Source organism: Carassius auratus, chromosome 26 (assembly GCF_003368295.1).
Source record: "Carassius auratus strain Wakin chromosome 26, ASM336829v1, whole genome shotgun sequence".
Lineage (NCBI taxonomy): Eukaryota > Metazoa > Chordata > Actinopteri > Cypriniformes > Cyprinidae > Carassius > Carassius auratus.
The window spans coordinates 10,154,491-10,298,669 of NC_039268.1; the positions used below are offsets into that span (position 1 = coordinate 10,154,491).

The following is a 144,179-nucleotide window of genomic DNA, read 5'->3' on the forward strand; positions in this document are numbered from 1 at the left end:
AATACAAAAGACGGCAATAAGTCAAATCAATTGTTCTGTTATCATTTAATTACTTAACTAATTATGTAGTCCTTAACAGGCTAATGGAATCTTACAGTTGATTTGGAGATTCTTCACTAGAAGTTCCCTGAAAGCTGTTGCCAATTGGACATGTTGTGCCGAGCCGCTCAGAAATAATGAAGTATGTTATTAAGTTGTAATTGGGAGCCGCTTGTTTTTGGATGCTGCGCAAGCAAGTGTATGTCTGTTTGTATGAGATAAAGACAGAGACAAAAAGAAACAAAACAAGAGGGGGAAAATGATGAAGCCATAAGAATTACAGACTGAAACATTTATCATCAATATTCTGTCAGAGGATAGGCAGCAGCGGCCAACAGGGCATCAAAATCTAAATAAAATCGATGTGACTGTGTAATTAAAAACAACTGAATTGCCAATTATTAATCAGTTTCACATAAATAAAGATTACTTATTCATTTATTTAGCTTTCCATAAATAAAGTGTTTTCAAGCAGCTGAGAGAGCATGAAGAGGATAATATATGTAAAATATCAAGAGCACTAAACCTAATGCACTCCATCATTCTCAGTTATGTCAAACTCAAATCAAGTTTCCCCAAAACTGTGTTTTCTTCAAAAGCTATCCTTCGAAAATTTAGTGAAATAAGCATAAAAGGAAAATGAATCCAGGACAGTCTCATAAGGGATATATCACTCTTTTATTCTACGACTCATAGCTCTTGTGACATTCTCATCTCAGTTTCGGATCAGCTTTGACAATCTTCAGATATTATCAAGTTTACATGACAAAAAAACTGACATTAAGCTGCATTTTTTTTTTTTTTAAGTCGTGGCCTAATGGTTAGAGAGTCGGACTCCAAATCGAAAGGTTATGAGTTCAAGTCCCAGGCCGGAAGGAATTGTGGGTGGGGAGAGTGCATGTACAGTTCTCTCTCCACCTTCAATACCACGACTTAGGTGCCCTTGAGCAAGGCACCGGACCCCCAACTGCTCCCCGGGCGCTGCAGCATAAATGGCTGCCCACTGCTCCGGGTGTGTGTTCACAGTGTGTGTGTGTGTGTGTTCACTGCTCTGTGTGTGTGCACTTCGGATGGGTTAAATGCAGAGCACAAATTCTGAGTATGGGTCACCATACTTGGCTGAATGTCACGTCACTTTCACTTTTTCACTTTCACTTATATTTTTGAGCGATCATTCAATATCACTGATGTCAAACCTGATATAACCTGTCAAAGCCTGTCAAAAACGAAACTAAACCAACTAAGCCAACAAGCAAAAACAGATCATTATGACATAAAACTTTATACAATTATAAAATTATGCTTTTTGTTTGTTTGTTTTACAAAATTAAATAATTATTATTTTCAACTCTATGTATGACATAGTAATAACATAAAAAATGGTAGAAGGAACACAGAGGGGAACAAGAAGAAAGAAGTTTCTCTGGGCTATACTCATTACCTAGGCAGGGTGGCACAGATGAGTGTTCCTCTCCACTTAACTGTTCAGCATATATATTGGCTCAGAAGATTTCATATTCATCTATTAAGGTCTTGCCACAGAGGGAGCAAAGGCAATCAGCTGAATTGGATGCAGAGGTATTTACCTGAATCTTAATTCGTGTTTAGAGAAGAAGTGCAGAAAGATGGAGATAATAATGGGGAAAGAGTTTGTTGGAGTGAGAATGAATAGTTTTGTTGAATTTTTATTCTTAAAAAAAAAATAATAATAAATAAATACAACTCTTGATAGTTGGTAACTTTCTTAATTTCCATACATTTGCCCTTTGAACACCCTTGACCATACATTCCCTTTCCGTATAGTCCTCTTCCCTTCACACTTCTCCACTTTGGATGGCTACCTTGTCACTGCTTGGATCGATATGCCACGGTAATGACTGCTTAGAAGGGCCCACGCTTGGATGACAGACAGGGGGTAGGGAGACTGATGGAATGCTGGAGCAGGCTTAATTAACTTCCAGTTGAGTCAAGAATATTCAGGCCCACTCACTTTCCCTTCTCCTGCTGATTTTGCCTCTTATAAACAATCAGTGTGGTTTGAGAGTTTAGCTTCACAGGCTGAACCCTTTAGGTGTGAGTGTGTAGAAGTAGTTGTACAGGGCTTGACATTAACTTCTTTTTTTTGCTTACCAGCCACTGTGACTAGTGGTTTTCCAAAATAAGCCAAAGCCAAAATTTTGTTGCTGGGAAATTATATTTCATATGATTAAACTTCATGACTGCATACTTAAATTTACTGAAATTGATTTCTAGGTAATTTGTACCTTTTTTAATGCATTTTTTTTTATTATAATTTTACTAATAATTACATTTAATATAATAAGACACAATAGGACTGTAACCAATCAAATGAAATCAGAATCAACAAAAGAGATCTTTTCACTGTCTAAAAAGTGAAGCAGCTGAAGAGGCATTTAGAAGCATTTTTACATAGATTCATGTAATAAAGCTCAAATGTAGCATGCCATGAATGCATTTAACATAACTGCATAAATAATGTTATGTTTTAAATTACAGTTTTATATATATGTCAATGTCAAATTTGCAGTCATACTGATTTTCACTGTAAACTGCACTCTTTTGGTCGTGTCATGTTGCGTTAGACTATATATATATATATATATATATATATATTAGGGGTGTAACGATACGCGTATTCGTATTGAACCGTTCGGTACGACGCTTTCGGTTCGGTACGCGGTACGCATTATGTATACCGAACGGTTCGTTGGAGTAATTAATTATATTTGAAAAAAAAAAAAAAAAAAGAGAGAGATAGAAATATAATGATATGCGTTCAACAAGGTAGCCCAATAACCCAAACAACGTAACAGGCAACGCCCCTGACACTCCCGAAGAAGAAAAAAACACCATCTTATATGTTTATGTTAGGCTACTCAGCAGGCGCTCGCTCACTCAGTACGCGCTGAAGGCTCGTTGCAAAATAGCCAATGCGTTTAACAGACTAGAAATGAGAAGATCCCCCAATAACCAACAGGTCTGGTGTTTGGGTGCACTTTGGATTCCCTTTAAGCTATAATGGTGATGGCAAGAGAGTGGTGGATAAAAAAACAACGGTATGTCGCATCTGCAACATGACAGGGTACACCAGCGGGAATACAAAAAAAAAAAAAAAAAAAAACACCAGCGGGAATATCTGGGATATATGCGTCAGTACTATCTGGGAAAAGACGAAAAAAAGGAGAAACATGCACGCAGCAAACTATCCCTGCAGCATTTAGACACTATAGCTTACAGGGAATCCAACCCAAACACCAGACCTGTTGGTTATTTTAGGATCTTATATTTCTGGTCTGTTAAATGCATTAGACATTTTGCAACGAGCCTTCAGCGCGTGCTGAGTGAGCGAGCGCCTTAGGGGCCGTTCACATATCGCTCCTAAAAACGCGTGGAAAACGCTAAGCACGTCTTTCTCCTCCTTTCCAAAGCGCTCGGGCAGAAGCGCTCATGAGGCGTCTGTCTTTGATAAGCAACAATGACGTGCTCTCTCCATGAGACGCGGAAATTTCAGCGAAGGATAAATGGATTTGCAGCTCTAAAAATCGCTTGCAGTAGCTCTGCTACTAAATTTATTTCAAAATTGCAATCCATATACAACTATGATCAGCTGTTCCTTCATCTTGGCTGAGCTCTCAACCTTGTTACGGGAAAGGATGAAGCTGATTGGTTGGTTCTTGTCACATGACCCGCGGTGCGCTTGCGGCATTCTGAAAAGTTGAGATGTTTTTACATTTTGCTGTATCTAAAACGTATCGAACCGAACCGAACCGAACCGTGACATCAGTGTATCGTATCGAACCGAACCGTGAATTTTGTGAACCGTTACACCCCTAATATATATATATATATATATATATATATATATATAAATTACATTGTTACATTTTCACTGCAGTATGTTTCTTATGTGTGCAGTTGCGTTAATTTGTTTTGATTTCTTCCCTAGATACTTTCACACACGGACAGGCTGTGTAAACCTCAACTGCTCAGTCTTGTCACTGTTATCTTTTTATCTTTAATTATCTTACACTTGTCCAAAACAAGCATTAAAGGGGTCATATTATACAATTAAAATTTTGCCTTTCTCTTGAAGTGTTACAAGCTCTTGGTGCATAAAGAAGATCTGTAAAGTTGCAAAGAATAAAGTCTCAAATCCAAAGAGATATAGAAGTTAAGACTTGTCCACGCCTTCCTAAAATGCCTTGTTTTAACGTGCCCCCACGTCTACGTCACTGTGTGGAAAGATTTGCATTACGCTGCCCAAATGTTCGTGCAAAGAAAGAAGGTGTACAGTACCTTTATTCTCGCTGTGGCTTTCAGAGCCATGTTGTGGAGTCACTATGTGTTTCATTCTGAAAGTGAAAGTACTTTGTTAGGCCTTCCAAAAGAGGATGTTCTGTGCTGGTCGCTGGATCGGCATTCACCATGGACAAAGCAGAGTCCAGCCCAAGGTTATCACATGTGGTTGCTGCAAGCGCCTGGCTGCTCCTTCGTTGAATCCACCAGCCGTTCCTCACTCAAACCACTGGCCTTCCCTCACTCTTTGCAAGGACAGTCTGGCGCTTCTGACTGATTTTTTTTTTTTTTTTTTTTTTATTTATATATAAGATTTTGCCACTGATGATTCAAACACATATTTAGAACAGTGTGGAGTAGCACTTGTTTGTCAATTCTCCGATCACAAATGCAGACATGGTTTTATTTTTACGCGGCCTGATACACAATGCGTAAAATGACAATTTAAGTCAGTATAATCAGTAATTATGCCCCCACTGGATGCAACAACGGCCTTGTTTGTAATGGGTTTTATTGTTTTTGTCCTGTTGCACTGGTGTTCTGACCAGGATAGGCCATAACAGTATGGTGAGGGGTGTAACATTTCCATCACATGCTTGAGGCGTTTGGCCAATCACAAAGTACTGGATAGCAAGCCAATCTGAGCACACCTTGCTTTTTAGACCAACGACTTTTGTAAAAAACAATGGATTTCAGAAAGGTCAGGGCATAGAGGAGAAACAATAATGTACATTATATGGAAAATATGTGTTTTTTTAACCTTAAACCCCATTAACACTTTTCATTACACCAAATACACAAAATAATGTCCTTTTTTAGCAACTTTAATGTCAAGCTCAGTTACTGTAGAGAAAATTCAACCCACCAAAGTGGCTAGTAATAGTGACCTTGTTACTCGTCACAGGTGAAATCCACCCATATCTGGCAGGTTGGCGGGTGTTACTGTCAAGCCCTGATAGGATATGAATTTGATAAAACTTGTAACACTGTTATATACTGTATGGATATATTATTTTTAAAGTTATTTTTTTTATTACATTGGGATTACAATGTAATTACAATGTGACGAATGTGTAGTGTAATAAACAACTGCATGCACTTGATATATAATTATTTAAAATTCTGTTAATTCTCTTGTAATTAATTATATTCACATTAATATCTGTAGCAGACCCAGAAAAGACTAATATTAGCTTGCCATTAAGTTTTTAAATGTATTATGCATTATGAAAGCACAAGGTGCCATAGCCCTCTCTTTGCTGAGAGATTGTGCCATTAAATTTTGCTAGGTTCAAAGAATCCATTAAATTCCATGTCTGACTTTCAATCCCTGAAAGACTCAGCATACTCTATGGAATGTATAAGGGCATCTATCACGCTTGAGTAACTGCAAATAACTATTTAAGCTTTTGTTTTTCTTCTCCTGTCATTTCAGTTTTAACTCAAAAGCTAATTTACTACCGTAATTTTAGGAAAGATCAATAAAAGCAATGAAAGTGAGTGGCAGAATTTCAAAGCAATTTATTGCACCTCTAGATGAACTCAATGCTGATTCCTACTGGGGAACATGCAAGGCTCAACTTGATGTATTGTGCCTTTAATTTTCATCTCTCTCTCTCTCTCTCTCTCTCTCTCTCTCTCTCTCTCTCTCTCTCTCTTCCAGCTATCGTAACCAATCACAAAGTCAGTTGCTCTGACTAAACAATTTAGAATTCAATTTAGTGTTCTGAAGTTCCAGTGGCTAGATTGCTGGAGTTGATAACTCTGATTTGAGAACTCAATGAAGTAAAAAACTGTGAAAGTGATTTCCTCTCCCAACGCCCTGCTCTACTCTCATTTGAGTGTTTCTGTATGGCACATACAACCATTGAGTAACCATTGAGAAACTAGTGAGCTTCAGGACAACTCTTTGACTTTTGTTGATGGTTTACTCTTTCATCACTGATGCAACATGCTACAAACATAAAGCTTCAATATCTACATTAAAAGGCAAATGGAAGGCTTTACAAATTCAAAACTTTCTACACCCCGTCTTAGCTTATCTGAAAATCTGAATTGGCAGTTTAACAAAAAGGAACTGCAGGTTGTAAAATGAGAGATTGCTCTAGCAAATGACGAACAGATGAACCGGCATTAAGGGAAATATTTGAGGACCACCTGCAGAACAGCTGATCAATTTCAATCGTAATCTAAATAAATAAATGTGTGTGTGCATATAGCTATGTTAGAAAGAAAGAAAGAAAGAAAGGAAAGAATATGATGATACTACTACTACTACTACTACTAATAATAATAATAATAATTAGGAGAATTGATTGAACCTGAAGGACAGAGGTGTCAAGAACAGCAGAGCTGTTTGTCTGTTCACAGAATGTTAATGAGAAATACTGTTCACATCACTTGTCAAGAGGGATGGGGTGCAAAAGAAATTGAATAGCAGGCATTTATGTGTGTTTATTTGTTCTCAGCTGTCATATGTTGGTATAGGAGCCAGTGACTACAGAACATTACTTGTTTTGTGTCTCCTTGAAAGTACAGACATAGGTTGTATTTCTTAAGAGAAGAGAGCGTAGTAGGGAAGTCAAATAAAGCAAGCATGAGCTTTAGTTTTCTGCCCCCTACTGCTGTATAATTGATTTGGCTTTGCTTGACATTATCATGAACTTTTCAAAGAACAGAAGCCATCAGTTTATCTTGTAAAAACCATAACAATTACTGATTTTCGAAAATAGATCATCTACAATTAACAAGACATGCAGAGGGCACTGACATTGAAAAAAAAAGGGCTGTAGCCTTAAGGTTAGTATAATTTATTTCAAAGCAAAATGGAGTGGAACCTATTTTAATAGGCTTATCCAATATAGTAAGGTAAGTCAAATGTATTTTCCATTTAAAATGCATTAAAATTTGTACCAATGCTATCAGCTACATATTGATATCACATACAGGGTGCATATAAGTTTTTCCATTTAAGTTCAACAAAAAGTCAACAAATCTGAAAACACTGTTTTTAGAAAATACTGTGATATTTTATTAAAAATGCGGCAGAAAATTTTTATACAGGTGTCCAGCCAGAAATATCATCTATCACTTAAGGCAAAAACTGCAAACAATATAAGACAAACTATTATTTAGAACCCTACATTTGATCCTTGTTGTACTGACAGGTAACAAACCAAGGGCTAACATGAATCATGAACTGGTTTAATATACAAATGTAACATTATAAACTCATTTATTTTTAAATTATTTCTTGCGCTTTCAACATCTTTGTTATAGGATGCAGAACTGGAAAATATCAGTTTTTTTTTCCTTTGTTTGTATTTATAGTAATCATAATTATTTGTATTTACACTCATTCACTTACATTTTAACCCAAAGTATCACAAGCCTGGCACAATACTTTACATATTGCTAGCATGTTACAAATAGAAATATCTAACATATACTTCTTTACAAACAAATCCAACTAATATAGATACCCAAATCCACTGCCTGTGTTATTTATTTATAGATATTTTTTAATTATACAATGCTGGTCACATCTGAAGCTCAGGCAGTGATTATACAAAAAAAAAAAAAAAAAACAAGTAGTAAAAAATAGAGAGATTAATGCAGGTAAAACAAATTGGTTGTAGGTAGAAGTTGCCCTGATTTACATCAATTCCACCTTCCCTCCATCAAATCAACAAATAAAAAAAAAAAAAAAAAAACCTTTACAACTACTCTCTGAACAGCTTGAATAGGCAACTTCACCCAGCACTGTAATTTAATAAGAAGCAACATTTTATTTTTAATATCTGTATGAGGTCAAGGTATGGGGTTATCAAATGTAAAGCAGCAATCAAACATGCAATATTCATCAAACATTGGGACAAAGGAACACTCAGATGACTGAAATGGATATTTAGAGACTTTGGAATAAGAATACTGTCTTGTCCTTTATTTATTTTTTCAGGTGTAAAGGCTGTTTAGCACAGACAATTTCAAAAAGAAAAAGAAAAGATAATGATTGATATATTTACACCGCACCTTAACAAAAGCGTAAGCTCATAATAGTCATATTTTGAACTAAACAACAGTAAAAGCTTTTGTAATTATTTTAATATTTGTATTTGACTCACAAGTATTTACATTTTGTCACCTTTACAAAGTTTTGTTATAATTACATTTCAGGCTGGGATTTTTCAGTTCAGTCCACAGGTTCGGTATGTGACAACACTCGGAAAATAATATGAATGTGTTCGTCTGAAATATATTATAATAACATTGCTCTCATTGTTGCTCTTGGTATATGACATATGGTATGGCACATACAAAGCTTCGTCAGATCCTTCAAGCTCTCTGTCGTTTATGTAGTATATGTCGTCTACGCAAGCAAAATAGTCCTTCAGAAAGAGTTCTCATCTTTTGGTGTAAAGTCCCTTGCCCTAAACAAGCTTGACTCCAAATAAAGTATTACTTTAGTAACATTCATTTTTTTCGCAAGTAGGTCATATTTGACTTTGATATATTCTGCAAGAAGGCTTCATAGGAAAATAACATCTCATCCACCAAGGTAAGTCTCAGAGTGGAACAAAGTCAGCACAGTTTGACACCATGACAAACAAATGTACTCAACCCCCGATGCCTTAGCAGACCATGTCCTATAGTTCTGATCTTTCAGTGCATAGCACAAAGTTATACCCTGGTGGTGGAGTGCCCATGGGGCAGGTTGGTACTGTTCTGACTACCTCCGAACGTGTTAAAATTGTGCAGGGGCTGCATTCCAGGCAGAGAGTTAGGAATCATTGATATGGTACTTGGTGTCATGAGTGGGATGTCATCAGGCGAACGTCGCAGAGTAAGTGTGTAATCAGCTGGGCAGGTAAGACGAAGTGTATCGCGGGCTGGCAGAGAATCGCACTCATGATGGTGCTCGTGTTCCATCTGCTGCTGTTTCATCTGGAACGACATCATCTCCTCACTCTGCAAATGTGCTATGTCATTAGCGTTAGCCGCCGCTACGGTAGCTGCCGCAGAGTTCCGCTGCGGGCTGGGCCCACGTCGGTTGGATTCATGTCGCCGCTTATCCTTCTTGTAGTAGAGTGCTGCAAAGGCCAGGATGTTGAGGAACAGGAGAGAAGCACCCACCGCAATGGTCACACTGAGCTCAGTGGAGTAGTCTCGCTTTGTCTCAATAACCACCGCAGAGTCATCGCCCAGATCGTTGCCTTTACGCTGGTCTGTAGTTTGTTTGGTGTTGGCGGGAGGAACACCAGGATGGCGTGTGGTGGACGGCCATGTTTTACTTAGTCTCTTGGTGTACGGGAATGGCGTGGTATCCTGAGGAGGTATCTTAGTCGTGGTCGAGACGTATTGAAAGAGTTCATTGATGTTATGAAGATGAGGTACCAGTTCTAACCAGAAGGCAACCTTAGTTGCACGATAGTGATCTCTCACCCTTGGCTTCAATCCAATGTGTAAGTAGAGCTGGTCTTTGGGGTTGTATTTAGACCAAGCCACTTCCTCGAAGCGGTTAGGCTTTGTGTGGATGAATTTGGTGTCTTGTGGAACTGGCTGATTCGGATCCCTAAAATGAGAATAAAATAAAAAAAAAGAAATAATCAGCATTTGTTCCAGTTCCAGTTCAGAAGCAAATAGCTTTAGAAATGCAATGCAGTGTGTGATTTAAAACTGCAGTATTAAAGACCAAGTCTACACAGATGCTCACAAACCCACATACAGCAATAGCTTTAACCTCTGTGCACTGTATGTGTTTAAGAACACAAATACGCTATAATAATATCTTAACCTTAGGTTGTTGAACCTAAGGGTATTATAACATAGAGATGCCTACTACATGTGATTGTTTGCGAAGATTCGTGACCTCAAGAGTGTTCTGGGTTATGATGCCTCTTCATCAGTCTTTTTGCATTTCATTGCACACACACACACACAAAAAAAATCACACACACACACACACAAAAAATCTGCTCAGTACAATTTCATAACTGACACACTTGAACTAAAAAATACAGAACTGTGCTGTATTTGAACAGTCATTACTGGTATAGCATTCATAGCCACCAAAAAAATAAAAAAAAATAAAAAATGAACATACCATGTGATAAAGGTTTTAACCGGAAAGCCAATTTACCACTTCTACACATTATTCAGTCTGGGAGCAGCAGACAACCTAGCCGGGCATAAAAGGTTTCTAAATATGGAGACGAGGTGGTAAAAACCGGGCCGGCATTTCTCTCTGAGTGCATTAGCGTTGTCAAGGTTTGTTTCTAAAGCAATAGCTTCACTTCTCCACAGATTTTGCTCAAATTTGTTTGTTTAAAAATTGGCCTCACTAGTCATCTTTTTGTCATCAGGCTTTTTACATAGAATTGCAGAGCACAAATATTTTGACAATGATTTGGCATGACAGGGAGGAAAAATAAGTAGGCGTTATAGTGGTTTAGAGATATTGAGAAACACAGTTTGGAATGCATGAACTTAAACCTTGAAGGCTTGTGAGGACAAATGTACCGTTTTATTGTCTTATAAAAAACTTATAAAATATTTACTTATTTTATAAGTATATTAACTTATAAAAAAATATTAATGCCTTATTCTGCATGACCATATTTTAGATCCCTTAATCCTACCCATTCATAAACAAATACCCAACTATTCATAATGTTAACACTTTAATACAGAGACCAATTCTCAATATTAATTTGTGCTTATTAACATGCCTTTTATAGCATATTGGTTGTTTAATAGTGTTTATAAACCACATATTCTGCATGACAATCTCCTGCATCCTTAATTATCCCCAATACCTAAACTTATTAACAACTACCTTTCTAACTACTAATAAGCAGCAAATTAGGAGTTTACTGAGGCAGAAGTCTTAGTTATTATTTAATTAATAGTGAGAATTGGTCCCTAAATTAAAGTGAGACCTGAAATGAGTAGCATAATCATGTGTTATATTGGTATTTTGAAAGTAATGGAACCCTAAAATCACCCCCCCCCCCCCAAATAAAAAAAGACAATGCATGCATATTTGGATGCATTTTTGCAGCCATTTATGTCCCCATGGATGTAGATATACCCACTCTGGACATGGTGCCCCTGAACACATAACCAGTGTCCATATGGTTAATCCGACCCCGCCAGACAGTGAGCTTGAATGCATGTCTGACAGAGCAGATCTAAAGAATATGGGTTTAATAGGGTGACTCTACCGGGGGCCATTACTAAATCATAATGTTTAAATGTAAATTAACAGAAAATAGATTGAAATTCAATATGTTGCAAAGCCACTGACTCTTTATTAATTTACATTATCACTTTCAATATTAATAAATGGTTTTGTGTCATGGATGGATTGCTGTTATAGATTTAAATGTTGTTATGTAAATATGAACAGTCTCTAGTGAGTAAATATCAATGTCAATCAGGTTAAATGGGAATTTAGTTTTCTGAGCAACACAATTACATATGTAGGGATTTACGATATAGATAGCAACTATGTCGTTGTTCCTATAGCATCTTAGAATCATGCTTACCACTACATATTCTGAAAATAGAAAGCTAATGTAAATTAGCTTGTATTTTTGTATTACAAGATGGCTGATTTCTAGTTTCAAAATGGTATAATGATTTCAGTCAATCGTCCAAACTATTCCCAAGCTTTGTTCAGCTGCTATATTTATTCAAGTTATTATGGCTTTTGAATGGTATGTCATTGTGTGAAACTTTCAAGGATGACAGGTTCAGTATTCTGTTGTTCTTCTTGGCCTAATTTTAGATTATTATCACATTTCATAACAGCATAAAATAAAATATATCCCATATAGAATTGGACTCCTGGGGCCCTATCATACAACCGGTGCAATGCTGCCTTTTTTCCCATCCAGCGTCACGTCGTTTAATTAACAAATTATTTTGCGCCCAATGACTGTTGGTCTAAAAAAAGAGGTGTGTTCAGGTGCATTGCTGGTGCATTGCTATTTTAAGGAGCTGAAAATAGACAGCGCCATAGACCAACTCAAACCTGGTCAAATATTTATAATTAATAACATGCTAAATATTAAAAACAAAAGGATTACAGTATAAAATAATGCTATTGTGTAGGCTACATAAATATAAAACTGTAATGGTGGATAGTCATTGCATGTATTAAAATTAGGCTACCTATCTGCAATCCAGCCTATTACTACTTATAATGATGAATGAAATTGGCTAATTAATTGAACAATCATGCCAGTACACACACATATACTATATATTAACTGACTCATCATGTGGAGCTTTGGTGGATTCATGCTTGTCCCGTAGATGATCTGCTTGCGCGCTTTAACTTCGCGCACGACAAGATCTGTTTCTTTGCTTGAGAAGCGTTCAGCTTTTCCGCCAACAAATTCCGTCTTGTAAATAACGATCCGCCCTGGTGCGAGCGCATTTTTCTCTTAAAGGAAATGAGAGATGACACTCTGAGTGGTGTATTGAATGTTACACCAATTACTCATTAAGAGAATAAGGTCAACCCATTCCAAAAATGCGCCCGTCGCAAGCACCGTTTTTCCGTCGTTAAAATGGCAAAAGTGGATTTGGACACACCCTGAGTGCACCTGCGCCGTGCACTTTACACTTTGCCTTTAGATCGTTAAAATAGGGCCCCTAAACATTCCATGATATGGCCATATGGGTTGTTGTGATATGGTGTGCTGTTTTATCATTCAATTCTAAGAAATGTGCATCACTGAAATTGAACAAGAGCCCTTTTCACCATACTAAGAGCAAAACAATACATGAATAAACAATATTAAATAAGCATTACTAAATAAGATAATTAATTTATGCTTTCAAATGTGCATGGTTGAAAAATAAGTGGATGAGATTAATTAGTTAGTTTGGCAATTTTAATGGAGGAAACATGTGTCCAACAGGGGAAGACAAAAATAAATAAAGGTTTGTCTGTCAGTATGTAGAGGCCTAAAGGAATAGTTTACTGAAAACAAATCCTGTCATCATATCCTTCATGTCATTTCAAAACTGCATGACTCTCTTTGTATTCATAGAACACAAAAGGTGATATTTATGTGATTTTATTAGAAAGTGAATAATGACTTGGGCTGTCATATTGATTACTTTTTGATGCGTTTCTGTCTCTTTTTTAAAGTTTGAAAGCGCTAGTTTCTGTTTATTGTAATTGCGCAAATAAAGTAGTTAGTCATAATTTTGTGTTTTATGGAAGAAAGAAAGTCATATGGGCATGGAATTATGTGAGTGTGAATAAACAATGACACAAATGGCACTAGTAAAACTATGGCAATGATGTCGTGACATTTGAAATTTGTTACTGATGGAATGAAATGTAATGGACGGCAGCTGATGGCAAATGTTGCATTTATTCATGGTTTGACTATATTATTTATTATGGCTTGCAAGGTAAATTATTATGGAAAACATAATATACTTTTCTTTTCCACAAATGATCTTCTCAAAGAGCACCACCACAGTGCAATCATATATGGTAGGGAATCAACAATCTAATCTAGCAACAAACAAACATGAGAGAGCATTTATGCTATTTTACTTGTTTGCTTTAACCTCTGGTTATGCTAAAATATGTATGTACTGTAAGCAATAACAATACTAGCTAGATTAAAAAGTTTATAGAGAAGTAGCTAGTAGCTAGAAAGTTTAAAAATGTTTTAATAGCTTGCAATCTGAAAGTTTTCAGTTTGAAGTAGTTTGAAAGTTAAATAGTTTTAATTATATTTTCAGTGAATTAACAGTCTTAACCGCTTAAATCCTGAGGCCATTTTTGCCTCACTAAATTTAAGTTTTTTTTTTTTTTGTTTTTTCACATACTTAAAAATAATGACTAAAGACTGTATCAAGGAGAGTCAAAAGGTCAGTATCTTTCAATAGAAAGCTTTCTGTACTTTCAGTGAAAAAAATTAAAATAATAATAATAATAATACATTAAATTCATTTGGACATTCTCCTGCTGAGATATGTCTGGTAAAAATGTAAGAAATATTTGTCTATTTCATATCTGTCTTATTTGACATGCAATATCTCAGGAAAGAAATAAGGTAGGAGGAAAATTATTCCCCAGCATGTTAGCTATATCTGATACAATTGCATTTTGTGGTGATAGCATAAAGTATCCAAAAGTTAGTATTTTGTATCAAAAGAGTCTTTTTTGTTAAGCTCTTCACTCCTTGAAAGAATTTTAAAAACTGTTATTTTCAGAGTGCCATACACAAAAATAATGGCTCATAAAGAAAAATAATGGCTCATAAAGAGTAATAAAGTAGGTATAGTCAAGTTTAGTGAAAGCCTTAGAAAATATAATTATTTTATTCTACTTGATGAGACCTTTCAAATGACATATGACAAATAACTATCTGAGCTGTATGGTGTTTCTGACATATTACAGTACATGGCACAAAAACATTTTTCATAAATTATGAAAACATATTTCTTCTATTTATCAGCAAATAACTCAGCACTACTCAGGAATTACTCAAACCACAAGGTCAGACTCCAAGCTTTTAAACGACACCTATTTTGTGTTGATTAAGGTAGATATTTTGAGAAATATGCTTAATATGTTTTTCTTTGCTAGAGGGCGCCTGCCGGCTGTACACTACGGTTTAGAGGAACTAAACAGCACTGGTTAGGAGTTTATCAAAATGGTTTGATGCATGTGAAATTTTAATTTTTAAGCTTTAAAATGATACCTAATTATATATATATATATATATATATATATATATATATATATATATATATATATATATATATATATATATATATATATATACATACATTCTAGGTACATCATTCTGCTTGCCAAGTGTTCAATAGAGATTTCTTCAATTCATGGGTTTAATAATTTGTCCCGCCGTGCCTGAAGCGCGCCCATTGGGTTTTATATGTTATAGCATTATGAACAATATCGTTGGATCTCATGACGGATTATGGTAACTCTGGGCTCTCTTTAATGGGGATAATTTTCTCGAAAGATAATGACACGCAGGTGTCAGAAAAAAAAGATTAATAATGTAAAACACATTTTTTAGCATGATTAACATGTTACTAGCATGTTTCAAACATGGTCAACATGTTACTAGCTTAATTAGCAAGTTATTAACATGTTGCTAACATGATTAGCATGTTACAAGCATGGTGTTGAGATTTTGTTAACGATTGACAAGTTATTAACGTTTCTAACATGATTAGCATGTTACTATCATGATTCTGGCATGATTCACATGTCACTACCATTGTGTTAACATTTTGTTAACATAATTAGCAAATTACTTGCATTTTGTATCATGATTAATTTACTAGCATTTTGTTGGCATGTTTCTAGCATGATTAACAAATTGCTAGAATGTTTCTAGCATGATTAGCCAGTTACTAGCATGTTGCTAGCATGATTCTAGCATGATTAGCATGTTACTAGCATGATTCTATTATGATTACCATGTAACCATGTTAATTTGGTATCAGAAGAAGAAAAAGAAGAAGAAGAAGAAGAAGAAGAAGAAGAAGAAGAAGAAGAAGAAAAAAGAGGAAGAGGAAGAGGAAAAGGAAGAGCAAGAGGAAGTTTAGATCAGATTTCAGTAACTTAATGACTATTTCAGATAATTCAGACCTTAGAAAAGCAAGCAATACTCACTAGCTATTTACCCAAGCTATTTACCCACTGAGCCAATCTACAGCTCCTTAATTTCTGTGTTTCGCATAAGAGCAGCACTTCACTAAAGTGGCACAGTGTACAGCATATGTCCCATTACATCCATTTTTTCTTTTATCATTTATATAATCACAGTTAGATAAATACTAGGAAGCTGAAACTATGCACAGAAAATTATCAGAAAATAATAATAATAATAATAACTTTGCATTTTAAAGACAACATGAAATGTAAATCGTTATTATGATGTATATATGTATATGTGAGTCAAATGGCTTAACAAACAAGAAAAACAAATGTATATTAGGGCTTGATTTTTGCCATCAGGAATTGATGGAATGGTGTGCCCAATTTTTATAATAAACACTGACATATTCTATTAAAATAAATAAACAAATATCACTTAAATATTGCAATTTGCCTAAATCAATACATTTGACACAGAGTGGCCTTAACTTGCTAGTTCCTTTGAATGGATACCAAGAGAGCTGATATTTAGTTTAAAGACAGTAGTAAGTTTCACTGTTTGTATCAGTTGTCTGTTTTCCAGATCATTTGGTGAGCTGTGCAAAATATGGAAGCGGAGCAGAAAAGTGGAGTACCTGTTTTTTAATCACTCTTTATTGCTCAGGACGGGGTTTCTAGCACCAGTGATCAAGGAGTAAACAGAGAGTGGAAAATGGGAAATATTTTAGTATTTACTGATAAATACTATACTATAAATATATATATATATATATATATATATATATATATATATATATATATAACATACATTAAATATATATTACATTACATACAGGACAGAAATATCTGTCAGCATTGGCCATTTCACATAGAGAGAAAAACAGGAAAGAAATGCCTGTTGTCCTGTATAAACAGATTATAAAATTTTTATTTTGTAATAATACTGGATTTTATTGGTTTGGATGTTAAAATATTTTATACCTATATCTTTCAGCTTGAGATAAACATTTCCTCCTCCAAACATCATTCCAACAGCTTAGATATCAGCAACACACCAGCACGAGAGCCAGCACGATTTCAACGGAAAATTGTTTTTTTATTATTATTATTATTATTATTATTATTATTATTATTATTATTATTATTATTATTTTTATGTTTGTTAAATGAGTTTAAGGGTATGCTTGAACAAAAATAACAATTGCATTCATCCAAAAAATAAATAAATAAATAAATAAATAAATAATAATAATAATAAAAATAATAAAATAAATAAATAAATAAAGATGCATACAATGGTTGTGTACAGGATTTCAAGATTTTAATTTAAATAAATCTAGAAATATTAACTTAAATATTAAGTGTGAAGTATGAAGTAAAAATAACACATTATTCCTTTAAAAATTAACTAGAATAAGTCAACCTATTTCGCTACATTTTATTAAACTCAAAATGGGTTTCAAAACATCTCAAATTGGGTTACTTTCATTTAACAATTTAAGAGTTTGGAACATGACGTACACTATGTATTTATGTAATTGTATGTATCATTTTCTTTCATTCAGGCTACTAACAATGTTGAAACAGGTCAGGGCTATACAACTGTTGGACATGCGGTCCACCAACAGTTCTGAAGAGTGTATTGCACTACTGTGAATCTTCACTGTTTGTATTACTCCATTTGTCTGTGTTTGCAACACTCCAGACAAGCTGCCAGTCTATGCGTTGCTCAGTAACACCAATCATTTTACAAACTGCATAGCCTTGTGCATAAATGCCAAATCACAGCCACGCTGATATTCAGTCAAACAGCACTCATATTATTTAATTATTGCCTGAAGTATACAGTCATCACAGGTTTAAATTCAGATTGTTCACACTGTAGGCAATGATACATTCTTTTGAATTACAAAAGCATTTTCCATGGTTAAATCCACTGTATCCTTAGACAGCATCAGGGAATGCTATGCTTCATTTCAGTCAGTGAGTATATTTCTGTAATGGCTGAAATCTATATTGATTTTCATTTTCATTACCGGATTTGACTCTTCCAGACAGAATTTGGCAAACGGTGTGATTCCATGATGCAGAAATGCATTTACTTAAAGATCCACTTAATGGTGTATGCAGAATATAACTGGGAATAGTCATTTCTTCACTTGTGTTTTCTGGAACTAATATCTCTGTAGAGCCATTATCATCATTTGTATTGTTATGCACACATCTGACAATATTTCAGGGCTTGTAAAGCTAACTGGTGTGTCACGCACTAACAATAAACAACTAAATTGTGCAAGCATTCAAGCAGGAAGTGTCACATAAAGAGTCATTTGCATCACCTCATTCAATTCGTAGTATGACAAGGTGATATTACTAAAGTGGAGTACTAATCTTATTATTCCTCTAAAACACACAGTTGAAGTATTATGCCTTCGGAGAGTGATAGACCTTCACTATAAAACATGCAGTTTTATTTTTTCTTATTCTTTCATTTTTAGTCTGTCTGATCTTTTTTTTTTTTTTTCTCTGTATTACCCAATCACTGGGTAAGTGGTTAGTTTAAATTTCAGGGATCCCAATATATCCCTGTCCTCAAACACCCCTTAGCAGCAGCGTTTCTCCAACCCAGCCATTGACTTACACAAGCACAGGCTTTTTGCATCCTCTTCAGGAGAAAGCTGTTCTTAGTGCTGCTTAATTTGTTTATTTCTTTGGTGAATTTTTTTTTTTTTTTTTTTTTTTTTTTTTTTTTTTATGCAACACAACATACAGGGATGAGATGGCAGTTCTGTAATGTTCTGTGTGTTTTTCGATCTGTTTCAGTTTCATTGTCACATGAAGCCAGAGCTTTCCTTATCTGATTATTTTTTTCCCCACGTCTCAAGAAATATATGCATCCATATGAAACCAACACAAAACAATTTACTATACATGCCAGACCAGTATCGTAATCACAAAAATTGGAGAAGAAGACTTGGACTATGCGCATAAACCTTGCGCGCGGAATACAAACGAACATGATACAATACATTGTGTTAATGTTAGTTAATAAAAAGGCAAACGTCCATGTTTTTGTTGCTGTTACATGAAGTAGCAGTGTCTGACTAGGGGCAAGACGTTGGCTGATGACGTAATTGTTTCAGAAAATATACAAATTCCCTGAATTTAGCTAAAGAATGGCATTTTCAGATTTATCCACTCTGGCACCAGCTTTAAAAAAATATCGGTTTTGCTCTCCCAAAATGCCAGATCAGTGTGGATGAAATGCCTCTATGATGTAATAAATGTATGTGTATACAGCCAAACGCATATCTGTGTGGATGGGGCCTTACTATTGGTCTGATCTCCATTATGATTAGGTGTGTTATCACTGTCTTTTGGTTCCTGAGTTGTTTATTAAAGTGTTCCATGTTTGAATCACACTCTGATTCTCAAGTCAAGAAGCACAGAGAAGAGAGCAAAACAAAACACTGGCCATGGATTAGAAGTTTAAGACAATATTTTTTTATAGAAAAATGTCTGAGGATTTCGATGTAATATAAGAGGAGCCTAGTTTTCCTTTGCTGTAAACCAAATTGAGTCCTAGCAAGACTAGCATAATCTCAAGGAAGCTTATGCTACGTCTATGTCCTACGTCTTCTGATGGAACACCACTCCTTTGTGAACCTGCATACAATAGTTAAGGGGAAGCTAGAGATTACGGTTTAGATTGTTTTAACCCTCCAAAGTAGTGTGGAGCACCTTTTATAATGGATGGATGCATTTTACTTGACTTTTGAACATAAACAGCCAGTCAATGCAATTATAAAGCATGGGAGTTCCAGGACATGTTTTAATATAACTTTGAAAGAAGAAAGTCATATACATCTAGAATGGCTTGAGGATGAATAAATCATGGGGAAATTCTCATTTTAGGGTGAACGATCTCTTTAGGATTATCTGGAAATAACCTCAAGATAATTAAATAACACTCTCTATTTCCTGCACACAGGAAACCAGCTGAAGTTTACTTCACTTAAGAACACAGATTTGTGCTACACCATCGCCTGCATCGTCATGGACGAAACTTACTACAGAAGTGTGAAAATGTATTTAACCGTAATCATGATATTTGCCTAGCTGTCACATCTTGCAGATTTGAATGCCCCTTTAATGGAACATTTACACTCCTTTCAAACTTGAATCATGGCAGAATATCCTGTGATGTCCACTTTGCAGGGCACTTACGGTTGAATGGAATAGACATATGAAGTAATAAGAGAAACATACAAAATGTGCAAAGCAAAGGGTCACAGGAACTAGGATTAAGAACTACTGCTGTTGAACACTCTTGACTCTCAGACATGGATTGAAGTGCATGCCAGATGACTCCATATCTGTGGAAGATGTGCTGGTTGCAGTTATTGAACAGGTTGGTGGGCTACATATTAAGTCAGCTTCTAGAATGAACAAAGCTGTAGTTGTTTGTCTTGCCAGTGTTCAAATGGTTGATTATTTTTTGGACGTGGAATTACACTTAATTACACGTTTTTACTAGTAGTGATAAAATAACATAGTATATTGAATGTTTTTTTATAAGTCACTTTGGATAAAAGCATCTGCTAAATGCATAAATGTAATTTTAAATTTAATTTAAATTTAATTTAATTTAATTGTCCATTCATTAAGAACAAAGTTATTCAGGCATTGCTAGAAAGATATGGTAAACTTAACAGTTTTTATAAAGATGATCCTGTTAGGTCTGAAATATCCAGATATCGAGCACGTCTTGTCTTTTCGGCGATATATACATGATATTAAATGTGCAACAAGATCTGCTTAGCTAGGCCGTGAAACTAAAAAATAAGGCCAAAGATTATACAATCTTTATTTGCTCTGATCAAATGCTGTGTTTTGTTTTTGTTTTTTTGTGCGGAGAACAGAGACATGCTAAGCCAATGTTAAACAAACAAGCCATCTCATTCAAAAATAACCGAACAAGATGTTGGCCAAGAAAATGAATACGTCCCTGACGTTGAAACAGCGCTTTTAAAGCAAAAAGATGTGACGTTAAATAAAGGCACTGGGTCACCACCGATAATCTACTACTAAATAGTATAGAAACATCAATTTTGTGCAAAGCTGCTTTGCAATGATTTGTATTGTAAAAAGCGCTATATAAATAAATTTGAACTGAGTTTAATTGAACACAGAAAATGATGATAGTGCTGAAGCAATCAAAATCAATATGGTGTTTGGGAAAAAATCCATGTCAATAGTAAACAATGATGAAAAACGATCAGAAAAAGAACAAATGGGAATAGAAGATACTGAAGTGGATGGTGAAAGTGAAACAGCTGTGAAAAGCTACATTCAGATGTCCACTATGAGTTCAGAATATTCTCATTCTGAAAATGATTCAGGGAATGATCTAAAGAGTTTAGGTAGTCTGTCAGATGGAGAGGATGCTGAAAGAATGGAATCATTTATTTGTAATTTGTGTTTACAATAAAACAAATAAGTGACTTCCTCGATGAATCCAAAGGAGTTCCTAAACCAAAAATTGAGGCTTTATTTACAGATTTGAAGCGGTTTTTGATGTAAGCACTATGACATTCTTGAATTTTGGATGTCTAAATGTAAATGGATCCCATAGAGCGGATAAAAATATTGTTTTGGTATAGGTCTGTATAGGTTTGAAAAAAAAAAAAGCAGATAATAGTTTTCTCTTATTAATGTTGATGCTCTGAATAATGGTGTAGAAAGTTAAAAAGTTAAAAGATGTCATCTCAGAAATTCCAAATAATAGAATAATAATTTTAGCTGGTAATTTTAATTGTACTCTTCATTACACTATGAGTAGCAATCATGGCCAGCCTCACTTATTTTCTCACGCTGTAACTCTCAAAACCATTGTTCAGTATTTTTGATTTTTTACATCTTTGAAATATGGAGAGAGGCTTTTCCAATTAATATACTGTACATGGTTAAAAATTCATGCTAACAAAGTTTCTGGTGCACGACTTGATAGGATATATGTTCAAGTGGATAACAGAGGGAGAATTTTAACAGTTATATTTTGCAGTATGTTGCTGTAGCTATGTCTATAACACAGAACACTTCTTAATATAATTATTAATAATAGATTGTTGAAAGGTGTCCTTTATATAATGTTTTTTTAAAACTTTTGGGGAGAATGGAGGGAGAGAATGTCACCGTACAAAACTTTTCTGCAGTTTTCTTTTTTGCAGTTTTTGTCAAAGCAGCAAATTCTTAAGTTAAACAGCAGCAGCAAAGTATAACTTGCTTCTAAAGAATTTGTATGAAGATAGGAGCCATAACACATCTATTCATGGGAAATTTATTTAGCTAAACAGTATGGATTCTTCAAAAACTTTCCTCTAATCACTGGAGAAGAAGATTTAAGAAAAGAAGAACATAAATTATCTCAAACTGTTAAATTGAAAATAAATAACTGAAAAGAAAGATATAATGTTTTTAATAAAGATTTATATAGTGCACAACCTTGTAATTTTGAAGCAACTGTTCAACTTCTAGATGGACTTCTACAGCTTGGAAAAGAAAATACTGCTGAATTAGAAGTAACATTGTTCTTCCAGGAGAAGATGAAATGTAAATTTACTGAAACTTAAAATTTAAGCGAAATAAACCAATGAACAATGCAAATTTTTGGAATTTGTTTTTTGTACATTTTTTTGCTTATCAACTCTCATCTTGTTTTTTTTTATTTTTTTTTTATTTTTTTTTTTATTTTTTTTATTGCAAGACCAAAACTAATCCATGGTGTAGAGTCTGAAGAATACAGCAACTTTAGAGCAGTTTGTAATCTCATGGTTTACACCATAGAGGTCAGACGGATTAACCCTTGACTGCCTTCATTGACAGGAAAACAAAGTACTCCGGGGGGAGGCAATAACGGACACCCCAGAAGAAGTCCACAACATATTTTTGAAGTTTTGACAAAAGGTCTTTTGGAGGATCATATACTGTCAGATGATGCCACAGCATTGAGGCAGCAAGATTGTTCACTGCTAATACTCTCCCTCTGTAAGAAAGCTGAGCTTGAATCCATTACCATCTCTTCAGCTTTCCAGTCACCTCCTCTATAAGTCCTTCTCAATTATTTTCATATATTGCTCAGTCCCAAATAAAAATACAAGTATCTTAACACCCTCTTCATTCCAAAGGCACTGATATGGAAGCTGAGGTGGATTCTGATCTGATCGACAACCCAGTAAAAGGGTGTCCGTTTTTTTTTCTTCCAAATTAACCCATGCAGAAGATGCACTTTGACATATATTAAGAAAATCTTTTGAGTTATAAAATTTGTTTTTGTTTGTGAGGTTGTTTTTAATGGTAAAATAAATTGCTTTTAATAATAAATAAAAAAAGACCCCCCCCCCCCCCATCTCTCTCTCCCTCTCTCTCTCTCTCTGTGTTCAAAAGTCAATAGGGTTCAGAGTTGTTTTGGACTACATTGACTGGATTGGAACAACGTGATAGTGAGTCCCAAAGACTTCCATCTATCCATTTCAGGTTTGTATCTCCAGTCTGCTGTTGATGTATAATACAATATGTGTGTACAATTTTCCTGACCCATAAAATCCACAAAGCCAATGTTGACACTTGACATCCAGAACAACAGTGTATGCTAATTTCCGTCAATGATACCATTAATGACCCATGTCTTGCTCTCTCTAGACTGAGCACTGAAGCTTGACAGCCATAGCGACAAATGAAGGCTACAAATGAGACATTATGTTCTGCACATTTCTCTGCAGGTTATTTATTCGCTGTCTTTTTTTTTTTTTTGTGGAAACACTCAGAGAGGCTGATATCACCACTGGAGTGTTTACCAGAGGCTGGAGTGACTCTCTTGCAAAGCGAGCATTCTCCAAGTGCTGCTGAAATTGCTTTCGTTTTTCCTCCTCTGTTTTAAAGTACTCGCTCTGAGAGAAACACTTAGCTAGCGGAGGGAGAGCAGGCTGACGTGAGGTGTTGATGAGCCTGCCAATCTATCTCCTGACACACAGGTATCTTCTGGAGTGGTGCCAAACAGCAATGCCTGTTCTGCCTATAAATGGCGAATGGGACCCTGAAAGTATGAGGGGGCCTCAGTCACTTACATCTGAAGTACGTTCGGGATGAACTGGGCTTGCCCTGAGTGCAGTGATGCTGTATGAGGAAAAGGATGGAGAGAACCCCATAATTCAAGAGGCTTGTTAAGAGCTGGTCCGATACCATTGAAATAATAATCTGACTGACATTGTTGAGTCTTCAAATCGTGAAATGTGAGGAGACAGCAAAGGCCACCGAAGGTTCTTTAATCAAAACCATGACTCATTTAGGACAAGTTCCTTAAATAGAATGTGATGTTCCACATTGTGTGCTTGAGACAGTTAAAACAAGCATTCTTTATAGAGTAAGACTCTTAATCTTAAGAAATCTTAATGGACATCTGCTAAACATGCTAAAATGATCACGTAATTAAATTTTTAAGTGCAGCTTAAGATGTCACTGACAAATTTCCAAGATATCATTAGTTAATTGCATTAGTTAACATATAAATAACATAAATAACAATGAACAATATTTCAACAAATTAATCTCAGTTCATGTTAATTTCAGCATTTACTTATGCATTATTAAAATCATAAATTGTATTTGTAAACATGAATTAGTTCTAACATGAACAATGAATGGCTATTTTTATTTACATTAACAAAGACTAATAAAATGTGTAATAAATGTATTGTCCATTGTTCATTCCTGTTAGTTAATAATGTTAATATATTACATCTTAGTGTAAAAGGTTACCATTAATATTTATTCATGATACTGTTAAACATAACAGTATTTTCTCTCTTGTTATTTCAAACAAAAATGCTGCAAAGAAGATGGAGAAAGAGTCTTCTGCCCTACGTTTATCAGTATCTTTATGTTCGTTGGGTGAAAAGGAAAAACTCAATAAACAAAGTAAAAAATAATTTGAATGATATCTTTTTCCCCCAAGGTTTCCATAGATGTCACGATATATCGATATGGCCACAATAACCGTGATATGACAAATCTAATATCGTGAAAGCCCTAGAAGAAATCTATCAGTGATAAGAAAACAATCCTGCTCCTAGTCAGTGAAAATTAATATTAGCTGGTTCAGTCCCAATTTGTGGCCTATAAAAAGGTGTCTTATGACTAGGGTTGGGAATCGAATGCAGTTCCATTTTACAACCAGTTCCAAATTTCCAAGAACTGGTTATTTGATAATAAGCGTGCATTTTGATTATGCTTAACCATTCCAGCATTCACATTTTAATGTGATTTAAAACTATTTATTTGCAGGAATGGAAAGAACTTGCACCCTGTTTGCATGCAGAGCACATGAAGCACAAGCACGTGCACAGAGAACAGCAGTCACGGTGCGGGTTCCCGGTTTGTGTCCACTCTCAGAACATTCAGAGTATTTCCACTGTAGTAAAGGTTGTTCCAGGCCAAAACTACCTTGTTTCACATTTATCGATCAGTATGCAGAAAACTATATAAGTATATCATCATAAACACAGGCATTTTTGTCTTAAATGAATGAAAACAGATTAGAAAGAAAATGCATGTACAGTATTTTTAGATCTGCGTACGCTCGGTGTGAAAGAGACAGCGGCCTATAAACGTGCTGCCTATCATTAATGTTAAACAAAGAACAAAATAAAATCATTCACTGATCTTGACTAAATATACTTTATAATAACTAGATTAATAACTTTTATTAATCTTAATTTTAATTTATGAAAAGAAAACTGCAATGTTCATGAAATTTTTATTACACTGTCTGTAACTGAAATTTCGTTCAGTTGTATTTATGTATGCTATTAATTTATTAGTTTGTTTCTATTTTATTACTGACAGTTTACTTGTCTTTAACAAGTGTTTTTTGTACATCTGGGCATTGCAGAGAATACACGCTCTATATGAATGCATTGCGTATTGTCATTTGGATTGATTATCATTAGTATAACCATATTTCTACTACAAATACGATGGTCAAGCTATGGATAGTATAGCAAAACCACGGTTAATTTGTGGTTCTATAGTTTTTATATAATATTAATATCATTTGTAGAAAAACCAGGTTTAATTTTCATAATGGTATGTAATTAAAACATTATGTAATTGAGTAGCCAGTCTTAACAGTTTACATGGTCTGGCACTTAATTTTATTATCATTATTATCATTTATTTATGTTTAATTTCTTTGCTGGGAGGCAAACATATCAAAAATGTGCGCGTAAAAATGTACCTGTAAGATGTTGGCCAAAAAACACAAGGAAACAGAGGACCGCTGAGTTTGCCGAAAAACAGTAAGTAATTTGCTCTGGAATTATTACAGAGTTTGTGTGAGAAAAACAAATAAGTGGCAGATTCGGAGGGGGTTAAATGTCATTAAGTATGTCTGTGAAACCCCCGGTAAAACTAGTCTCATCCAAATAGGGTTTATTTGAACTTTTCAAAGAATATGATATTATGAGATTTTCTTTTTGAAAATTCAATCTTTGTAGCATTTCTTCCTCCATACTCTTATTTAAAGACAGCTATCACACCCGTAATACACATTCTGTCTTTATGACCCCTACAAATATCAAAATGGAAAAGCATATTCATACCAGAAGTGGTGTATTAAAAAAAAAAAAAAAAAAAAAAAAACACTCATATTTAACTACATATTAGTGTAAACTACATATTGAAGGATTTTTCTTTTGAAGAAAAAGAAAAAGAAGAATAAACTGAAACAAAAAATGTTGAAATAACAAGTGAAAGAGTGTTCAGATAACTATTCATACGTATCCGATACTGAAGGCATTGAGCAAGATTAATTAACAGAACAAATAAAATGCTTCAACTTACCCAGTTTTTGCGAAATTCGTCCAGTAAGTCATTACCACCGCTGAAAGCATGACATCGTTCTTGGAGAAATTACAGTTAAAGAGATCAGTGGGGCCAATCATGGGAATTCCAAACACATAAGGCACCTCGTCTCCATGTGCTGAATCTGACCAGCTAGGTTTCATTTCGCTCTGACAGTGGTGGTAGAATGCATAAAAATACGTAGGAGATCCGTATTGAGCATGAAGGTCCGCCGTAGCTACTGCTGGCGCCACCCATTGGTGATCAGTAAACAGTGCAACTAGAGTCTTTCGCCTGGTCTCCGGGTTCTCCTTGTCAGCCCAGTCGGTATACATGAACTTGATGGTTTCTCGAAGTGTGTCCTTGCCCTCTGGATAACCATAGAGGTGGTCCACAAAATCAGACACAGCAAAGTCAAAGTCGTTTGCAGAGACACCATCCTCACTGTCCACGATGCCATCCACAAATTTAAAACCCTCACCCTGGTTGACGCCCAACATGATGTCATAGTTGAGAAACTCTCCCTGTTCCATCAGAATTTGGGGGTCATCGGGGATGACATCACCATCAATAACCGGACCAAAAGCAATGTGGTACTTGGCCTGAGTGATGTACTGTTCAATCAGCTCCTTGTAGTTTTTGTTCTGTAGACATTCCACCAGATCTATAGTGTCTAGCATATTGCAGCCCACCTTCTCAGCTAGTATGCGGGTGTATTTGGCTGGCTGGTAGTTGACGGCCCAGCTTGACAAAGCAGTCCCACTCTGGATGATGGCTTTCTGAAATAAATCTAAAAAAAAAAAAAAAAAAAAAAAAAAACATTGATTAAAATTAGATCATTATTTCACCCCAAAATTTACATTGCTTAATATGTGTCATGTGTTTCACATTTAAGCTTCTTCAAGAACCAGTGAGTTTTGTTTGCATGTCAAGCAAGTACATTTCAGCTTCCATGAACCATTTTTGATGTGCACTATGCATGTGTGTTGATCAGTGTTTATATGTAAATAAAAGCCTAAATTAAAACATATTCATCATATGAATGGATTGTGTCAGAAGACTTTAAGCAGCTTGATTCATATGGATTGCTTGGTTGATGAAAACGTTATGAAGCATCCAAGTTTTAGGTGGATGGACTTTCAGTGGAAGAACTGCAATCTCTCAAGTTTCATTAAAAATATTGGTAACACTTTAGTATTAGCATGCCTATTATTAACATATTGGCGGTATATTAGTACTTATGAAGCACATATTCTCTGTGACCATATTCTACATCCCTAATCCTATGCAATACCTAACTTAACTACCTTATTAATTATTAATGAACAGCAAATTAGGAGTTTATTGAGGCAAAAGTCTTATTATTATTATTATTATTATTATTATTATTATTATTATTATTATTATTATTAGTGTCTATCTGACACAAATGAAAGTGAGAACTGAGGGGAAATAATAATATTAATTAGAAGAAGAAGAAGAAGAAGAAGAAGAAGAAGAAGAAGAAGAAGAAGAAGAAGAAGAAGAAGAAGAAGAATGAAAATGAAAATGAAAATATAATTATAATAATACGGAAGGTGCTTGTTTATTTCATATTGTATATTACAATGTGTCATCAAAGACTTAATTGGGACCTGGCCAAAAATGGCTTGAAAATGAAAGTGCATGTAGAAAGAGAATGCTTTGTAATGAAGCCTGCTGGAGTCTTTGTCCCTGCATAATGTTATATGGGTAAGTAATATCAGACAGTGCCTGACATAGACTCCAACTAATATGCATATGCATTGATGCTGTACCTTTGTCAGCTCAGCCAGCCGTGGCCATAACACGTTGACACAGATTGTGTCCTAGAAAATAGCAATACCTCAGGGCACCGATCTCACTAGGCTGAACCGAGGCTTCTGCCGCACTGACACGGAGTGAAAAATAGCCTTCACTCAAGTTTAAAATATCAAAAATGTGGAGACGGCACTACTGTCAAGAGCTTTCTAATGTACAAGCCATTAAAAATATCAATATCAATGCCCAGACAATGGAGCTTAGCAGACCCTTCCCATAAAACAAAGACAGATTACTCATAATATGTTTTAAACTAGTTAAAGGAAGTCCAAATCAAACCCAAATGCATGATGGCTTTGCCAGGCACATTTAATGCATTTTGAGTGGCATCTGAACAATTTTACATTAGATATAACACTAGAGTGTCTGAAGACAAGGGCTCAGGAAAACAGCAGGGGCAGCAAGTGAAATTAAATGCCCTTCTACTTATTTTACAATTTACATTATGTAATTCATTCATAAATCATGGCCGACCTTTCAGACAGAACACCAGGAGGGAACTGTACATCTTGTCCTGTTATTTTGATCAAATATGGCACTTCCTTATTTGGTGTTGTGTTAGTGTTAGAGTAACTGTAGCCAGAGGTCATTTGATCCATTACTAGATTTCGTCTGCTATCTACCCAGGCTGGACATTGAATGTAAAATCTATTTTTATAGTGGGACAATTGAGTTCCAGATGAATGCCTTGTAGGGGTTGTTGCAATGAAAATGACATGCAGCCAGGCACACTGGAACCAAGGGCTTTTGGTTCATAAAAGATCTTTCAATATATCAGGAAAGAGAAAAGAGGGGATTGTATGTTTGTTGTAAATGTAGATAATAATGGTTTGGAAAATGAATTTTGAATCAGAGAGAGAGAGACAAAGAGAAACAAAATGGAACATAATCACAGTTTATTTTCTCATAATTGTAATTTAGGGCATGCTCAGATCTGTATTTCACTGATTCTTTAGACATAGGACAAAATATGTCCGGCAGTGGAAACTGCTAATAAGTTTAAAAATTGTACAGTTGTAAATGTTTTGGGGGATTAAAAAAATTAATAATGATATGGGGGATCAATAAAAATGTGTTTAACACAATTATTCACTTAAATTTAATTGTATCATTATTATATCAATGTTATGGCACTTATTGTCTTCTCACTACAGTGTGTCCACAGAGAAGGGTTCAATTATTAATATGCTATAAAATTGATAAAATTATTATTATTATTATTATTATTATTATTATTATTATTATTATTATTATTATTATCCTAATGTTTTTTTTTTTTTTTTTTTTAATGTTTGTTAAACTTGAAAGAGTAATCTGTATGCTAACATGAGAATGCTCCATATATATATTTTTTTTTTGCAACATTTCAAAACATCTTGATTGCTGTTAAAGTTAATATTGAAATTATATTTCACAGTCCAAGGTGAAAAGCTTCATTTGATTAAAAAAAAAAAAAAGAAAAGTTGGGAGGTTGCATCAAAGCACAGCTCAGTAGCTTAGTCAAATTTGTATTTTATTTATTTATTCATTAAATTTTTTTGTACCCTGCTTTGGCCCACTTCACAAGAATCAGTTATTGATTTGTTTATTTATTTGCTTTTTGTCCTAGAACAGGGATTAAAATAGTTTTTATTTTAATTACAAATTTTTTAGTTTGCTTTCACAAGGCAACATCTAAATGGACCACAATTTGTTGATGCAAGTCATATTATTCAAATGCAACTGGTCTCGTAGCAGGACAACAGTTTAGCAGGCTTGCAGCGTTCTTTCTAATCATTACTTATATTTATTTATGAGTCTGGACGTAAATTAAGGCGACATCAGGACAGCAGTGCTTCACTAGACCTGTTTCGCAATTAGAAGGTATTTTCAGATAAAAAGCGGGCATATTGATTATGCATTGCAGTGATGTGCTAGTACACTGATTCTGCCTCATCTTTGCTCAGGTTAACTGATTTATTCTGTTAGCCAAACAAACAGTGCTGTCCTTCATGCAGCAGAAATCATGCAGAAAGATATCGGTTTGTTCATCCGCTGGGTCAGATTGCTATCTTTCCAGATACATATCTTTCTAGAGTTTGTCTTAAATCAAGCCAAGATCACTTGACGATTGTTCTGGTGTACATCTGAATTCAAATGACTTTTTCATATATGCCTAAATGAAATTAAGGGAAAAGTGCACTATGTAGCAAAAAAAAAAAAAAAAAAAAAACTATAAAAAAAAAAAAAAAAAAAAATGCTGAACGATGAAAATGGTCTTAAAGGGAGAGTTCACCTCATGTCGTTCCAAAACTGTAAGAGTTTATTTCTCACGTTAAACACAAAAGAAGATACTTTGAGGAATGCTGGTAATCAAACAGTACTTCTATGGAAGTCACTGGTGACCAACAACTGTTTGGTTCTTCAACATTCTTCAAAATGTCTTCTTAAATGATGACAAAATATTCATTTTTTTGGTGATTGTGACTACATTTTTCGTCAATGACATTTTATCTCATAATTGAAACGTTTCATAATGCAATTCACAATTGCGACTTAATATTTCACATAAGCAGCTTTACATATATAACATTGTGACTACATTTTTCATTTAATCTCACAATTACCCAATTTGGTCAGAAACTGGTTCCCAAAGAATGGCCAGATAACACAGTACTATATCTAATTGTCAATTACAGAATGCTTTTTACCTTCTGAATAGTGTGACAGGGTCAGCAAGCTAACACAGGACGCCCCAGCTCCTGATCCAAATATAGTAACCCTTTTCGGGTCGCCTTTGAAAGCCAGGATATTCTCTTTGATCCACCGGAGTGCTTGGATCTGGTCCAACAGCCCATAATTCCCTTTGGCTGCCTGGTCACCTGTACTCAGGAACCCTAGTGACACACAAACACACACAAATGCATTTAGAAGAAATCTCAAAAAGCTTTTAAAGGTGTTATTCTGAAGTAATTCATTGCTTATAAATATTCATTCTTTCAATATTTCATATAAGTATGAAATTATTTTTTTTTCACAATTCTTCTATTTCTCATATACATGTACATCTATGGGCCATTTGATTAAAACTTTTTTTTTTTTTTTTTTAATCTAATTTAAGGTTGTTGTTTTTTTGACACATTACCTTCCACTCACAAACACATGTACATAAAAGAATCGCTGCACTTGACATCCGAATAGGCAGAGCACAGAATTCTAAAAAGAGACTCTTAATGGCATGCCTTGGTTACTTCATGTTAAGGGCACTAATGGCTGCCCTCAAAACCCGCTCATTATTTACCTCGGGACCCTGTCTGTCCCTATAGCCTTTCTATAAAGTCATCATTGTGAAGAAAGAATAAAAAAGGCACCACTTTGGGTGCAAGAGACATGCTGTTAAGGCAAAGAAGATAGTTCAAGGTTACTTTTTAGACACTAATAGGGTCATTCGACCATCTTTATAGAAAAAGGTTGAGGTTACTTCCATGTTAATTGATGCAATTTAGATACTCATTCAAAGTTGAATGTAGAGATGCCCGTAATTTCCAATGGGTGAAGGGTCCATTGGCTTGATGGCATCTTTTTGCAGGGTTCTCCATGTGGATAAAAGCTAGATTCTAATCAAAATTGACATTCAGATTGCTAAAGGAGGGCAGTGCCTTCTTGTTAAATGGTGATTTGTCTTTAGGCATTGTTTGACAAAATCACTTCTTATTTGAGGCGACACTACATCAAAGTGACAACATGCAGCAACAAACATTTCCTAAAGACTTTTTAAATAATCCCCATTGCTCCGATCGGCTTACAGTAAGTGTGCCAACCTTTAACAGGCTTGTCAATGTGCACAAAATCACAAACAGGTTGACAAATTAGCCAACTGTCTTAAACCCATTAGCAAGACCCGGAAAAGCCTCAGGGGTATCAATTCTGTTCCTTTGCCCGGTCTTGGATTTCCGATTCTGGCCCATGGCAAAGGCACTTTCCTCATACAACCGCTTAGGGCCGGGTCCCAGACAGCTCTGGACAAATAAGATGAGGAGCAAGGGAAGCAGGGCTAGCCACTGTGGCTTTTTGATAGAGGGACAGATCCAGTTGGTCATGCCTACACAGAAGGGTCTTGCTGTGGGAGATGGATTACAAAGCCCAGGACAGCATCACTACTGCAGCTCAACTGGATAACCCGCGGCCATGGTCACATACAGAACATCATCATGACAAAGAGGGAAAAGAAGTCAGAGGAATTCTGTGAGTACAGCATTACAAGTAACCTTAATAGAAATGTAAAAAGTGCTACAAGATATGCATGCAGATGATGAAATCATTTCTCGAAACATTCATCAGTTTCCTACAGCCAGGCCTGATCCAGTCTCATCCGGTATCAAATAGAATATTGCTGGCAATGTGATGAGGCACACCTGGTGCATACTGCACCTCGTCCACTTTTGCGTGTCTGCGATCTGTGAACCCGTCCATTCACAAGGTATTCTTCAAAACCACTTCTTAGCCTGTCTCTCTGCATGGACTTTATAATGACTGTATAAGTGAGGGCACTTTATCTCTAGACTGAATCGATATAGAGAGAACCGTAAATGACTTTGAAATAAATGTTGATGCTGTAACTTTGACTATTCAAAACTAAAATGATCATTTATTAAATAATACTTGCAAAAAAAGGGAAAATGGAAGGGCTGGAAAAAGTTTTATTTGACAGCAATTATTTGGGGATTTAGGGAAAGGTAAATTTGAAATAATTATTTAAACATGTTAGTTTGCTATTTTAAACTGGAAACTGGAGCTTTTATTCAAAATTATATATATATATATATATATATATATATATATATATATATATATATATATATATATATATATATATTAAGATGGTACATTAAAATTCCTTTAATTTATCTTAAATTACTATTGTATACTATCCACCCTTTTCCTGTGTCCCATGATGCTTTGTGTGAATAATAATAATAACTTTTGTAAAGCAGCAGACAATCAGCAGAAGGTTTGCTCTATGAACACAATAATAAGCAATGTCAATGAGGTGACATTATTTTCTCCAAAAGGAAATGTAAAAGTCATTGTTGTAATATATGTCTATATTACATAACAATTCCATTTTAAAGTGTCTCTGTGAAAACACTGGAAAGAATTGTCAGGGCTGAAATTTTTTTTTGTGATTCTCAGTGCATGTCAGATAATTATTCATGGAATATATCATAAATAGAATGGGAAAAGCAGACCAAAAATGCAAAGTATAGGTTGTCTTTTTTTCTTCTTCTTCCAAACAGTAAAGAACAGGGGGTTTGGGGGGTTTGGGGAGAAGAAAATAATTAGGAGGAAGAGAATGCAGTGAACTGAAAAGTATTCTTATGTTGGTATCATTGTTATATCCCATCACGTTAAAATACCAAGCATTACGTTGACTTCTGAAAATAGAAAAAGTAGGGAAATGTACAGCTAATTCAGTCAGATTTTTTTTGTAACCTTATGACTTAAAGTAATGTGTTTCAGTCTTTTTGAGCATATCTTTTTCAAACCAGAAGTGCCTCCAATAATTTAAAATGCAGCGGCCTCATTCACAAAAAAAAAAAAAAAAAAAAAAATAAGTGATTGAACGATTGATATTTCCTAAGTAGTCTCGATATGTAGTTAATGTCAAATAGTTCTTAAAAAATGGCAGAACTAAATTGATTATGTATGTGGGGGGCAGGGGGTCACAGACTTCAAAAAGAATGTACAAGGCTTCATTTGGTTTGGCAGGAAACATCTGAAAATGACATCTTAAAAAGTATTGAAATTAAATTGTATTGAACAGCATGGTACACCATAATACAATCCTGAATTCAAGGCATTTAGCATGAAAGTTGCACTAAATTGCTAACAATAAAAATGGAACAGTCAACCACCATGTAAATCCTGCACTTTTCTGAATAATTACTTTATTATTATTATTATTATTATTATTATTATTATTATTATTATTATTATTATTATTATTATTATTATTATTATTATTATTATTATTATTAATCTTTTTTATGTTTTTTTTTTTTTTTTTTTTTTTTGAGTGTGCATCTTCACCAATGTGTTCTGCTGCAGACGTCACAGGTATAAAAGAGTCAGGAGCATAACAAATGCTTATTAGTTATTTTAGTTATTTTATTTTATTTTTTTATTTTTTTATGTGTCTATATACAGTTAGACACAATCTTGACACCTGCTTCCGGTTCTTATAAAGCTTAATGTGATGTTATTTTCTCTTTACAGACCAAAGTATTATATTAATACTTGGCCACATGATGTGGACGGTTTTGTATTAGTGTTGGGAAAGACACTCCGGAACATTCAACAAGGATTGATGCCATTCCTGGTGTGTTGTTCAAAGTAAGACCCTCACTAATCCTTTGCTGTATTAAATGGTGAAGCCAGCGAGAGCCGTTTGCAGAAATGTAGGTCACCCCTCCAAATACTTTGGAGAGATCAGAAGCCTGAGCGACAGTGACAAAAAGATCTTGCCAGGCTCACAGCTAGCTGCTGTTGCTAAAACACTTCCAAATGTATCCCTAACACACCTCAGCAGGATGTATGGAAGAAAAGGGCGCTCACACTGATGTCACCACAGCAGTGTCAGCTGTACAATTATACACTAGCAACAATCCCCAACGCAGTCTACGATGACAGTTAAGACTTCTGGGGGAGCAGTAAAGTAAACCGAGAACAAACACACCATAACAGGGTAGTTTAGTGGAGAAGAGCAGTAAAAATATTGAATAAAAAATAAATAATAAATAATGGCTAACATGTCTCTCGGGATGAAAGACCATTGATTGATTGATTGATTGATTGATTGATTTGTTTATTTTGTAGAATGGACAAGCAGAAGTTAAAGTTACATATTTAACATATTTTATGCAATTCAATTTCATTCCACAGAAAAGATCATCATGAACACTGATGATCAAATATTTCCTTGTTCACGTATGAAAAATATATATATATATATATTTTTTTTTGGGGGGGGGGGGTGAACGATACAGTATTGTTCAAAATAATAGCAGTACAATGTGACTAACCAGAATAATCAAGGTTTTTAGTATATTTTTTTATTGCTACGTGGCAAACAAGTTACCAGTAGGTTCAGTAGATTCTCAGAAAACAAATGAGACCCAGCATTCATGATATGCACGCTCTTAAGGCTGTGCAATTGGGCAATTAGTTGAATTAGTTGAAAGGGGTGTGTTCAAAAAAATAGCAGTGTGGCATTCAATCACTGAGGTCATCAATTTTGTGAAGAAACAGGTGTGAATCAGGTGGCCCCTATTTAAGGATGAAGCCAACACTTGTTGAACATGCATTTGAAAGCTGAGGAAAATGGGTCGTTCAAGACATTGTTCAGAAGAACAGCGTACTTTGATTAAAAAGTTAATTAGAGAGGGGAAAACCTATAAAGAGGTGCAAAAAATGATAGGCTGTTCAGCTAAAATGATCTCCAATGCCTTAAAATGGAGAGCAAAACCAGAGAGACGTGGAAGAAAACGGAAGACAACCATCAAAATGGATAGAAGAATAACCAGAATGGCAAAGGCTCAGCCAATGATCACCTCCAGGATGATCAAAGACAGTCTGGAGTTACCTGTAAGTACTGTGACAGTTAGAAGACGTCTGTGTGAAGCTAATCTATTTTCAAGAATCCCCCGCAAAGTCCCTCTGTTAAAAAAAAGGCATGTGCAGAAGAGGTTACAATTTGCCAAAGAACACATCAACTGGCCTAAAGAGAAATGGAGGAACATTTTGTGGACTGATGAGAGTAAAATTGTTCTTTTTGGGTCCAAGGGCCACAGGCAGTTTGTGAGACGACCCCCAAACTCTGAATTCAAGCCACAGTACACAGTGAAGACCGTGAAGCATGGAGGTGCAAGCATCATGATATGGGCATGTTTCTCCTACTATGGTGTTGGGCCTATTTATCGCATACCAGGGATCATGGATCAGTTTGCATATGTTAAAATACTTGAAGAGGTCATGTTGCCCTATGCTGAAGAGGACATGCCCTTGAAATGGTTGTTTCAACAAGACAATGACCCAAAACACACTAGTAAACGGGCAAAGTCTTGGTTCCAAACCAACAAAATTGTGGCCAGCCCAATCTCCAGACCTTAATCCAATTGAGAACTTGTGGGGTGATATCAAAAATGCTGTTTCTGAAGCAAAACCAAGAAATGTGAATGAATTGTGGAATGTTGTTAAAGAATCATGGAGTGGAATAACAGCTGAGAGGTGCCACAAGTTGGTTGACTCCATGCCACACAGATGTCAAGCAGTTTTAAAAAACTGTGGTCATACAACTAAATATTAGTTTAGTGATTCACAGGATTGCTAAATCCCAGAAAAAAAAATGTTTGTACAAAATAGTTTTGAGTTTGTACAGTCAAAGGTAGACACTGCTATTTTTTTGAACACACCCCTTTCAACTAATTGCCCAATTGCACAGCCTTAAGAGCGTGCATATCATGAATGCTGGGTCTTGTTTGTTTTCTAACAATCTACTGAACCTACTGGTAACTTGTTTGCCACGTAGCAATAAAAAATATACTAAAAACCTTGATTATTCTGGTTAGTCACATTGTACTGCTATTATTTTGAACAATACTGTACCTTTAATACACCAAGTTAACAAAGGATTAAAATATTGTGTGAAAAAACAAGCACAGCTTTGGCCCAAGCAATCAACCAAATCTAACCTCAGGAATGTAATGTAACACAGACATGTAATCTTTTATGTACCTTTTATTCTGGCCTGTGCCTGTAAGAGGATGGATGGTGTAGGCAACCATAAACCATACAGATAAATCTCAGCAGAGAAAGACAGCAGCATAAAGGATACGAGTATAAAGTAATATCTAGGATTAATCAGAAGTTTCACAATATCTAATCTCTGTTGTTCATATATATATATATATATATTTATGTATGTATGTATGTATGTATGTATAAATATATCATATATATGTTTGTTTGTGTGTGTGTGTGTGATAGGGCTGTCAGTTTAATGTGTTAACTTAATTAGTTATGAAAAACTAAAGCAATTAAAATATTACACAAGCCCCGCCACCAGACCTGTACTTTATCTGACATTTCATACAGTTGATGCAGGACAACAACTCCATAAAGACAGTTCTGCCCCAAAATTCAAGATATTGGTGCAAAAATGAATAAATAAATAAATAAAAAATGATGTGCATGTTTTTTTGTCTCATATATATATCAAAGAATGTGCCCACACCATATTCCCAAACTTCCCCCACTGTGCCCACAATATGCCCACACCCAGCCTACAGTGTGGACATACTGTGGGCATGTTATGGGCCAACAACTGGCACCATTTGGGACCCACTCTGGGCCAGCCCACACTCATCCCACACTTTGGGCTGTCCCACTTGGGCCCCACCTGGCCTCATAGTGTCCATTCCATCAACACTAGAACCACCATGGTGTAATTTTTACCCATGGCTGTTATTCAAATGTGCATGCCAGATTTCCAATAAAACATCCAAGTCTCCCAGTCACTGACTTTTGCTAAAATTGTGTAATGTACAATCCCCTAGTTAAAAATTGTTTAGAAAACCAGAACAAACCACATTGCATTTATAACTATAAGCGCCAGCCAGTCAGATTTACCCACCTACATAATGTATGTATTTTCGTGTTCTTTTTATTGCTGCTTCTGTTAATTGTACATTGCTAGGCAATGCCTTTTACTTGTGTTGTTATTTCTGTCCAATCTATCCAATCTATTATATAATGATTAAAACCATTTTTGATTAACCAAATTTTGTTGCCATTGCTCTCTTATTCAAATAATAAATTATACAACAACAACAACAAAAAATCATCAGGTGAAGCTGTGTGATTGAATGTGTCATCGCATCATCATATTCACTGTGGTGAATAATCATTTCTCATTATCTATAGGATTTTTAGTCATTTAAGTAGCATAGGTTGTCTTAATATATTGATTAATAACATTGTATTACGATATTACACCATCCAAATATTATTTACTTCCTTCTATTTGAGACCTCTATATATACACACACACACACACACACACACACTGTACATATACAGTATCAAAAACTACTTGTCCATTCGATTTTAATGTGTTAAAGCATGGATTGAAAACAAGTTGTATCACATTGTAGCTAAATCTTAAGTAGACTTAACAATTAAGGGTGTAAACATTTCTGTCAAGTTTCTGTCAACTGTCAAGTTTTCTAGAGATTTAGTTTTCTTGATGACCTGGTACTTCTAGACAGCCCATGAGTGCATGGATTGCTTTCTTTTGTGGACGACAAGAGGAGATTCAATGAAGATTTAAGTTCACTTTGAAGAACAAACTGGTAACCAGTGCATCCTACTGACTTCACTGCATTTTGTCCTTCCAATGGAAATCAATGGGAGCTGAAAATATTTATGAAGATTCTTAAAAAAATAAAAAATAATCTTCTTTTACATTCCACTGAAAAAGACATACAAGTTTTGAATGACATGAGAGTAAATGTGTATCAAACATTTATTGGAAAGTTTCTGAAATATGCAGTGACTTCCTGTACTGACAGTGACTGGTACTTCTAGAAGAGCTATCGGTTAGTTTAATAAATAAAGTTTCAGTCAGGACACACTAACATCCACTAGAAATGGAATGAGTTCAGTCCTTGGTATTGATAGTAATAACTATGTCATATCCAAGTGAACATTTGTGAACAAAAAACAAAACAAAAACAAAAACAACAACAACAACAACATTGATTTAATTTCTTTGTGATGACACCCTCTGATTTTATAATGACATAATAACAGCCATATTTGTCAAAACTTGTCTTTAATGCCAAATCGTCTTTAATATGTGCATTCAGCAATCATTAACTAATGTTTTTTTTTAATCAAAATATGCAAAGGCAGCAAGAGAAAGAATGAATGAAGAAAAAGAAAGCCATATTCTGACAGTCTGATGGTAATAGTGTTTAATTGTGCTCACTGTCAGGAAGATAATCCCTTTGGCTCTCTGATGAAATATGAATTTTTTAAAGAAGGAGACGTGAGATAAACATTCTGGATTAGCTCAGTTGAGGTCATGTCATGCACGTGCACCATACCAGGAATTTTATTTGAGACTTTATTGGTCAATTTCTTTTGTTTGAGAATGACGTCAAAAGAGCGGTAATGAAGTCTGGTACAGCATCTCTAAGGTGCAGGTGCTGGTTATAATGACCACCATTAGGGCTGATGGGAAATTAACCTCAGTCCATCAACTCCGATCACTGCATTCACACTAGACCTCAATCTGCAGTTGAGATGATACAGCACCCATACAAATTTATTCTGGGATAATTATTCTAAAAAAATAAATAAAAAAAAAAATAATAAAAAAAGATCAAACCTGGGGGAAGTAATTGTGGCCAAAGCTGAGTCTATCGACCGGAAGAAACTGGAACCATTATAGCTGAGCACAGCAGGGACAGACTCTAAAATAAGTGAACTCTTAGTCACCCTGGAAAAAAGTGTCTGCTTACTTACATAAGTAGGTGCTCAAAGACATGTCTGTAAAGGGACTTTGACAACAACATATGTGATGCATGGATACATTAGAACATAATATGAGTAGTCACAACTAGATAATGTCATCATTTCTGCAGTTTCTATCATTGCTGTATGGTTTATACACATTTTGAAAAAGGGGGACATGAGTTATATGTCCTCATAAGTCACCCTCTCCTTTTAATACCTGTGTCATACCCATTTCATTGTGTCCTGATATGTCACAAAATCAAGAGCACACACACACACACACACTTTAATTATGATAGATGATTAGAGGATTGTTACAAAATCACTGACGAGTTACTATGAAATCCATCTAAAAAAATATATTTTTTATTGTATTGTATGTGCGTTTATGTTTCAGCACTGATGTACGTGAATAAATCATGTCTTGTAGATTATTTTAATCATGTGCAGTGTCAAGCAAACAAAGCTATAAACACTTGGCCTTAAAAGACATCCCTTTTCTGTCTGTTTGATTAAAAGATGCCTTAAAGGGTTTGACATTGCAGCTTAGTTTCTTTATCTGTGTATTTCAAGCCTTAACAAGTAAACAAAGCCCTTGTTTTTAAGCCTGTCAGCAGCAGTTGATTGTTTCACACACAGATACTGGGAGAAAGATGCTCACGATCAAAAAAAAATAAATATATCAGTTTAAATGAAAACATTTATTTATATCTCTATGTGTTTCTTACATTTCATTTGAAGATATTTTTATTCTTCACGACCCATCACAATGCATGAAAAATCATTAAACAGACCTTTGTAGTCCACCAACTATAATGACTGAGTGGGTTAGCCTTACATTCACTTGCTATTTCCATAAATGATACACCTAATATGATTCATCACTGATATCAGGAGAAAGCTCAGTGGGTTTATTTACCAAAGCAAACCTCTATTTAAAGCTTTGGATTGCATTCAGATTGTGCATCTAGTGAAAGCTGCATGTATTAACACATTGGTTATACAATAACAGCTGTGTTACTGATCACACTCCAAATGACTCTGACCAATACTCAATCCTGACTTCTTTTTTTTTTTTTTTTTTTTTTTGCTGCCTTTTATTGAGATTACATAAACAGCAATCTGGCGCAATATTTGGTGAATGTTTATATAAAATGTTTAATCGAATGCTTTATGCCACTGGCTCTGAGCAAACAACTGGATCCAGTCTATCACTTTGGACTTAATGTAGAACTGTGCCATCAGCCCGAGGTCCTATTCTGATGATACGCTTGCAGGATGTCAGACTGCATGATTTATATTATTTATGACTTTCAGTGAACTTCAGATATTTTTTGAAGAAATAAAAGCACTAGCTATGCTGTTCCTGTGGCTTGTTTCATAAAGAATTACGCCACTTATGGTAATTGTCTAGCCGTGAGTGTTTCTGAGCCTTCCTGTTTGTTATTTACATTTCAGAGTTACAGCACGCCATCTTCCCTGACTCAGTTGCAAAATAGTCAATCTGTCAAGTTGCAATTGAGTCACTCTATCACAATGCTCCTTCACGACTAGGACAATCTGGACCAACATCTTTGTAAGTCTGTTGCGACTATAGTAGAGATGTTCTGTATGGAGCTTATTTCCAATATCAGATTAAAAAGGAATTACAAATCTGATGTTATCCCTTGCATTAAGAGTTTATATCTCTCTATGTATGTTTTTATTTCACAATTATTACTTTATAGGTCACAATTATGAAAAAGGTTTACTATCTTTATGTATTTATTTATTTTTATCCTGCTGTGGAAAAAAGCATCCATAGCGATTCCATAATTTTCTAAGCAGCATCTAAAATGTAACTGAAAATACTGTACTTGCGATACTTGCTTCAAACAAATGAAAGCAATAAACATTGGTTTTATTAAGATGTGTCAGGCGATGGAGCAACAGAAAATAGTGCTCCAGCACACCTACTGCACAAAACACAGAAGCACACTGATTAAAATGAGCACGTGTAATTATCAGGGAGTCTGTCTGATGTGTGGTGAAAACGCCATCTGTTCTTTATTTAGTGAGAATTGTGCTGTTGAGAAAGTGTCTTTTCTGCCATCAGCGCTGCTGACTTTCTGCTGTATAAAAGGTTATGATATTGCAGGGAAAATGTTCCAATTCTGTAACTTAACAATCAGATATTCTGTAGAAGTGAACACACACCCAGAGCAGTGGGCAGCTATTTATCCAGACTCCACTATATATTCCTTAAATATCCATAGAGAAAGGGATATATAATTCAGTAGTAACTCAAAGCACAATGAAACGAAAGCCCGGTTCACTAATCAAATTGCATTATTCATTGTAAAGCCCCGCATTATAGTGAACTGCATGCATTTTAAATGAGTGCTCTTGGTTGACTGCTCTCCTGAAGTCATTCAAGGTCCATATAAGTGAGGACTCCTGCTGCTTACAGGCCATCTATAATGTCCCACAATCTTTCCTTGTTTCTCTCATTTTATAGTGGGCACCTCTGTGTAGTGAATTCTCAGAATTCCTGGAAACGCTGCAGGGCTGAGAGCCGTGGGAACGGAGCGAGGCCGGTGGAGTGATTTGGAAATGAGCGACACCTGCGCCATTCACCGGTCTCGAGTCCCACAGAGGAGATCAGAAGTATGAATAGGATGAGTAACGACAGTGAAGGACGAGAGAGTACCAGGCCTGGGCTTAATTTTGTGTTTGGTTTTGTTTGTGCGCAGTAGTCGTCAGTGAGGGGCTGTCTTTTTTTATTTTCTTTTTTTTTCATACTGTCATGTGTTTATGTCTCACCTTTTCTTGACTTTATCAGCATTTTAATCCATCTTGTAGGTGACCTGGGGACTAAGGCTCACTTAAAGTGGGAACTAAATGTATTTTCCAACTTGAAATATACAGTCATGCATTGTTTATTACACATAATCTGTACCAATATCATGGACAATAAACATCAGTTAGCCACTAACTGTAGTTCGGGCTCCTCCTCAATGCATCGTTTAAATGATAACACACTCTTAAAAATAAAGGTGCTTCATGATGCCATAGAATAACTTTTTTTTTTTTTTTTTTTTTTTTGTCTAAATGGCTTCATAAATGTTTCTCAAAAGGTTATTGGTGGTGAAAGAGTGTTCTTCAGATGATAAAAAGTTATAATAATATATAACTAAAATGACCTTTGACTGAATGGCTCTTACTGGAACCAAAAATGGATCTTCTATGGCATCACTGTGAAGAATATTTTAAGTAGCTTTATTTTTAAGGGTGTGTGTCTTTCATACTTTCAGTCTGTTTTTCTTAATTAGTAAAATGTAATTTTATAGGAGTTGAATCATGTAGAAAACAGAATAAATATTAAAATGAAGTGCATACCAAAATGCCTCTTTATAGTTATTTTTCTAGCTGACTGATGAGTTTATGGGCACTGAATGGTTATTCTGAGGTCAATATATATTACGTTGCAATGTTTAAGCTTTAGACATTTTCAGCCATTTGAAAAACTGAATGAGCTTTTACATGAAACATTTCAATAAGTTGTACTGTAGGTTCTCTTATATAAAATAGCCTATATTTTGATGTTAGTTCATGATCATTATGTACTTTACATTATTAAAGAGAATGATTAAATGGGTTTACTTGCCACTTGAACTGAGGCGCTAAAGCGACCGCACCTGCCGCATTAAATAGTGGCAATAACAAAACAGTTTTTATTGTTTGTATTTCGTTATGAATTATGAATTATTTTAAAGCTGATACTTAGTTGTTGTTGTTTTTTTAAAGTAACGAAGCACTTTTTTTTTTTTTTTTACTGGACGGCAAGTGCGCTTTAAATAATATGAGGTTCACGCATTAACAGTAAATCTCGATAAGGAGAAGCATTTTAGTAATGATTATAACCGAGAATTGTTAACAATATTGCCAATATCCACTCAACTGACTGTGCTTTTCTGTACTTTCACTTTTGCACGTCTCCGTCATCTCTCTCTCTCTCACGCTGCACAACTGAGCTGTGTTTAGCAGGTGTGTGACAATGCTGCTGTGTGGCAGCAATGAAGACTGTTTGAAAACTCTTTTTTTTTTCACTAAACCTTTGATGCACATAATCTAAGTTTAATACACAAACAAAAAAAGATGTGATTGCAAAACAATAAGGAAAAAGGGATTACATGCCAATTTTTAAGTAATAACATGTATATACAATAGTCGCGAGTGGCGACATAAGCAAAAACTTCACTCGCAATTTAATATATTTGGTCGTAAATGTGACTGTTTTAGTCGCAGTTTGGAGCACTGAAGTTCACATTTCTCTTCTGATTAAATAAAAGTTATCCTTAGAAAAAATACATTTCATAATACACAAACTGAAAGAACCATAATCATTTACATATTTCCTTGTTCATTCTAAAGCCAGTGGGTAACTCTTTTCCTTGCATTTTCCATTTCCATTTATGCACTTAGCACTTTTATCCAGTGAAACAAAAGAGGAACAAAGCAATTTGTGAGAGTCAACTATAGTTATAATACACATTGCAAGACAATTATTAGACAACTAGATTAATATGCAGACTAGACTGATTGATTGATTGATTGATTGATTGATTGATTGATTGATTGATTGATTGATTGATTGATGCATGTCTATATCAAATTATGATATTAGACTGAACATGAATGGATGAATGGATGAATAAATGCCCATGATAACATGTATTACTGCAAATCCATTGTGGTACAGTGTTATGACAATGTTCATATTTTCTAAATTTTGTCAAAGTTGATATTTAAATGAATGAATGAATGAATGAATGAATGAATGAATGAATTCCTTATGTATTATGAATATTGAACAGCCTAATTTAAGGATCATTTTAGACAACGTCTCTTCTTTCGGCGGGAAAAGTCAAATGTCAAGGTTGTATTATTGTTTTTTTTTTTTTTTTGCAGTCTGCCCTTCTAGATATTCAGGTAATTTTCTTAATTGTTTCAAGTTCCAAGAAAGTGAAGTAACGTGATATGCTGTCATACCATATGGCTACAAAATCCCTGCCTTAAAGGGTTAAGCAAGTAGTCCTAAGCACAGTCAGATCCCAGTAATTTCATAGGAGGGAAAATCTCCAGGCACCTAGTAACTGCAGTGCCCTTCCTCATACAGGGCATTGCCATATGTCTCTCAAATTCGCTATCTTTCTCTTTTTGAGTAAAATCCTCACCGACTCAGTCAAGTGTAATTTGGTTTAAAATGATATAGTGAGGTAATACATACAGAAGGTCTGGTGTGAAGTGACTCCTCTACTCCCTCTGAACCATGAAGAGTGCAATTGGTTACACATCCTTGGAGCCAGGCTATGCCTCCCATGATCCATTAGCGTATGTTCATTTAATTCTGCCGAGGTAATTAGAATCTATTTGACACCCCTAAGAGAAGGACTGCAAGGCTTGCAGGATCATACGGTAAAAAATAGTCCTAAAGCTGAGGGAAAGTACAGTGCATAACTCTTAATAAGTTCTCATGCAAGTTCAGAAGGAAGTTTATGTTTGTGTGTGTGTGTGTGTGTGTGTGTGTGTGAGAGAGAGAATGTTTGAGTTAAGAGGTGGTTAGACCTTACTTGCACTCAGTTCTACCAATTTGTGCTGCAAATGTAATTGGATTCATAAATTTATGAATTAATTTCCATAGACAGTTATAAAATTAGCCACTGCAAGATGTTGAATCTTCACCCCTTGCGGTGTTTTATCTTTGGCCCTCGAGGCACAAATAAGTAAGTCTTTAATATATGACTCTATTAGACTAAGTCTTGGCAGCACTGTGTAAAAGCAGGATAAGCTTCAGGGGCATGATGTTGTAAAGGACAAAATATTCCCCATCTATCAGCAAAAACCTCAGCTGTAATTGATGGAGTCCTCTTTCTGCTCCACTTCCTGTCATTCTGCCATTGTCAGATAGACATATTTTGATGGATGATGTCTTTTTCTGGACCATGATATATTCTTAACATACTCTCTCCGTTTATTTTTTTCACTCTATTTTCTCCCACTGGTTATTCTCATATATAAGATGTCTCAAGGATGTCTGTGTGTTTGCATGCCTGTTGAATCTCCACTGTCCTTTTTGCTATTTATTTATTTATTTATTTTTAAATCAAATGCAAGATGTAAGTTACTGTCCTTAAGTCTGAGATCAGTATGAGTTAGCTTTTAAAAGAAAGAAAATTGTTACACCAAGGCTGCATATATTTGATCAAAAAACTACATCAAATAAGTACTATTGTGAAATACCATTAGTTTAAATGAACTGCTTTCTATATTTCATATATTAAAAACTAAAAATATAATATAATTGTTGAGTTGAAAATGGTTCTGCTGTTTAATGAGGTCTAGAAACTGCAATAAACACACACACACACACACACACACACACACACACGCATATGTGCTCAAATTTTATTTAGTGTCTTTAATTTCATTTTTACAAGAAGACATTAACTGAGAAACCAAAATTGTGTCATTGTAGTATAAAATACATTCTGTACGTTTCAGAACTCAAAACGTTCTTATTAGTCTAAAAGCAGCTTATATTGAAGGCAGTTTGCCGAAACAACAGCTTGTGGAATGTCACTCTATGATGTAATAGTGTGGCTAAACACTGCCTTGCTGCCTGTTTAGCCCCGTCTACTATGTGAAGAACCATTGGTAAAGAATAAAGCTGAAAGACATTGCTGTGCCAACTAAACTGGATCTAACATTAATGTCTCAACACACAAGTGTGAGTGAATGTTTTTATATTGCTTTGTCTGTTATTACAGATCATTTGAAATGTATTGAGCATTTACAGTATGTGTTTTTGACCTAAACGTTAATAGGGTTAAAAACAGGACAGAACATAGCCTATTACTATTACTACCTTTTATTTTTATTTTATTTTTTATGTAAAAACACTGAATCTTGTAAAACCAAACAAACAAAAAAAAGTTCAATACCCCTTTAATTTATTTTAAAAATCTCAGTGAGGTCAATCTGAAATACGCAGACTCTAAATGAAGAGAGAAAGGAAGTAATCTTTCTATGTATTTATTTGTTTTTTTTTTTTCTCTCAATATAAATCAGTAAATACAGAACACAGGTGAAATATAGCGCAAATAATATTTTCAGTCTTTAGCACAGAATAAAGACTGAACTTCTCATTTTCCTCTGAGTTTGTTGTACTTTTCATCTTGGATGAAGTTGAAGTTGAGCTCATTGAAATGGATTCTGGCAATGCCTTATCTGTGAAGGATGCATGCTATGCTGCATAAGAGTCTAAAGCCAAATGAAATTTTTAAAAGGCAGCATCATTTTTCTACCAACAGTTTCAAACAACATTTGCATCAGAAGAGTGCCTATGATGCCTAAAATGCCATTTAGGTTGGCAGCTCTGCAGTTTTTTTGGAATAGTGCTCCTCACAGAACTTGCACATCATATTATGCTCACACACACACACACACACACACATACACTCTGTTGAACAGAATGGATAGAGCATCTTAGAAAGACATTTAAGACACTTTCTGACGCTTTTATTGGCAAAATGCAGAGAAAGAAACAACTGTGACTTGACTGGAATCAAAGAAAATTCTGTCATCATTTGTTCATTATCAATGGCCTTAAAACATACATGACTTCCATTCTTCTGTGGAATTTAAAAGCAGATATTTAGAGTGATTTTGTCCATAGAAATAGCCCTGCTTTCACCAATCCAAATGGGATTCAAACAAGCGTATACCGGCATGGAAGGCAGAAGAATTAACAAGGATGTTTCAGCCTCTGGTTTCAGAGTCTATTGCACCTTTTCAGGCCAGAGAAGTGGCACAGCTCTTCCCAGCCTGCCTCCATAAACCTCACTCTCATCCGGGTCATGGTAACCTGTCCTACTCAAACTGTTTCAAGAGGAGTTTAAACTTGCTTCAAATGTTATGGGAGGTTGGTGGGCTTCCTAGCTGGCCTCCATTACATTCATCTCCCTAAACTGCGAATTAGAATTTATTCTAATTAATTTATCCTATTCTATAAATCTTTCCAGTCCTCCTGTTTAATCTCCCTCATTTTCTATGCTTTTTTTTTCTCTCCTTTCTGTGTTGGACAGCATATCCATACCCATAGGCCCCTACCTATCATCTTTAGCCTCCTTTCTGTCTGTCTCATACTTCATATTAAGACAGGTGTCCAGTCTACTCAGTTTGACTGGACAAGGATCAGCAGTGAGTGGGAGTCTGATGAGGGGCCCTTTGGGTGATGGAGTCCAGACACTCCCTGCTCATGAAGCTCTCTCCTGCTCTGATGTATAGTTAAACTGTCACAGGAATCAGAGCTGCTTCTGGTGGGTATTCAGAATGACAGGTCACTCAGGTGAAGGGCACCAGTTTTTTATGGGTGGACAATGACAGCTCGGCTGAAGACAGATATGTGACATTGACAGAAAGGAAAGGGGGATGTAGTGTATGTTTGAGCTTTATATTTCTCTCTAGAATATTTCTCTATTAGGCACTTCAGAATACCTCCTCTCATCGGTTGTCACAGGATGGGTCAGAAACCCAGACACGAGTCTCATTCCTCATCCCGCACATCAATAAAACACGGCCCGCACTTCATGTTGTCCCAAAGCAGAAATGTGAATTCTGATCAAAACCTTTTACTCTGGCTTCATCAGTATCTCTGAGTCAAGAGAGCCACAGATGAATCTCTGCAGTGAAGGCTGATTTCCCAAAACATATGTGAGGGATTTTTTTTTTTCCATTTTCATGTCTGATAAAATGCGAATTTGCCCTTGACCAGAAGCTGCAGGGAAGAACAGAGGCAAAACAGGCCTCCATAAATACTCTGGGATTGAACAGAGGAGAAAAAACACATATATCACAGTAGCAAAGAACACATTGTCATCCCCAGGATTCCAACAACCTCGGACAGGGGGAAAACGTGGAGACTGCTTAACTGAGATCAGGGTCAGAGAGAATTAAATCCCCCTGTTGCGAGTCCATATCCACACACGCGCACACACATCACCTCAGCACAAGCCATCTGTCCTCCAAAAGCATGGCAATCAGATCCATCAGGGTCTCCCAGGTCGCTATCTGCAGGGCAGCGAAACCCACGTGCCCGTGCCATCTGACAAATACACTGAGCTCTCTCTTACTAACACCCAACTCTCTGCAAGAGCTGGCAAACAACAGGCCAGATTCTTCTATGTCTGCATATAGAGTACAGCATTACTATATTAACTGGGGTTGTTGCTTATGACCAGATCTATGCTGATCCATAAGGATTGAGGCTAGAGAAAAATGTTTGATGTTTCAACAATGAATTAGATATAGCATTGGTGTATACTATATATACTATTTTATTTTTATCAGTAATGTGACTGTAGTTCTGTAGCTGATATATCCAACGAGTACTGATATATTATAGTCACACTGTACAGATTCTATCATTTATGTTTATATTATAACTATTAAAAGAAAGAAAGAAAGAAAGAAAGAAAGAAAGAAAGAAAGAAAGAAATGTATAAATTATGAGTAGCTCATAGCTACAGTTTCCAGACAGCTTCTTCAACCCTTATTTTAGCACATCTGCTATGAACGCATAAATTAAGGCATATGGTTGATGACTAAATCTTTTTCAGTTCATACAAGGAGAGGTGTTGACAATCAGTCAAAATTGCGGTTTTGAACCTTTTCGTCTTGAAGGCTCCCACTGGTAATGTATTTTCTTACCTTAAAGGGATAGTTCACCCCAGAATAAAAATTACCCAATGATTTACTCACCCTCAAGCCATCCAAGGAATACAATCAGAGTTATATTAAAAAATGGCCTGATTCCAAGCTTTATTATGGCAGCGAATGGTATAATTATAAATATAATTATATCCTATAAGCTCCCCAGTGATTCACACAAACCCATTGATTCACTTCAGAAGGCCTTTATTGTATGAAGTCACAAGAAATTATTGTGGGCAGTGACACAGATCAATATATATATATATATATATATATATATATATATATATATATATATATATATATATATATATATATATATATCAAATCGGACTAAAACCTGTATAGCTCATTTGGGCACCAGAACCCCATTTGTCAAGAACACATGCACAGACCGCTTTAGCTCCAATTCGAGGCCCTGTTTTGTCACACAGTAGTAAGAAGATCTATCCATTTTTTTTACCTCTAGCCAATCATCAAAACTTGCAAAGACTGTCACAATAAGTTTCAGTTTTAAACTTTGGGCAACTGCAGTTCGCTCCATCAAACATTAAGACAGTTCCAGGGGTGAGAGTACACATCCCTCAGCACTTTAGTGGTAACCACACAGGTCCATGATGAAGTCTGCTGTCCCTTACAGGCCACTATCCTTCACTCACAAGATGAACATCACGCCTGGGAAATGCTTTCCTGTCAGTGTCGATGATGGATGTCAGAGTCAGTTGTACTCATTAAGACAGGTGGTCTTCACCTCAAGGCTCAGAAGAACCTACAGACAGTATATGATGTGTTTCTCCTTCACCTTTGACATGGAGCATTAGTCAGTCAGTGACAAAGCCAGTGTGAAGATGGAGCACAGTGATATTTAAGTTACATAACATGAACATGCCATGAGCATTATTACTCTAGTGTTAGGATGTTAAAAGTAGGGCCCTATGATTTTAGCAGTGCTGGAAATGCAGACAGGGGGAATGTTAAAGAACGCGACACACAAGTCTCGTGGAAATCCTGTAGAATTTAACCAATCTGATAATGACTTTGACACTCCTGAAAGTGTTTCCACTTTTGTGTCCCATATGCATGAGATGTTTAGCTAACGGTCTGTGGGTGTGACGTCTGAGGCTGAGACTATATAATAATTAACTTGATATATATATATATATATATATATATATATATATATATATATATATATATATATATATATATACCGTGTATAACTTAGAGTTTTCTGAGCGCACACATCTGAAAGCTGTGACAGTGCATAACATGAAAACTAAACTAAGTTATCTTTCTTATTGTGCTTAAACTGTCAAATACACATGTCACAAAATTGCAAAGTCCACACAAACACAGATAGTTATGTCTGTGAATGTAAAATGATGGGAAATAAATTACATGTGTATATGAGATCTGTGCATTTCTGAACAGCTTATTTTGAGACATTTCTGTTTTATGGGAAAAACGCCAAAAAGAGTAGTAATACTACTACAACTAATAATAAGATAGTTTATAAAACAAGCTTTACCGAACATTGTGCAATCAAATTAAAGTTGTATCCATGTTTTAATTGATAAAGTATAGTACACTATCACAGTTTTGATGAAAAAGATGGATTACATTATAAACAATGACTAGAGAAAAAAAAAAAATTGGGGAAAAAAAAGAAAAGAAACAGATTGTGCGCTGTCAAAATTTTAATAAGTTCTTAAACTGTGAATATTTTATGAATTGAATCAATAAGACATGCTGTTAAAGAAAATAATAATAATAATAATAATAATAATGATTAAAATAATAATTAAACCATCCAAGTGGAATCCAAATAATAATCATTTGAATTTCCTGCATTTAAAAATAAATAACCTAAATAAGTAGTTAACCTTAACTACACTGGTGGTTACAAGGAGATTTTAATAGGAAATATTAAATGACTCTTTCATACAATGACAGTTTATCCTCTGATATTCTAGGGTTAACTGTTTGATAATCAACAGCTGCTTTACGTTGACGTAAAAAGAAACGGTTTTATTGTTCAACCAAAACCTAAGCTAAAGAGCAACTTTAATGGTCCAATATGGATCCAGTAAAATGAAAGATGGCACCAATTAGTGATGGCATTTAGCCTCATTTTGTCTCTAATTCATTCATCTGGCAGAAGCTTCTTGATAGAGTTTGTTCTTTTAGTAGAAAGTACTTGGCCACTAAGAATCTTTGTTGTGTCATTGAAACGGTTTACGCAGCCCTGAGAGGGGAGTGGAGAGGACACATTAGGGGTAGATCGATACTAAGTAAATATATAACCATGTCAAAACATAAACAAATCCTCTTTATCAACAAGAGCTAGAGTTTTTTTTTTTTTTCAAAGGCAAGGATCCACACAAACACTAGCACTCTACAAATGATGCCAACAGGTTACCAATGAGCCATGACAGCAACTCAAATGGGTCTCCTTTGTACAATATATCGAATTTGTCTGTCAGTGTTCTACATGTGTAGAGTTTTGCCTCCGCTGCAACATCTAGTTAGAACTTCAGGACTCAATCCACATCTCAACAGCATCATGCAGCACTTTAATGACATTGCTGTGGCTACTTGACTCATATTTCACATCACTGTGACTGTGGATGCTGAACGACCAATTAAAATCTTAGACTAACTTGCTCGTCTCTCCTGCATAGACTAAGTTGTATTAACACACAGTTGAAGTAAATTAAGCAATGATGTGAAAATAAGAGGAACACCATCAAATCCAAACATCCAAATTAAATTTTAAATGACGAAATGTGTAAGCTATGCTCAGAGCTGGCTTGAGCACCACAGGGATCGAGACTATCTCTGTAATACTTACCTGGTCATCAAGCAAATGGTTTTCTTCCTTTAATGTAACCAGACAATCTTAAATCATGCTTTATGCTTTTACCCGGAGCAGATAAATACAAAGAAAAAAAAAAATGCTGTCATGGCAACATAGCTGTTATCTTCTGATGTGACCTCCATGTAGTTGGCACCTCATAAAAAGAAATAATCATCAAAACTATGCCATTCGTTTGTACTATCTTTGTGCTGATTTGTGACACAAGAACAAACATTTGTGCTGGTCTGGTGTTTGAGATATTAAACATTTACACATTTTTTTTGATCATGTGATGTCACTAACCACCCCATGTTGCCTAAATCACTCCAAATCAGCACAGTTCATTTGTGCTGGTTTGTGTCATTAAAACAAACACTGTATCTAGTTTCCTTGTTTAGATATAACCAAAATGTTTTCGGGAGCTGTGGTGTCACTCTCCACCCAGTTTGTCTAAATGACTCAAAAACGGTGTCATTTGTCTGTGCTTGATTAGAGCTGATTTGTGCCAATCATTTTTACCAATTATCAATTTCCCCTTCTTAGAAATAACAAACAGAATTTGAGGCAGTGATGTCAGTCTCCACCCCATGCCGTCCAAATCCCTTTAAATATAATGGAAACTTTATTGTCCTTCCCATTCAGTGCGACCAGAGTTATTATTATTATTATTATTATTATTATTATTATTATTATTATTATTATTATTATTATTATTATTATTATTAATTTATTTTAGAGTGAATCTAAATCCTTTCGTTTGCTCTTGATTTGTGCTGTTAAATTGAATACTGCATTTATCCACATAAATAAATAAATAAATAAATAAATAAATAAATAAATAAATAAATAAATGCCTATGCTTCAGGGTACTCTTCACAACAAATACCACATTCACTTGTGCTCAATTTGTACTTTGAAAAGTAATCTTCGTTGTAACTAAAACTCTGGCTATAACTAAAATTCTTCATGAATATATCATTAAGACAAAATAAGTTGTTAATATGCCATTACAGACTATATATAGGATAAAATGTAATAACATTATATGACTGCATTTACCATCTATGCATTTAGCCGCTAGGGATATCCCGGTATTAAATTTTCCTGTTGCGGTTAATTGATCATGCTTTTATCACGGTATACGGTATTATCACGGTATTATCACGGTATTGAAATTTTGATTAAAAAAAAGTTGTCATAATACAGTATAACTGGTTAAATAACTTTTTTCTCTAAATTGTATATAGAAGTTATTAATCTTTGTTAAAAAAAATACAAGTCTTAATAACTTAATAACACAGTTGCAACTTAACATTTTAACAATGTGTTATTAAATATTGGAATACCTAAGATTAATGAATGTTCAGAATATTCAGAATACTTATTCAGAATATAAGTCTAAATATTTCAGTAGTTGGCTCTGTAATAAACACCATAGGGAAAACACAAATCTGAATTGTTATTTAATATTATTTAAATATGGTTTAGAAAGTAACAGCTGCTTTATTTACTGTGTTTACAGGGTAAGGGCTGCATTCAGCGCCATCTGCTGTCAGAGAGTGAATGTGCTTTCATTTAGCGCGTCTCTCACGTGTTCCTCCATGTGCTTCTAATGCATGCTTGTTTACATCAGAGCACATGCACTCTTTCAAGCAACATACAGCGATGTTGTGCATTTTTAGCAGCTGATGCGAATGCTATTCTTAATATGCATTCCAAATTCAGAATAATTTGTAATGTATATTTATTCATGGCATTTAGATGTGCCCAAGATAACAATATCGTACATATTAATCACCACAATATATTGCATTACCAAATACCGGCACAAGTCTAATAACCGCAGGAATATATAACAATTGTCTTCGTTGTTGCGGTGTTTTCATATACAAAAAAAAAAAGGAAATAAAAAAAAAATACCTTAATGAACCGTTAACGTTTTAAGGGAAAATACCTTATTGTTTGGGTTACAATGCAAGTATTCTTCTTATTCATTTTGTAAATAAAAGTTAGATGTTTAATATTGCGTGTGTTGTTTAATGTTTAATGTGAATTTGACATTGTATTTTATGACTGATGTGTTTCAATTAATAGGCTAATACGGAACCACAAAAGAAAATCTTTTTAAGGTAAGGGGAAATCCAAAGACCATTATTTTAGAGCCGTGCATTTTAGCCTGGTCCCAACTTATATGCCCTACAGGGCGGGGCTTCGAGCTAATTTTCACGTCAAAGCAACTGGAAGAGTTAGTTAAAAAGGGCACCGGATTAAAACTAGGCCTGCTCTACAAGAGATTAAAAAAAATAATAATAATAAAAAAATAAAAAAAATTACCATGATATGCGTCTGGGCAAATAGTAAGGATATTGAAATATTTATTAATAAAATGTTTTCTGAGCCAGTATCGCAAGTCAATCCTTAAGAGAGAAATGCATCTCCAAGGATTACATAATGAAATAATTTGTTGTTAACTATTCAAAGAGTTTTATTGAACACTTTTAATTATTTTGTTTTAAGGTAGTAATTTAAAGTTTTCCATAGATATACAGTTGCTGGTCATATAATTAGAATATCATCAAAGAGTTATTTCACCAATTACAGTCAAAAAGTATTCATATTCATTCATTACACACAGAATGATATATTTCAAATGTTTATTTATTTTAATTTTGATGTTTATAACTGACAACTAAGGAAAATCCCAAATTCAGTATCTCAGAAGATTAGAATATTGTGAAAAAGTTCAATATTGAAGACACCTGCTTCCACACTCTAATCAGCTAATTAACTCAAAAGACCTTTAATGGTCTCTCAGTCTAGTTCTGTAGGCTACACAATCATGGGGAAAAGACGACCAAGGAGGGCAAGACACAAAAGGTCATTGTAAAAGAGGCTGGTTGTTCACAGAGTTCTGTGTCCAAGCACGTTAATAGAGAAGCGAAGGGAAGGAAAAGATGTGGTAGAAAAAAAGTGTACAGGCAAAAGGGATAACCGCACCATGGATATTATTGTGAAACAAAACCCATTCAAAAATGTAGGAGAGATTCACAAAGAGTTGACTGCAGCTGGAGTCAGTGCTTCAAGAACCACTATGCACAGACATATGCAAGACATGGGTTTCAGCTGTCACATTCCTTGTGTCAAGCCACTCTTGAACAACAGACAGCGTCAGAAGCACCTGCACTCAGTGCCAAAGCTACCAGTACCTGGCTTAAGGACCATGGTATCCCTGTTCTTAATCGGCCAGCAAACTCGCCTGACCTTAACCCCATAGAGAATCTATGGGGTGTTGTGAAGAGGAAGATGTGATATGCCAGAACCAAGAATGCAGAAGAGCTGAAGGCCACTATTAGAGAAACCTGGGCTCTCATAACACCTGAGCAGTGCCACAGACTGATCGACTCCATGCCACGCCGCATTGCTGCAGTAATTCAGGCAAAAGAAGCCCCAAGTAAGTTTTGAGTGCTGTACATGCTCACACTTTTCATTTTCATACTTTTTAGTTGGCCAAGATTTCTAAAAATCCTTTCTTTGTATTGGTCTTAAGTTATATTCTAATTTTCTGAGATACTGAATTTGGGAATTTATAATCATCAAAATTAAAAGAAATAAACATTTGACATATATCAGTCTGTGTGTAATGAATGAATATAATATACACATTTTACTTTTTTAATGGAATTAGTGAAATAAATCAACTTTTTGATGATATTCTAATAATATGACCAGCACCTGTATTTATCATGTGAGGCAAACAGGCTATTTGCTGAGTTGTGGTTCATCAGTGTGAAATGAAGGTTGATTTAGTGATATTTGTATAGACCAGTTTATTTAGTCATGTTGATTTTCTGAATAACAAATTAGATTAGTTAAGCAACAAACTAGAACACATATGTGATGAGTTGCAATAGCCTGCAGACACATTTTCAAACACTGTCATACACACAAAGAAAATTTTGAATTTGGAGCTTGATGAAATCACTGGCAATAAAACGTAGAAAAACATTATAACACACCATCAGATTTGCAAACAATAGAAGACGGGAATTTGGGTGAGCGGTTTGTGTTACACTTTTCCATACGGAGGAGATCTAAACGGAATGTTAATTTTAACGTTGCAAATAGACCACAAATGAACGGAACATGTCCTAAATTAGCATACTTTTTTTTTTTTTTTGGTTGGGGGGGGGGGGGGGGGTAGGTAAATACAGTGTTAAATATTCGAATGGCACAAACTGAGCACAAATGGATAAGAATGATTTAGACTCACTGTTAAAAAAAGGGTACAGCTTAATGCTGACTTGAAATTTAAGCTTCGTCAAACTGAAATATGAGGTTAGTGAAAACTTGGATATTTGAGTTGACAACACAGTTTCAACGCAGCATGGACACTATTAAAAAAAATAAAAAAACAATAATAATAATTATAATAAAACTGGGGTGGAGAGGAAGAAGTCATGGTTACACTGTTTATTTTAACAGTACAAACTGGCAAAAATCAAGCACAAACAAATGGCACCGGTTTGGAGGGATTTGGAGGGCATGGAATGAAGAGTGAAGTCACTGCCCCATTTTGTATTTGTTATCTCTGAGGACTGGAAATAGATACAATGTTTATTTTAACAGCATAAATCAGCACAAATCGAGCACAAACGAATGGCGCCATTTTGGAACTATTTAGATGGCATGGGGTGGAGAGTGATGTCACTGTTCCTAAAAAGTGTATTTTAGTTATATAAAAGAAGCGGTCATAGTTACAGCACAAACCAGCACAAATCGACCACAAACAATTTTGTTTTATATTATATTTATTTTGCTCCCTCTGCTGAAAATAGAACTGAACATTTTAATTGCTTAAGTTATGATTATATTATTAATCAATGTCACTGGTAAACTGGTAAAATATTTTAAACCATCAAAGGAAATGTCTCCTGTTTCATAAGATCTGTACATAAATCAGTGTAAATCAGTTTAAAAGAGCTTGTTTACATTGGGTAACAGGGGTTATAAGAAGAGTTCTTTCAACAGGACGTTTAAAAACAAGTTGATAATGAAAGTTAAAAAAACTGAAAGTCGTTTTTAAAGTCATTTACACCTATCTGGGAAGTCGCATATGTCCAAGTCCAGCTGTCAGTCACTGATTTCAAAAAGTGCACACAGTAAAAGGTATGTCAGTGCAGTCAGGACCATGAAATATTATTGAAAATAGGTTAGCACTATATAATAACATTCAGTTGTAAATCATTCATATTAGTTAATGATTAGCTAATCATAAAAAAAAAAAAAAAAAAAAAAAAAAAAAAAAAAAAAAAACTGTGACTTTACGCTCATACATGGTGAATAAGTGATATGTTAGTATTTATATCTATGCTTTGTAGTTTAAGTTATAAATCATTTAAAGACTTTCAAATCACATGAGACAATATTTTATTCACAATAGAACATAGTTAACATAAATGTTTAAACGGATAAATTTTATGCACAAAATGAGCTCATTTAAAATCTGATACCTGCTATTGGTGTGGCATCTCCTCTTCTTTTCAAAAGAGTTTAAAGACGTCTGGGCATCGAAGTTATGAGTTTTTATGGAGTTTTGGTGTTGGAATTTGGTCCCATTCTCGTCTGATATAGGTTTCCAACTGCTGAAGAATCTTTTTTAATAAGTTTTAATCATTAAACATATGTTTTGGTTTTGTTCTATTTAGGTAAAAGATCTAGACTGCAGGCAGGGTGATTCAGCACCCGACTCTTCTAATATGAAGCCATGCTGTCGTAATAGCTGCAGTATGTGGTTTTGCATTGTTCTGCTGAAATACACAAGCTCTTCCCTGAAATAGACATCATCTGGAGGGGAACATATATTGGTCTATAACCTTTGTGTACATTTCAGCATTAAAAGTTAAATCACTGGACTCAACAAATACACTCAAAAAAATGAAATCTGGGTGTTGTTCGATAAAAATAAATAGAGCATTTTGAAACAAATACAATTAATCAGTTTAAGGGATGTACACAATTATTTTAAATCAGTCTGAACTAAATCCATACATCCTTAAAAGAGCTTAATTCCTTTGTGTCGAAACAACGAAAAAGAATGATTCGAGTCAAACTACTACTTTTGCGCATGCGCAGATGACAGGAAATCCACGTGACCTCGTCAGTTATCGCGGGCGCCATTAACGTGGTGGAGTCCATGGTGGAAGGCTGTAGAATTGGTAAGTTCAAAAATCCTTTATCATCTTTGTCTGCATTGTGCTGATAGAGAGTAAAAATATTTAAATCAATCAGAATTCAACATTAAGCGTATATTTGACCGCTTATTGGAATATTTGAACAACTCTATTAGTCACATGTTCATACTCGATAAAACATAGTAAATCGATATAAACGCCTGCATGTATGTACATAATTTAACATTCATGCGGTAATCGCTTAGTTCTAACTCCTGTTGCAAGTGTTATTTTACTAGATTGTTTCAGTTAACGTGACTGTTGTTGAGCGTGCTGTAGATGCTTCTGTACAAAGACGATGTCAATGTAATAACAATGATATGCTTGATGTAAATCAACAAGCAGCCAAGCGGCGTGGAATACAGTATAGAGTATAGGCCTGTGTCATTTGACTATGATCGCAGAGGATTAGGGTGCACGCGTTTTAATTAAACATAGATGAATACTGTGACCGTATGTGATTCCCTCACTCCTGTTACATGTTCAAATTCGTAATGTTTTATAGTTATGATCTTAAACGTGATATACTTTAAACTTATCACTGTGTGTTATAATTGCTACTGCACATTATTGTATTACGTTTTATTATTGTTACAGTTGCTGTAATTAAATGAGCATGATTTAAAGACAAATTGATATTTGTTTGGATGAAATATAATGATCGAAACTTGCCTTCCGGACTGCATTCACATTTTATATTGATTTCAGTTATAATGCTTATTGCACAGAAAATGCGACATAAATCTTCGGTTTCCTGCTAGAGCAGGATGGTCCGTTTTCTCCAGAACTGTCTGTGTAGCAACACTAAACATTTGGAAATAATAACACAATCATAGTTTAATTGAATGTAGGGCTGCAACTAACGATTATTTTGATAATCGATTAATCTGTCGATTATTTTTACGATTAATCGATTAATCGGTTTATGTACTTATATTTTAGTTTTTTCCATTTTTTCCCCAAGTAAATTATTAATAAAGGGTCTTTATCTTTCAGCATAGATTTTTAAGAGATTTTAACCATTTTGCATTGTCATATCCTCATCAAAAATATACCTGGAGTTGTTTTATTATGTTAGTAATCCTTTGTCGAACTCTTCTGCAATCAAAACACTGACGGACACACACAAAAAACCTGCTGTGTGAAAAAGAGCAGTGAATACTTAGAAAAGAAGTGCATTTTAAATATACTCAAACATTTACCTCTCTCATTCAGTCATAATTAGACTGCAAGTCTGAATTATGAACTGGTAAACGACAAACTGATCACATAACATGTTTGTAAAGCTTTAAATGTTAACTGTTAAAAAGCAATGTTATCAGCTTTTACGACTAAACATTTGCAAACAACCTTGTACTGGAGAATCTGCACAAATAAAATTCTTAGGGGCCGTTCACATATCGCACCTAAAAACGCGTGGAAAACGCTAGTCGCGCCGCTTTCTCCTTCTTTCCAAAGCGCTCGGGCAGACGCGCCCCTGAGGCGTCTGCCTTTGCTAAGCAACCATGACGTGCCCTCTTCATTACGTGCCCTCTCCATGAAGACCCGGAAATTTCAGCAAAGGATAAATGGATGCGGTGTGGACGCGCCTGGAAAAACGGGCGCATCGCACCGCGTGCGTGTCGCGACCGCGTCGCTTCCATTATGAGAGTGCATACTGCGCGCCTACATAGGAAATAACGAACTTGAGCACGCAAAAGACACGATATGTGAACGGCCCCTTAAACAGTTCAGTAGTGCAGAGTTTACAGGTTACTCTTCATTTTGAAGGCTCAAAGTAAAGTACTCCCACTTCCCGCTGAATGCTGCAGAGACGCTGTTCGGGAAGCACGTGACATAAAACGAGGCCAGCTATTGGCTATTCGCTACTTCACCTGCTGTACTGGCTGAGTAAAACCTCCGGTGGCTCATTACTGCCACACTTTGGTCACCGCAGATTTGAAATATGCACGAAATGAGCCGCTTATGGCAAATACAATTTATTTAGCGACGAATCGATTACTAAATTAGTTGACAACTATTTTAATAATCGATTTTAATCGATTAAATCGATTCGTTGTTTCAGCTCTAATTGAATGCCCTACATCTCATGCTAATTATATATATATATATATATATATATATATATAGTTTTACAGAGCTGTTGAGCATGTAATAGGTGAAGCATCTGTACAGGTAAATACAAAAACACTGAAAATTTGTGTACACATTTTTTTATTTTATTTTACAGGTTTTTACAAGAGCTCAAAACCGCTTCCTATGCTTGGGTTGTAGTCTTCTTTTTCACGTGGTAAGTTGTATTAAGGAATATTCTTAAATGGGTTTAGAAAAATGGCTCATTATTACTGTAAGAAGAAAGTGAAGTGACATTCAGCCAAGTATGGTGACCCATACTCAGAATTCGTGCTCTGCATTTAACCCATCCAAAGTGCACACACACAGAGCAGTGAACACACACACTGTGAACACACACCCAGGGCAGTGGGCAGCCATTTATGCTGCGGCGCCCGGGGAGCAGTTGGGGGTTCGATGCCTTGCTCAAGGGCACCTAAGTCGAGGTATTGAAGGTGGAGAGAGAACTGTACATGCACTCCCCCCACCCACAATTCCTGCCGGCCCGGGACTTGAACTCACAACCTTTCGATTGGGAGTCCAACTCTCTAACCATTAAGGCGGTTGCACACCGGACGAGAACCGCCGCGTCGCGTCGCGCCACATGTAGGACAACTCAAGGTATCGCACACTGGACGCGCACATTCTATATGCGTGAGCTCAATTTCGCAGCAAGATGGGAGAGTTTTAACTTCTATTATTATTATTTTAAATATATGATTTTAATTGATAAAAGCTGAGTTTTGAACGTTAATTAATGAAAAGAATCTGTGTTATTATAATAAGTCTGTTATTGTTTTGTTGTATCTGTTGTCTAGGCAACTGTGCAGCTGAAAACGTAACCAAACACTTTTTGTAATGTTTTATTTGAATGAAACAAGTGTACTGTATTTTAATTTCAGTTTCAGTTTATAATATCTGGTTTTTTTTATAAAACTATGCGGATGGCGCTCTGTGGCGCGGCAGAAATTTTAACAGAGTTCTGAGTCGTAGCTGGGCCCCGCGGACAGACGCCGAATGGCGCCGCCGGTGTGTGTACACCCATAGAGAATAATGTGTTCGAATTTTAAAGACGTGGCGCGACGCGGCGCTGCGCTTCTCGTCCGGTGTGCGACCCCCTTTAGGCCACGACTTAAATAAAGGAAAGTGTTTTATTAGTGTGTGCTTGGAAATAACTAATGTTTTGATAACCAACATAGAAATAGATAATGTAATTTTCTGATTTCATACAATTGATAGTTATTTTACTAGATTGTTTCAGTTATAAAATTAGGCATTTCATTCAGGCGACTGCTGCTGAGCATTCTGTAGGAGATTTCTCTTCAGGTAAAGATGAGAACACTGCAAATTTATGTAAAAATAATTTTTATATATTTTTATTTTATTTTACAGTTTTTACAAGAGCAATAAACAGCATCCCATGCTTGGGTTTTAGTGAACTTTTTCATGTGGTAAGTTGTATTATTGATGTTCTTAAAGGGTTAGTTCAGCCAAAAATTCTGTCATTAATTACTTACCCTCATGTTGTTCCAAACCCATAAGAATTTTGTTCATCTTTGGAACACAAATGAAGATCTTTTGATGAATTCTGAAAGATTTCTGTCCTTTCATGAACAGCGACACAACTGAGACTTTGATGCTTTAATAAGTTCAATGTTCGAAAGTATGATGAACCGATTTAATTTAGGCTTTTACTTGCATACAAACATTCAGCAAACATAAACAGGTCAACTAAACATGCTTGATGCCCAAAAACAGAAGATCAAACGTGCTGCGTAACGAGAATGAACCTCATTGGTTCTTGCATGTCAAACAAACATGCTTAAGCTTCCGTTCACCAAAACTGATATGCGAGTTGGTGAATGTTTATATGTGAATAAAAATTGTAATTAAATCTGTTCATAATATAAAGCGAGTCTTCAGAAAAATTTGACTAAACCACTCAATTCATATGGATTCGTTTTATGATCTCTTTATGTACTTTTTGAAGTATCAAAGTCTCAGTTGCATAGCTGTTTATGGAGGGACAGAAAACTTTTAGAATTCCTCAAAAAAATCTTCATTTGTGATCCAAAGATGATCAAATGTCTTCCAGCATGACACGAGGGTGATTAATTAATGATATAATTTGTATTATTGGGTGAACTTTCATACAGATTGTATGTACTATTATACTTGGTTATCGATATGCTATGGTCAAATAATCAATGTTTTTGTGCCTTTTTTACAGAATAACAGCATAGACATGGAAAGAGAATGCATCCTCAAAGCAGTGTGTGTATACTTAAAAGAGGACCATCTACAGCTGTTCTAGGAGTACAATGTAAGCAAAAGCTTTTCTCTTCTTCACTTTCATGTTTACATTGTTTTGTACGCTTGTTACAGGTTTCATATGTTTACTAGGGGTGCAATGGTTCTCTTTAAAAAATCGAACCATACCGTTCTCTACTTACGGTCCGACACGCACTTGCGTGTCCACCTCGAATGACCATGCATCTGTAGGCTAATAAGGTTTGTTTAACATAGTAACGTGGAAAACAGACAGAGCTTATATAAATGTATGTCTCAGTCGATGGCTGTGCATTCTGGCTTTCCAAAACGTTACAAAAACGATTATCAAAAAGCGTGGACCAAACAGTTACTCTTTGTAAACTTTGTTCAGTGCGAGTGCCATCCGTATGCTGCTCTAACATCCAGTCATGAACGCTGTTGCTATCTTTGTTTAAACTAAACTTATTTAAGCCTTGCTAACTTAAACATTCAGGAGCAAGACGCAAAAGAGAACTGTGAGATGATTTGTGAGTGCGCTCATCCAAAGCGCGCACATGCTTTTTTCAGAAAACGTGCAAATACTGAGTTCTCTTTGAAGTCTTGTGCTTCAGAGGCCAAATTCATACAAAAAATATCAATATGCCCATCTTGATGAGTATCCAAGCAACTATTGTCTGTTATGTCTTAGGTGAAGTTATATTAAAAGAGAAAGACATATGTTTAACCGTATGTACTGAATCGTGAAAAAAAACTTCCTGCTGCCTGTGTTTTTAATGTTAAATCATACAACAAATGACAAAGAAATCACTAACTTCTCTTGAATGAATAGCTTGTTACTTCAATAATGATTAATCTTTAATTTATTAAGTGAAGATGATATGCAGTTATTTTATATTTGATTATCCATTTTCTGTACCTAAAAAAAAAACTACTGTGAGAAACCTGAAAAAACTGAAAAGCACAGTTTATTTTATTTGAATCTTTGATCTATTGTATTAATTTGTAATGTTGCTTGTAGTTTGATTATTTGTTATTTTCTTACTTTTTATTTTACAGTAGTCCTATTTTCCCTAAACATAGCACATAATGCACCGTACCGTGATACGAATCGAACCGTGAGCATTTTGAACCGTTGCACCCCTAATGTTTACTGTCATTAATAAATATTGTTGTTTTACACGTGAAACACATTTTATTTTTCTTGCACAGGATTGCGACTGGGTGAATGCTAAAGAAGCCATAGAGCAGATGGTAATGGGGATCTACATCGTCCAATCCGAAGGACACCAACCAGGGGATAAACCTGTGGACGTTGGTATCGTATCGTGATTGAAGGGACTGAGGTTCTCTGCTCTTTGAAGAATGTAGCTGTAGCAGTGGCCATGGCTTGGACTTACCCATGAGAAAACAAAGCTACATTTGAGGTCATCCAGAATGTTTTCTTTAACTTGTATGGACAAAAACTTTCACCAAAGGTTCAAGCCCTCAAGAACAAGATGCTTGAGTAAGTTACCTAATGTGTGTATTCTCAAAAGACTAAATCTTGACTTCAGAAGGTATTAGCTGTGAATATACATTGAAATATCAATATTGTTCATCTTGGATGATATTTTTTGTATTTTTTCACCTGAAAATTTGCCTTGAAATAAGAATAAAGAGAAACTTGTGACATTCACTTTGAGAACATTTTATTTTTGCATTAAATTACATTTTGATAGACATGCCAATAATTAAACATTTGTTTGAAGTAAATAAAGTTGTACAATTAACTTAACAGTAGTAGTTGACACTATTTCTGTTTAAGTGATTAAGATTAATTGGCTCAACAAGATTAAATAGTTTACAGAAATTCCGAAATAATGATTAAAATGAAAATGATTTGATCTTGTTGGTTCAAAATGAATTTTGCTCTTGGGTTCCATTTGCCTAAATTAAGTTGAGACAACACCATTCAAATGTGTGGAAATAGGTGTCATAATTATATTAAGTTAGACCAACGATTTATTTTTTTGAGTGTACTTATCGGTGCATTGATCAGTAAAAATCATAATTACTTCATGAAAACAGCAGGATCTGTCCTCACTTCTAAACTTAATCAATGTATTTAAATTTATATTATACAACAGTCACAAATGGATCATCAGGATCATCAGGATCATCAAATGGATCATCAAATCATCAAAACACTAGGCCTTCCTCAGTAAAAGCTATCACTGATTTTTTTTTTTTTTTTTTTTTTTTTTTTTCAATTGAAGTAATTCCCTCAGACAAAAGATTATAGTTTGTGAAACATGTAGATACGATGCACAAATTTGTGCATATGCACACTTGAAAGAGAGGCATTCATCTTTAATCTAGAAAAGAGTAAATTCAAATTAAAGAGTTGAAAACAAATTATCGTCTGTGGCCATTTTCTGAAGATAACAAAACAACTATAGAAATGCCATCAGTTTAAGATGTGAGCTTGTAAATGTCAAAGCATTACTTGCTATCATCTGAAATGTTATGCACAGCACAAAGACATGCATGATTTTTAAATAAAGATACACGCATAGTGTCAGCATGTCACATGAATTAAACTCTTTGATAGACAAGGAACTGATGCTTGAGTCTTCAGACATCATATGTTCTAAAATCTTATTGGAGAGCAAAGGATTTATGACATTGAGGGCTTAGACTGCTCTCTTTCAGCTTGAGTTGCTAGAAAGGTCTACGTTCCACTGCATTCTGCTTTCCTTCCGTCTTTATCTAAGAATTGCTATGGATGGACGACATCTGCTCTGACAGGTCTCAGTTTCAGCTCCTCGGGCAGATACCTGCTTCAGTGAACAGCTTTGTATAGAATGTAATTCGAGCATCCATTCTGAAGGATCCACATTGTGCCCTTGGCCTAAAACACCACCAGCAGATGGATTAGCTAAACACTACGGCAAACTGAGCAATTGTGTAACCATAAGCGTTGTTGTTGTGAAAAATTTCATGGTTTCTAAATTAGATCTCTTGTCTTTCATCGCAGCATGGTGGATGAAAATGTGTTCATGTGTATCATTTGGATGAAGCAGAACATAGGGAAAGGCACGCTGTTACAGGATTTCCTTAGTCTTTTCTAAACATCATCCGGAGAACAGCTGTGGCACAAATCTGCTCATACATACAATTACAGACAGTAATAAGTGCTCATCTAACAGTATGGTCTTTGGTCAAAGTCTGATATAAAATTCTCAATCAAGACTAATTTTAGAGTACTAGGAGAAATCCAAGCCCTAAAATTACTCTCAAGTTCACGCTTAGTCATCAGACAAACATAAGATGTCTACCAATACAGTGAATACTCATTTTTAAAATTTCTAAAGCCTTTGATCTGTCACCTGCAAAATAAGCAACATCAAAAAACAGCTGTGTATTTGCACAGTAGATCAGAGATATCCACACAAATAAGTGCATATATATATATATATATATATATATATATATATATATATATATTTATATATATATATATATATATATATATATATATATATATATATATATATATATATATATATATATATATATATATATATATGTTTTTTCTCAGTGACTTAAAAACCCAGACCCACTCTATAACTTGTAAACGGGCATTGCAGTAAATTTGGTATATTTGGAGGAACTTATAATATGTGCTGCTCATGTTGACATTCTGAATATCAACTTTTAGTGAAGGCCTTAATCGGATCCAAGCTCATGTAATTAAAATCATTCTCAGCAGGGATCATCCAGTAATTAGTGTCAAGCCATTAACGTTCCTTTATATGTCTGTTAACAGCATATTTAAAACATTTCTCATGAATTCTAATCAGACCACCACATCAAAACAGTATGCATAATTTAAAATTAGCCAAAAGTGCAAGACAGGAAATGAATAGGAGAAATGGGGGTCTGAATGATGATTATGTTGATAAGGCAAGTGATGTCAAAGAGGACAGTCATGACAATCATTCTAATTAGAACAAAAAACAGCAGTATCTTTGGGACCTTTAACCTCAAGAACTAATTTAAAACATGAAAGTGCACACTCCATTCAGCAGCTTTGTGACATTTTCTACATTAGAGTTTCTAATTGTTTTACTTCGTAAGCAGCATTTTTACACATCGCACTCCTTTTATATCTCAGTACATCTAATGGCATAATCCATTTTAATCTGCTTTATATATATCAGGCCAATAGGCTAATGAAGAATTTAAATGAAGGCAAAATGGAAATCTGCACCACAATTTCCCAGTTCTTACCCAGTTCATCCATTGGAATCTGGAGAGATTCAGCATTACATCACTGAATCACCATTGGATCCTCTGCAGTGAATGGGTGCCGTCAGAATGAGAATCCATCAACTAAAGTTGTTTATTCATTAAGAAAGCTTTTTGCTTCACAAGACATTTGTGATGGACTGAAGTCATGTGGATTGTGATGTTTCTACCAGCTGCATAAAGCTGTGGATCTCTCAGTTGGTTGTGCATCTTTTTCTTCCACAAGTTTTCCTTCCACTCAACTGTCTGTTTACATGCTTGGATACAGCACTCTGTGAACATCCAGCTTATTTGGCAATGAATGTCTTTGGCTTACCCTCCTTGTGAAGGGTGTCAATGATTCTCTTCTGGACCACTGTCAGATCACTTAAACTACTTCAATGTGTGTGCACTGAATTTATTTAATACACGAGTTTCCCAATTTGAGTTGAATTACTGAAATAAATTAACTTTCCCACAACATTATACATTACTGAGATGCACCTGTATATATCATTATGCAGTATTAATTAGTGAATCATTGGAGTGTCACACACTCCTAAGGTGTTGATATGTACTGCTAGAACAATTCATATTGCAATAATGCCTAATTATAAGTGAAAACTTGTATTTCATCTAGCTGCACTGTTCCATTGCATTCGTAAATCCCATTGCTTACAACATTTCATGTTTTCAGTTCATGGTGTGGTCAGATGACCATTTAGCAGCCAAGTTCAGCTGAGCCCATCACATTTTCCCTCCACCCTCATTTCCAAAGCACCTATGTACAAATGTGAGAATGTCTTGATAAGAGCATTTAAGTAATGTCCTCTGACAGAGGCTTAAGTGTCTGCACTGAATAAAGAAAATAACCTTTGATGTAAAAGTGTTAGCCATCTGAAGCTACACAAGATATCCTGTGGAGAGATAAGGCTCTTAACACAGCCTGGTCCTCATTCAAAAGTAAATGAAGCGAGAAGTTGAGGGGGTTGGAGGGAAGGACATGAAGGAAAAAAAAAAATGTTGCATGTTTTGAACATCATGGTTATCAAACTAAGCATTTTTGATTTAATGGGAAGGTAAAATGTGCAATATTGTGCTACAGCACATTTGGCAACACATTAGTGTCCCTCCTTCTCTGGGAAAACAAAGAGGATATTTCTTCACATAATTAGCTAAACACAGTTTATTTAACACTTGGCAACACTTTAGCAGCTTTTAGAACTGCTTGTTTGGCAAGCTGTGTGCTTGCAAAATTAACATTATTTTACAGGTATATTCACAAGAAAGAGAGAATAACCAATTCTGACAACAAGCCTTGACCAGTGTCAAGTGGTGTGACCATATTGGATACGATGACAAATTATTGAATGATGTTAAATAATAATGTCATTATTATTTTTTTTTTCTTTGTGCAGAAAAAGTATTCCCGTAGCTTTGTAAAATAACAGTGGAACCACTGGTGACACATGGATTATTTTAGCGATCTCTCTTGATTGTGTAAGGATCATTGCTATCAATGGGAAGGTCAGAGAATGCTTTCAGAATGCATCAACATACCTTATTTTTTTTTTTCCAAAGATGAACGAAGGTCTTACAGGTTTGGAACGGCATGATGTTGAGCAATCAGTGACAGAATCTTTTGGTGAACATTTCATTTAAGTATTATAAAAAAATTAAAATACAAAAAAAAAAAAAAAAAAAAAAAGTTTTTGCATTCTGAACTAACCTGACCTTGTAATAAAACGTCATATTTAGGTATGATACAATAGTTCCCAGAAGGAATAGAGACACTGCTTCGAGATGCTAAGGGAACACCTTCAAGATGACAACACTCTGAATCACGTGTGTAATCTGTCCAATGAATGGGTGAGGCGTCATGGATGGGGGGGACATAGTGGCATGTGTGGTGAAAACAGTGGCAGCTTCTGGTAGAATGAAGGAAGTACTCGTAGGGGTGCTGGAAGTATGGCAGGAGGTGCAACGTCTCCTCCTGAGATCCACCTGAGCCTGGCCAAACATTCTCCAAATTTGACACACCACATCTGGGTGGAATCTCCATTCCACAGGCCTTGGCCCCTGTCTTGACAGGATGTCTGCTCCCTGATTGAGATTTCCAGAAATGTGAACAGCTCTTAGTGAAAGGAGTTTTCTCTGGGTCCACACAAGGATCTGGTGAACAAGCTTGTATAAGGGAAGTGAACACAGAACTCCCTGGTGATTGATGTACTAGACCAACGCTGTGTTGTCAGTGCTCACCAACAAATTGCCTCTTAGGTCTGTAAAGAAATATTTCAGTGCTCGAAACACAGCCAACATCTCTAGGCATTTGATGTGCCACATGAGATGGTGGCCGCTCCACAGAATGCGGGCAGGGTGGCCAATCAAGACTGCACCCCAAACAGTGAGGGACATGTCCATTGTTAATGTTTCGCAATGACAAGTAGCTCCCAGCACCATGCCCTGTGACAAGAACCAATGTTTCCTCTACTGTACATGTCTAAGCCATGAAAGCATCAACGCATTACCTTAATCATGTGAAGCGGATTCCCCCTCTGGGAAAACCCCTTGGTCTTGAGACACAACAGTAGGGATCTCATGGACAGCAGGTCAATAGGTATTGCATTGGATGCAGTTGTCCTCAGACCCAACAGGTGTGCCGATTATGGTCTCAACCATGATCTCGACACCTTGGTGTGGAGAAGGGTGAAAAACAGCAAGCCCCGGCGTGGAGGAAGCGGCTTCAACCATAAAAAGAGCACATCTAACTTGCTTTTCATTAGCTCAGCCTGCTTCTCGGCAGGCCACTCAAGATTTAACTTGGACACTGCATGAGTTATCACCTCCACAAACACTGCATAATGGGTGGACTGAGGGGACTCGTCGATGCCCTCGACATCACCCTCCTCAGAGTGTCGAGCCCTCTCCCCAGGGGGAAGAACCCGCAGAGCGTGGCTCCGAATCCTGGGAGGGGGCACTGGATCTGGAGGTTGAGGAAGAAGGGACTCCATTCCTTCCAGCAGATCCATTTGCAATCCTTGCGCCCACTACTCTGCCTTGGCAGCAGCGGGACCTGAGCCCGTGAGGACTGCTGGTGAGGAACACTAGAGAGGGCTCCTCTGCAGCCAGAGGAGCCTACAGTGCAGTCAGCCCCCTCGAGAGCTCATTCATTGGAATGATTACACACATGATTCAGAGAGTGGTCATGCTGAAGGCGTTCCCAAAGCATATTGATGCAGTTCAAATTCCTGAAGGTGAACTTAATATATAAGGTATGCATGAATACCACTTTTTTACCCCTAACAAGTCCAATACAGTATGTTTTCTTCATTATGAGTAAAAAAGGAGTGAAGATCAGGTCTTCGTTTGGCTAGAGCAAGGCAATGTTTAAGATTTTGCACTGTAGCCCTGCTGAGCAAAGCAATGACATTGCCAACGTAATTACAATTTTATTATCTCTATGCCACAGTCCCAAATCAAGCTTTCTCCTTCAATCAAATTGTCACTAGTCCGTTCTTTTGCTGTTGCTGTTCATGCATACTAATGCAGATGTTTGAATGGTTTGCATGTGTATGCAAATAAACCTAGGTTTGCATGTGTATGCAATTAAACCTAGTGTTGATATTAGTGTTGTGGATAATGACAATACCATGCATTATAAAAAAAACAAAAAAAAAAAACATGAAATTATGATCTAATGAATTTAAATGGGTGCTTCATTTCTATTATCGTTGCTAGTCCTGTGGCAGTAAGCTGACATCTTGTCACCCTGTTCCTTGAGTTTCTATCATGTTTTCTATATCTGTCAGTTTTATTACACCTAAATCATTGCTTTATAGTAAGTTTCTTGACATAGTGTTCACGCAGTATGCAGAGCATAAATATAAAATTTAGTGTTTCCACTGAATCTGCTAGCCTACCTCTACTGCTAGAGGTTAGTGGAGTCATGATGAGTATCTAGAAGTGCACTGCATAGAGGACACCCGACAGCCCTCCGGGGGGATTGGGTTGGCATTTATATAATGCTTCAAAGAGCATCCTATGTCAGCTGCTATCATGTGACGCGTAGCAAATATTTTATTTTGGAACTCCTTTCAAGAATCTTTTGTGATTATAGTTGTGATGTTAGCTATGATGTTCATACTCAAACCAACAGTCATATTGGCTCCACACAGGATTAACCATTAATCAAAAATAAACTAAAAACTGTAATATTGTGAAATTTTATTACATTTCAAATGACTGTTTTTCTATATTCATATATTTAAAGGGGGGGGGGGGGGGGTGAAATGCTATTTCATGCATACTGAGTTTTTTACACTGGTAAAGAGTTGGATTCCCATGCTAAACATGGACAAAGTTTAGAAAATTAAGTTGTACGTTTGAAGGAGTATTTCTGTTCCAAATGTACTCCGGTTTGTCACAAGTTTCGGAAAGTTTTTTTTTTTCGAGTATGGCTCTGTGTGACGTTAGATGAAGCAGAATTTCCTTATATGGGTCCTGATGGCACGTCTGCCAGAAGAGCGCGCGCTCCCGTGTAGCAGAGCACTGAGAGCATAACAGACTTCACTGATCAGAGCGAGATCGTCGCGAAATGTCACAAAAGGAGTGTGTTTTTGGTTGCCAGGGCAAGACAACCCTTCACAGATTACCAAAAGAAAAACAGCATTAAGGGACCAGTGGATGGAGTTTATTTTTACAGAGCATCAACGGAGTTGTGCAAGTGTTTGTGTTTTGTCCTCACTGTAATGTCTCAGCTTCCAAACGCTCTCAACGCAAAAGCCTACTGGCGCTCGTGATTCTTTAGCTCCGCCCACACGTCACGCCTCCAGGGGCTCGTGTTTTTCCGGGAAAAATCGGTACGGACTATCTTTCTCTTATGAATATAATAAAACTAAAGACTTTTTGGAGTTATGAAGGATGCAGTACTACTCTATAGGTACTCAAGATTATCAGGATATTGAGTGGAAACGAGCATTTCACGCCCCCTTTAAATATTTATCATATTTAGCTGTCATGACTCTAGTCTTCAGTGTCACATGATTCTTCAAAATATTTTTTGGTATTCTGATTTGTTGCTCAGGAGACATTTATTATTATTATCAATGCTGAAAACAGTTGTCAGTGTTTTTTTTTTATTTTTTTTATTATTATTATTAGAAATGGTGAAGAGCAGTTATAAAAAGAACATTAATTTATTGATTGATTGATTGAACCATCTTATATATATATAATTTAATCCAAAAGATTCAATCAATTAATCAGTTCTTACCAACCCCAAACGTTCGAAAGGAATCCAAAAATTTAAATTCAGTTATTAACTACTCACCCTCATGTTATTCCCAACCAGTAAGAATTTTGTTCATCTTCGGGTCACAAATTAAGATATTTTCTTTTTTTTATTACATTCAAGAGCTTTCTGTCCCAGAATAGACAGCAACACAACTGACATGTTCAAGGTCCAGAAGGGTAGTAAGGACATCGATAAACATGGTTAAACATTTTTGCTTAAACTATCCCTTTAATGTAGACATTGATTTTTCCACCACACCACATGATATTTAACCCCTCAAACAAACCAAGTGAGCCATGTTTGAAGATCTGTACAAAGAAAATCATTGTTGTAACTGGCTGCATGTAAATTGCATTTGAGAGCCCTCTTTATCCCCATTTACCGGTAGAATACTAAATGAACTGACACAAATAAAACAATTTAGTCTGCCTAAATGACTTATGTCAAGTCAAGGTCATGCCATTGCATGTTTACATGTTTTTTCCCATAATGCCTCATTATGTTTCTCCCTACTTTTGTCAATGCTCTCAATGTGACTGTAATTTCAAGATTTAATGCCCTACACAATTCCATCCTCCATCCAGTGGCACTGCTATGACACAGCTCAAAACAAAAACAAGCAAACAGCACATTAGCATCCGGACGTGTGCAGGGCAAAGAGTTCCGCATGTCCCACGGCACAGCAGCACAAAACAGGGTAAGCATGACTGAACACAAGGCTTGAAACAGCCAAAGAGGCAGCGGCCAGATTCACATTAACCATTTGCCCTCTTGTGCCCGAGCACACTGCATCCCTGAGTGACAAGCTGCCATCCACAGATCTTCAGAGAGAAATTACAGGATTAACAAATCAACATAGTGAGGTCTCCTCCTCGCACAGGGACCAGGCCATCTGGAGTTATGGTGAAAACAAGGCCCGATCTCTCCAGTACATCTGGTTCATGAAGAAGGTCCACTTTGAGGGCAAACTGAGCTCGCCAAATCAGTGTAGAGATATGATGATTCCAAACTGTGCATATCTGAGATGAGAGTCAGATGACAGGGCGAGGAATGTTGACTGATGGTGTGTTAACAGGTGTGTTAACAACCATGGACATGTTTTTGATATAGTTTCTGATCTAGTTATTGCAGGACTAGGCAAAATTCAAAATGAAAGAACATGCTGCATCCTGGAGATGAAATTTGAATTGAATTAGCTGTGCGCTACCGAAGTTTCCACAGGAACTAAAGTTTCATTTGGAATTACTGAATTGCAGTTTAAAGAAAATCTGGAAATTACTATATTGCTAATTTATATCCATAAGCAAGGTTTCTATAAATAAAATTAAATAAATACATACAAATGGGGACATGTATTTATTTAACAGGTACTAATACATTCATTTATACCAACTGTGGGTTAAATCATGTAGAAATATATATTTAAGGTAACAGCTGCAGTTTACCACATATTACAGTGTAAAACCCCTTAAATATTCAAGATTTATGCAAAGCTTCTCTTAATTATATATATATATATATATATATATATATATATATATATATATATATATATATATATATATATATATATATATATTTTTTTTTTTTTTTTTTTTTTTTGATTGTTATATATTACTTTTTTATATATGCAGTAAATAAATCCAGAAACAGCTATTTTATATATGCAATAAATAAATGCAACCCTGGTCAGCATATACGACTTAAAAATAAATAAATAAATAAATAAATAAATAAATAAATCAATGAATGAATGAATGAATGAATGAATGAATGAATGAATGAATGAATGAATGAATGAATCAATAAATCCCAAACTTCTAAACAGTAGTGTAGAAAAACCATCACCATTAGATATGAAGACAGCACAGCTGAGTACACACAAAATACTTCAGAGTCTATTATAATACTGGCTTTATAGAGAAATATGAAAACAATGACCTTTACGATGGAAGCCACGCATATGCATCCAAACTTCAGAAGGGCAGAACTGGGGATGGATTTCAGTCTGTATTCTTTAAAGGTTCTTAAGACAAAAGCTATTGTCAAAGCTAAATCTTCATCAACAATGACTTAAGACAAAATACTTTTTTTTTTTTTTTTTTTTTTCACAGCATACCATATTTAATGTTTGAAAGATTCAGGCTACTAGGTAAAATTACAAAATGGAGGCATTTCAACAAATGACTCTCAAGGTAGCCTTCCTTATCTGAGCTGCCAGACACTCTCACAGAGCCACAATGATTCAAAACGTCTGAATAATCACTACAAGAGGGCTTGCATCATCCGGAGAGGATTCTGCTTATTTATATAAATCCTAGAGGTTTGTGTTTCTATAAGCCATTAGAGGTGTGTGCTTATGTGTCAGAAGGCAAACGTCAATTGGGGCTTTATCTGTCTTTAATTAGGTTTTGTTTTTATTCTTTTGGTACAGGCAAATCAGCTTTCTCACCCGCCTTGGGCATCAGTGCCATTCAAAAGACGCTTGTTTGCTTATTGTTTGTGTTCTGAGCTGATTGTAATGGGAAGACGTTAACCAGCGCTGTATGCGCTGCATGTGCCACGCTTTGAAGACTCGCCTCAGGCAGTCACCTCAATTTCTCAACCTTAACCTCCTTCCTCATCCATCCTATCCTTTGCATTTTTTTTTTTTTTTTTTTTATCATCAATAAAGAAGTGAAATAACAGGGAAATATGAGGGAGGAATGCAACAAGAAAATCAGTTGTTTTAAATATCAGGGATTGAGCACACTGTAAATGTGCTGTCCTGCAACTGTTACCTTAGTGAGCTATTTCTACCTAATGTTAAAGGATTAGTTCACCCAAAAATGAAAATTATTTCATTAATGACTCACCCTCATGTTGTTCCAAACCCGTGAGACCTCTGTTCTTCTTCAGAACACAGTTTAAGATATTTTAGATTTAGTCTGAGAGCTTTCTGTCCCTCCATTGAAAATGTTTGTATGGTATACTGTCCATGTCCAGAAAGGTAAGAAAAACATCATCAAAGTAGTCCATGTGACATCAGAGGGTCAGTTAGAATTTGTTGAAGCATCGGAAATAAATTTTGGTCCAAAATAACAAAAATTATGACTTTATTCAGCATTAACCCTCCAAAAAAAAACAAAAAACGTTTAGTTGGTAAAAATTGATGTATTTAGGTTGATTCAGCGATTTCAAATACAATTTTTTTTTAAACCTAACTGTCGTTAAATATTTTTCAAGGTAATGATTTACATAAATATCATAATATAATAATTCATAAATATCATAAAAAATAATAATCTTCAGATGCCATTTTACAACCTGAACTAACCTAGCCACGTCACGAAACAGTGAAGTTATCTGACATTTTAGAAGATTTAAAATTGTTCATATAGTTTAAAGGTTCAAAAAGGTAGTTTTATATTAGCAATAAATAAGAACTATGAGAACTATTTGGTAATAGTAATATGATTGTTGTTGTTATTAGTAATAGTATTAACCTTTAAGATTATACTATGGTAATTTCCATGCTAAATTATAGGAGTAGGAGAAAAACATCTCTAATGCATTGCAAGTCTGTCTTTAATGATTCTGAAAACTTCATAATGCATGTGAGAAACGTACGCTTTGCTTAACAACTTGCCCTTTTAAATCCCGATGTCAGTATCCTGTTGCATTATGCCATTTAGAATGCAGTACATACTGTATACACAAAGCTCACCCTCACTTTGTGTGCGTTTGCAGGTGTGCATTATCTGTGTATGCAGCTCAATCAACTTGAATCTCCAAATGCTTGTACGATGCAAGAGTACTGTAATGGCAGTCAGTTATATTTTCAGGAGAAAAGAGAAAAATCCATAACTGTGTCTGTCTGAAAACTTACAGATTCTTAAAGCAGATATTAAAAGTAATTTTTGTTTATCGCCTGTAATATGTTTTTGGTCACACTTTATTTTAGGGTCCACTTCTCACTATTAACTAACCATTAACTATGACTTTTGCCTCAATTAACCCCTTATCTGCTGCTTATTAATAGTTTATAAGGTAGTTGTTAAATTTAGGGTATTGGGTAGGATTATGGATGTCATGCATTATATGTACTTTATAAGCACTAATAAACAGCCAATATGTTGATAATAGACATGTTAATAAGCAACTAGTTATTAGTGTGAATTGGACCCTATACTAAAGTGTTACCATGTTTTTTTTTTTTTTTTTTTCTCTCATTACTTTATAATTGCTTGTATATTTTGAATCTATATTTAGTTTATACAATTGGTTTAATTTATTATTAATTTGCAATTCTTAAATATATATATATATGAAGAATGTAGATCAAGAACACTTCCATTTGTTTAATTAATAACAGATATTAGCAGCAAATTCACCATAGATTGTATGTATCGAAGTACCAAGGGAGAAAAGTAAATACTATACAGAAAAAAAAGCATCAAGATGCATCAATAATCGTTTTATGATTACAGTGCAGCCTTCTGAATCAGAACTCAAATTGTGAGGTGCCTAGAGATTCCAATCCAGATTCCCTACTAAATAAATAGTGAAATCAGGAGTTCAAAAACACTTTGGAGCTGCCTTTACACAGGAGGATCGTTCATCTCTATATAAAAGCAGTAACAGAGATATTCATATTTAAAGTTGTATCTGACCATCTTCACATGAATCAAATTCAGGCTGAACTCAAATATTTTCTCTGAGAATATACCTGAAACACGTGCTAACTTCTAGGCTGTGATCTAATGTCCATAACAATATATGTTCTTGTCCCTTATGTCCCATGTCGTCTCTCCCATTCTCTGGCAGCCTCTTCTGCCCTTCCTCTCCTAGTGTTGACATGCTATCTTTAATCTACTCAATAGTCTGTGATCCCTCACTCCTGTCCACTCCAACTCTCAACACATTTTACCTGGAGCAGTCCTCCACTGACCTCTCCTGCCAATACCTTACATCACCTCGCCTCTCTCTGCTTTTGTGTAAAAGAAAGCAAAGTCATTAGAACTACCACAACGAGACCACAACAAACAACTCTGCCTTTCGGCATTTGAGGACAGCATGACATGCCCACAGACACCCAAGCCCATTCTCACCTTTATTACAGCATCATTGTATTGCTATTGCTTAAAATGCGACCAAAAAATAAAAAAGCCCTCTGTTTCTCATTCTCTGTCGCTCCTAATCTCTCTATTTCTCTTCCCACATGCAAGCATTTCAGAGGACTGAAGCCCATTTGGCCTTGCTCCCCTGGGCTGTGCCTGTCCTTGCCCTGCTGTGGAGACTCTACTCACAGAGGCCTCAGGGAAACTGTAAGAGCCTTCCAGGCCAGACAGACTGACAGAGACAGAAGTGAATAGGATAAAGGCTCCACTGAGATTGACCCACTGCAAAGGGGTCTATTAGCGCAAGCTACTGTCTGTTAAACGACTCTGGGGGTGATTTGGGAAGGTTTTTTAGAGTCTTGCTTGACAAAAGCCAGAGTGAGATTCTGCAGGACTCTCTGCAGTGCACTTTTATGGTTATAGACTGTAAAACCTCAAGAAGCAGATTTCCGATGGGCATGTCTACTGGAGGTTCAGCAAGAAATCAGTTATACAGGGAACTTTAATCCGATTGGCTACATTCACTGTGTCACTGTTTAGGAATGGCAGGAGTATTTACTAACAGATGTGAAGCAATCAAATTGAACTGTTCATACTTACAGATTTATCAGTTCAGTACAGGATCAGTACAGTACTTCATGTTGTTCAAATGTGTGTGTGTGTGTGTGTGTGTGTGTGTGTGTGTGTGTGTGTGTGTGTGTGTGTGTGTGTGTGTGTGTGTGTGTGTGTGCGTGTGCAGCAGAAAAAAAAAAAAAAGAAAAGAAAAAAGAAAAAAGCAATACTGGTTTCTACCAACGTGAGGACAAATAAATGAAGATTTCCATTTTTGGGTGAACTATACCTAAATATTTCAGGGCACTTGGCAGTCTTCTCTTAAAGAAAGAAAGAAAGAAAGAAAGAAAGAAAGAAAGAAAGAAAGAAAGAAAGAAAGAAAGAAAGAAAGAAAGAAAGGCTATTCAGTGCTGCTGTTTGAACACAGACATTGTAATTCTTCATTTAGTGCCGCATACATAAATACTTCATTATGAAAAATTGGAACCAGGTTTGCCTTAATGCACCGAGATGATGAGTAAAGTGTAGAAACAGACCCATTCTGCTGTATTATGAAGCACATCAGCAGTCTGCTCACGTTGCCATGTGAGAGAGAGAGAGAGAGACAGAGAGAGAGAGAGAGAAACAGAGTCATGTGCCAGTGACACATCTCAGTTAATTCTAACAGCCTCCACTGGATCATCGCAGGCCACATGTGCCCCACTGCAGATGAAGCAATTACTATGATAGCACACACACAGTTACATTCGACAGCAAAAAGCACATCCGTACAAATGCATACCCATGCAGCCTATATGAAAATGAATGTAAATAAACAACCATGCAGTCGTATCACTTCCTACATGATTATGACACTAACAACCCTGTTATACATACCAAACAGTCAGTGTACAGTATCAATCTTAAATGTGCCTACATATGTTCAGCCACAGTTTTTGTTCTCCAACAAGCCATTTGAGAAAGGAGTGCATGACTTTCTGAAAACCGTTTTTTCACATCGGAATGCTCCTCTCTCCCTTGGCTGGCTAATCAGTGAGCATGTGTCTAAAAGCTGGATAAAGCCATTACAACACTAGGTCTAAAAACAGCTGAGAAGAAAATCTGTCTCGCTGGTGGCGGACTGGGCACGGGCCAACTAGACAGCAGTCTGTGCAGTGTGCACACACACTTGCTGGATCCAAGATACCTCCGAGGTGTTAAAATATGACTTTTGTTGTGGAGAAAGAGCTCTCACTCTCTGAAGAAGGTGTACAAAAGGGAAACGATCCTGCAATTTTATATGCTTGGGAACATGTTCCAATCTCACTTTATCCTCCATCTAGGGCTCAGCTTTTCACTGCCACCACACTTCAAACTGTTCTCCATAAAGACGGAGACAGCCAGACACTTTAGAACATCTCCATCACCTTCATGCTGCGCACTGTCAGGCAGGGAAGCAGAAACTCGTTTAACAAAGGCCTCGCTCGCGCTCTCTCACTCCTGTCCTCAGTCTTGCTGCAAATTTCCTCTATTTCCCCCAACTACTGTCTTTTTCCTGCAGTGCACACTTTTGCAGAGGCCTATACCCTTTCCTCCAACACGTCTAAATATAGCCAGCCTCAAACAGAGCTGTGGCTGATAATTAGTTACAAAAACAGCTGAAGTGGAGGACTGTGAATAAAACGATGATCCTTTTTAATGTTTACCCACCACATCCGATAGGAGAAGTGACAGTCCAAGAGACTGAGATTCGTAAACTTAAATTATTAATCATACTTAATATTAAATATTATTATGTATGTCCTACTGAAACATAACTGTTTACTGGAATGAAAGGTGAAAGAAGAGTTTATGAAATCCAGAGTGGACTTTTAGTATATTTAAATATAATATTTAAAAGTATTAATAAATGGCAAGTATGCTAGTAATATGCATGCTAATAAGCAGCTAAATAATAGTGAGAATCGGTCCTTAATATAAATATATATATATATATATATATATATATATATATATATATATATATATATATATATATATATATATATATATATATATATATATATATATAAGAAATTGCCTCCTTCTAAATATTAATAAATACTATAATAGCATAATAACACTGAGGCATAATTGGTCAAGAAACTGAAATTATTTGGGAAAATTATATTGTATATGCATTTCATGACCATAGCTGCTTGCAGGAAATTAAACTAGACCTTATAAAACATTTCAACACCTCTTATTTTTACACACTGATACACAAAATGAAATCTTCATTTTAAAGTCTGTGACTTTTAAGCCTGAGACCCTTTTATTTCTCAGCTATTCCAAGATCATGAGCCACTTTAACACGTGTATATCTTTATCGCGTGTGTAGGAGGGTGAACATAAAACAGGAGGTCAGCAAGACATTCCATAATCAAAACCATCCACCATTTAAAGAAAAACCAATGACTTACCAAGCACTCCCAGCCTATAGTTCAGGGTCACCACGATTACATTTCCGTAGCTGGCCAGAATGCTGCCGTCAATCATGTTGCCTGTGCCTTCCATGTAGGACCCACCATGGATATAAACCATAACAGGCCTCAGTCCATTCTCATCATGGATGTCTGCAGGAAGAAAAAGAAAAAAATCATTTGAACATAAAGTAAACGCTTTTTATATTTGTAGGATAATTAAACAACCCTTTCTCACCAACTATTAGTGGCCAGACAAAAGCACTGGCAGTTTTTCTCAAAAAACGAACATCAGTAGAATACATTAGGCTTTACACTCTGACAAGCAAATCCAATAGTAAGATCCCAAATGAGAAGATTAGACAAATATCCCAAATTAAAGTGCTTCTTTTATACCATTACCAAGCCACATTTCCATTGAAACTAATCGTACCTCGGCGAGATTCACCTCAAGATGTGGCTCATGCACAGGGAAGTCCGTAATTGCTGCAAGATGAGTTGGTTATTTGTGGGTCTCTCTTGTTCTGATTAAAGCCCCTGATTAGTACATGTGTAGGAGGCTGATTATAAAACACGAGACATGAAGCCCTAGGATGAGGAAGTCTTTGATAACATTTCACAAATTGCAGGCAGGCTTACCGGACTATAGATTTCTCACACCAGATATCTAATGGTCTTGAACGGAACAACAAATGTAGATACAGATGTATCCTTTCGTTTAGTCACAATAAAAACACGCACTGAAACGTTCTAGATGAGTGATTTTACTGCAGACGCCGAACAATATAATAATATCAACTAATGCATCTTAAGGGAAGCTGTAAACCACTGGCCTATATTTCCACTTAACGGCCACTTTATTAGGTACAGCTGTTAAACTGCTTGTTAATGCAAATATCTATTCAGCCAATCACATGCAAGCAATTCAGTGCAGACTGATCATAAACACAGCTAAAAGGCTTCCATCAGCCATCCTTCACCAAACTTAACATCTACCACGGTTTTAGCAGTTTCAATACAAGCAATTCAGGCAAATGTAATTTATGCAATATTTCACACCTTTAAACCACAGGAGAAAATCAACCCTTCACAATAGTTCAAAATCAGCCCAATTTCATTAAAAAATAAAAATAAAATAAAAAAGTGGATTTGTTGACCCTGCTTCCAACATGAGCTGCATCCAAAGTGATTTTAACTCTGCATATTGGTAGCGGCTCCCTGATGTGCGAAAATTATATTAAATATTACAATGTTTCTGGGAGTAGGCAATAATGGTCAGAAATTCAGCGGGAGCAGAATTAAGAAAACAGCAGGGCTTTAATACAAAAACACACACAATGAATGGCAACTTTTGGTAAAAAGCCAAAACCAAATCCAAGACATTTTGGGCAAACTAGAAACACTGGCCAGATGCATTTTTTTTAGGTCCAAAAAGAGGACATGTCCGGGAAAAATAGGACGTATGGTCACCCTACATTTTGGTTCATAAACAATCTGGAGAAGTTCAAACTGAGCATCAGAATGGGGAAAACTTAAAAAACTTTGCACATAACTCAGTTGTTGGTACCAGATGGGCTAGTCTGAGTACTGTATTTCACAAACCGCTGATCTGCTGGGATTTTCATGCAAAGCCATCTCTAGGGTTTACATAGAGTGGTCAGAAAAAAGAGAACATTTCCAGTGAGCGGCAGTTCTGTGGGCGAAAATGCCTTGTTGATGCCAGAGTTCAGATGAGAATGGCCAGACTGGTTTGAGCTGATAGAAAGGCTACAGTAACTCAAATAACCACTCGCTACAACTGAGATATGCAGAGCAAGATCTCTGAAAACACAGCATATCAAACCAACAGAAGAACACAGCGGTTACCACTCCTGTCAGCTAAGAATAGGAAACTAATGAGACAATTTTTACAGGGTTACCGAAATTGACAATAGAAGATTGGAAAACGGTTGCCTGGTCTGTTGAGTATCGGTTTCTTCTGTGATTTTCAGATGGCAGTTTTAGAATTTGATGTAAAGAACATGAAAGCATGGATCCATCCTGCCTTGTATCAATGGTTCAGGATGCTCCTGTTGGTGCAGTGGTGTAGGGGATATTTTCTTATTACGTTGAGAATTGTTTAAGGGCCATGACCTACCTGAATACTATTGTTGATCATATCCCTTTATGACCACTTCCAGCAGGACAGTGCTCCATGTCACAAAGCTTAAATCATCTCAAACTGGTTTCTTGAACATGACAATGAGTTCACAATACTGGAATAGCCTCCACAAGTGACCAGATCTCAATCCAACAGAGCACAGTTGGGATGTTGTGGAACAGGAGATTTGCATCATGGATGAGCAGCCAACAAATTTGCAGTACCTGTGTGATGCTTTCATGTCAATATGGACCAGAATCTCTAAGAAATGCTTCCAGCACCTTGTTGAATCTGTGCCATAAAGAATTAAGGCAGTTCTGAATGGTTGGTGGGTGTTTATTTGTACTGTACATTCCATAGAAGAAAGAAAGTCATACAGATTTGGAATGGCACGGGGGTGCTTAAATGAAATCAGAATTTTCATTTGTGGGTGAACTATTTCTTTAAGACAGTTAACTTTTCTGAATGTTCACAAAATCACCTACGTAACAATGAATTACAATTGATTCAACGACTCCTTAAAAAATACTGTTTACAAACAAGTCATAACACTGTTTTTTTTTTGTTTTTGTTTTTTTTTTCAGGGTGAATAATCAGTTTGCATCTTTAATTAAGTGTGTTTTAATGCTCTGTGGTTTGCACTGTTACTCTTATTAGGATAATGTGTATACTAATATTTCATCAAAGCTTCCTCAGTCTGCTCAAAACTGCTGATGGAATGAGAGCTAATGGCTTCAAAAAGGGGTTATGACATTTGGTGTGTGTTTGTGTGTGTATGTGTGTGTGTGTGTGTGTGTGTGTGTGTTTGTTTGCATCCACTTCTGTAAACACACTTACTGCAAACAGTCTCGTCTCAGTGGGAGTGGTATATCTGCATTAGAAACGCCCTTGTTGGCTTCTCAGACTGGAGTGGAGTCCAGCAGGGGTACGGCGTAAGACCCAGAGTAATTGGTGTTCAGCCAAAGCCACCTCACTGTACTTTGATTATTGGTTTCTGTTGCATATGGCTTCATTAACAGCATAGAGGTGGTGCACAAACACGCAGACAAATGCACACAAACACACAGCGTGGTCTGCTGCAGCGCTGGCACAAAACTACAGTGCCTGTGGGCAGGCGTGCAGAATTAAAGGCAAGCCTGTGTATCGTTCTCCCCCGCAAAGGAAAACAGAAAGAAGGAGAGAGAGGGAAACAGAGTGAGAGAGAAAGAGAAAGAGAGGGAAAGCTGGAAAACAACCCGTCGTGACAGGTGATTAATCTCGGTCGGGTTCTGAGTGGGCGCCAGGCAGCGCACTAATGCGAGTGCATCTATTTTGCAGCTCTTTGCTGGTGTACAACTTTCAGCGTCGCAGCGCCTTTATTGCGCTGGACCATCAGCAAGGCCAGAACCTCCTGTCTAATACTCTGCCTCTCAACCAGGCAGACTAATAGCTGCGCAAGGACTTCTTGTTTAGTGGAGATGTTACACAGGTATTGTGTTGATGTTTTACCTTTTTATACCAGTCTAGGATTACCTATCCTGACCCATTACTACCAACGCTGACAAAACTTTCCACCCACGTAATTGGAGAGCTCTATTAGGGAGAATCTTAACTGACAAACTTGACCCAGTAGAAGCAGTTTAGGTACTAATTTCATGGGCTCCTTCCAAGAAAACCATTTAAATCCTTCATCGCCACAGCTATTGGAAGGAGAACTATCCAGAAACACATTACGAGAATGGAGTGCTGCCATGAACTTGTTAAAAGTAGATGCCTATACACATCTTAAGGCTCTTCACAGTGAAACCCATAGATCAAGGGGACATATTGGAGGGGCTGTTAGCAGAGAAGGCAGCACATTTTGCATCCCAGGTGTGTTGAAACTCAACTGGCATTGGAAACCTGCAAAGTTGGCAAACATGTTGGCCCTTGGGATTGATGATTCGGGGGCTGTACACCCAGAATTAGTTCTTGCATGCAAAAACAGCTACTGCTGGCACAGTGAAATGGAACCGAACATCTCGTTTTTAAAAGCTGAACTGATTTTTATTTTTTATTTATTTTTTTTCCTAGCTTTTGTCAAAAAAAAAGTAATTCACAATATTAATTTTATCAGTTATGCACTCCAGTGGAATTTAACCACTTTGAGTTACTACTGCAATACTCTACAGTTTCACTTTTCCTTATTGCAAACAAATGTTATGGTTAAAGTGCTACTTAACCCTTAATTCAAAATTCAGCCATTATTTACTCACCCTTTATGTGTTCCAAACCCTTACAAACACAGATTAAAACATTTGTAATATTCTCTCATGAGACTCCATGCACTGACAAAATGTTCAAGTTTCAAAAAGTTCATAAAGACATCATACAAGTAATCCAAATATGTTGCATAGCTATTATCAGTAAATAACAACAAACAATATTTAATTTGCTCACAAAATGTGTTGCTTCACCTTATTAGTTATTGGAAACAACAGTTTATCTTTAGTCCATTTTGTAACTTAACTCTGCTGTAGCAACAACCAAATTAATCACTTATATTCTATGCATCTTATCCACTTTATTTCTTTATCCATTCCTGATAGTAGTTGTGTTAGTTACTCATTCACTCACTTCTTCTAGAGCATATTTACATGGAAGAACAGCCCAGGCAGATACAAGAACATCTTCAGAGTGAATGGGCCTTTAGGCGTCCACTTTGACCCCATCCTGTCAGTGCCAAGGCTTAGATGTTATACAAGTTCCCTTTCTTGTTTTGTCTGTGGAACTGTGCAGTGACAAGAAGACACTGGTAAAGAGGATGAGAGAACATGAAAGACAGAAATAAAATAAAAGGAAAAGATATAGAGAGCAAGAGTGTCAAAGAGATAGAGAGAAAAGGGAAGGGTTGAATGAACGAAAGGAGAGAGTGAGTGGGGGTGACTCTGCAGTGCACACACCCTGGACATTCATCATTGCCAGGACAGGCCGAGGAGGATAATATATTCCCTCATGTGCTGCACGGCACTGCACACATTACTCATCTTTATACAGAGCAAGAACGAGAGAGAAAGAGCTGAATTCTTCATTAGACTCAACAGTTCTTATTAAAGAGATAGTTCACCTCAAAATGAAAATTCTGTCAGCATTTCCTCGTCCTCGTGTCATCTCAGACCTGTATGACTACTATGGAAAACAGAAGGAGCTATTTAGCAGAATGTACTGGCTTTTCAAAAAAAGTCTATTATGCTCGCCAAAGTTTTTATTTGATCAGGAAATACAGTGTAAAATGTGTGTAAAATGAAATACAGTGTTGCATGTATAAAATGTGCAATATTGTGAAATTATTCAAAAGAACACATTGTAATTGTCTGTTGCAGTAATTTATTCATGTGGTGCAAAGATGAACTTTAGCAGCCATTATTCTACTCTGCAGTGTCACATGAAACTTCCTCAGGAAATTTTTCTTGGTTATCAGCATTTGAAACTGGTTTTGCTGATTGATTTTTTTTTTTTTTTTTACCTTCAAAAAATAACATTTTACATAATGTATTTATGTATAATCTATTATAAAGGGATATATACAATACATTTGTGTGTCTAGTCATAAATGATTATGACCAAATTCACATCTAAAATGCATAATGTAACAATCAATTGATAAGTGTTATGTAATGTATGTAGTGTACTAACTGTGGTTACAACTATTCATGAGACTGTACAATGCATTATAAGGTGCATTAAAAGACATAATTTAGCATTAATACTACAGTTATAATGATTATATTTTAAATTTTACCAAAAATACTTGACCCCGAACTTACATATATTTTTAGTATATGCATAAATCAATTTATATATACTGTATGTATGCATACATAATGAAATATATACAGAGAGTATATTTGGAGAAACAGATAACTCCCTTTTTTTCTTCTTTTTATTGTTGTTGTCAGGTTTTTATTGTGTTTTACTGTTAGCTGCATTTGTTTTTTTTTTTTTACTTAATCGAAATAATCAAACTGCAGCTTCATCGAGATTCATTAGAATCCACAATTGTTAAAAATTTAGTTATCTTTTTTTTTTCTGCAAATAAACTCTTCATATATAGTTTAATTTTACATTTTCTACTTTTGCTATAACATTTAACATAAAAAAATACAAATAATGTATTTATGTTCCACAGAAGAAAGCAAGTCAAACTGGTTTTGAAAGATAAGAAAATAATGATTGAATTTTCAGTTTTGAATAACCTGTTCCCAGAAGTGTTAGTGGGGAAGGATGGCTGTTAATGACCATGCAGTCTGTACAGTGCTGAGCTGTTCAGTCAGTCTGTTCAGCTGTAACACAGAATTGTTATGCACAGCAATACAGGGCAGGCACGCCAGCGAAAACCTAGCTCTAATATATCATTAAAGGCAATTGTATGCCAATTATTGGCCTCATATCAAGCAGAAGTCAACCGTGGCTTCTGGACATGCACCATATTTGATATTCATGTACTGCTACTGGATCTCAAATGTAAGCTTTCAACATAAACCTTTAATAAAGCGGTTAAAGTAATGCCGTAGGCCCTTCATTCAGAACCCATGTTAACCAATTAAGGCATGGTTGACAAGTGATATTCTTTCACTCATTCATTTCCAAACTAAAGCTCTTCCTTTCTGTACAGGCTGAGTCTAAATAGTGTCATCCTTTTAAAAGGGACAACAGCCTGAAAGAATAGCTTTCTCTTTCATTTCCATGCATTTAAAGAGTCTTTCTGGGTGAGTTTTCAAAGGTGGCAGGGAATTGCATAGGCTGGTGCATTGCTGTAGGGTGATTTTGCAGGGGAGTCTTATGGTATAGGTACAACCTCAAGGGAGCCAGGAAGAGTAATTCATCGCCACTGCAGATGTTCACACAGACAGAGAGCATCGATCCTGCCCTTCTGAAAACACCACCTTCGTCTCTTCAGAACAAGAAGCGTTCGGTAGAGGTATTACAGGACTTAACAGTGTTTCTTTTGAAGGCAGCCTAATTTCAAAATGCAGAGATTAAACAGGCATTTGTAAATGTTAATATGCCATCTGGGCAACTCAGTCCACAGTCTAAGTCTATTCTTATAGCTGATATTTCCCTTTTAATTACCAATTCACTGATGAGAAACATGACTTTCCCCCCATAAATGTATGCATATTTTATATTATAGAAAATGTGCCGTAAGCAATATTTTCAATTATACACGAAACACCACACACAAATAATTGGCCTGTAGAAAACATGTGTCCAGACTAAATAAAGAAATGTTCAATTGCTCATACTCAACATTACAACATTGTTAAGCTATATGGCACATGAGAAAATGATTAACAAATCCTCAATATTAACTAGTTGTTTATCAGTGAGTAATCATTAGTAAACAATGACAAACTTTAATTTTTTGTTTGGGAACTGCTTTAAAAAATATATATAATAATAATAATAAATAACTGTTGATGTTGACAATTTTACCATTATGTGTCCACACAGTGACGGGTTGCAAGAGGAATGCAATCTCTTTCAGCAAACTTTGTGAGCGATAGTATTCAGGTTATTGCTCAAGCGGAACCTTGTAAAAGAGCAAAAATAAGATCTCAAAAAAATTCTTCTTGTAGTATTTTCCCAGCTGGCTACAAACATGTGTTTGCTCTATTCCATACAGATACAGGTATCAGAGGGCAATCAGAAAGTACAACAAGTCTGGACAGCAGCAATCAATGATCGCACACATCACTCACAGATCATGACAGCTGACTCCTCGGCAGCCACAAACCACAGTCAGATCCACAAAAGCAATTTATCAGACGCGTCAAGAGACACCACTACATCCTGTGCCCAATACAGATCAAGTCAGTTATCATATATGTTATATATCAGATATCATATATCTGGCTCTAAACTACCTTACTATTAATAAGCAGACAATTAGGACTTTATTGAGGAAAATGTTGTAGTTAATGGTTTGTTAATGTGACCGTTGTTTTTTATATTCAACTTTTAATGCAAATGAAATATTACAGTTCTCTATGTATGATAATTTATGAACTAAATAACGCCGACTGGCCAATTAGAACTCAAAATGAGCTGCACAATACAAGCTCAAGCAAGGTTTATTTATTGATTTATAGTTTTTTTTTTTTTTTTTTCATGCAAAATGGTCCAAGCACAACTTTTGACGTTCTTTTTAAAGAAGTCAACAGAACGTATTATACTTTCTTGATTCAAGTTTAAAGACATTCCCCTTACATAACATTATTATGCTGAATGTGTGACTGTGAGGGACGAATGATACACTATTGAGTAATTAAAGAAATAAATACTCCTGTATGAGTTTTTTTTTTTTTTTTTTGATCACATAAGCAAGCGTGCTTTCCTGAATATCAGCATGTGTACATAATTGCAAATGTGCTATTAATTGTATGCAACAGAGCAGAGCAACACAGCAGTGTTTTGTTCCTGATTGAATTAATTTTTGAAAGAATCGAGTGAGCCAATGATTCAACGTTCCATTAATGAAGATTGCTTCGTTTCTAATTGAATCAGCTATTTTGAACCAATCATTTGATTTGAATAATTCAGTTAATCATTTAATAAAACGGGCTTGCTGTCACCTACTAACAGTTTTAGTGTCATGTTTATTAATGACACATTCTGCAAAATATTGAATTATTGTTGACAATAATAATCTACCATTTAAAGGTTTTAATCGCAAAATGAATCTTTATCGACATTTATTTAATTTATTTAGTTTTTTCTTTTTGTTTTTTTTTTGTTTTTTTACTGTTTTTCATTATTGCATGGAGTCAGCTAAAAGCATCCACCTTGTTTTTTCTTTTTTTTTTTTCATACACTTTGACCACCGTGTATAAAACATACATTCACACGGCTCTACCCGTTCATGGCATCTTATAATGTGTTGTGTCTTACAAAATATTATCTGTCCAAGTATAATGGGATGCAAAAGAGCAAGCCATTAATATTACGGTGAGAAGAGTTTCTTTAACACAGCATCCGACAGGAGTTACAAATGAACAGATTTCCACCGTCAAAACAACACAGGTTAGTGCTCATGCTTCACCGGGCAATGAAAGAAAAATAATGGCAAAACTGAGAAAAAAAGAGGGAAACATGACTTGTTTAATCTTTTCTTTGAGGAGGAGAGGAAAAAAAGGCATGCAGACTTTCGTCGACCATCTTTCACTTTGCAGCACTGGGAGAAGGCAGTATTTATGTGGGAACAAGTGTTATTTTATGGATGTTCTTGTGTTTTCTGCGGAGGCAAACTTTAGCCTTTTCACTCAGTCCTTCAGCGCGGTGCTAGGAATCGCCAAAGAGGAAAGAGGTGTCAAAAAGATGTGCATTATGATGGTGCGCTTCGATGGCCAAAAAACGTAAGAACAAAATTAAATAAACCTAAAGAATTCATTACAGGAAAAAATTGGTTTCGCTTTCATGCAGGTTTCAGGCTGGAATCTTTTTTTTGTTGTTGTTAAAAATAGAAAAAAGATGGAAAAAATACCTTTATTTTCGCCACTCTCATTATTGGTGAAATCATCGCCTTTGACTGTGTTGGCTCCTACTGTCAACAACAGGGGAGAAGTAAAGAGGATAAAATGGGGGAACAGATTTTAAAACAGCAGCTTAAATATTAAAAGAAAATCATTTCCAAAATGATTTATTTCAAGTTTGAAGAAAGTCTGCTGAAACCAACTATTGTAACACAATGAGGATTAGTCATTACAACTTGGAAATATTTCTCTAAATGAATAAATACATTTTGTAGATAACATATTTTCCTGAACAATGTTTTACTATTATAAAATATTAATAATATTAATTGTAATCTTCAGTAGTCTTGCATTTTGGTCTGCAAATGAGGGGGAGAATAAAGTGCCCAAAAAAGATAAATAATAAACAGTCAAAAAGAAACCTTTAATGAAATGCAGAATGAGCATCAGGTTTCTGGTGTTTCTGTAAATGACCTTGGCTCATTATATATGCAGCACTGTGTGTTAACATTGGCTCACACTGAGAGTGTATGCAGGTTCCAATATGTCTTCAGTTAACAGAGGATTGTTGGATGTCAAGCTGTATAAACTAAAGCAAGTAGCATGTAAATCACTAGAGTGTGAATAACACACCCATGCTGGGCCATAAGCACCACACAACAGGGATTATGAGGTTGGACTAGAGAAAAAAAAAAAAAAAAAAGACATGTAATAACTTTGCCAAGAGGTGATCACGATTAGATCCTGAATAATTATGCACTGCTTTTCTCTTCTTTTGTTTTATTAGTTTGGGTTCATCACAAGATATGATATTAATAATACAGCACAAAAGTCTCAGCCTAAAGGCTAGACTTTTTAATTAAATGAATGACTTGTATGATACAGTTGGACACCCTATGATTAGCAACCTTGTAAGACTGCATTTCTCTCTCCTTTCCTCTATGAATGATGACCCAGCAGTAAACGCTTGAATCTTAAAATCTGCAGATACTGTTCCAGTATGTTTGTACCTTTACCAAATTACAAATACAGTGTGATTGCATTTAGGTTCACTCAAAATGTATTAAGCTGTAAACTGTTCATGTTTTTTTTTTTTTCATGTAATACAATATTGTTGACAAAAAGTGATGCAACTTTAGCATCAATTCCCACATTTAGATATTTTTAGGTTATGTAGCCTAACATGGAATTGAGTTATTGATCTTTTCAAAGATGAGCTACCAAGATTCAGTTTATATCAAGTCAAATGATATTCTCTTGCATTATTTCTCTGCATTGGGTCTTCCATTTTTCTTTCTTTTAATAAGATGTTCTGTTCCTGCTGATGCAAAGTAACCCTATGGCGTGATACTTCCACCACCATACTTCATTCTAGATGTGGTGTGCTCTGTGTATTGTTAGGTTTGCATCACACAGATCGGTTTGACTTCTAGCTAAACAGCTCTGTCCTGGACTCTAAATCTTTCCCTTCACCAATGCATCAGTGTTATGAATTTTGGCAAACTGCACAGATCCTTTTACATGGTTCTTTCTGAGTAATGACTTCTTTTGTACAACCCTCCTAAAGAGGCTTGTATTATACAAAGCTCTGCAATGGTGCAGCTTTACAGTATATGTTTCCAGCCACAAAAGTGAATGTTGCATAGCTTCAGACTAAAGGACTTTGCACACAGAGTTTGAAGTTTTGCATGCCTTTTTTGGTGTGTTTTTTTATTTTTTATTGACCATCCTTAAAAAAGAAAAATCATGCTACAGATGCTAAGGAACAACTTGAGCCAGGATTGGATGACGCATTTATAAATATGTAATCAGTAAAATGTCACACATTCTACTCTTTCCCAAACTACTCTTTCATAAATTTTTAACATCCAGTTACCTAAAATAATTAATAATGTCATTTTCAGACTTCTTGTTTTTCAAAAAATAAAAAAAGGAAATAAAAAATAAATATATATTTGGTGAATTTGACAGCATCAAATCTGCCATGCTGAACATTTTAGATGTTTGCCTTTCTATTCTACTTCACAATATCAAATTTAACATATTTTCAACTTTGTGGAATCAATATTTGGCAGGATTTTGGCAGCACTTTATTCGAACTGAAAAGTGAGAAGGCAATGCATTTTGACATTGCATATTATATACAATGTTTCTCATTCTATATTTCACATTTATCCTCTCATATATATATATATATATATATATATATATATATATATATATATATATTAATCAACTATTAATTACAGGCAATTTCTAGCAATTAGGGACCTTTTAGACAACTTTTTGCAATTAGACAACAACTGGTACCTTCTAAGGCACACAAGTGTTTAAGAAAGTTTTTAGGAGACCTTTTTGATAACTATCATTATTTTTGCAGTTCCATTTAGTCCCACTAGTGACACTTTGTTTTAAAGCACACAACTCCTCATTTTGGCAGTGGAGATCAGGTTAATGTTTAAAATAACTGTGAAAAGTGTGTTTTGGCTAAGAGCACACAGCTGCTTCATGGGTATATGCCCGAGCGATAGCACATGTGTGTAGGACAGTAGATCTCTCTCCTCTGACAGAAGATGGAGATGAGTAAAAAGAAAGGGGTAAGTGTCTGTGGAACTGGTGAGCCATAGAAAGCAAATGTCTTAGATCTTCACTGCAGGGTCATGTGTTCATAGACACATATACCTATGCCTAATTACATACTGTATGCATAAAATGTGCATGTGACCACATAGTTTTGGTGTACCCCCTTTTCTAATGTTCCAGAGTGGTGGCAGTATGAATGCATCTGGAATATGTGCAGTGCCCTTTTTAAGGACTCTTAATGAATGTCCAGTCTAACAGATTGTGTGTTAGCTTTGTTGGCATATTGCTGGTGATGTACTAAGCAAAATTGCACACAAATCAAAATGTGAAAATATAATGGACAGTTATTTAAATAAGACTTTTTGCATGCAGTAATACCAAATTTTATCCATACAACTTGTTTGCTGATGCGGTGGAATACATGGAGTAAAATATTTAGGATTTGCATCTACACATGTCAAATGATTAATTGGAATGCCTGTTGGATATTCACAAATCCATTTCAGAAAGATATGAATACACAAATAACAAACATTTGTTCATTCATGCAGTCAAACTTTAATAATTCTGGGCTTATTTTGAGAGAAAATACATTTATGTGTACCTTTAATAATGCATTAGAATTAATCAGTTTAATTATTAGCAAACCATTAATTATTTATCCTTTGATTCACATCATTAATATGGCCCATTGTCATTTGTTTCTTTTCCACCAGGTCAATATTGACATAGTTCGCCTTTAGATTAATTAAGGAGCCACCAGGGCAGTATAACAGGTCTAACATCTTTGAGCTTGATTTATTAAAAATCTGTCATTCTCATATTTTCATGAGGAGATTCCAAAAGAGAGAAAAAAATAAAAATAAAGTAATTTGTCTTATTCAAGGCATAATCCTGGGCCATAACTATAAATACTGAGGTGGACATGCCTGACCCAATATTTAAATGTATAGGTTGATCAATATAGGTTTTCTCATGAGTGATCATTGAACTTTACCATCTCCTGGAATTTTAGATCCTTGGCACAATCCCTAATTGCTCTAAATTGCCTGTAATTATTAGTTGAAAGAGAAAACAAACAAAGAAACAGCCTCCCTTATAATAAGTCAATTAAATTGCCTGAGGACCCGAGGTTAACAACAATTTCTAGTTACCAATGCCATGCTTGGTTTGGTACAGTGTGTTAAAATAATACAGATAATGTTGGTATTGTTATATTGGTATGTTCTTATTGACTGTACCATTTTCCCATTAACTATTAGTCAGTACAACGGAAGTCATTGGGAATCAAAACTGTTTAATTATCAACATTCTACAATGATTTGTATCTAACCGAATAATATTTGAATTGGTGTCATTTTCTGTATTGCTATTTATTTATTTGTGGTATGAAAAAAAAAAGAAAAAGAAAGAAAGAAAGAAAGAAAGAAAGAAAGAAAAGGGGGAAATAATATATATATTAGGGGTGTAACGGTTCACAAAATTCACGGTTCGGTTCGATACAATACACTGATGTCACGGTTCGGTTCGGTTCGGTACGTTTTAGATACAGCAAAATGTAAAAACATCTCAACTTTTCAGAATGCCGCAAGCGCACCGCGGGTCATGTGACAAGAACTAACCAATCAGCTTCATCCTTTCCCGTAACAACGTTGGAAGCTCAGCCAAGATGAAGGAACAGCTGATCATAGTTGTATATGGATTGCAGTTTTGAAATAAATTTAGTAGCAGAGCTAGCCTACTGCAAGCGATTTTTAGAGCTGCAGATCCATTTATCCTTTGCTGAAATTTCCGCGTCTCATGGAGAGAGCATGTCATTGTTGCTTAGCAAAGACAGACGCCTCATGAGCGCAAGAGCCCGAGCGCTTTGGAAAGGAGGAGAAAGACGCGCCTAGTGTTTTCCACGTGTTTTTAGGCGCGATATGTGAACGGCCCCAAAGGCGCTCGCTCACTCAGCACGCGCTGAAGGCTCGTTGCAAAATGTCTAATGCATTTAACAGAGGGATAGTTTGATGCTGCAGGGATAGTTTGTTGCGTGTATGTTTCTCCTTTTTTTCGTCTTTTCCCAGATACTGACACACTAAGGTGATGTCGGGGTAAATGAGTTGACATGTTTCAAGTATTCCCGCTGGTGTTTTTTTGTTTTTGTTTTTTTGCATTCCCGCTAGTGTACCCTATCGTCATGTAGCAGATGCGACATACCGTTGTTTTTTTATCCACCACTCTCTTGCCATCACCATTATAGCTTAAAGGGAATCCAAAGTGCACCCAAAGACCTGTTGGTTATTGGAGGATCTTCTATTTCTGGTCTGTTAAACGCATTGGCCATTTTGCAACGAGCCTTCAGTGCGTACTGAGTGAGCGAGCGCCTGACTGAGTAGCCTAACATAAACATTGCAGTCGGTGTTTTTTTCTTCTTTGGGAGTATCAGGGGCGTTGCCTGTTACGTCTTTGGGTTATTGGGCTACCTTGTTGAACGCATATCATTATATTTCTCTTTCTTTTTTTTTTTTTTCAAATATAATTAATTAGTCCAACGAACCATTCGGTATACATAATGCGTACCGTGTAACGAACCGAAAGCCTCGTACCGAACGGTTCAATACGAATACGCGTATCGTTACACCCCTAATATATGTATATATATATATATATATATATATATATATATATATATATATATATATATATATATATATATATATATAAATCAAAATCATGTTTGATATAATAGTTTTGACTGATAGACAAATGCATGTGTCTCAAAAAAATGTGATTTACAGTTTAATTGCTGCTGTACAGCCCCTGCTAGATTTTTTTTATAATACCTTGAAATATATACTTTAGAATATATTTTAAAAAATAACTATAAATACACAGAAAATTACCCAAAGTTGAGCCTACTAGTTACTAGCTGCAAGCTTATGTAGCTTAAAATACATGAACTATTCAAGAAATGTTTATTCACTGCCCTAGAGTCTTTCAGCATTAGCTTACACAAAAGACTGCATAAGTGATGTTATGGTTGCATTGGCTTAGACAGATTAGCTTGATGTGCTTACATAAAATTATTTAATTAATGTCAAGACTGGGGAAAATTTCATTCAGAGGTCGCAAAAGCAATTTTAACAGCTAAATGTTCATCTCTGTAATGTTGATGTGCTATTAAACAAATGCAAGATTCCACAGAAAATAAGACTTGCCCCATTTCATAAAAGGAAATCAGTGTTTTTTTTTTTCATAGGATTTCCAGTGCTATTCAAGATTATCCTGAATACTGTACCAGTGCCAAGATAATGTTTCAAATGGTGGACCCACTAGGAAAATGAAACCCATTTTGTGAAGTAGAGAAAATATTGGATTTCATTGTATCATTTGTCATTCTCAGTTTCCAGGATGAGTGTTGAAACTTCGACACTAATATGGTTGTGATATGCATACTTCAAAAAAAAATAATAATAATAAAATAAAAAAATACAAATTCCAGGGATACCCTCCACCCCTGTGTGCCCAGGTATGATACTTTAAACATGGATGCACTTTTTCTTTTCTTCTCAACACAGGTTAAATCAGTATTTTTAGCATGTACGAAGCACATATATTAATCCCTTAGTTCAGAAGCTCATTACATTATATTCATTAATAATTCAACCTGAAGAATGTGAGGAACTAAGTTACAATAGCTTTGAACACTTTTTTTGGGCTGAGCTTCAAAGGACATCTCATTACCCAGCAGTTGATACTATCCCCACAGCTCAAATAAAGGTTTCACACAAAACACATTAACCACAAGAAATGGCCAATTATTCATAGATGATTGACAGCAGCAAATTAAAAGCCACAGCAGGACGCAAAATGAGAGATGAACATACGTGATTGTATGAGGAGCCTCAAAGATTCACCTTAAAAGAACCATATTGCTATGTTATTTTATTTATGTTTTTTTTTTTTATGTTAACTTCAAGAATAAAAAAATCCTGATAATTTATTCATCCCTGTGTAATTGAAGATGTTCATGTCTTTCTTTCTTCAGTCAAAAGATGATTAAGGTATTTGAGGATTTCATGATTTTTCTCCATATAGTGGACTTTATTGGGATGCAGCAGATTGAAGTTCCAGAATGCAGTTTCAATGCAGCTCCGTGATCCCAGTTGAGGAATGTAAGTTTTTAGTGAAACGATCTGTCATTCTTGTATACTTTTTAACCAAAATTGATTGTATTAGCTCTGCGACGTGTGACTTTCCGCATTATATAATCATGCTGGAAAGGTCAAGTGCACGGTTAGTTCTTCATCTGTATACTCCGTTTCAAAAAAAAGAGCAGGGCGAAAAACATCTCATCTTCTCTTCCAACTTTAAAATCGTCAGACATCATTGTTTTACTTTCTTTTTTAATTTTATTTTTTTTTTGTAAATGGTGTTTGACTTTCTTTGCACTTTCGCTTTGTAAACACTGGGTCAGTACTTCTGCATACGTCTCACATAAACTTTCCAACGTGACTGCAATGTGTGAGGTCGAGCTAGTGCAAGAAGAGCATTTGTGGTTAAAAAGTATTATATATATATATATATATATATATATATATATATATATATATATATATATATATATATATATATATATATATATATACATTTTTTTTTTTTTTTCGTTTTGCTAGATAAGACCCTTATTCCTTGGGCTGGGATTGTGTAGAAACCCTTGAAGCAGCACTGAAACTGGACCTTGAACCCATTGGCTCCCATTGAAGTCCATTATACTGAGAAGAATTCTGGAATGTTTTCCTCAAAACCTTATTTTCTTTTCGACTGAAGAAAGAAACACATGAATATCTCGGATGACATGGGGGTGAGTAAATTATTCTATTGTTTTTTTTTTTTTTTTTTTTTTTTCTGGAAGTGAACTAATCCTTTAAATTCTAATGACTAATTTAACTGGCATGAATTCTTGATGGAATGGATTTAACAAGCAGAAACATTCCTTGGAGGTTCTAGTCCGTATTGACATGAGAATATCACACATTAACATCAGCTGCACATTCATGCCATTCCCAGGAGACCATTGTCCTAAACTCAATGACATCACCTGTCTTTGTGACATGGCATGTTATCATGCTGGAACGAGCTATTAGACAATGGGTAGACTGTGTGTGTCCATAAAGAGATGCATGTAGTCAGCAAGGATGCAGGATCACAGCAGGTTGGATGTGAGGTTGGATGTGGAATTTAAATGATGCTCAAAAAGCCTGGAAAGGAGGTGTGCCAAGGAAATATTCACAACATTTCACCAGCAGGAGCAGCCTGAACCAAAAAAATATTAAGTACTAAAAATTAAAAATGCAGGATGGATCCATGAATTAATGTTGATAACACCAAATTTTGACCCTACCATCTGTATCACATCTGAAATCTTGATTCATCAGAAAATCAATGTTTTCCAACTGTCTAATGTCCAGTTTGGCGAGCATATGCTCACTGTAGCTGTTCTTAGCTGACAGAGGAATCTGCTGTTCGCCTGCTGCTCCGGCCAACCACTTAAAGGTTCAAGGTGGATAGCACCGTTGTCATACATTGCTATTTTAGTTAGCCACCTTCCTGAAAGCTTGGACCATTCTAGCCACTCTCTGTCAAACCCTCTCATTAACAAAGCAGTTTCACCAGCAACTGCTGCTCATCTGATTTTTCCCCCCCTCCAAACTCCAGAGACTGTTGTGTCTGACAATCCCAGGAGATCGGCAGCTTCTGAGATGCATTCTGAGATATATTTAGTGGCGTGAAGAAGTTTGAGATGACATTGAGAGTCTGGGATTCAAAATACAACTTCAAGGTGAAAAAAGTTTTATGATTCCCAAAAAGAAATAAATGTTATGACTTTAAATAGGAAACATTTATATGACTGTTACCTTTTCTAGGTCACTTATCAAATCATTACATTTGACAATATATGAACTGTTTGGTCAGATTATTATTATTATTATTATTATTATTATTATTATTATTATTATTATTATTATTATTATTATTATTATTATTATTATTATTATTATTATTGCTTCCATTAAAGTTATTTGGAAACTTCTAAATGATGCCAGACAATGAATTATTGTGGGTATTGCATATACTTATAAAATCCATATCAGCTGGAGAGGGCTGTCATCAAAGAAGAACATACAAAAGTCTTGAAAAGTCTATTATATGAAAATCCTCAAATTCATTTTAGATTTAACTCTCTCAGTTTGCTATGCAACCAAACAATAGATAGATAGATAGATAGATAGATAGATAGATAGATAGATAGATAGATAGATAGATAGATAGATAGATAGATAGATAGATAGATAGATAGATAGATAGATAGATAGACAGACAGACAGACAGACAGACAGATAGATAGATAGATAGATAGATAGATAGATAGATAGATAGATAGATAGATAGATAGATAGATAGATAGATAGTGTTTTTCGGACTATAAGTCGCACCTGAGTATAAGTCGCATCAGTCCAAAAATACGTCATGATGAGGAAAAAAGCATATATAAGTCGCACTGGTCTATAAGTCACATTTATTAAGAACCAAGAGAAAACATTACCGTCTCCAGCCGCGAGAGGGCGCTCTATGTCTTCATTATAGACTACAGGAGCACTGAGCAGCATAGACCGCCCTCTTGCTGCTGTAGACAGTAATGTTTTCTCTTGGTGCTTGGTTTTAAATAAATGCGACTTATAGTCCAGTTCTCTTGATTCATGTCAAATACATTTTTATAAATAAGTCGCACCTGATTGTAAGTCGCAAGACCAGCCAAACTATGAAAAAAAGGGTGACTTATAGTCCGGAAAATATGGTAGATAGATAGACAGTCAGACAGACGGACAGACATCGCTAAAAATCTTGAAATAATCAGTTTAATCCTCTCCTAAGAAAGGAATTTTGTCACAAAAGGGTTTGTGCATTTATACAATAAAATTAAATAAAATACTAAAGTATTCACTAAAAAGAAAAGTGTGACAACTAACATGAAAACATAGGCCTGCAGGCTGTGGAAGAACAATGAGCTGTATTAATTACACTACATGATCATAGGTGTCAGTTCCCCATTTACACTCTACGAGTAGATCTCAATTATCTTTAAAACAAGATTGGATTTCAGATGTTAAAGAAGTACACCCATTGAGATAGACAATGAGGGTAACAAGCACTGATTCATTTCAACACCTTTCTGTTTCTCTGAATGTTTTTTTTTTTTTTTTTTTTTTAATAGTCCAACTGAAATTAAATTGCTTAGCATTCCCAATTAAAGAGTGGAAGGGAGCCTGCATTGTCTCCTCACCCAGACTTTTCCTTCAGGCTGAAGCACTCATTGTGATTAATTCACAACAAAACAGGATGCCACCTCCACAGCCTTCACTCGTAACTGCACTGAAAGATAAAGCTGACTCACTAACGTCACTAACAGACTGCAGTCTCTTTTGTGCGTCTAGCTAACAAAGGAAGCGGGCAAGTAAAACACAAAGAGAATTTATGTGTCTCTAACCTGTTTTCTACAGATCAGGAAGAGGGGATCCATTCTAGCCTTGAACGCCATGCTTTTTTCTTTTGATATGGTCTTTGCACTAAAGGGCTTTTTTATATCTATCATCCTGCTTCAACACTGCCACAACTGTAGAGAAAGTCCCTCTTTGAGTCAAAAATGCCAGGATGGTCCCATAGTACACAGGATTTTGAAAAGGGCAATTTGGAGAGCTGAAGCATGATGGGCGGTTAGTGCATGAAAGCTAACAGGGGATGACTTCAGTACGGCACAAAAAAAGGATTGAGTTCCAGCATCACAGAAGGGACTTTTTTAAGCAAAAGTGCGGGCTGTCACAATATGCTGACACATTCTGTTAGAAATTTACTGCACACTGGTGCAGCAACAGTCATGGAATCAGAAGAATACAGTAATGTTGATTTAAACTCAGCAACATGGAGTTACTCCGAAAAAGAAAATAAAAAGAAAATAATCCAAATTATTTAATATTACATATCAAAAAAAAAAAAAATAAAATACTATTATAACGAACCACTATGTGCTGAGCAGGAAGATTCATATCTTCAAGATACAGATTCTCCCCATATGGCTGAATAATTGAATCATTGGCAAAATGTTTCATTAAGATGATGTCACAATAATAAGACAAGAATAATTTGAAGATGCAGACATGGCTGCTCCACTCTTTGAGAGATTTTAATTTGTAAGTTAGTCACTTTTCCTTAATCTTTCAGTCCAGTGTCCATTTTAAATTAATTTTAAATTAACTTTGTTTAAATAAAAAAATAAACACTATTATTCAATTCAAGACTAGAGGACACACAATCTGCAAGAGCTGAGTACTATCTGTGAATTGTTATTATTTACGGTAACATTTAATTTTAAGGTGTCTTTGTTAAACAGGTTACATGTACTTATTATAATAACAATTAATTATGCATCATTACATATAAGTAACCCTAAGCCAAACCCTAATATTAACCCTTATCCATTTAGTAAGTACATGTAGTTAATTTATATTACTTAGTACTTAAATGTATAATTATACTGTGATAAGGACACCTTAAAATAGTGTTTACAATTACATAACAGCAACTTTCAAATAAAAAAAAAGAGATTTATATTGTAAGATTTACAGTAGCCAGGACATACAGGGTCAAAACTATATAAAGAAGTCGACTACCCAGCTAAGCTTTTGGATTTTTCTGTGATGATAATAATCATAACAAAATGACTAGTTTACTTTGGGTTGATAGTCATGAGCTTTACCAGCAAATCAGAAGTTTATTAAGGCAAAAGCTGTTAGTTAATAGTGAGAACTTGACCTTAAAATAAAGTGTGACAAAAATAAATACATAAAAATCTAATTTTGGAATGTCTGCAACAATTCGCTGAATTTGGGAAATCTTCACAGATTAAGTTGTGATGATGCCAACTAAGCAAAAAAAAAAAAAAAAAAAAAAAGCTGCTAAAAACATCTGAGATGAACCAAATCGGCAAACTAACAATGAAACATTTCAAGAAAACGATATACATCAAATTATAATTAGAAAGAAAATGACATACCATCCTCCGTGGGAACATAAATGTTTAAGTACAGGCAGTCTTCGCTTTGATCTTGTACGTAGGTTACAACGGTATCCAAGTTGGCGGTGAACCATACAGGTAACATATCATTGAGTAAAAACCGATCTTCCAGAAACTGAGGACAAACGGGAGCAAACTGTGTGGCATTTCGAATCCCTGGCCACGACATGGGGGGCTCGGGGGGCTGAAACCTTCTCTCCCCCGTGGGTGGGAGGGCATAGGGAATCCCAAGATACTGTTCCACCGGCCCTAGAATCTCATTGGGCAGAGCCGTTTTCAAGCCTCTTAGCTTGCCGTAGTTTGTTGTGACAATAGGGTGATGCTGGGCCTGTGTAATGGCTAGCCAAGCAGCTGCGAGCACAATCCAGGTAAAAAGGCGTGGAGTAGCCAGCGGATGAACCATGGTGAGTGGTATCCATGGGGTTCCTCTGAGCCGTGACATGGTCCAGCTGTGGTTAGCAGAGTTGGTTGAATTCACAGTCCTCCACTCCTTCCACAGCCAAGGTCAAATCCCACCCTCAGGCTGCAAAGGACAGATGATTGACAGCGCGTACACCAATCAGATCAGCAATCATGTCATTCCCCCATGCCATGAGGGGGATTCTGGATCTCAGTTGTATTTTTTTTGTTGTTCTTTAACTGCTATCCTTTTGATGAGAAAGAGAATGCAGTTCCTTGCCCCTGAGCTGTCCTCTGGTTTAACTAGTCCCTCCTTTCAATGCCTCCTTTATTGGTTTGCCTGTGGGAAAGAAAGAACAGCCCATAAATTTTCATTCATTGTCATAAACAAAAACAGAGGAATTCCATTTCCTTCATTCTATCGCATGCTTTGTGTTAAGAGTTAGAGGCACCAAGGTAACCTTGCACTGCGTAAATAGCAAACAAATGCTAACACTTAGACATCATTATACTCTAGATTCAAACAATAGCTATTTTGAAATATGACTCTATGTTTGTATTGACTGGGTCACAATTTATACAGTAAGTGGTCTGGTAAATTGATAGGCTCAAATAACAGCATGTGGAGCACTGTAGCGTATACACAAAATAGTGTATAATATATCCATTTATGAGGTTATTTGCACTAAATAAGGCTGTTTAGAACATATCGATCTACTTGCTTGGAAACTATCTATGACCGAAGCAAGCACTTTGATTGAAGCAGTTGTGTTTTAGAACAACAAGTGAGTTCGATATATATATATATATATATATATATATATATATATATATATATATATATATATATATATATATATATATATATATATATATATATATATATATATATATATATATATATATATATATATATATATATATATATATATATATATACATTCTCTCTTCTCTTTCTAATCACTTAGTGTAGATATGCCTTGGTCCTAAAAAAGAAGTTCCAATATTCATTTATTTGGCAGACATTTTTAACTTGCATTGCATTCAAGGTATACATTTATTCAGTTCATGCATTCCCTGGGATTCAAGCCCATGACCTTCCATGAGTTTAGCATTGCTAACAGTTTGAGCTACATGAGCTACTACTCTTCATAGTCATCATCAGTAAAAGCATGAGATGTGAAGTCAGTGAGCATGATAAGAGCGTGAAATTAATCATGGTCTGTCATCTACACAAATCCAAACATTTATCCATTATCCTTTGACTCTGGCCTGTTGTTCAAGTACAAATTTGGGAATTTGGCAATAGGAAAAGTTTTGTGTAATTATGAAAGAATGAAAGTCAAGAAAGACTTTGGTTTGAGACTCCTCTAGATTTGGAAATGCTAAAGTTTACGGTGTTTCCAGGAATCTTTCCAGGACGATCCTCTGGAACAAATCAAATGCATTCAACAGAAACTTCCTTAGAGACATATATCGGAGTAGACAGGAATACAAATTTGCCTCTGATTTAAATATATGTGAATTGTAAAATGGTATGTCTGCATCACATTTACTGTCTGAACAAATGATAATCTTTCCACCTGAATGAGCAAACAAAAGAAGCGCACAAAGCTGAGAGCAGATTATGCACCAGAAATGCTACCCGGCGTGTGAATTTGAATAATGAATGCTCCATGCACTTCATCCACATACAAGTAAGAGGAGGAAGAGAGTGGGTGTGAAACAAGAATCGAGAAGATCCTCATCAGCTGGTGTTTTTGATACTCTTGAACTTCACCACCATCATACAACACAAACCATAGCTCTGACTTGTTTAACTTCATATACAGTTCAAGATCATCACACGGACTGCTCGTGCACATTTACCTCAAATTACTGAACTAGGCTCGCTGGAGCCTCTGGAGGGAAACTTTAATGACTTGAGTCCTTGAGTAAATCTGCAAGCGATGAACTGTTTGGTTCGCTCTGATCCCCCATTAATAGCTCTGTCAGTGAAAACTAAGTGAAGTTTCCTATGAGACTGTTCTTGAATCAGTACCTCTTATTTAAACAGTAATAAAAGGCCATCATCCCGCCAACATCTTCAAAATATGGTGTGTTTAACAGATGTCACACCCGGCGTTATCAGTGCTGTCATTTTCAAAGCCTGTCTAAATAATTCTTCAAGAAATCTAAGATTGATAACTGATAACTTTTTTAATTTCACAAAGCAATTTCAGCAGAGATCACATGGAAGATAGTATAACCCAAGGAAAGTTAATTGTTCTAACAAAGCAGTGATGCTTTAATGGACTCATTGAGACAGTCACATTAACTGAAATTGGTGTTGAACAATGCTAAATTACAAAAGGATTAGGGTTATCTTTACTTCCCCACTTCACAACAGTACAACGGCAGGATGTTTTAAGCACTGCCAGTCACAAGAGAAAACTAAGAAGCACAAGAAAACAAACAAAACAGAAGCATTATCTCCTTTATACAGTGCATAGAACATCCCCAGATACAGCACATGCCTGTAAAATATAATTCTGATAAATATTTAGTGGCAGTTTAGAGCATTTGAAAGGGGATATTCCTATAAGGCAGCATCTAATGAAGGAGTAGGACTTTAATAAGGCTCGAGTCCCAGTGCACATGACATGCTTTAAAAGATCTTTATTGGTGGTCTCAGACAGACCCATCCTGTAACACCCTGGGGTTTTCAGTCCACACTTTTTTCAAATTAAAGCCATCATTTAGCCCAGATATCAAGACATGTGCTCTGTGCACACAGCAATGGCTTCATTATAAAGGGATACAAAAAAGTGAGAAAACTCGTTCTCTTTAAATAAAGCATTTTAATAGACTCAGTAAAGAAATAAGACGTAAGAACAGCATTATCCATCAACAGGCCTTTGTTGATCTAAGAGGGAAGGCCTACTGATTTTTAAGTCCTAAGCTTTCTTTAGTTCTCTCTTTGTTGATCATAATTGTACATCACGACATTGAGATCGGCATTTCAGAAAATCTTTCACATACATATTTTGTCCTCTGAAGCAAATGGGCCTGCATGTCTGGCCGGCAATTTAATTTCCAACACAGACAAAAAGCTATGTAGCATCCACCAGTTTGCATGCACTCTCATCTGATGTCCAGCTAGACCAGACAGGGGGGATTTATTCAATAACCGTACGCCAATATAGCTACATCCTCAAGAAATGCTTACATTTAAGAGGCTCAGTAAATGGACACACCTTCTGCCAAAATGCCATATTACAACAGAGAAGAACAAAGAACAAAGTTGTCCATACTGGCTACCAGCCCAAAGAGATACTTCACCTAAAAAAAAAAAAATAAATAAACAAAAAATAAATAAATAAATAAATAAATAAATATATATAATATAAATATAATATATATATATATATAATTCATTCACCCTCATTGTTCAAAATCATTGTCAATTTTTTTCATTTTTCTTGACAAAACAACATTGGATCCCAATCACTTTCCCATCCATTGATTGTCTGGGGAAAGTAAGTAAATAATTACTTCTTATTAAACAAATTAATAAATATATAGATGGATGGATGGATGGATGGACAGACAGAATGATAGATAGATAAAACATGCTGTTTTCTAGTATTAAATGTGTCAAATCTTTTAGGAAGAGAGAATGTGTTTTTGTCAGTTATATTTAGATAAAGGTGATTGGGTGGAATTTCTAAATGTTCTGCACACTTCACTTAAATGCACACTTGATACATGAGTGAGTATGACAAATAAAAAGGAGAGAAATGAGACCAAAGAGAATAAAAGGAGAGAAAATAGCATTCACTGCCTGTGTGATCACTGAAGATAACTCACGCGAATCTCAATGAAGGTGCCGGGTCTCTCTCTGAATTTTAATTATAATAAATGATCTGCTTGAAGGAGGCTCTAACAATTGCACTGTTCAAAGAGTGACTCGTGATGCAAAGGAGACAGTATTGATTCGGTCCAAGCAAACGACAAAAGACCATGGAATAAAACACAGAAACCGCTGTGACCTTTGGGTGAACTTCGGATGAACGCGGTGCGATTCCGCCGCAAATGCACCTGCTATGACTTATTCAACATGGCGTCTGGGCTGGCAAGTCAGCTGGAATTAGTTTCCTCAAGCTGTATTCTCTCCTTCTATCTTTCTGTCAGCTGACTGAGTGTGGAAAGGAACCCCAGAAAGCAAAGAGAAAGAGTGATACTAACAGCCAACCAAGAGAGAATGGATGAGAAATTAATAGTGAACTGAACCTCTAAACCTCAGCAGCGATCAAGACCAGAATTTGTGAAAGCACCCTGCCTATTGTTAACTACAACTTCAAAACAACTGTGATGATTACAAGTATGTTTGCATTTCCAGGTAGGCGATTCCTATTCCAAGGTATTTCCTATTGTCTATCCAACAAAATATTTTCAGTCACATAATCAGAATAGGTTTAGCCCTTTCTACACCCTTATTATGCCACCTGTATGAAAGTTTTTCAAAACTGACAAATTTCCAAGTTTTAACACATCTCAGAATATGCATGTTTTGTATTGTATAATGTGCAACAAGCAGTACATCAAATTATTTAGATACTATAAATATTCATGAAACAGTAGGTGAACAATACCAAAATGATGTACAAGATTATGTCTAATATCCAAAAGTACCACAAGAGGTTAAAAAATAAATACAAATAAAATAAAATAAAAAGCCAGAAAGAATTTTTAAAATGTGTCCTCCTAAAGATACCAAGAAAGTTGCCCCAGAAGCCCTAGGCCAACTTAAGTTACAGCACCCAGTTAAATTACTTTCATTTTATTGTTGGAAAGTTATATGTCAAAGAATATAGGCTATTTGTCAAAGAACAATTTCAACATTGTGGATGAAGTATGTATGTATGAAGCCTAGGCCTTATTACACACTTAGCCTACCTAAAAAAAAAAAAAAAAAAAAAAAAAAAAAATCCTTTATCAGTCAGTTTTTCTAATTTAGTTACTACTTTTAAACCGCAGCTGATTACTGTCTTTTGAGTTTTACATTACAGAGAGACTGAACTTGTTGGCACGTTTTTAATGTACATCAGTTGTGAACCTAAACCGATACTAGCCTAATGTCAGTGCGAATGTTCGAGAGGCGGCCCAGTTTCCCCTCCTCCCTAGGCTAGCCTACTCCATCCCCAAAACACGCACGTATGCAGGAGATATCCACAGTACCACCTTGTGGTTCACCGCTGTATAAGCGGGGCAGCTTGGCTTGAAACAGTGGTCCCTGTGATGAAAGTCTGGACTCACCGCATCTTTTGAGGAGAATCTGGTTCGTCTGTAAGCATAGCAAAGCCAGGCGAAAGTTAACACAACATCCCATATAGCTTCTTCAATCTCAGCGTACCTTTTCAGTGTCCAATCACTGACTGTTATTGTATTTAAACTCAAACAAAATACGTTTTAAATAATAACCTCGCATATTTCTTTCAACCCCCTGGCCCAACATTATGGCTCTCGAGAAACGACATTTGGAAAGATTTATCGCCACCACATAGGCTACTTAAGCCGGGTAAATGGTTAGCACGCATGTGAATTTGAACCGCTATAAATGTACATTGAGGAAAACAATCATGCATCAATCAACACAGTATCTTGTTGTTCAGATGTTTGGTTAGCCACAGGTTCACGTAGTGATATACCGAAACACTTCTGCCATGAGCCCCCTGCTAAAAAACAATTTCCTCATCATCAAGTGCGTACATTTACAATGACTCATATGAAAGACTCTTTCATGCACTGTATTTGCACTTCATCTTTAATGTGGATTCTGACAGTAACGATGGAGAGTAGAACAAGTGTTTCATTAAGCATAATTTTCGATGAGGAAAACATGTCTACGCAAATCGTGTTGGCCAAAAACTACTGAAACAGGGTCAGAGGTATTTTTTTTTTTTTTTTTTTTAATGCAAATCAGCGCTACTAGTCGGTGTGAATTAAACACGCAAAGCAAAATCGTTGCGTCGTTCGTCCGGATGGATGAAGCTTTCAGAGAGCGCGAAAGAGAGGGAGAGAGAAAGAGAGAGAGAGGGGAAAAAATCCTGGGAACCAGCTGGAAATAAGCGTGTACGCGGCGTCTGGCAAACTGTTCAACTCAGTATCAGCACAAAATAAAAGATACGTTCACTTCCATGCAGGGCTGTTCTCGTGGCTTACCTTTGCGGTTTCTGCATTGTACGGTTTCTGTCCTGCCGCCGCGACTTCCTGAGGTACGGTCAAAATGTATGTGCCACACAAGGGAAAAAAACAAACTCCGTCCTGCCCCTGCTAAAATCCAACGTGATGCTGCCGTCCGAAAGAGAGGTGGCACACCGGAGACTATTCAGCAGAGACGCGGCAACATATCTGATGTAAATGACCCACATAGATTAAGGTAATTCATTGAAATCACTGCGGAGGAACAGTAAATTGTATAGAGAATCTGATTGTCTCCATAGAAAGAGGCAGCACTGACTGGAAAAAAAAAGAGATTAAAGGGAGAGGGACTGAGTCTCTCTCTCTCTCTCTCTCTCTCTCTCTCTCTCTCTCGTTGCCATTGGACTGCACTGAATGAAATTTACAATGCTTACAACCAATAGATTGCCGCATTCGCTCTATCACCCTTTAACCAGCTTTAATACGTTTATAATAGCTGTGTTGTTTGTTTTGGGTTACAGCTATATGGTGAATGTAATGTCACACTGAAAAAAAAAATGGGTCTGGAATAGTGTATTCCCTTCTCATCAGTCAGTATGAGATCCACTCCATGTTTCCCTGAAGCTGCTCACCAGGTTTTCCTTGCTCTGAGTGTTCATTAAGTGAGAAAAAATGTGTAGATAGTCTGACTTTCAACATATTCTACAAATGTTCTATGAGTGAAAACTCTAAAAGTGTGATCACAGTAATTTCCACCGTGCATTTTCAATGTCAATCATTTATACGGACAATTTCAAATGACTGTTTCTCAACTAGATTGGGTTAAGCCACTTCAGACAAAGTCTTTTCACTTTACACCAATCATACAATCATATGGTCTTGTCCACGAACAATGAAATGTCTCGGTAGTAATTAACAGCCTTTCTTGAAATAACTTTCTAAGTTTGGGCTACTTGCAACTATAGCCTTTGGTTTGTTTATTTGGGGTCAGTAACAGTGTCACGGGTAACTCATTTACAAGTAATGCCAGTTATGTAATTATTATTATTATTTTTTTTAATAAACTAGTAAAGTAACACAGTACTCAAAATGAAGAAAAAACAGTCAAATGCAAACTCAGAATATTAGACGAACCTGCAATAATTAAATATGTCAAATAAGACAATTATAATTCTTGTATTAATAACATTTTAATATCCGATGTCTTTGCTACTGGCTTCGATGATGCAATTAAACCATTTTAAACAGTAATCACACATTTGTGTTTAATTTTTGTCATTGGTGAATAGTGTTGAACTTTATTCTCCGGCATCATATTCTTCATGCAATTTGTTTGAGCCGTGCCCTCTGCTGTACAGACATAAACTTACATTTCCTACAGCCTGAAGTGTATTCATTTCATTTGTAAAATAACTTTTTTTATATATATTAAAACAAACAAGCAAGTCCTGCCCAGATATACAAAAAAAAAAAAAAAAAAAGAAAAGGTAACGTAACACATTACTGTCCATAATAAGTAACTAAGTAATGTAATTAGTTAATTTTTATGGAGTAATGCCATATTGTAATGCATTACTTTTAAAAGTACCTTAGTATTACCCAACACAGTAATATCGAATTGACACCACTGACACTACTGGATGAGTACTAAACTTGAACTGTTTTTTTTTTTTGCATCATTGATTATGTTAATTTCCTGTTTAATGCTGCGATATTCTATTTTATAAAGTTCTATGAAAATAAACGTGGCGTATAAATAAAAGTGATATATACTGTATATGATGTACACTTGTAAATCACAGTTTTTCTGGCATACATACAGACACTGAACTTTAGATTTACTGAGAACAGACTTCATATGAGTTCAGAATTACATTTTTAGAATGACAAGGATCACTGCCATTTTCTGGAGAGCTCTCTCTATTGGAAGAGCTTCTGTCATTTATTAACTAGTTTGTTTTAAATTATGATATTATTATTACTGATCACAGCTGTAATTGGATGTTTAGATTAAAAGGGCAAATGCAACAGGGGCTGATGCACTGTGGTGAGGTGGCTGTAGAGGAAATTACCGAGCGTGCCTAAGTGCTTCGAATTGCAAAGATACAATCACGCGCGAGAGACTTAGATCAAAGACCATGGGCGCTCATTTCTCCAGGCGTTCAAACTCCCGGCACAGATGAAGCTTGTTGCCTCAGGGCAGCAAATGGATTCATATGGCAGCCGAGGGCCCACGCGAGTATAATGTGAGTAGATCCCTGCCACTGTTTACTCCCTATTCTTCATATCGGTTACAAAACAGCACTTTTAAAAACATAATCATATACCAGATACTTTATAGTTTTGTCTCTCCAGCGAAAGCCTGAGGAAATAAATGTTTCCAGCCTCTGGCTGAGACTGAAAAAGACTTTTCAAAGGGATTGTGTCAATACAATAATCAGTACAAACTTTATCGGCAATACATATTACTGTATTATATACAGGTGCTTCTCAATAAAATAGAATGTCAAGGAAAAGTTAATTTATTTCAGTAATTCAACTCAAATTGTGAAACTCACGTATTAAATTCAATGCACACAGACTGAAGTAGTTTAAGTCTTTGGTACTATAAATTGTGCTGATTTTGGCTTACATTTAACAAAAAAAACCCAATTCACTCTCTTAACAAATTAGAATACTTCATAAAACTAATAAAAACATTTAGTGAATTGTTGGCCTTCTGGAAAGTATGTTCTTTTACTGCACATGTACTCAATACTTGGTAGGGGCTCATCTTGCTTTAATTACTGCATCAATTCGGCGTGGCATGGAGGTGATCAGTTTGTGGCACTGCAAACTGCAGATGGTAGCAAAACTTGCTATCATCTGAAACAAGGACTTTGGACCAATGGCAACAGTCCATTTATTTTTCTACTTAGCCCAGGTAAGATGCCTCTGATGTTGTCTGTGGTACAGGAGTGGCTTAACAAGAGGAATACGACAACTGTAGCCAAATTCCTTGACACATCTGTGGTGGCTCTTGATGCCTTGTCCCCAGCCTCAGTGCATTCTTTGTGAAGTTGTCTAAAATTCTTGAATCTAGTTTGCTTGACAATCCTCATAAACCTGCGGTTCTCTCAGTTGGTTGTGCATCTTTTTCTTCAACACTTTTTTTGTTCCACTCAACTTACTGTTAGCATGCTTGGATACAGCACTTTGTGAACAGGCAGGTTATTGGCCATTTATTTTTGTGACTTACACTCCTTGTGAAGGGTGTCAATGATTGTCAGAGACCATTTTGAAAGCTCAGGAAACCTTTGTAGGTGTTTTGAGTTGATTAGCTGAATGGCCTGTCATCATATTCTAATTTGTTGAGATAGTGAATTGGTGGGTTTTTGTTAAACGTAAGCCAAAATCATCACAATTAAAAGAACCAAAGACTGCAGTCTGTGTGCACTGAATTTATATAATACATGAGTCTCACAATTTAAGATGAATTACTGAAATTTACTTTTCCTCGACATTCTGGATATATATATATATATATATATATATATATATTAGGGGTGTAACGATACGCGTATTCGTATTGAACCGTTCGGTACGACGCTTTCGGTTCGGTACGCGGTACGCATTATGTATACCAAACGGTTCGTTGGAGTAATTAATTATATTTGAAAAAAAAAAAAAAAGAGAGAGAAAGAAATATAATGATATGCGTTCAACAAGGTAGCCCAATAACCCAAACAACGTAACAGGCAACGCCCCTGACACTCCCGAAGAAGAAAAAAACACCATCTTATATGTTTATGTTAGGCTACTCAGCAGGCGCTCGCTCACTCAGTACGCGCTGAAGGCTCGTTGCAAAATAGCCAATGCGTTTAACAGACTAGAAATGAGAAGATCCTCCAATAACCAACAGGTCTGGTGTTTGGGTGCACTTTGGATTCCCTTTAAGCTATAATGGTGATGGCAAGAGAGTGGTGGATAAAAAAACAACGGTATGTCGCATCTGCAACATGACAGGGTACACCAGCGGGATTACAAAAAAAAAAAAAAAAAAAAAACAGCGGGAATATCTGGGATATATGCGTCAGTACTATCTGGGAAAAGACGAAAAAAAGGAGAAACATGCACGCAGCAAACTATCCCTGCAGCATTTAGACACTATAGCTTACAGGGAATCCAACCCAAACACCAGACCTGTTCGTTATTTTAGGATCTTATATTTCTGGTCTGTTAAATGCATTAGACATTTTGCAACGAGCCTTCAGCGCGTGCTGAGTGAGCGAGCGCCTTAGGGGCCGTTCACATATCGTGCCTAAAAACGCATGGAAAACGCTAAGCGCGTCTTTCTCCTGAGGCGTCTGTCTTTGCTAAGCAACAATGACGTGCTCTCTCCATGAGACGCGGAAATTTCAGCGAAGGATAAATGGATTTGCAGCTCTAAAAATCGCTTGCAGTAGCTCTGCTACTGAATTTATTTCAAAATTGCAATCCATATACAACTATGATCAGCTGTTCCTTCATCTTGGCTGAGCTCTCAACGTTGTTACGGGAAAGGATGAAGCTGATTGGTTGGTTCTTGTCACATGACCCGCGGTGCGCTTGCGGCATTCTGAAAAGTTGAGATGTTTTTACATTTTGCTGTATCTAAAACGTATCGAACCGAACCGAACCGAACCGTGACATCAGTGTATCGTATCGAACCGAACCGTGAATTTTGTGAACCGTTACACCCCTAATATATATATATATATATATATATATATATATATATATATATATATATATATATATATATATATATATATATATATATATATATACACACACACACACACACACACACACACACACACACACATATATATATATATATATATATATATATATAGATAGATAGATAGATAGATAGATAGATAGATAGATAGATAGATATATAGAGAGAGAGAGAGAGAGATTCTTCTTTTGAGATGCATCTGATGTTAAAGGTTGTTTTAGAAAGACAAGACTTTTTCCATTAGTTCCCAAATCAGTGCTGAGTCTCCAGATCTTTCTTCCACCTTCCATCCCATTCTTCCACTGCTATTATATTTGAGTAACCCAGCAACAGAAACTTTTCTACATCTCTCATTTTTCAGATTTTCTCATGTCTCGAGACAATGAAGCTCATTTTGCCGCACTGTCTTCCTCATCCCAGTCTAATAGCAGGGATCTGTCTAGTGCCTGCTGACCCCAAACATGGTTACACATTTAATCTGGCCGCATCCCGCAGTCACGTAACAATTTCTATGTCTCTAGTGGAAAGCCGGTGATGTATCAGACATGACACCCGCATCAGTGGCTGCTGAGAGCTGACCAAGTGCTATGGGCGGTATGGAATAGCATATCAGCTTTTACACCTGAAGTTTGCCTGTCAAAAGCAATGAGAGTAAGAGCAAGACTGAGCCTACTGTTCTTTAATAATTTATGTTCTGTACTTGACATACAGCACTGTTTGTATTGATGTAATATTAAATATTACGTTTGGCTGTGGCATAGTGAAAAAGTGCACTGTTAGTGTGCATCGAACCGTGAAAGGTTCAGGGTGAGAGTTTAAATACACAATATCCTTGTCTAGTTTTGAATAAATCCAAATCGCAGTTCTCTTATGAAAGGCTGGATCTTCAAAATATGATATATATAAAGAGTGATACTGAGTGAAGGCAAGGCAAGTTTATTTCTATACCACATTTCATACATAATGGTAACTCAAAGTGCTTTATATAAAATAAAATAAAACAATAACAATAATAAAAAAAATAATCACAACAATAAAAAAAGGAATTTAAAAAAAGTTGAAAATGATTTATAATTGATTTAAAAGGTTTAAAATTAATTTAAAACAGAAAATGATTATACATAAATATAGTGCAGTCAGTTCAGACATTGCAAAGAGGTCATTAAATAAATGCATAGTTAAACAGATAAGTTTGGAGTCTGTATTTAAATGTGACAAATTTTTGCCACATCTGATCTCTTCTCGAAGCTAGTTCCACTGCGGGCGGCATGATACCTAAAAGCAGATGTTATGTGTGAACCGAAGGTATTTCTAATTGACTTGATCCTAATGATCTAAGTGGTCTGTTAGATTTATATCTAGTTAGCATATCTGCAATGTATATCAGTCCCTAGGCCATGGAGTGATTTATAAACAAGTAAAAGTACTTTAAAATCAATAATAAATTTAACTGGAAGCCAGTGTGAGGACCCGAGGATTGGTGTGATATGCTCAGATTCTCTGGTTCCTCAATCCTGACAGCAGCATTCTGGATGAGCTGCAGCTGTCTAATGGTCTTTTTGGGAAGGCCAGTGAGAAGACCAGTACAATAGTCCACCCTGCTTGTGATAAAGGCATGAACAAATTTCTCCAAGTCTTGACTGGAAACAAAACATCTAAATCAATGTTTTTATTCATTTATTTATTTATATATATTTTTTATGCTGATTTAGATACTGCTTTGACATGACTACTGAAACTAAGGTCTGTCTCCGGAATCACAACAAGATTCCTGACTTGAATTTTAGTTGTTAGACGCCTAGAGTCAAGGTATGCATTCACCTTGAGAACTTTCATCAATGGATTGGCAGAGGGAGTCAATGGGGCTGTAGTCATTTGGTGATAAGGATAGGTAATAGTAGTGGGTCTTTCTTAAATGATAAGTTCATTTTGACAGAACATTTAATGTGACTCGGAAAGAATGAATAATCTCAAATGCACAAAAGTCTATAGGTTCTGTACTGGAATTAGTCTAGTAGTTCACCTGTTTCAGTCAATGCAGTTTGAGACAGAAAGATAATTAATCTATCGAGATCATTCGAAATATACGAAATTACTCTAAAAAAAAGATTTGTTCATTTTGCTGAACAAGATTCAAAGGTCCAAGTCTGTAAAAGGATCCGAAATTCATAAGTCTGGGTATCATCAGCATAGCTGTGATAGGCAATTTGTTTTTCTTTCTCTTTATTTGACTTAGTGTGAGCATATACAGGCTAAACAAGAGCAGTGCAAGAATTGTGGGACTCGTGTGTTGTGGGACTTGTGTTGTGGGACTCCGCATGTCATTGACGTTCACTTCGACTTATGCTCTCCTAGACTCACATAATAACCTCTCCCTTCTATGTATGACCTGAACCATCTGAGTACCATCCCAGAAAGCCCAACCCAGTTTTCCAGTTTCTCTAGTAGTATGTTAATTTCTTCAAAACCAGACAAAATATCTTCTTTTTGATATTGTGGTCAAATCTGTCTGACCCCTGCATAACTTGGGGATGTGCTAATCGCCTTCCTGATGTTATTGATCTTCATAGAAAAGAAGGAAGCAAACTCATTGCATTTGCTGTCAGAGAGCATGTTAGTCTCTCAACAATAGCAAAAAGATGTTAGAATTATGTTACTTATATTTAATTATGTTACCAAAGATTTGTGTTACCTATAAGGCAATATATAATTCTCTCATACTATACTGACATTATCTGGGTAGACACAGATTTTAGTTTGTAACATATAAAATCCCCATTGTAAAATTTGTATGTGCACATATATATTTTTTTTACTTCATATACAGTATTTATTATATATTGCATTTGCATATGGGAAACCCTGTTTTATATATTTTAGCATTCTTTATTGCTTTTGTGGTTTCTTTTTTAAAGAGGATTGAACAAGAGTTGAAGTGAAGCATTTGCCAGATAATCTGTGTAAGAGATTCCAAGAGAAATTACTTTTATACTTACTGTATATCATCTACTTTATATGATAAATATGGATTTTTAGTCGCAATGAATATTAATGTGACAGTTAAATACTGACGTATGAATTAATAAATAATAATTTATTAAGCCCCTTTGACCTTACATTTCTACAGGATTATTATTATTTATTTATTTATTTTTCTGAGAATGAATTCCTCAAGCATTTTCTTTATCAATTTGTCTAGATGTAAATTGTAAAAAAAACATTTGACATGCCAGTGACGAGTCTTGATAAGACAATTTTCAAGTTTAAATTTCAAGAAAATTCAATCCATGTAAAATGAGACTGAGCAGAATGTAATTTGATGAAATGCCACAACCTTATTAAGGTTCAAATTGTCATATATATTTGTCCTCTTCACTATTCACGCCATGGTTCAGCTCTCTACGTGAGGGTTATTGGAAATATGTATATTTATCACCAGTTATTTTACATATAATTAACACCAGTATTATAATTATTATAAAATCAAAAAAGGCACAATTATTGATTACAATTCAAATGCATTTATAACAAAATAAAATAAAATTAAATTAAACAAATACAGAAAATGTTCCACTGGGAGTTTTCTCTTTCAGTTTTAATTAGCAATAACCTCATTCTGAATCAGTCATTCACATGCACATAAGGAGTTAAAAAAAGAGCATTGTAAGGTGCAAAATGACACAGAGGATACAACCTTTCCTTCACAGAACATCCTGACCCAGACATTGACCACAGGGTCTATATCATCCCACATCAGACATAAGCACTCCACATTGCACGTTCATGCAGTATCTTTGATATGAATCCTCAGTGACATCTGCCAGTCTCACAAGGGCTGATGGACAGATTGAGTGGTCCAATTCCGAAGGATCTCCATATTCAGAGAGGAGCTAAAATAAGCACTGGAGTGCTGCTGTCCTTCAGCAGCAACAGATAAAGAAGGCAAAGGGGGTAAAAAGATCAATGTCAAAACGGAACATGTTGATGGATAAGGATGATGTGGTTTGACCTAAGGCATTAATAATTCATAGACTGATGATATTGTTTGTGTTCATGAGTGCTTCTTTCCTTCTAATGGTGTATGAATAATTGCATCCCTGTGTAACACTTTTCTTTTCAATCTGTTTTATCCATTTTTAAAACATTTAATAAGAAGATACTGAAAGAATGGTCAGTGAATGAGCTATACATTCAGAAGAACTCTGAAAAAGTGTAACTTCATGCTCATTTGACTGAGTATCATAGTTTGCATGTTTAACTATTTTGACTTCACTGACTCTCGTGTGAATTGGTTGACACAATTCAATCAGGCATATCAGATGAAAATAAATAAAACATTATTGTGTTACACTTCCACAGTGAAGCATGAATATTTGCAATTCTCATTTCACCTGGGTGCATAATTTTTTTGCCTTCAGGCAAATATGCAACAATAATAAATTATTTCATTGGCAAATGAGATGAACATAATATTGAACTCATCTTACTTTGTCATAACCAACAAATTATTATCTAGCAGCAATTTTTTTCATGTAGTAGCATTGATATTGATAATATATTGATATTTAAGAGAAATGCATTGTGTGTCACTTGTATAAATTGAGATTTCGTATTTGCTTTTCATTCTTAAGGTCAGGAGAGTACGTTCCACTTTCTTGGAAAATGGTGCTGGATTATTAGTGGTGCTATGGAACTCTTTCTGGTTTCCTCAAGGGGAGCTTCAGAAGTCTGACCTGCTTACAGATGTGGTGATTCTGACTCCACATACTCCGCAAAGACACTCAGACACACACGCACTCACTGGGAAATCATAAACACACCATCTTACAAGCAACATTATTCAGACAAACGTTCTACTAGGCAAAAATGCATTTATCTGCACATGGTAGTCACACATCACAGGTATTAAGACATGCATGTATATACACATTTGCATGTGAACATAAAAATAGGTTTTCATCCAGTGCTTCATGGCAAAATTATGGTGTAGCTGTTTAACACAGCTGATAGGTCATCAGAGGTGCAAAGTGATAATGATTATGACATTTTCTTTCACAGTGATAGAATAGCAGAATAGAAGAATTAACTAACAAATTCAAAATATAATATATATATATATATTTTTTTTTTTTTTTTTTTTTTTTATAAAGGTGAGGTGAATCATCACATTATATCCCCTCCGTAGCATTCATAAATGCAACATACAGAATCTTTTTTTCAATAGCTTTTAACAATTGCAACCAAAACCATGCAAATACAAAGTCATACATTAATTTTAAAATACATAAACTATACATATACAGTGCACAGCATAAATTAGTACACCCCCTCTAAAACTTAATAAATCCATTTATTCCATTACTCTTTAGAAGACATGTTAGGGTTCTATGGAGATATAATGTTCCAACAAGCCTGCTTGATCAATTACCAAAGAAGAATGGCAAAATTATTCAGCAAAATAAGAATTTCTTATCAAAGAGATAGAATTTTGTGTTGCAAAAATTTGTACACCCTCCTGAAAGATACTATATATATATATATATATATATATATATATATATATATATATATATATATATATATATATATATATATATATAGGCTAAGGTTTTTACCAAAACTTTTAAAGACAAGTAATTTCCTGATGATTAAAATTGTTATATAGCCCACTGAATCATACTAAGACTTGCTGGCAGCAGTGTAACAACTTGGAGAACTACCAGGTGACATATTTCTTAGCATAAAAGAGGAAAATGGTTCAAGAGGAATAATTGTTTTAAGTGTGAAAATATAGCACAAGTAGCACCGACATAAAAATGGCTCCAGAAATAATCACGTCTTTAAGTTTTAATTTAGTGATGAGTGAATTTTTGCTAGAAAAAGAGCAGAAGACATAATTGAAAGCTGGCAAAAGCTATAAAAAGAGTGAAACTTTATCTCACAGAGCATGAGACTGCATGTAGAAGTAACATGCATGATTATTGTCACCACTAGAATTACCTACTGTAGCCAAATCAAAATAACCTAATTTAACCTCTTCCAAGGCCCATATTTAAAAAAAATAGAGATTTCTGGGAGTCCATACTCTGGTCTCAAGAGACCAAGTACAACATTTCAGATCTAAAAGCATCCAAAATGTTGTGGTGCTGCTAGAGGAGGAGTAAGTGAGAAGTGCTTGGTATCCACAGTGACGTTCAGTGGAAGTAAAGCTTTTATATAGGAATGAGGGGAGCTGTGCTTTTCTGAAACAGAAGATGCTATCCTGCCCTCATGCCCTGCATTATTTGGGCATTTTTCAGCATGGCAATGAAGATATTGATATTCCCAAGGTGAAAATCATTCAGTGGACATCTTAATGCTCTTGAGCAGCTGTGGAACATTCTGTTATTATTAAAGTTGGTCATTCTCCAGGAGTTAAACAGGACAGATGTGAAATGTTTTCATGAACTTGTACACTCAGTGCCAAGAAGGGTCAGAGCAGTATACTTTAAGTTCTGGAGGACATACTAGTAAGTACTAGAATATTATCCATTTTCTGAATTAAATCTAGGGTGTATTCATTTCTGCAATCCTTCATTTAAACAAAATTGGTCTACTTATCTTACAGAAATTATTTGGCATATATATATTTTGTTGTTTTTATTACGTATATGTTTAATATGTTTCGATTTTGCAATCTTTCCATTAATTATATTAGTGATCATTAAGAAAATACATATATTATTTATTCAGAAGAGGTGTATACTCATTTATGTTTTGCACTGTGTATTTATATCAACCTCTGTTTAAGCACTGGTGTAACATTATGAAAGAGTGGATCAATTTTAATTTTAAAGAAGTTCCAGACAACGTCAGTAAGAACTTGAACCTTCTTTTCACTTAATTTTACTTCAGATTCATTTACAAACAATGCACAATCAAAGGATTTTCAAAAAGACTGAAGCTAAAAGACGATGCTTTGCTGACTATATTGGATCCGACAGTAATGTCACAACTCAATTCTAACAGTTTTTTATTACATGGTCACTATTGTTTTGTCAGATCGTTTGGTATGACTATTTATGCATTTTTGACCAAAATCAAAGCAACCTCCATCTAAGAGGAACGTACCCTACAAACACAGTGTTCTGGTGAGAGGGGTTAAAAACAGGACAGAGAATAGCTTATTACCTCTAAATTACGATGTTTGATTATTATTATTATTATTATTATTATTATTATTATTATGTAAAAAAATAAACTTTTATAGTTTAATTTTTTTTTTTTTTTAAATGCTCTTTTATATGAGAATTCACTTACAATTTTGCCACAGGTAAGATTTTGTTTACAGTACTTCTCATTCATTAATTTCCTGTTGCTCAACTTTAAGATGGGATGTCATGTGGGTATTAAACTAAGTTCTCTTTTGTGTCAACTGTCAAATACACACCAGGTTATGTCTATGAATGTAAAGTTGGGAAGAAATTGCATGTGTATTAGTATATTAGAACTGTGAAACAGTGTCTTGAATATGGCGGTTAGATTACACACTATTAACTCAACTCAAACAGGCATCACCACCTTGGGCAGGAACAATTTACATTTCAGATTGTGGTGTGTACATTCCCGAAAGAAAACTTGGGACTACAATAAGGGAGTTCAGAAATGGTGCTTACTGATATAAAGAATAATTCCCTTTGGAGTGGACTTTGTGCTTTGTAACTTTGCAGGTCTCTAGGCTAAAAACAGCAGAATTATGCACTAAAGGAAGCTGAAAGTATAAAAAGCATAATAGGACCACTTTAGGCTCAAGACTACTTGACAGATGCTTTTATCCATTACCTTCAAGGTTGGCTTATACATATTATCACTTTATATATTCCCTGGGAGTCAAACCTATGACCTCTACTGTTTGAGCTAAAGAACATGTCATACAGGGCGTCAGTCATCCCTAGTAGGTTGAACAAGAGAGTAACTGAACACAGTCAATATTAACATAAATAAATTCTGCTTTGTAGTAAGATATATGTGTAGCATTACATATGAAGATTAATATCTAGAAGCCACATTCAAGTTAAAAAGAAGATGATATCCTTAACTGTCATGGCCAAGTAAGGATAAAATGCAAGTCATCTGTGAATACATCATGGATACATCATCAGTACCAGATCAATAAACAGTACTCTATGGTACCAAAAAGACTGAAAGTGCAGACTGTGCAGGGAGGCCTCCAGCTCCTAATGCAACAACAGCATACACTAATTAGAAACAAACAGGGTGTCGAGATGGATCACCTAATGTACACAGAGCACAGACTAAAGACAAGTGTAAATGGGAGCTTCACAGAAAGTGATGAAAGCAACAAGGCAGACGAGTGCAAGATGTACCAGGCAGTGAAGAAAATTGTGGCAGGTCGAGCACAAAGTTGTTCCGAGGGTGATAGCTGTTCTCAAGGCTGTGACACACCAGCTGGAAAAATGGTTTTAGATAATTCAAGGTAAAGCATCTCAATCAGTCTATCACTCTCTCGCTCTATTTCCATCTTTCTAATTTATGTTGTATCCTAAATTACTTCAAAATGATATATACGTTTTTTGGTCATTAAGACTTAAGAAAGTTCACCCAAAAATCTATAAATTACTCACTGTCAAGTTATCCTAAGTGTATATGACTTTTTCATTTAGACGAATCCATTATGAGTTATATATAAAAAAAAGAATGTTTTTGATTTATCAAGTTGTTTAATGGCACTCAGCGGGTGTTGCAGTGCATCAGTCAAAAAGAAGTGAAATAAAAAGCACCCATCTATAAAAAAATAGTGTCTCATGTGGCTCCGGGGGGTGAACAAAGGCTTCATGTTGTGAATCAATGTGTTTTTTTTTTTAAAGACAAATATCAATATTCAAACATAATAATCACTTTAATGTAGCATGCACCAATGCTGTTCAAAGAAGCAGCTCCGGAAGGATGACGTATGAGTTTGGCAGTACGTATGCACTGGTAAGTCTCATGATAACCAACATTTGTTATCAGGAGCAAAGGAAGCAAAGTTGCCTTAATTTAGCAAAGGAAAAAAATCTCCTCTCCTCTTATTTTTATTTAACTTATTTTGGACTGATGCACTTCAACACCTGCTGAGTACCATTAAACGACTTGAAAGATCAAATAAATTTTTTTAATATATATACCTCCGACTGGATTCGTCTAAAAGAAGAAAGTCATAAACACCTAGGATGACTTACAGGAAAGTAATTTATGGGCTAATTAAATATTTTGTGGGTGAACTAACCCTTTAATACAAACATACATTCAAATCTTAACCTAAATACTTGCAAGTCTGGACAAATGCTTTAATCCAGACAAAATACTGAAGCAAGTCAGAGTCAACTTATGTGGTCATCAACATTGGTTGACCCAGATTCCCACAAATACAGTAATACTCTCTAATCAGAACCCAGATGGTCTTAAACCTGCACAGGTCTTCTGCCATGTTAGCTACCCAAACCAGTACAGTAAATTAATTCTGCAACAGCGGAAATGAAAATGTCCATGAAGCTTCCATCTCACATGATATGTTTATCCTTTTAAGAACATGACTAGTCATAACCTTGTGTTGCTCCAGGTACAAGCTGCCCTTTCATCTCAACCAGGACCATCCTCCTCCTCCTCCTTTCTCGGGGATTCCAGTCTGAAAGGTTTTTAAAGAGCTTAGAAAACTGATCTTGGATCAGCACAATGGAGCAGCTGCTACTGAAACCCCATGGACTAGACATCATAACAAACAGGAATATGTGACAATGTCAGAAAGTGTCTGCTTGACCCGTACAAGTGCCATGGTTTGGATTTACACACTGAGGTCTTAGGGGTTCAGGAATAATTCCAAATGTGCACAGTATGGATCTACTAATCTGCCCTTTGAAGGACAGAAAGTTGGGGGGAAGGTCTGTGGTGCAACACACAGCACACAGCACTCTGACTCAGACTCTGTGTTTCCCATCCATCTCACAGTATGGAGGGAATAGAACTAAGTCTGACAAGCGCACTTGCTGGGGGATTGTTTGTGTGTGTGTGTGTGTGTGTGTGTGTGTGTGTACATATACACACACTATATGTGATTCAGAACTGTGGACAAGGCACACTGTTGCAGTGAATGCACAATGACTATGTGCAAGTCCTTCTTTCTCATGATTGTCACACTGTGGTTCACCAGTCCAAAATTGAATCTCAGAAAAAAAATAACAAAATAAAAATGTATATATATATATATATATATATATATATATATATATATGTATATATATATATATATATATATATATATGTATATATATATATATATATATATATATATATATATATATATATATATATATATCCAAAGGAAATCTCAGATGAATATTGGAAAAGTAGAGGCAAATGCCACATTTTAAAGTAATTACAAGTTATAAAATTAACAACAGAACTGTACTATGATACTTTTAGTGACTTAGTCACTATCGATGTTACAAGGTCCTGAATCAATAAGTAAATGACATAGTGTGAAAGTATTAACATTTATTTACCTTAAAGAAAATGTAGCTTGCTACTGCTGTTTTACATGTTTTTTTGGAAATGCAGGCTGTTTCGTTCATAGCATACACTTCTAAAGATTTGTGAGTTTAAGAGTTTTAAGAGTTTCATATATCTTCCATGAAATGTTATTTCACACAGACAGAAACACCCAGATGCCTCACATACTTAAATTAGAAAAGAGCTAAATCTTGTTTAAGAAAATGTTTGATGGCAACATTTGTTGAGGTGGGCCTACCAAAAGGTCAATCCAGGGTCAGTCTGTCAGAAGCAGAAAGATAAGCATCTGTTTAGGACACATGAGGGAATGTTAGACTGCATTTTCGGCCTCCAAAAAGATGGGATGGACTCATCCGTCAGAGGAGGGAGGGATGTTCTGTAGACTGATGTCCAGACTGATGAATCCATTGGACAGTTTCTTGGAATGACTTGATGAGTTTTTGGATCCGATCAATACACCACCTGCATCCCATCTGTAACACCGTGTCCAGTGCATTCCCAACGTCACAAACCCATGCATTTCTCCAGACAGAAGTGCTCACAAGAGCAATGCTCCTTGTCTGCTAAGGACAACTTCCTCTTACAGGAGGAGGAGGGAAAGATTAGGAAGATAGATTAAAAGAGGGTTTGAGGAAATAAAGAGAAAGAGAAAGAAAGAGAAAATTGAAGGAAAAACAAAAGCATGGGGAGAAAGAAGGAGAAGTAGATAGAGAGACAGTGAGACGGAGAGAGACAGAAAGATATCGAGGTTCTTAATCAAAAAGCTGTCCGCGCCCTGCAATCGATTTGCGAATCAGCACTTACAGATTGCAGCATGCTGCGCAGCAGGACTGAAAACAACCTCCCCTTTTCTAGACAGAAAAAAAAAAAAAACATCCTTGTATCTCATTATGGCAATTTTATGTAATTTGTTTCCAACAAGTAATGGATTTGTTCAATTTGAAAAAAGAGAGTTATTTTCTGTATCCACTGTAACACCTTGTTGCACTTGAGATAAGAAAAGCAATGATTTGCTAGCTGTTGCATGGACAAGAGCAAGGTCAGTTGTTGTCCCTTTTGCCTTCTGTGAAATATGAAGTATTGACGACCATTTAATTACAGGAATATAAACCATTTGATGGGCAGCAATCATTGCTTCCTCCACAGTGACTCTCCCAATATTGAACCATATTTTCACCAATATGGTACGGTATAAAGAGATGTGTTCACTGAGAAACCAACATGTTGGGAAAGAACTAGGTATTTATCTCAGACAGTTTTGATTTAGCTACAGTGCTTTAGGCCTTCTATAGCACACAAAGGGGAGTGACTTGCGAGACCATATGTGTACTGAATGTGAAATACACAGGACAAATAATAATAATAATAATAATAATAATAATAATAATAATAATAATAATAATAATAATGTGTTATGGTTGTAAAAATCTTTGGCATGGTAACCAACAGTACATGTTGGCTGTACAAACTCTGATATGACTGTTCAGACTGAGGTCACAATGTGCTGTTCACCTTTATGAAAAGAGGCAGAAGAAGAAGAAAACAGCTCTGAGTCACATATGAGCAAAAATCAGATTGCATTCTGAACACAGACAAAGATTGGATAAAATGGGACAGTGTTTAAGCCTAAATTCAACACAAACTGTTATGTTGGGTCAGGGCACCAAGACATTTGGTCCGATTAACTAACTGTATAAATGAATGTATGTCTTAGTTTTACTTTAATATTATTAAAGTTATCAACAGACTTTGGAGAACATAAACAATTTTTGAGAATGAGAACAACTTCAATGCATCAAGTTTAAAAAATAAACAAACAATAAATACGTAAATTAATTAATTAATCAACAACAAAAAGTCGCCAACAAATGACTATGATAGTGATAGTCATTATAAGATTATATATAAGAGATACAATTTTTTTTTCCTCTTTTTTTCATAAATCAGGCTACAGACTTTAATATTAAGTTATGAAAAATAATCAATTCATAAGTCATTTGTTTGTGAATCAAACCACCCTGGGTGTGCTGCATGTGCATACAGTCTGCGAGGACAACTTAATTGTCCTCAATCAAAATATGCCTACTGTGTAAAACAGTATTTCAAAATAGCATTAATATCATTGTATTAGGCAGGGTGATGAATTGATTTTATCAATTAACTTGAATGTGTAGTTACATCGATTTGTTTGAATGTAAATCATATTTCTTTTTAACAGAGGTGGGTAGAGTACCCAAAAACTTTACTCAAGTAAAAGTAAAAGTAATTCTAGAAATATTTACTCAAGTAAAAGTAAAAGTACTAGTCTTGAATAGTTACTTGAGTAAGAGTAAAAGAGTATCGGATAAAAAATCTACTCAAGTAGTTAATTACTAGTTACTTTGGGTCATATATACGGAGCCTATTTTTATTTAGATATATAGATAAAATGTATGTAATGTATGTGTGTGTGTGTGTGTGTGTATAAATGTATATATTTCATAAGCCTTTACTCCAATTTATGTAATTTATTATAAAACCCTGTCTGTTTACTTAAGTAACAGAGATGTCATGCCATAACATATTTTTAATACAACTGACTTTATATTAAATGTGAATTTAACATTGAAAGTTAATGTGATATAAATATTGCTACTAATCTTTCATTGTTCAGAAAGAGAGCAAATAACATTTACATTATTAAAGATCATTTTCACTGACAGTCTAGAGTTCAATCACTCTCAGAAACTCCCATTAAAATCACTGAAACTGTTAACACTGTGAAATCAATATCTTAATTATAGATTCGTACACACATCTGCACTTTGTTGTTTCTGACGAGAGAATTAGCCAGGAAGAGGTATTCAGTCAGTGAGCGAGTGAAGGAAGCACCGACATTTCAGCGATGACTCATCGGAACACCTCTGATTGGCCATTGCATTCAAAAGCTCAACAGAACCGTGTGTGATTGGTTAATGTGCAGCGCTGTAAAACGCGTCTGTCTCTGGCTCAGTGCCAGCAAGCGATCACAGATCTGAATTTAGCGGCTGATGATATGACTCGCTGAACATACTCGTACCGGTGTGATTGTATTAAAATTAATAAAATCTTAATCGGCTATTTTTTGTCTTTTGGAAGATGCATTCAACTTGAATCCCCTCTGTTATAAGCCACACACGTACAACTAACTAATGTAACAGTGGTATCATGTACTGTAATCGAATGTAGCTCAAGTTATTACCTGTTAAACAGTAGACAGCACACGCGTTCATCTAATAAGGATCTCCATCGCAAGCAAATAATGGCTTTTGCAGACTTGCTTTCAATTCAGTGAAGTTCCATAGCCCCGTTTTCAACGCTGCTGATGATCTTAAACGTTACAACTCTGAGTGAACCGCTTCAGATGCTCAGCGCGTTGCTTCAGGGAACTGAACGACTCATTCAAACTGATTCACGAACCAATTCACTCGCTTGCCAACTGGTTTCATCAAGCCTTTGAACAGAATTGACTCAAAAGAATGAATCATTCGCGAATGGGCATCGCTCATTGCCCAGAGAAAAGTAGACGGCGCGTTTGGAATAAACTGAAGCATTTATAACATTTATTGCATGAAGATAAAGTAACGAGAGGGGCGTCGCCCACAGTAACGAAGTAAAAGTACAGATTTTTCCCCAAAAATTTACTCAAGTAAGAGTATAAAGTACCCATCTTTAAATATACTCCGAAAAGTATTAGTTACCATGAAAAATTACTCAAGTAAATGTAACGAAGTAAATGTAACTCGTTACTACCCACCTCTGCTTTTTAACATCTGCCAACGCTCTACTCAGGGCTCCCATAGTTTTGAATGGGCTCTACCCCCACCCCTTGCATTTGCCATAGAGACATGCTGCCGAGTGAGAGAGATGCCCAACGAAATGATCAAGACGTGACGTGACATACAGCCAAGTATGGTGACCCATGCTCAGAATTCGTGCTCTGCGTTTAACACACAGCAGTGAACACACACAAACCATGAACACACACCTGGAGCAGTGGGCTGACATTTATGCTGCAGCGCCCAGGGAGCAGTTAGGGGTTCAGTGCCTTGCTCAAGGGCACCTCAGTCATGGTATTGCCGGCCCGAGACTCAAACCCACAACCTTAGGGTTAAGAGTCAAACTCTCTAACCCCTAGGCACCGACTTCCCCAAATTTCAGAACATAGTAGTGATAGCCCCTATTGTATTGCATTGCATTGCATATTAGGGATGGCAGATTGATAAAAAAGACATGCTATTTGTGACTAGATGAATCTTTTGATACTTTGCGGTAAAAGTGTCTCTCTGATTGACTTTGCCCTATCAGTGCAGCTCCCACGACCTCTGACAGTCTTACAAACATTTACAAATTGTATGCAGTATGATAAGAATGATATGTTAGATTTTATGTTATGTTATGTAACATTTTCACTGTTTACATTGGCAGAGCCTGCCATCTTGTCTTTTTGGCTTGTTGTTTCTAATTGCACTTTAACCCCAAGGGGGAAATCCAGATCAAATCCCAGAAGGTAAAATCAAAACAAAATAAAGTAAAAACTTGTTTTGAACCATTTCTTTGTCATCTGAATATTGATTTTAAGTAGGGGGTGGGGAGTCTATTTAAATCTTAAATCAGATTTTTTTGTGAAAAATGTGATTTTTTTTTTGTGGAAAAAAATCTGGGATTTTTCTTTCTTTTTTTTTCTTTCTTTTTTTAGGCCATATCGCCCAGCCCTACCTTGTATGTAAGTATATATACTTTATAATCCATAATTATGAATTCATAGAATTCATAAAAAAGTCCCTGGATGACCTACTACAGCCAAGATTCCCAAAGTGCACATCCAGCAATTTTTTCCAACAGTATTATGTTACAGCAAAATGTATTACACATCCTCAGTCTGCTACACTGTAGAAAAGAAACCTGATCTTCTCACTGAACTGTCAAACAGAATTAAAGAATCCAACAAAGAATATTAATGTGCATTTATGAATATATATATATATATATATATATATATATATATATATATATATATATATATATATATATATATATATATATATATATATATATATATATATATATATATATATATATATATTGTCCTAGCAATCAGTCTTCATAAGCAATGAAGGAATCACAATTTTTAAGACTGCTAAAGTAGATGTAGTGCAGGATTAGCCACCAAAATTGGTTACTTTTTTTTCTCTTAAAATCATGAACTCATGCTTGACTGACACTTATATTTCTGACTACAGCCTTTTATGTCACTGACAAGACTAATCAGATTACATAATTTCCAGGAAGCAAGCAGCGTTAGACCGTGCTAGCATGAGTCAATTCATGACTTCCACAATTTCATTCTAAAAATATATTTTATTCTAAATTACATTGCCCGAGTTGTATCTTACACAATACTGACTTGAGTCACTATCTTACATATGGGGTTTTGTGTAACAAGAATTTGGAAAAAGTTTTGCTCAAGAAGAAAAAATAAACATTTTGTTTGCTGGTTTAGCTGATCTCACAGACTGTTCTAGTTTGCTGACCAATGATTTGCAGTGTTTTGCTTCAACCTGCACAAAACAGCCTTGCACAAATCTAATGACCCGATGAGGGAGAGGGGACCCAGATGCAATTTTTATCAAGGGGGACCCCCACCCCAGAGTAAGACTGAGGGTGCAAAAGTCAATATGCTGTTCAGGGGGCCCAAAAGTCATAGCTGTTATGGGTTGGGGAGGTACAAACGTACAAGGATGAAGGAGATCTACAAAAAGGTGTTTGAATTAGAATATTCAGGAGACAGGTAAATAAATCTATATTAGATCAGGGTTCAGGAGGCGGGCATGGGGCAGGCAATGAAGAGGGAGCCAGGGTGGAGAGGAGCTGGAAGCAGGAAGAGCCAGATGGAATTTCAGAGGCCAGCCATTATAGCGGCCCACGGTGGAGACTACGGTGGGAGGAGCCATGGTGGAGTAGGGGCCGACAACACCAGGGGGCCGACTGACGGAGACTGTGCCAATGGATGAGGAGCCCAGGATGGAGCTGAGCAGACAGAGCGCCAGGGTGACAAGGAGGATCCTGAGGGCCAAGGTGGAGCTGAAGGCTCAGGCGACCGAGACCGAGGTGGGGTCAAGTGCACACGAGTGCTCAAGTGCAAAGTCCACTTGAACAAGGGAGTGGCCCTCAAGGTACAGAATTAGACAACCCATAGATATATCAACTAAGACCAGTCCTTTTTTTTAAGCAGGAAATTCATGATATTCAACTTAAATTCCATTCTATGACTTTTGATGTTTGATTGAGTCTGCTCATGTTGTATGTTCCATTTAATACAGCAGGTTGACAGTGCTAGAGAGAATCATAAGCATCAGAGAATCTAACACCTTCTTGATTGATCTGTCAGACTCAGCATTAGTGCCCAGGGTTAAATTAGTTATCGAACACCCCTAGGCTAATATCATTTATTTCCTGACAGTCCATACTGTGAGACTTGCAGTAGTTGCATAAATCACAAATTAAAATCTATTTCAGGTCAAATACCAGCTCCCCCACTCCTCGTCTTCTGAAGGATAGAAGAAGACAGCAATGCTATTTGTTGCCTCAGTGACATGGTCTTAATGTAACTTTAAGTGCTCTGAGATGTCCACAAAAATGATTCCCCTGTGCAAAGTATCTATTGTACCACTTTTCAACTTTAAAATTGCATGTTACCTCTTAGTCAAAGTAAAGTGTCCTCATATTTTTAAATTGGGGGCTGAAAGTAGACTAGACTTTGCCCGAAAAAAAAATCATTGTTTAAATGATGGCCTTTATTCTGTAAATGGGTCCCGTTTCTGGAGTGGTCTGTCCTTTCCACAGTGTTGCTCAGGCTCACAGCTGTAAGTGGAGCACAGTCACCTCTTCTGGTTTCATGTCTCTCTAGTAGAGAAGATTTCTGAAGTGTAAGAATATGAACTGTTCTCAAAACCAAATACTATATTATTCAGAACAGCATAAGCATACTTACAAATGAAAGATATTATAATTTGACTGAAGATCTAAAATTAATAAATCTATAAACTACATTAGTAATATTTACATATTCTATACCACAAATTAAATAAATGTATTGCTCATTGTTGCATGAATTTTAGAGGGGCTAAACTAATCTTGTTGTCATAGCAAGTTTTTAAAGCGTTTAAATGAAAATATCCATAGGATAATTTTTGAATGGTTAATTTGAAATGACTGCAATTGTCATGTCAATAGAAGTTCCATCTTAGTTTAATACTGCTTTTGTTGTGTACTATCACTTTCTCACCTTGTTTTCTTCCTGTGTCACGTGTGACTGTCAGTATTAACAGAATATATGTCTGCACATATATAAACAGCTGTGTCTTTCTGTTATATTAGTTCCTTTACATGAACTTTCTATCAGCTGATTTCCACAATGTAGGTTTAATAGCCTTGTGTAGATTTTTGGTCCCAACAATGTAGATAAGCTGTAACCCACACAAATACAAAGTGTTTGTGTTTTTGTGTTCATTGTGATTCTAAATATGCTTGGCGGAGACATGTTATGCTTTTTAGACATTTACTGTTGACCAAGCACTTGATTTTATTTATTTATTTATTTATTTATTTATTTATTTATTTATTTATTTATTTATTTATTTATTTATTTTAACTGGGAACCTTGTTAGCAGACAGTTTTCATGGTCAGTGTACATCAATAGGCTGATACAAAATGAAAAAATCTTCTTCCTCCAGCAATTTTCAGAGAAAAGTGTTGCTAAACCTTTTTGACATTAGGGGTCAAATAAAAGGTAATATGGTATGCTTTTATATTTAATTGATTTTATATGAGACCCATTGTAAAAATAAATAAATAAATACATCACACCAAGTATATTACAAATACAATTACATATTTATGTACTTAACAAAAAATTCCCTGCAATTGTACTTTTGGTATACTAAACTGGTTTAGGCCTACTTAAATTCTGCTAAATTCTAAGAACATAGAATCTTCATCTGTAGTGACATTAAAACACATTTTAGGCTTAATATTAAGAAATGTGCATTGTGCAAAAGTAACGCTCCAAAAAAATAAATAAAAAAAAAGTTGTATGATTTCAGGTAAGGGTTGTCAGGTAAGGTAAGTTAAGGGGACTTTTCATGTTATTTTATTTCATTTTTTCTAAGAAAATAGTTTGTCCAACATCTAGCTGTTAGAAATAAAAGTTCCTTAGATATTTTAAACAAATGTGAGTGGTCAACAAAATTGACTCTATTCCTAAAACATGTAATATGCAGGTTGCTGAGGGAGAGCCAACTACAGCAGTCACACAACTTTCCACTAGTTAGAAGAAAAAAATATATATTTGGGATTATTTCAGTTTACAAAATAATTGTTGTCCAATGGATAAATACCAATATGGTGGTGACTTCCAGATTAAACCCATTACCTTGTGTTATTAACACCATGGTTCTACTGTTGTGGACACAAACTATTCTTTATTCTCTATACATCTCATAAAAATCTGTAATTTTCCAATACTGCCATGGTTAACTAAACTGTATGTACTGCAGTGAAATCTAATTGGGTTTTGATTGCTGTTGATCGTGTGCCACCCTGTAGTTTGAAAATTAATTTTTGCAGCTTGCATGCAGCCTTCAACCAGCACTCCTCAATTTACATAAACTAACAACCATATTTGTTTGGTGTAGCATTAACACTTCAATGTAATTACAAAAACAATCTGCTTTATGAACTGAAACTGTCTTTTGTGCCCCTTGACATTACACGCGGTTTTGGTCCACCATCTTTACCTTCTGTCATCATAAATCTGACTTATCAGCCTGTGTAAACAACATCTTCAAACAAAGACTTAGTCTGTTTACCAGAGTGATTCGCAAAGAAGAAGCTTCATGTTGGCCAGCTGCAACCTTGAGCATAGTATGAGCCACGACAGTAGCAGCATCTGTTTTAGAGTTTAACTGATTGTTGTTTGAGACCCAGAACTTGGATGCATGCTGAATTTAAGACGTTGTCTTAAGAAATTGTGAAGCTGAATTGTACAGTGAATTGGCCTTAATCTACAGAATGTTGAGTTGGGATTTTTAATTCATGGAACAGCAAAAAAGGTACTTTACAGTAGTATTTTTTGTCTTGTTTTTCAGTACAAATGTAATGATAAGCACCCTTTATAAATGTGATATAAACATGATTTCTAGTCATGTCCTTCTTTTGGAAGGCCAAACAAAGCAGTGTCAATTTCTCAACGAAACAGCATCAACACCGTGACACTGAGTGAGCGGAGGCCGGAGGTCTAGAGTGAGCTGCAGACTAGAGTGAGTGGAGGCCGGCTTGAGTGAGCAGAGGTGGGCTGGGTTGAGAACGATGTAGTCGGCACATTCTATGAAGGAGCATCCATTGGGATTGCGGCAACCACATGTGACGCCCTCGAGCTGGAATCTGCTTTATCAACGTTGAAAGCCGATCCGGTGATCCACAGTGCAAAATTAATGTATTTCCCCAGTGACCAGCATGGATCATCTCCAGGCATTATGAAGCAGATATCATCCTCTTTTTGAAGTCCAAACAAAGTAGTTTCGATTTCACAGTGAAATACACAGTGTCTATACGACAAGGAGGTGGCGGCAACAACAATAATACAACGAGAATAAAAGGTATACCTTCTTTCTTTGCATGAAAATCTGGGTGGCATTATGCAAATCTTCCCACATAATGACGTAGATATGTGGGGGCATGTTAGAATGAGCCATTTTAGGGGGGTGTGCAATCTAATTGAAAAACAAGTTTCTCTCTCTCTCTCTCTCGTTTTAGGCATAAAGCACTTAATTTTGCATTATTTTCAGAAAACAACATTTAACATTACTTAGTTTAATTCAGTAAGATTTAATTTAATTTAAAGGGATAGTTGACCCAAAAAACTTAATTGTGTAATTAATTACTGATCCTCAAAATAAGATATTTTTGATAGAATCTGAGAACTCTCTGACCCTCCCATGTACAGTAATGTAATTACTTAAATCAAGGTTCAGGAACGTTGCAAGGAGATTGGTAAAATACTCCGTGTGACATCAGGGGTTCAACCGTTAATTTACAAAGCTACAAGAATACTTTTTGTATGCAAAGAAAAAAAAAAATTGACTTTATTCAACAATTCATTTCCTGCAGCTGACACAGCATAGTATACATTTTTGCGTTCAGTGAAAATTTGAGCAAATCACAATTGCTCAAAAATAATTTTTACAATTTCAAAAAGCAATTCTGAATGATCTGAAAACTAAATTGGAGCTTAATATTCAATTAAATTCATTTGATTTATTAAATTTTCAGTGTATTTCAGCCTAAAAGTAATTGTAAAATGGACAGTAATGTTCCCAAACTGTTGTGCAGTAAACTTCTATGTGTATGAATGAAAGAAATGTAAAAACATTTATTACGTTCGTAAAACACCATGTCATTTTCAATCCCCTGACCCTTTTTGTTATGCCAAAGTGACAAGTCCTTGGCTTTGCAAGGTGCTGATGAAATTTAGCATTCTGGAACAAAGGCTTTGGCATGGTGACGCATCAGAGTCATATCTGAAGATGCGAATGACATTTTCAAGGCTCGCCAAGAGTGGATGTCACTGGTACAGCAACTCGCACTACATCATTCAGCTCCAACGATGATAGACTCACAGGGATCTAGGTGCTTTGCAGATGTAATTAAGTTCAAGACCATACACATACCTTGGTGTAATTGCTGTCCATAACTCTTTGGACTGGGTATTGATAAATTATGCACATTGCTGGGAAAGCAGAGGCTGCTAACAAGGCATGACAGTGAAGAAATTAGTTATTGCGACACTAGTGCAGCATATTGCTTCAGCACTTTTTGCTTGTGTTACAGTACATTCAGTTTCTGCTGGAGAAATATTAGATGACATGCGCTGTTCTCTATATTCATATAAGGACATCTACAAATCGAATTTCTCTAAATTTGTATCATTTTGGACTACCAGCCCCAGTGGATGTTGTTTATCAAAGCTCTGTGATCGCACATAAACCAACAGAGGTGAGGATTCAAATGTCGGCAACAAACAATCATGAAACAAGAAATAGACCAAAATAAAAATAAAAAAAACACAAAGGCAAGGCACGGCAAGGAAATATGGAAGACCAGGAAACTGTACAGAAATGCCTTCTTAGCCATAACAGGATAGACTGATGGTTCATAAATGGCCTCCTTGGCCATACCAGGACAGACTGAGAGTTTAGAGACGGCCTCTATAGCCGTGACAGGACAGAAAGGGAGTTCACAGGTTTCCTCCTTAGCCATATCAGGACAGACTGAGAGTTTAGGGACGGCCTCTATAGCCATGACAGGACAGGAAGGGATTTCACAGACACCCTTTTTATCCATGACAGGACAGGCAGAGAGTTCACAGAAAAGAGCTCCGGGACTGGAGTGGACACTGTGGGGCACTCTGGAGGAGCGGACAATGGAGGTCACTCTGGAAGAGTGGACTCTGGATTAGGCACATACACAGGAGCAAATCCATGGACTATTCATGGGCGAGAGCGGGCACTAGACTGAGCTCGGGTTCTGGAGCCTGCACTGGACTCTGGTCTAGAACAGATACCCTCTTTAGGCCAAACTGGGGATCAGGAGCTCTCTCTGTGCTACACTCGGGAACAGGAGGCCACTCTGGGTTGAACACAGGAACAGAAGGCTGGATTTCTCTGACGTGGTGGCCCTGACATAAACAGGCTCTGGCTTGGCAGGCTTGACATGAGCAGGCTTTGACTTGGCAGACTTGACTTGAACAGGCTCTGCCTCTCACACGGAGATGAGGATCCAAATTCAGCTTTATTAAATAGAAGGTAGTCAGACAGGCCGGGTCAGTATCAGCAAACAGAGTAATCCAAGGTAATCCACAGAGCAGGCAAAGGTCAGGGCAGGCAGCAAACAATCATAAAACAAGGAACAGTCCAAGATAAAAACAAAAAAGCAAGGAAACACGTAAACACAGAAAACCAGGAACTGTTACTTACTAACAATCAACAGCGATGTGAAAGTGAGTCTGGGCAAAGGATTATGAGAAATGGAGTCTTGGATGAATGGTAAAAGTCAGGGATGGAGTGCCAACTGGTGGAGCTCATGGGCGCTCCAGTTGGTTATTGAGTTTATCAAATATCCTAATTATCCTAGGTAGAGTACTAAATTAAATAATCTTTCAAACTAATAAAGTTTGTCCATTTGAAGTATGTAGGTTTATGTATGTACTGTATGTAGGTATCCATCCATCTACATTTATGATATCAGGACAGTCAGGGTGACTTTATGCATTTTCAGTGTTGAAAACATTTTTGGTGGAAACTGTGATTTTATTTTATAAATTTTTTCACATGCAATTCAAAAAAATTGTATTTGAAATATAAATATTTTCTAATATTTAATAATATGTTGTCTTTACCTTCACTTTTGATGAGTTTAATGTATTATATAATACTATATAATACTATAGGGTAGGTATATACAGCAACCTCTGGCGGTTATAGTGTTAACCACGATTTAAGCTAAATTTGCATGTAACAAGCTTGCCAACAGGTTGAGCTGGTTTGGGCAAAAATCAGCAGGTCATCAGCACTCTTCAATCTTTCTGTGTGAACTACTTAACGACTATATGTATATAATTTCTGAAGGCTCATGTGACACGGACAATTTAATAGTAGTTATCATAGTAACAAAAATATAAGGCAGCACATCTGTTTTCAACATTGATAATAATAAGAAATCTTTCTTGATCAGCAAATAACATAATGGCTGCAAAAAAATAAATAAATAATAATAATAATAATAATTTGTGATATTTCATTACTTTTTTCACATTTTTTATGGTCTACTTAACACTACAGTTCTTCTTGACCCAATTAATCTGGATTCAGATCCCCTCTGCTGGATAATGCACATTATACCATGCTAATGCTATAAGCGTGTTGGGCTACTGGTGTACAAGCAGGCCTGCTGTAAAGCGCGGCACACTGAACTATAAGCAGTGCTTATTATGCCATATTCAAGCAAAGAGACTGATCCTTAGCAAATGGTGCCGAAACAATTATTAATAAAAAAATACAAATAAAAAAAGAATCCAGAATAAAAAAGCTAAGATTTAACTGGAGCCACCCTGTTCTTCCTTATTCCAGTGTTACTCTTACAATTTAATAATCCAGCAGGGAGTGTCAAGCAGAGCTATTCTCTGTCAGGCTTAATGAACACCAATGGGTTTTCTGTTTTACACTCTGAGAATTCCCAGAGGAAACATAGCCTATCTTAACAAATCTCTGCACATGGGGATGAGTTTGTGGGCCACAAATTGCTGCATTTTAATGTGTACATTCAACAGCTCTAGCTCCATTTTTACATGAACACTTACACAGCATTGCGAAAAGACCAGCCAGACACTTATATAACATGTATATAACAGCATGCACATCTCATTCAAAATTATTTTTATACGTATACTTGTGCATGCAAGCAGACAGAAAATATTCATATTCCGTGTCTTGTATAGACTTTAGTGTTCTTGATCCCAACCGTCATCCCATAGTGATGGCTATTTATTTTCAGAGTCATACAGAATCAAGTTGGTGCTCTGACTGTAAATGAAAAGAGTCAGTTGAAGTTTCCTATTCACACTGATCCAAAATCTGTAGTACTTGTTCTTCTCTCACCATGAAGGTAAGATTTACTCAGGGGAAGCAATTCCTAAATCAGCTTGAAAGGACAAGCTCTACCCAAAGGAACAGACAGCATGATAGGACGCTCAGAGAGACGCCGCTCCCATTCTCTCACAATCCTGCTGACCTTTAGAGAAGTATACTGTATTCAGACTGCACTGCATTCATTTGCAAATCATACCACGACTAAAGCCGTTACAAAACATCCATATCTATGGCACGAAGAGCTTGAGAAGTAGAACAGATAGAAGTGTAAGGAATGATTTCTGAGAATGGATGACAGGCGCTAGTGATGCTGACGCTCTTTAGCATTTGTAATGTCACAGGATAGCTTAGGAGTTCATTATTTGATTAGTGACAGTTGACAGAGGAATTTTCAGTGTATATGGTTGTTGAGTGGACTAGCAATCATGAAGACACAGAATCACATGCAATCTTTTTGCTGAGGCTGTTCAAATGTGCCAGCCGCTGCAAGAACATGTCCTGAAGTTATTTTTGGCCTTCAATCTTTTCTACAACCAGAAATGTGAGTTGCACAGTAGGCAGAATGAGTTTAAGCTGAGAAATTGCAAAGAGATGCAAAGAGACATCTCAAATTTAAGTGTCTTAAAGTTGGTCATTTTGATCAGAAATGTGAACGTTCGTTCTTCAGGGAGATAACAGAATGCTTTGGTCTGCTAATGTTTAGTCTGGTTTGTATTGATTGGATTCATTATTCAAAAGTTCATTATTGGGCATCAAGTGTTCACTCAAGAATGCTTAACATCCAAGGACCTTTTCATTACACAAAAGGTTCTTTAGACTGGAAATGTTCTTTAGATTATTAAAATGCTCTTCACACACACACACACACACACACACACACACACACACACACACACACACACACACACACGCACACACGCACACACACACGCACACACACACACACACACACAAACACACACATGTTTGTTTTTGTGAAAAGTGGGGACATCCCATAGGCGTAATGGTTTTTATACTGTACAAACTGTATATTCTATCGCCATTCACTAACCCTACCCCTAAACCTAACCCTCACAGGAAACTTTGTGCATTTTTACTTTCTCAAAAAAACTCATTCTGTATGATTTATAAGCGTTTTGAAAAATGGGGACATGGGTTATGTCCTCATAAGTCACCCTCTCCTTGTAATACCTGTGTCAGACCCATGTCATTATACAGAGTTGTGTCCTGATATGTCACAAAAACATGCCCACACACACACACACACATACACACACACACACAAAAATTGCTCACTGAAAGAGTCTTTTTTTTTTTTTATGAACCCAAACTGCTTCTTCTATAGCACTGCTCCAAAAAATCTCAGCACTTCTCTTTAGTAAGGCTGAACTGGCATTAAATTATAATATAGACTCAAACCTCTGGCTATTCCTGTGCATGACATGGTGGTCAGATCAACATTGCTTCTGTTTGGCCATTGGCACATAGCAGCACATTCCTACATTCTGAGCTCTTATGTAACATGGTGTGCATAGGCTCTGTAAGGGCAGTGTGATAATGGGGTTTGTCTCAATATTTTGTCTCAACGTTTTATCTTTCTTTTCTGTTTACGAGGGGTAGAAGAGTGATGTGTCAGTTAGGAATCCTCCATCATCTGGCTTTTACACTTTTTGTGCAAATAAAGAAAGAAAATAGGGTAACTGGGGATATTAAACAGCAGGAGATCATAGAATCAGCCACAAACCTCGACCTAAACAGACAGATTTTCTTTTTATTATTTTTTTTCTGTGGTATTAAACTTCTCATATGCCACTCTTATTAGTAATATAACTTCTAATGCTAACTGCCAAATATGACACTTACTATGCAAATTATTACAATTTATGAACTCACATATAAAAGAGACAAAGTAGGGATTTGTTTTTTCTTCATAAAAAAAAAAAAATGTATATATATATATATATATATATATATATATATATATATATATATATATATATATATATATATATATATATATATATATATATATATATATGCATTTATTTATTTCTATACTATCTATTTTATTTTTATTTTTATTTTTTTTCTGACCATCAAGTGCCAGTCACTCTCAATGGCATCTGGCAGGAAAACATTGTAAATTCTAAACATTTTTATTTTCACAATAGATAAAGTGGCGACAATTCATACTATTTCCACACAGTGGCTTACTGGATGGGCACGCAGGGCCGGCACTGCTGTGGGGCTCCGCGATAACCTCCCCATGCTGAGATGCGTCATATCATGTGTAGACGATGGCCAGTAATATTGTCAAAAGCATCAAAAAAAAAATTTATTAGGCCTATTATTATTATAATAATTTGCTTAATTTTATTATTAAATTACATTAAATTATTACCCGCAATAATTTCATAGTTCATAACCACATGACATGCTGCGAGGATAATTATAGTTCAGGCTATTAGCTTACTCCTCACTGAAAAAGTAAAAAAAAAAAGGATGTATTTATTTATTTTTCTTTTTAACAGCTCTATAAATTTCATACAGTGAATTTTAGACCTATAATTAAAATTATTAAAGAGCAGGTCATATGGTATTTTAAAGTGTCCTAATATTGTGTTGGAGTCCCATACAACAGGTTTAAATGCATCTAAGGTCAGAAAACATCGTAATTTTCTCAGAATATAGGCTACATTTAACATTAGAGTAATTAGCCAATGATAAGGAAACGATTCCTTCCAAACAAGTTCTGGGGCAAACCCCCTCCCTTCCATAAGCATACTCTGCTCTTATTGGTCAGCTGGCCAAGCCTATTTGTGATTGACACAGAGAGGAGTCCTTTGCCAATTAGACAAAGCACCTTTATATAAAACAGTAATATAGTGCTCCAGTCCATTCTTAAAATAATGACATAAAATGCAAAAACACTTCTGCAAGCAAACTGTGCCCATTGTGAATTCTTAAAACAATAACGAGTGCTAACTTGACTAACTGATGAAAGGATAGTTTGTAAACCAAAATATGTCTACTGTAATGTTTGAAGAGCGACAGACAAAATACACTCTGTCTTAACTTTTAATCAGAATGCAGAACAGCTGTATCACAGACGCAGCAGCCTAAATAACACTGCTGCTCGTGTCTCCCGCATTAACCCTATAACTACTGGTGCAGCCAAATAAACAGCAATTTCACAATTATTATAAAATGTGTGTGCTACACTACATCTTTATCATTAAACAAAGTAATTAGAACCACACCAGTCTACATTGATAAACACATTGTTAGGAAATAGTGGGTTCACAGCAAATTATCAGAACTACTTCAGAAAGACAGTCATATGCTTTACCTGGAAACCTAAAGCTGTACTAGGTATTCATCACAAATCAGCACAAAATATTTTCAGCACTCAGTTGAAAACATACACATAATGTGTCAATCGTACTTACAGGTTATGGTTCAGGGAACTTGTTAGTCCAAATTAAGAAGATTAGAAATCAATGAAGATAAGCTATGATTATAGAATCAGTCCTTGATCAGATTTGAAAATATGACGACTAGTTAAGGCGCTTCAGAACCAGGGGGACAGGCTTTCATATTTTTTTTGAAGCACCTCTGGGCGCCGCCATTGGCTAGTGGACCCCCACCTGCTGTTAGCATTCCATTGACACCCATTCATTTTGGCGTCACTTTGACAGCGAATAACTTTACATCTGTGGCATTTAAAGACTCCATTTGTCCATTAATTATTTCTAAAGAAACACAAAACTGTATAAAAGGTTCCATTACCTTGTATCTTACATTATGGTCCCGTAGAAGCCAGTTTTTGTAAAAAAAAAAAAAAAATAGGCTAACTATTGCATCATAACCAGCGACTCTCTGTCACACAGTTGAGAAATTACCGCATGGACAGGAGGAGAAGCTCGCAGACAATCTTTTACTGTCTATGAGGCTATTGGGGGGACGTGGAGGCATGAAGTCAAGGGAGATAATTAATCAGAATACTTGCCAAAATGTTCTCCTGTTCACTCTCGCCTTCTCTGGAATATTCGGTGGGTGATTCAGATTTATCTTGGCACAGCGATTAGAAGACTTACAGGTTGCTCACGTGATATCTACGTCATCAAGCTCAGTTTGAGTCTGCGCAGTACACCCGACCCCCAAGGAAGTGCTCGCTTCTAATTGACTTCATTTTTCTCCGTTGAATTCAATGGGGTCGCTGTGTCCATTTCTTTTACTGTCTATGTTCAAAACCGACTCTCTATTTTGAGAGACAGTATCTGTATTTACCATGCATTTTTTTGATTAACATCTTTGCAGATTGTTTTCATTTAAGGATCGCTACATGAAATATAGATTTTTCTTTTTTTTTCCGAAAAACCATATGACCTTCTTTTTAACACTCCAGTCATCCAACAGTAATTAAGAGCAGCTTTATTACTTTATTATTTTAAGAACAGGCAATTTCACACAATGTTTACGAAATTTGTCTAAAAAGGGTTTTATTTAATGAAAAAGTATTAATAAGGTTTTTTATTATTATTATTATTATTATTATTATTATTATTTATTTTATTTATTTTTACTTGGCTGATTTAGGACTGTCATGGATAAATAAAGATGACAATAAGACTTCTGTTGTCTTCTTTTTAAAGAACTTCAAAAGTTGCGCTTGAACCATTTTGCACGGAAAATGATGGAAACGTGCTTCATCTTAAATTTAAATTTAAATTTAATTATCATCTTGTGGCAAGGGGGATGGTTAGGGGGGATGGTGGTATCACATGTTTTTCAATGTTAATGTAAGTGACACCAAAACACAGGAACATCATTAGGAAATCATTGGGGTGGCTGTGCAAGGACTGGGCAAGTTTCTGATGGGGCCGTCAATCCCTGCCCTGGCATGTCCACTGCAAGGGTGTAATCAGTTCAACTGTTCAAGACGATCTAAATCCATGTTCACACTACACAACTTATAACGTCACCAGATCACTGTGATGTTCAGACTACATGACTTGATTTTCTATCTTGAAGTTGTTGTGGTGTTCACACTACACGACACTACGTGTCTTCAAACATTTCTTAAAGCCATGTTATTGCTGCTGTATTCTTCCGCTGACCTCAACCCGTGCCGTGATCTCTCACTAGCAGAAGTTCGTCATGACACCTGACATCACGTGATGTCGAGTTGGCTGACCGGTCCAGATATTAGCATGCTAGATATTCGTTTGGCATCTGTGAGGCACCCAAACACAGTTCGACCTGTTGGCGAGCTGGTTACATGCAAATCGGGCTTAACACTAGAACTCTAGTCATCAACTATATTTGTATCTTGTTGTTTTATGTTCAAGACTTTTTAATGCATGCTACACAGATCCATAATGGTCTATAGCCAAAGGTCTGCACTGACAGCAAAAATAGAAGGTAGTAGCCTAAATATTTGGGTGGTACATTATTATACAATGTCATTGATCACTATATTAAGATAGCCCTTGCTATTTAAATTACTAATATAGCCTATAGACAATAATGAGCAATACTAATTCACCACACTGCATGATGATGCGATGACTAAATATTTACTATTCTGTTTAGTTATCATAAATAGTTTGAATAAGAGAGCAACACCATTAAACTTGGGTAATCAAAAACAAAGTTTTATTCATTAGGATCATATAGATCATATTTCTATTCATGTATTCAGCAAACAACTAGACTAGAAAATCATCACAGTAGCGAACAATAAACTGTATGGTAAGACAAATATTAAATAATTAAACCAAAGTTTGACTAATTAGAGTAATGTTAAGCTAAAACATGTCAATATAAATATGCTGTCACTGTCAGATGAGCCGTCAGATGCTAAGCTGAACCAGGACACAACTTACCATCAGACCCTCCATCACTTATGGCATTTAGTGTTTCTAATACCTAACTTCCATAAATTGCTTCTTTTTTTTTTTTTTTTTGTCATTTTTACTTAATGTATTAAACTGATAACCACTAAATCAGTGAGTGAAAGGCGTTACCTAGAAATGT

At 35.8% G+C, this 144,179-nt stretch overlaps 1 protein-coding gene and 1 long non-coding RNA gene across 2 annotated transcripts; one reads left to right on the top strand and one right to left on the bottom strand.

The window, feature by feature from the left end:
• Positions 1–8,187: 8,187 nt before the first annotated feature.
• On the bottom strand, positions 8,188–109,443 carry LOC113044293 (neuroligin-4, X-linked-like). Its single transcript, XM_026204130.1, has 6 exons — positions 109,127–109,443; positions 102,503–103,262; positions 81,193–81,345; positions 31,450–31,635; positions 26,921–27,710; positions 8,188–9,928 (listed from the first exon to the last, which is right to left on the bottom strand). Exons 2-6 carry the CDS (start codon positions 102,963–102,965, stop codon positions 9,037–9,039), a joined length of 2,484 nt encoding a protein of 827 aa, XP_026059915.1. The 5' UTR covers positions 102,966–103,262; positions 109,127–109,443; the 3' UTR covers positions 8,188–9,036.
• On the top strand, positions 59,066–65,213 carry LOC113044294 (uncharacterized). Its single transcript, XR_003275865.1, has 5 exons — positions 59,066–59,140; positions 61,386–61,445; positions 62,660–62,718; positions 63,498–63,590; positions 64,748–65,213. It is a non-coding gene; the product is annotated as an uncharacterized LOC113044294 (long non-coding RNA).
• Positions 109,444–144,179: the final 34,736 nt, after the last annotated feature.

Coding starts and splice junctions, on each gene's coding strand:
- LOC113044293 (XM_026204130.1), bottom strand. CDS start 102,965: ATGTCACGGCTCAGAGGAACCCCATGGATACCACTCACCATGGTTCAT. Junction 31,636..81,192: donor CTATAGGCTGGGAGTGCTTG/GTAAGTCATTGG, acceptor GTGTGTCACTAG/GGTTCCTGAGTACAGGTGAC. Junction 9,929..26,920: donor ACGAATTTCGCAAAAACTGG/GTAAGTTGAAGC, acceptor TTCTCATTTTAG/GGATCCGAATCAGCCAGTTC.